A 142,322-nucleotide genomic window follows, 5' to 3' on the forward strand; every position below is an offset into this window, starting at 1 on the left:
CTTATGCTGTTATATAAACACGGTGACGTCACTGTCTGCTTGCTGAGAGTGGGGCTTGTTCTTGATTCCACCAATCACTTCAACCCAAAACCTAAAGAGGAGGACCCAAAAGTTTACACGCATTAAAGTGGGTTTGTTTTGCCAAACGGCTCTTTAAAAAAAATATTTTAAAAATAAAACCAGGCAAGTCAGTTAAGAACAAATTCTTATTTACAATTACGGCTTAGGAACAGTGGGTTAACTGCCTTGTTCTGGGGCAGAATTACACATTTTTAGCTTGTCAGCTCGGGGATTTGATCTAGTAACCTTTCGGTTACTGTCTCAACACTCACCTGCCGACTGGCTTACCCAGTCTTGTTTGCCTGGTTGTACAGCGAAATACATAATTGAAAAATTCTATTATGAAATGTCACGAGACCCTGCTCACCAATGGAGCAGAATTTGATTTGATTTGCATATTCTTGCTACCATTTGAAAGGAAACACTTTTAAGTTTGTGGAAATGTGAATGTAACCTCAAACTCATATTGTACAGATGAAGAATTTTGCAAACGATATATAAGTAAACTCAGCAAAAGAAGCGTCCTCTCACTGTCGACTGCGTTTATTTTCAGCAAACTTACATGTGTAAATATTTTTATGAACATAACAAGATTCAACAACTGAGACATAAACTGAACAAGTTCCACAGACATGTGACTAAAATAAATTGAATAATGTGTACCTGAACAAAGGGGGGAGTCAAAATCAAAAGTAACAGTCAGTATCTGGTATGGCCACCAATTGCATTAAGTACTGCAGTTCATCTCCTCCTCATGGACAGCACCAGATGTGCCAATTCTTGCTGTGAGATGTTACCCCACTCTTCCACCAAGGCACCTGCAAGTTCCAGGACATTTCTGGGGGGAATGGCCCTAGCCCTCACCCTCCGATCCAACAGGTCCCAGACGTGCTCAATGGGATTGAGATCCGGGCTCTTCACTGGCCATGGCAGAACACTGACACTCCTGTCTTGCAGGAAATCATGCACAGAACGAGCAGTATGGCTGGTGGCATTGTCATGCTGGAGGGTCATGTCAGGATGAGCCTGCAGGAAGGGTACCACATGAGGGAGGAGGATGCCTTCCTTGTAACGCATAGCTTTGAGATTGCCTGCAATGACAACAAGCTCAGTCCGATGATGCTGTGACACACCGCCCCAGACCATGACGGACCCTTCACCTCCAACTCAATCCCGCACCAAAGTACAGGCCTTGGTGTAACACTAATTCCTTCGACGATAAATGCGAATCCGACCAGAGACAAAACCGCGACTCGTCAGTGAAGAGCACTTTTTGCCAGTCCTGTCTGGTCCAGCGATGGTGGGTTTGTGCCCATAGGCAACGTTGTAGTCGGTGATGTCTGGTTAGTACCTGCCTTACAACAGGTAATATATTACAAAAGTTGTATTAAAACAGGTTTTCATTAAATCTAGGTAGTTCTACAAACTCTTCAACTGAGTTTGAGCCTACAAATCCTCAGTCCAGCCTCTCTCAGCCTATTGCGGACAGTCTGAGCACTGACGGAGGGATTGTGCGTTCCTGTTGTAACCCGGGCAGTTGTTGTTGCCATCCTATACCTGTCCCGCAGGTGTGATGTTCGGATGTACCGATCCTGTGCAGGTGTTGTTACACGTGGTCTGCCACTGCGAGGACAATCAGCTGTCCGTCCTGTCTACCTGTAGTGCTGTCTTAGGCGTCTCGCGGTACGGATGTTGCAATTTATTGCCCTGGCCACATCTGCAGTCCTCATGCCTCCTTGCAGCATGCCTAAGGCAAATTCACACAGATGAGTAGGGACCTTGGGCATCTTTCTTTTGGTGTTTTTCAGAGTCAGTAGAAAGGCCTCTTTAGTGTCCTAAGTTTTCATAACTGTGACCTAATTTCATACCATCTGTAAGCTGTTAGTGTCTTAACGACCGTTCCACAGGTGCATGTTCATTAATTGTTTATGGTTCATTGAACAAGTATGGGAAACAGTGTTTAAACCCTTTACAATGAAGAGCTGTGAAATTATTTGGATTTTTACGAATTATCTTTGAAAGACACGGTCCTGAAATAGGGATGTTTCTTTTTTTGCTGAGTTTAGGAGAATATAACACAATAGATCTGGTAAAAGATAATACGAAGAAAAAAACCAACCCTTCCTTTTTGTACCATCATCTTTGAAATGCAAGAGAAAGGCCATAATGTATTATTCCAGCCCAGCTACAATTTAGACTTTGGCCACTAGATGGCAGCAGTGTATCTGCAAAGTTTTAGACTGATCCAAAGAACCATTCTATTTCTGTTAAAAATGGTATCAAGACTGCCCAAATGTGCCTAACTTGTTTATTAATAACTTTTCATGTTCAAAACTGTGCACTCCCCTCAAACAATAGCATGGTATTCTTTCACTGTAATAGCTACTACAATTTGGACAGTGCAATTTGATTAACAAGAATTTAAGCTTTTTTCCAATATAAGATATGTCTATGTTCTGGGAAATTTTCTTCATACTTACAACCTCATGCTAATCGCATTAGCCTACGTTAGCTCAACTGTTCCGTGGACTGAACACCGAACCCTGAACAAGTTAAGTGTAATCCACCCAGCTTTATATCCTATTATATCCTATTCTGTTCCTGACAGTAGCATGAAACCATGAAAACAATACCTTGCATTTCTTCTGTCTAGTCTTTCCTTCCTAGCAACTGGATCTGCGTTAATCTTTAGTCTGTGCCGTGCAGCCCTCTCCTTATTAGACAACAGCATCTACAGTATAAAGATAATGTGCTTTGAAATATCTTAAAATGTCATAAAATTGTTTAAAATTATAATATTCATACAATAAGTAAATATGAATTGCATGATTAAATATAAACTTGTGAAAACATGGGATAACAAAGCTACTGTCCTTCAGTATAACGGGTGACATTATGGTATAATATTGGTATAACACAACTTTTGTTGTGCTGAAGGACAAAAGTGTGATACTGAAGGACGGATTTCATACATAAACATATTTAACAGGCAGTTCATTGGCCACCTATATAAAGTAATGACCTTGACCTATAAAGATTTCTTACTTTCATATTTAATATAGCTTTTTATAAAATAATAACATTAATAGTATTTTTTCTGTGTTGTATTGAAGGACCTGTGTTTTTTGTTAGAAAGGTTACTAGAGGGTGAAAAGGTGAAATCATCAAATATTTCAGAGAGATTTCTTCACCTCATCACATTGATAGAGGGTCTTAAATGGGTCTTCTTTGTGATGTCACACACTGTCACATGATTATACCAAAATGTCTTTTTACCTTTGTTATACTGAATGACATTGATGAAGCGCAAAAGTCCAGACAAAAGTTATTCATGTTTAAAAATATTTTTTAGATACAGTATTATATATATTGTTGCAAACACGAACACAATTATGCCAATGGTGTTCATTTCTATTTTTAGGAGGAATTTCTCAATTTTACAAACAAGTTTGTCATTAGAATTTACACTGAAGGACCTTTTGACACTTTACAGCTCAATAACTCCCTTAATTTAATAGTTTGCAACACAAATATTAATGGGTCAAAAGAAGGGTAAGAGTTAAGTAATTTAATATTATATTTATACATATTTATTGGGCGTCAGGTAGCCTAGTGGTTAGAGCGTTGGACTAGTAACCGAAAGGTTGCAAGTTTGAATCCCAGAGGAGACAAGGTAAAAATCTGTTGTTCTCCCCCTGAACAAGGCAGTTGTTCCTAGGCCATCACTGAAAATAAGAATTTGTTCTTAACTGACTTGAGTAGTTAAATAAAAATTATGTTAAATGAATGGCCTTTTGACACATCTCGTCTTTGACCCATATATATAAATAAGTGATAAACTAAATAAGCCTACGACTAGGATTTATCGGCCATTATTGAATAGCTTTAGGGATTATTGGCTGTTTCTACATTCTATTACAGGGGTATTCAACTCTTACCCTATGACAGCGATCATCAACTAGATTCAGCCGCGGGCCGACTTTTTCTTGAGCGGATGGTCAGGAGGCCGAGACATAATTACAAATCATTTGTAGACTGCAAATTGACTGCAAGAAGCCTAAACAGATATATTTGGCTAAAACTTAATCAATTCAAACTTTGCTTACATTTGTATAAGATCACATATATCTCTGTATTATGTGTGGGAATAATTTGGAACAGATTTACTCAATTAAAATGACTTGGATCACTTGGAGATGCTGGTGTTTTTACAGTCTTTTCTGTCCCAAAAATAATAAAGTCACCCATGGGCCTCCAGTTGGGGAACCCTGCCCTACAAGGTATGGAGCCTGCTGGTTTTAACCTGATAATTAATTGCAATCACCTGTGTCTCAGGTCTAAATCAGTCCCTGATTAGAGGGAACAATGAAAAAAATGCACAAGGCAGTGGAACTGGCATCGAGGTCCCGAGTTGAGTTTGAGGGAATAACATTATGACAGTGCATGCTAATGCAACCCTGTTCCTGGTGACCTACCTTTCTGTAGGTTTTCGCTCCAACCCCAGTTGCAACTAACCTGATTAATTTGATCAACAACCAGTTTATTCTAATCCGGGGTGCTAGATTAGGGATGCAGTGAAAACCTGCAGGATGATAGATCTCCAGGAACAGTTTTGGAGAGCCCTGCCTAGACTAGATTTGTGAATTGGCTTCTGTGCTTGTTATATAGCCTACAGTAACCTCATCATGACAACAATACACACAGGTTGGAGGAGTTGTAGAAAATCAAATCTTGTTCGCATAAACATATTTAGTAGATGTTATTGCGGGTGTCGCGAAATGCTTGTGTTCCTAATTCCAACAGTCGAGTAATATTTAAGAGATAGTGGCTGAGAAGCTGGTGTTAGAAGGGTATAGAGTCCCATAGTGGAGGTGTCATAATACCCATAAAACCTAGCAGTCAAACAGGGAAATGGTTCCAATCATTTTTTCACCATTCCTTTTTCCCGTAGGGGATTTTAGAAACACTTCAAATAAGGGCTGTGTTTCGTGTAGTATTATCCTGGCGTGACGTTTTGATAACCATGTAAATCTCTAGGAAAAGGTGACTTTTATCAATATATTCGGCTCCATTTACTCTCAGATTCGAAAATGGAAATTCGCATAAAAGTAGGCATCATGCAAAACTACAAATCCCTGCAAGCTCCTGCACGTCATCTCTAGCTGACATCTTTGCTAACAGGTATTGTGTCAATTTAAAACTTGCACAAGACAATTCACATAATTGTCCATTTAAAGAAATGTAGCCAATTTATTCATGACTAAATTTAACGTTAGTTAATCCAGATACTACTTTTGCCTTGATTCGGCAGTTTCATCCAGAGGACCATAGCATTGGTTGTTCTTTAGCCACATTAGCAGCTAATTAGAATTTCATTTTGGGTGGGTAAATACAGGCAAATATTTTGATAGAAGTCACCTTGTCCTAGAGAGATTTACACATTTATCAAAACATCACGCAAGGGTAAGCCTACACAAAAACAGACCTTATTTTACTTGTTTCTAAAATCTCATAGGGGAAAAATTAATTGTGGAAAAACTATTGGAACCATTTCCCTGTTTGACCGCAAGGTATTATGACTCATACTGTCACAGATAGAACAATGAGACAGATATTTCACTGGATGTATAAATATGGCGTTTCCACTCATTACCAAATATGGTAGTGAGAGGAAGCCCACGGGGGGCAGTGGGGAAAGTTGGAACGAGATGGATTTTGGCCTGCATTCTGCAAATGTTCTTATCGATGAAAACTAGAATCTGTTATGAACAGAGTGGACTAAGTTTTGTAGACTTGAGCCTTTGCCAAGGTTTTTAAAAATCGTGATGTTTAGAAGGAGTGCAAAGTCCAACTGAGTTAGTGTACACTCGAATTTCAAAGAGTAAGCGTTCCCTAACGGAAATATGCAGATGTATGCTAGAACAGGCCAATAAGATCTCGCTAGCTCGTGCTTGGCTCTGCCCACCTACCTATGTGTAGAAAATAGTAAAAATAAAGAAAAACACTTGAATGAATATGTGTCCAAACTTTTGACTGGTACAGTGCATTGGCAGCAGACTCTATGGTGCAGGGTTGAGTAACCGGGTGGTAGCCGACTAGTGACAGTGACTAAGTTCAGGGCAGGGTATTGGGCGGAGGCCGGCTGGTGGTGACTATTTAACAGTCTGATGGCCTTTAGATAGAAGCTGTCTCTCGGTCCCAGCTTTGATGCAACTGTACTGACATTAAATAAGATGGGGCCGAAGAGGATGGCTGACGTTTTACATGCTCATAACCAACTGTGCTATTTTGTTAGTTTTTATGCGTTGTTTGTAACTTATTTCTTTAACTTATTTTGAACATAGTGTTGCTGCTTATGTCTCTTATGACCAGAAATAACTTCTGGACATCAGAACAGCGATTGCTCACCTCGAATTCGAAGAAGCTTTTTCCTTTAACAAGTCCAACGAACAGGCCCAAATCACCCTCATGAAAATGGGGCGCAGGTCGGGCTGCCTTCGGAGAATCCGTAGACCAGCGAGTAAACTACCAGTGCCATCAGTTCTACTAGCTAACATGCAATCATTGGGGAAAAAATGACCTATGATTACGATTATCCTACCAATGGGACATTAAAAACTGTAATGTCTTATGTTTCACCGAGTTGTGGCTGAACAACAACACTGATAATTTAGAGCTGGAGGGATTTTCCATGCACCAGCAGAACAGAGAAGCTATGTCTGTTAAGACGAGTGGTGGGGGTGTATGTCTATTTGTCAATAACAGCTGGTGCGCGATGTCTAATATTAAAGAAGTCTCGAGGTATTGCTCACCTGAGGTAGAGCACCCTATGATAAACTGTAGACTACACTATCTACCAAGAGAGTTCTCATCTATATTATTCTAAGCCGTCTATTTACCACCACAGACTGATGCTGGCACTAAGACCGCACTCAACCAACTCCATAAGCAAACAAGAAAATGCTTATCCAGAAGTGGCGCTCCTAGTGGACTTTAATGCAGGCAAACTTAAATCAGTTTTACCACATTTTAAACAAGCATGTCACATGTGCAACCAGAGGAGAAAAAAATAAACTCTGGCCCACCTTTAATCTACACACATAGATGCATACAAAGCTCTCCCCCACCCTCTGACCATAATTCTATCCTCCCGATTCCTGCTTACAAGCAAAAACGAAAGCAGGAAGTACCAGTGACTCGCTCAATACAGAAGTGGTCAGATGAGGCAGATGCTACAGGACTGTTTTGCTAGCACATACTGGAATATATTCCGGGATTCATCCAATGGCATTGAGGAGTATACCACCTCAGTCATTGGCTTCATCAATAAGTGCATTGACGACGTCGTCCACACAGTGACCGTAAATACATATCCCAACCAGAAGCCATGGATTACAGGCAACATCTGCATCGAGCTAAAGGCTAGAGCTGCCACTTTCAAGGAGCGGGACACTAATCCAGGCGCTTATAAGAAATGCCACTATGCCCTCAGACGAACCATCAAACAAGCAAAGCGTCAATACAGGATTAAGATTGAATCCAACTACACCGGCTCTGACACTCGTCGGATGTGGCAGGGCTTGAAAACTATTACGGACTACAAAGGGAAACCCAGCCGCGAGCATACCAGACGAGCAAAATGCCTTTTAAACTCGTTTCGAGGCAAGCAACACTGAAGCATGCACGAGAACACCAGCTGTTCTGGTCGACTGTGTGATAATGGTCTCGGTAGTCAACGTGAGCAAGACCTTTAAACAGGTCAACATTCACAAAGCCGCGGGGCCAGACAGATTACCAGGACGTGTACTGAAAGCATGCGCGAACCAACTGGCAAGTGTCTTCACAGACATTTTCTGTTACGATGAGCGAATGGGGAGAACCCAAGAGCGGACTCAGCAGAGGAAACCGGGATGAATGCACAAAATGTTTATTGAACACAGAAAATGGGGAGTGCAGAACTGGGGCAGCTCAGATGAGTTGCAATAACCAGGAGTGTAGAGTGAGGTTGGAGTTGACAGCGTGGAACAGGGGAACTGGTCCTGAGGGGAATCCAAGGTGATGGTGGTGAGTAATATCCAGAGCAAGGTGGTTGGTGGTGAGCTGTAGAACAGGAGACAGGAGCCGGAGACAGAGCAGTACTGCAAGGAGAGGACAAAAATGATGTAAGACAGGGAACGAGCACTGTAGAGCAACCAGGATCTTGAGCTAAGACAAAAGGCTAGAATCATTACTGACTGATCAGAGATTACGATCTGGCAGCGTGGAGATGGCAGGAATGAGTTTATGTAGATGTCTTGATTATGGGACGATATGCAGCTGGTAGGGATTTGCTCTGACTCCAGCACACCTGTCTCCAACCACACAATCACACCAAGAGAGAGAGAGAGAGAGAGAGTATACAGGGGGAGATCTGAAGGTTATGACGAAACCGGATGGACACCAGAGGGCGTAGTGGGAGCAGATGTGACATTTTCAACCTCTCCCTGACCGAGACTGTAATACCTACATGTTTCAAGCAGACTACCATAGTCCCTGTGCCCAAGGAAGCGAAGGTAAGCTGCCTAAATGATTACTGCCTTGTAGCACTCATGTCAGTAGCCAGGAAGTGCTTTGAAAGGCTGGTCATGGCTCACATCAACAGCATCATCCCGTATACCCTAGACCCACTCCAATTTGCATACCGCCCCAAAAGATCCACAGAAGACGCAATCTCAATCACACTCCACACTGCCCTTTCCCACCTGGACAAAAGGAACACCTATGTGAGAATGCTGTTCATTGACTACAGCTCAGCATTCAACACCATAAACACCTCCCTTTTCAACTGGATCCTGGACTTCCCGACGGGCCACACTGGGTAGGCAACAACACGTCTGCCACGCTGATCCTCAACACTGGGGCCCCTCAGGGGTGTGTACTTAGTCCACTCCTGTACTCCCTGTTCACCCACGACTGCGTGGCCAAACACGACTCCAACACCATCATCAAGTTTGCTAACGACACAACAGTGGTAGGCCTGATCACCGACAACAATGAGACAGCCTATAGGAAGGAGGTCAGAAAACTGGCAGTGTGGTGCCAGGACAATAACCTCTCCCTCAATGTGAGCAATAAAAAGGAGCTGATTGTGTACTACAGGAAAAGGCGGGTCGAACAGGCCCACGTTAACATCGACGGGTCTGTAGTGGAGCAGGTTGAGAGTTTCCGTCAACGGTGTGCGCAACTGGTTTTAACTCAAGTTAGGTGCAGGAGAGCAGAGATGAGTGAATAGGCACACTTTATTCGGCAGAAGGAAAAACAGTCGGACGCAACTGGACACTCCCGCCAAAGGCAAAAGCGAATAGCACACTCGTCACAAAAATAATGTACACGATACAATACCACGGGTTCCAAACAAGACACGGCGAAAAACCTGCATGAAGCATCACACATGACACGTAACGTACAATTACACACACGGACATGGGGGGGGGGGGAACAGAGGATAATATACACGTAGAGTGATGAGGAGATGTAAAACAGGTGTGCGGAAAAACAAGACAAAACAAATGTAAAATGAAAGGTGGAGCGGCGATGGCTAGAAGACCGGTGGCTAGAAGAACTCAGACTCCTGGAGCGGGCCAGCCACCACCGGCCTGAGGAGAGACACATGGAACGAGGGGTTAATACGGTAATCGGAGGGAAGCTGTAACCTGTAACAAACCTCATTTACTCTCCTCAGGACATTAAATGGCCCCACAAACCGCGGACCCAGCTTCCGGCAGGGCAGGTGGAGGGGCATGTTTCGGGTCTAGAGCCCGACCGGTGCGAACACCGGGGCCTCACTGCGGTGACAGTCTGCGCTGGTTTTCTGGCGCAGCACGGCCCGCTGGAGGTGAACATGGGCGGCATACCATGTCTCCTCCGCGCGCCTGAACCAGTCATCTACCACAGGAGCCTCGGTCTGACTCTGATGCCAAGGCGCCAGAACCGGCTGGTACCCCAGTACTCACTGGAAGGGGGAGAGGTTAGTGGAGGAGTGGCGGAGCGAGTTCTGGGCCATCTCGGCCCAGGGCACGAACGCGCCCACTCCCCCGGGCCGGTCCTGGCAATAAGACTGCAGAAACCTGCCCACATCCTGGTTCACTCTCTCCACCTGCCCATTACTCTCGGGATGAAACCCTGAGGTAAGGCTGATCGAGACCCCCAGACGTTCCATGAACGCCTTCCAGACCCTCGAAGTGAACTGGGGACCTCGATCAGACACTATATCCTCAGGTACCCCGTAGTGCCGGAAGACGTGCGTAAACAAGGCCTCCGCAGTCTGTAGGGCCATCGGGAGACCGGGCAGAGGGAGGAGACGGCAGGACTTGGAAAACCGATCCACAATGACCAGGATCGTGGTGTTTCCCTGTGAGGGGGGAGATCGGTAAGAAAACCCCCCGACAGGTGCAACCAAGGCCGTTGGGGAACGGGTAAGGGGTGTAGCTTCCCTCTGGGCAGGTGCCAAGGAGCCTTACACTGGGCGCACACCGAGCAGGAGGAGACATAAACCCTCAAATCCTTGGCCAAGGTAGGCCACCAGTACTTCCCACTCAAACAGTGCACCGTCTGACCAATCCCAGGATGACCAGAGGAGGGTGACGTGTGGGGCCCGGATGTACTCCAGGTTGTGGTGGTCAGTCCAGATGAGAAAAGGATATTTAGCCCCCTCAAGCCAATGTCTCCACGCCTTCAAAGCCTTGACCACAGCCAACAGCTCCCGGTCCCCACATCATAGTTTTGCTCCGCCGGGTTGAGCTTCCTCGAGAAGAAGGCACAGGGGGCGGAGCTTCGGTGGCGTGCCCGAGTGCTGAGAGAGCACGGCTCCTATCCCAGCCTCGGACGAGTCCACCTCCACTATGAACGCCGAAGAGGGATCCGCATGGGCCAGCACGGGAGCCGAGGTAAACAGAGCTCTTAGGTGACCAAAAGCCCTGTCTGCCTCAGCCGACCACCGCAAACTTACCGGTCCTCCCTTCAGCAGTGAGGTAATGGGAGCCGCTACCTGACCAAAACCCCGGATAAACCTCAGGTAGTAATTGGCAAACCCTAGTAACCACTGCACCTCCTTTACCGTGGTGGGAATCGGCCAATTACGCACGGCTGAAATGCGGTCACTCTCCATCTCCACCCCTGAGGTGGAAATGCGGTACCCTAGGAAGGAGACGGACTGTTGGAAGAACAGGCATTTCTCAGCCTTGATGTACAGGTCATGCTCCAACAGACGACCAAGCAACTTGCGCACCAGGGACACATGCTCGGAGCGTGCACCGGAGTATATCAGAATGTCATCAATATACACCACTACACCCTGCCCGTGCAGGTCCCTGAAAATCTCGTCTACAAAAGCTTGGAAGACTGATGGAGCATTCATCAACCCGTATGGCACGACGAGGTACTCATTATGGCCTGAGGTAGTACTGAAAGCCGTCTTCCACTCATCTCCCTCCCGGATACGAACCAGGTTGTAAGCGCTCCTGAGATCTAGTTTGGTGAAGAAACGTGCCCCGTGCATATACTCAATCGCTGTGGCTATGAGAGGCAGCGGGTAACTGTACCTCACAGTGATCTGATTTAGACCTCGATAGTCAATACACGGGTGCAGACCTCCCTCCTTCTTCTTCACAAAAAAGAAACTCGAGGAGGCGGGTGAAGTGAAGGACCGAATGTATCCCTGACGCAGGGATTCGGAGACATATGTTTCCATAGCCGCCATCTCCGCCTGTGACGGGGGATACACGTGACTCCTGGGAAGTGTGGCGTCTACCAGGAGATTTATCGCACAATCCCCGCGTCGATGGGGTGGTAATTGAGTCGCCTTCTTTTTGGAGAAGGCGAGAGCCAAATCGGCATATTCAGGGGGGATGTGAGAGACACAGACTCGGTCTCAACCTTTAAGTCTTTACTGAAGACTCATCTCTTCAGTAGGTCATATGATTGAGTGTAGTCTGGCCCAGGAGTGTGAAGGTGAACGGAAAGGCTCTGGAGCAACGAACCGCCCTTGCTGTCTCTGCCTGGCCGGTTCCCCTCTCTCCACTGGGATTCTCTGCCCTAACCCTATTACAGGGGCTGAGTCACTGGCTTACTGGTGCTCTTCCATAACGTCCCTAGGAGGGGTGCGTCACTTGAGTGGGTTGAGTCACTGACGTGATCTTCCTGTCTGGGTTGGCGCCCCCCCTTGGGTTGTGCCGTGGCGGAGATCTTTGTGGGCTATACCCGGCCTTGTCTCAGGATGGTAAGTTGGTGGTTGAAGATATCCCTCTAGTGGTGTGGGGGCTGAGCTTTGGCAAAGTGGGTGGGGTTATAACCTGCCTGTTTGGCCCTGTCCGGGGGTATCATCGGATGGGGCCACAGTGTCTCCTGACCCCTCCTGTCTCAGCCTCCAGTATGTATGCTGCAGTAGTCTATGTGTCGGGGGGCTAGGGTCAGTCTGTTATATCTGGAGTACTTCTCCTGTCTTATCCGGTGTCCTGTGTGAATTTAAGTATGCTCTCTCTAATTCTCTCGTTCTCTCTTTCTTTCTCTCTCTCGGAGGACCTGAGCCCTAGGACCATGCCTCAGGACTACCTGGCATGATGACTCCTTGCTGACCCCAGTCCAACTGGCTGTGCTGCTGCTCCAGTTTCAACTGTTCTGCCTGTGGCTATGGAACCCTGACCTGTTCACCGGACGTGCTACCTGTCCCAGACCTGCTGTTTTCAACTCTCTAGAGACAGCAGGAGCGATAGAGATACTCTTAATGATTGGCTATGAAAAGCCAACTGACATTTACCCCTGAGGTGCTGACTTGTTGCACCCTCGACAACTACTGTGATTATTATTTGACCATGCTGGTAATTTAGGAACATTTGAACATCTTGGCCATGTTCTGTTATAATCTCCACCCGGCACAGCAAAAAGAAGAGGATTGGCCACCACTCATAGCCTGGTTCCTCTCTAAGTTTCTTCCTAGGTTTTGGCCTTTCTAGGGAACTTTTCCTAGCCACCGTGCTTCTACACCTGCATTGCTAGCTGTTTGGAGTTTTAAGCTGGGTTTCTGTACAGCACTTTGAGATATCAGCTATGTAAGAAGGGCTATATAAATACATTTGATTTGATTTGGATGTGCACGGTGGAGACCTGGTCTGGACTTTCCACCGTAGTAGCACCAACTGAAACCCCTAAACACCTCCCCGCGCACTCCCGCGACCACCCCGTGAGAGCCCTCTGTTGCCATGAAATGGTGGGGTCATGACGAGCTAAACATGGAAGGCCAAGTACTACGGGAAACGCAGGAGAATCAATGAGGAAGAGACTGATTCTCTCCTCGTGACCCCCCTGCGTCACCATGCCCAGGGGAGTGGTGGCCTCCCTAATCAACCCGGACCCTAATGGTCGACTGTCCAAAGCGTGAACTGGGAAAGGCCTAACCACTGGAACAATAGGGATCCCTAAACTATGGGCGAATGCTCTGTCAATAAAATTCCCAGCCGCGCCTGATTCGATGAGCGCCTTATGCTGGGAATGCGGGGAAAACTGAGGAAATATTACATGCACAAACAGGTGTACAACAGAGGGCTCTGGATGAGAGCGGTGCAGGCTCACCTGGGGTGACTCCAAAGTGCCCTGCCTGCTGCCTCGAACCCCAGAGGAACCAACCCGACAACGACTGGCAGTGTGACCTCTGCGGACACAGATGGTGCACGTGAAGGCCCCTCCTCCGGCCTCCCTGAGCGCAGCACCTCCCAGCTCCATAGGCACCGGAGAGGTGGTGCTGGGAGAGGGAACCGACAGAGCCCTCACTGGACGTCCGCGGATGACCAGCAGGTTATCCAACCGAATGGACAGGTCCACCAGCTGGTCGAAGGTGAGGGTGGTATCTCTGCAGGCCAACTCCCGACGGACATCCTCGCGCAGGCTGCAGCGGAAGTGGTCGATAAGGGCCCTGCCGTTCCATCCCGCTCTGGGGTCCGAAATTACAGGGCGAACTCCTGGGCGCTCTTCGTCCCCTGTCTCAGGTGGAAGAGGCGTTCACCCGCCGCTCTACCCTCGGGCGGGTGGTCGAAAACTGCACAGACATGGGGGGGAACAGAGGATAATATACACGTAGAGTGATGAGGAGATGTAAAACAGGTGTGTGAAAAAAACAAGTCAAAACAAATGGAAAATGAAAGGTGGAGCGGCGATGGCTAGAAGACTGGTGACGTCGACCGCCAGGCGCCGCCCGAACAAGGAGAGCGGGAGTCGTGACAGTTTCAAGTTCCTTGGTGTCGACATCACCAACAAACTATCATAGTCCAAACACACCAAGACAGTCGTGAAGAGGGCACAACAAAACATTTTCCCCCTCAGGAGACTGAAAAGATTTGGCATGGGTCCCCAGATTTTTAAAAGGTTCTACAGCTCCACCATCGAGAGCATCCCGATCAGTTGCATCACCGCCTGGTATGGCAACTGCTCGGCATCTAACCGTAAGGATCTCCAGAGGGTAGTGCGTATGGCCCAGTACATCACTGGGGCCAAGCTCCTGCCATCCAGGACCTATATAATAGGTGGTGTCAGAAGAAAGCCCAATCAATTTTCAGAGACTCCAGTCACCCAAGCTATTGACTGTTCTCTCTGCTACCGCACGGCAAGCGGTACCGGAGTGCTAAGTCTAGGATCAAAAGGCTCCTTAACAGCTTCTACCCCCAAGCCATTAGACTGCTGAACAATTAGTCAAATGGCCACCGGACTATTTACATTGACCCCCCCATTTATTTTGTACACTGCTGCTACTTGCTGTTTATTATCTATGCATAGTCACTTCACCTCTACCTACATGTACAAATTACCTCAACTAACCTGTACCCCCGCACACTGATTCGGTACCGGTACCCCCTGCATATAGCCTTGTTACTGTTATTTTATTGTTACTTTTTATAATTTTTTATTTTAGTTTATTTGGTAAATATTTTCTTTACTCCTCTTGAACTGCACTGTTGGTTAAGGGCTTTTAAGTAAGCATTTCACGGTAAGGTCTACACTTGTATTTGGCGCATGTGAAAAATAAAGTTTGATTTGATTTGACCTCGCTCTCTGGATGGTAGCGGGATGAACAGACCGTGACTTGGATGTCTGAGTTCCTTAATGATCGTTTTGGCCTTCCCGTGACCCCGGGTGCTGTAGATGTCCTGGAGGGCAGGCAGTATGCCCCCGGTGATGCGTTGGTCAGACTGACTCACCTTCTAGAGAGCCCTGCGGTTGCGGACTGTGCAGTTGCAGACCAGGCGGTGATACAGCCCGACAGAATGCTCTCAATGATGCATCTGTAAAAGTTTGTACACTAGAAGGTATAATAGTAATAAATGTTCAATGTGAATACAATAAGGAGATTCACGAAGAAGAATACGTTATTGTCCATTGTCATTTTCTGATTCTGGTAATTGATCTTCGTTTTACTTTTTAACCAAGACCCATTCAGCAAAGTCTTACTATTAGTTCACTGTACTAGGACTAGGTAGGCTACTAAGGGCTATGGTTCCTCTGGTGTCATGCTAACTCATTGTATTCTTCTGTGGTGTCCCTCCCGGCAGACTTTAACACTCTGGATGCAGCGAGGGTCTTCCACAAGCTCACTCATCAATACCAACATGGCCCAGATGAAGCCACAGTAAGAACAGTCCCAATTCTCCACTCTTTTCTAGATATGTGCACTTGCACACTCCCAATCGTGGATTTCAAAGCATGTGATTGGTGTAAGCATTGGCTGGAGTGATTTGCCAGCATTGTTTAATCCATGAGAAAAAAGTGTTCATCTGTATACTTGGAATCAGGACACACCCCAAGAACAGAGAGACAGCTTGCCCCAATTGTTCTTCCCCTTGGACCTCTTCATCTTTGTTGATCTGTTAGGTGTGTTAGGTTCTTATTTTTCAGAGTAAATAACGGACACTAGAGAAGCTTAACCAAATGTAATTCTTACCAAAGGGTCATTACAGCTGTAATTCAGACAAAGACATGTTCCCACCATCACAAAGAATATATACTCAACTTTAGACACCCCTCCTTCTCTCCAATCCATACATCTTATAGTTCGACAGGAAGAGGGTAAGAAGATAATAAACCATTATTTCTCCCTTCAAGGGATCTGACCTGATCTCCTGACCTCAACCCCTCCTTCACCTAATCCACAGATGTCTTCTAGTATCACCTATCGCACTCCCGTGACTCCCTCCCGTCCACCCAGCACATTCCACAGCCACTCTGTCTTTCTACAGAGAACCATTAACTTCTGACATAAAAACGAGTCTCTTTCAATCCTTTATATACCATGCTTCTGATCTATCATGTCTTTAGTATATCCATGTTCAAAGTTTACCCCCTGAATCCAACAGGTGGAAGCAAGCAATATGGTGGAAGCGCCACCACTATACTGCTTACACATACCCAGACCCTTCAGATCTGCAAATATCGAAGGGTTAGGGCTGCAGGTACATTAGTGTACACAGATTCAAATGTTTTAAGTGCATTGAACTTGTGTCAAATCCTCAACACTAAACCCCACTAAGCAGACAGCCCCCTTTGTTTTATTCTCTAAATTGAGTGACCACATTCATTGCTCTCTTCCTGTGCTACTGTAGGTGTGTGTAGGGTCTCCACCTCAACATGTTAACTGGCAAACAGAGGGGGTTGGGTGTCCTGTTTACTGTCCTGATTGGTCGCTAACTGCCCTGGCTGGGTTCACCCAGGAGGACGTCAGGAGATTGTATGGCTTAATAGGTTTCATGGAGGGGAACGTACTGTATATGATCCAAAGTGGCGCAACGGTCTAAGGCACTGCATCTCAGTGCAAGAGGTGTCACTACAGTCCCTGGTTCAAATCCAGGCTGTATCACATCTGGCTGTGATTGGGTAGCGGCAGGGTAGCATAGTGGTTAGTGCGTCGGACTAGTAACCGAAAGGTTGCAAGTTCGAATCCCCGAGCTGACAAGATACAATCTGTCATTCTGCCCCTGAACAAGGCAGTTAACCCACTGTTCCTAGGCTGTCAATGCAAAATAAGAATTTGTTCTTAACTGACTTGCCTAGTTAAATAAAGTATAAATTTGTAAGTCGCTCTGGATAAGAGCGTCTGCTAAATAACTAAAATGTAATTGGGAGTCCCATAGGGTGGTGCACAATTGGTCCAGCATTGTCTGGGTTTGGCTGGGGTAGGCCATCATTGTAAATAAGATTTTTTTCTTAACTGACTTGCTTAGTTAAATAAAACAATTAAATAAAAAAATATGAGATCCTCAGGGAGACTGGCTAGCTGCACATCCAGGCCACCAAGCCAGACTCTGTTGGTGAGAATGTGATCATCATTTTTACCTCACTGTCAAACACACAAACTGCCCATCTGAAATTCAAAGTAGTAATATGATGTATTGTATGATCATATATGTTTTTAACCTGTGATATCCTTCGTGGAAGCAATAGCACTTTTTAATGTCCAAGACACATTTCCCCTCAGGGACAACAAAATAAATACTAAATCCTTATCGAGGCGTTCTGAAGAAACCTACACTGGATGGATTCAAGGTGGCTCTAGTCATGTAAATAAAAATAAATAAATACAATTTGTGGACAATGTCTCCCCTTGCAGGTTGAGGGGTGAATGACTCTCCAGTGGCTCTACAGACTGGAAAAGTTTTCCACCTGGACTGACTTCAACAACAGGGACTTGGGTAACACTTTATTTGATTAGTCCATCTGTAGTTTCTCTACAGACTATCTACAGATTATCAGTAACATTTCAACTATCTACTAAAGCTAACCCTAACCTAGCAGTTGCTTACCAAAAGGTACACTAAACAAAAATATAAATGCAACATGTAAAGGGCTAGTCCCATGTTTCATTACCTGAAATAAATTATCCCTGAAATGTTTCATACACATAAAAACCTGTTAGTGAGCATTTATCCTTTGCCAAGATAATCAATCCATCTGACAGGTGTGGCATATAAAGAAGCTGATTAAACAGCGTGATCATTACACAGGTGCACCTTGTTTTGGGGACAATAAAAAGCCACTCTATAATGTTCAATGCCACAGATGTCTCAAGTTTTGAGGGAGCGTGCAATTGGCATGGTGATTGCAGGAATGTCCACCAGAGCTGTTGCCAGTGAATGTAATGTTCATTTCTGTACCATAAGTCGCCTCCAACGTTGTTTTAGAGAATCTGGCAGTACATCCAACCGGGCCTCACAACCTCAGACCACCTGTATGGTGTTGTGTGGGCGAGCGGTTTGCTAATGTCAAAGTTGTGAACAGAGTGCCCCATGGTGGGTGTGGGGTTATGGTATGGGCAGGCATAAGCTACAGACAACGAACACAATTGCATTTTATAGATGGGAAATTTAAATGCACAGAGATACCGTGACTGAGGCCCATTGTCGTGCCATTTATCCGCCGCCATCACCTGTTTCAGCATGATAATGTACAGACCCATGTCGCAAGGAATGACTTGTACACAGTTCCTGGAGGCAGAACATGTCCCAGTTCTTCCATGGACTGCATACTCACCAGACGTCACCCATTGAGCTTGTTTGGGATGTTCTGGATCGACTTATCCGACAGCGTGTTCCAGTTCCCCACAATATACCACTTCGCACACCCATTGAAGAGTGGTTCAACATGCCACAGGCCACAATCAACAGCCTGATGAACTCTATGTGAAGGAGATGTGTTACGCTGCATGAGGCAAATGTTGGTCACACCAGATACTGACTGGTTTTCTGATCCACGCCCTTACTTTATTTTAAAGGTATGTGACCTGTATTCCCAGACATGTGAAATCCATAGATTAGGGCCTAATGAATTTATTACAATTGACTGATTTCCTTATATGAATTATAACTCAGTCAAATCTTTGAAATTGTTGCATGTTGAGTTTACATTTTTGTTCAGTATAGTTTGTTGATAGAACATATACAGTGGGGCAAAAAAGTATTTAGTCAGCCACCAATTGTGCAAGTTCTCCCACTTAAAAAGATGCGGCCTATAATTTTCATCATAGGTACACTTCAACTATGACAGAAAAAATGAGGGAAAAAAATCCAGAAAATCACATTGTAGGATTTGTAATGAATTTATTTGCAAATTATGGTGGAAATAAGTATTTGGTCACCTACAAACAAGCAAGATTTCTGGCTCTCACAGACCTGTAACTTCTTCTTTAAGAGGCTCCTCTGTCCTCCACTCGTTACCTGTATTAATGGCACCTGTTTGAACTTGTTATCAGTATAAAAGACACCTGTCCACAACCTCAAACAGTCACACTCCAAACTCCACTATGGCCAAGACCAAAGAGCTGTCAAAGGACACCAGAAACAAAATTGTAGACCTGCACGAGGCTGGGAAGACTGAATCTGCAATAGGTAAGCAGCTTGGTTTGAAGAAATCAACTGTGGGAGCAATTATTAGGAAATGGAAGACATACAAGACCACTGATAATCTCCCTCGATCTGGGGCTCCACACAAGATCTCACCCCGTGGGGTCAAAATGATCACAAGAACGGTGAACAAAAATCCCAGAACCACACTGGGGGGACCTAATGAATGACCTGCAGAGAGCTGGGACCAAAGTAACAAAGCCTACCATCAGTAACACACTACGCCGCCAGGGACTCAAATCCTGCAGTGCCAGACGTGTCCCCCTGCTTAAGCCAGTACATGTCCAGGCCCGTCTGAAGTTTGCTAGAGAGCATTTGGATGATCCAGAAGAAGATTGGGAGAATGTTAGATGAAACCAAAATATAACTTTTTTGTAAATACTCAACTCGTCGTGTTTGGAGGACAAAGAATGCTTAGTTGCATCCAAAGAACACCATACCTACTGTAAAGCATGGGGGTGGAAACATCATGCTTTGGGGCTGTTTTTCTGCAAAGGGACCAGGACGACTGATCCGTGTAAAGGAAATAATGAATGGGGCCATGTATCGTGAGATTTTGAGTGAAAACCTCCTTCCATCAGCAAGGGCATTGAAGATGAAACGTGGCTGGGTCTTTCAGCATGACAATGATCCCAAACACCCCTCCCGGGCAACGAAGGAGTGGCTTCGTAAGAAGCATTTCAAGGTCCTAGAGTGGCCTAGCCAGTCTCCAGATCTCAACCCTATAGAAAATCTTTGGAGGGAGTTGAAAGTCCGTGTTGCCCAGCAACAGCCCCAAAACATCATTGCTCTAGAGGAGATCTGCATGGAGGAATGGGCCAAAATACCAGCAACAGTGTGTGAAAAGCTTGTGAAGACTTACAGAAAACGTTTGACCTCTGTCATTGCCAACAAAGGGTATATAACAAAGTATTGAGATAAACTTCTGTTATTGTCCAAATACTTATTTTCCACCATAATTTGCAAATAAATTCATTAAAAATCCTACAATGTGATTTTCTGGATTTTTTTTCTCATTTTGTCTGTCATAGTTGAAGTGTACATATGATGAAAATTACAGGCCTCTCTCATCTTTTTAAGTGGGACAACTTGCACAATTGATGGCTGACTAAATACTTTTTTGCCCCACTGTAGTTGAAGTCAGAAGTTTACATACACCTTAGCCAAATACATTTAAACTCAGTTTTTCACAATTCCTGACATTTAATCCTAGTAAAAATTCCCTGTCTTGGGTCAGTTAGGATCACCACTTTATTTTCAGAATGTGAAATAATAGTAGAAAGTGATTTATTTCAGCTTTTATTTCTTTCACATTCCCAGTGGGTCAGAAGTTTACATACACTCAATTAGTATTTGGTAGCATTGCCTTTAAATTGTTTAACTAGGGTCAAACGTTTTGGGTAGCCTTCCACAAGCTTCCCACAATAAGTTGGGTGAATTTTGGCCCATTCCTCCTGATATAGCTGGTGTAACTGAGTCAGGTTTTTAGGCCTCCTTGCTCGCACACACTTTTTCAGTTCTACCAACAAATTTTCTATAGGATTGAGGTCAGGGCTTTGTGATGGTCACTCCAATACCTTGACTTTGTTGTCCTTAAGCCATCTTGCCACAAATTTGGAAGTATGCTTGGGGTCATTGTCCATTTGGAAGACACATTTGCGACTAAGCTTTAACTTCCTGACTGATCTTGAGAATTCCTGTCCTGAGATGTTGCTTCAATATATCCACATAATTGTCCTTCCTCATGGTGAAATCTATTTTGTGAAGTGCACCAGTCCTTCCTGCAGCAAAGCACCCCCACATGATGATGCTGCCACCCCCAGGCTTCATGGTTGGGATGGTGTTCTTCGGCTTGCAAGCCTCCCTTTTTTTCCTCCAAACATAACAATGGTCATTATGACCAAACAGTTCTATTTTTGTTTCATCAGACCGAAAAGTACGATCTTTGTCCCCATGTGCAGTTGCAAACCGTAGTCTGGATTTTTTTTATGGCGGTTTTGGAGCAGTGGCTTCTTCCTTGCTGAGCGTCCTTTCCGGTTATGTTGATATAGGACTCGTTTTACTGGGGATATAGATACTTTCGTACCTGTTTCCTCCAGCACCTTCACTAGGTCCTTTGCTGTTGTTCTGGGATTGATTTGCACCTTTTTGCACCAAAGTACGCTCATCTCTAGAAGACAGAACGCGTCTCCTTCCTGAGCGGTATGACGGCTGCGTGGTCCCATGGTGTTTATACTTGCATACTATTGTTTGTACAGATGAACGTGGTACCTTTAGGCATTTGGAAATTGCTCCCAAGGATGAACCAGACAGTGAAGGTTTACAATTTTTGGCTGATTTCTTTTGATTTCCCCATGATGTCAAGCAAAGAGGCACTGAGTTTGAAGGTTGGCCTTGAAATACATCCACAGGTACACCTCCAATTGACTCAAATTATGTCAATTAGCCTATCAGAAGATTCTAAAGCCATGACATAATTTTCAGGAATTTTCCAAGCTGTTTAAAGGCACAGTCAACTTAGTGAATGTTAACTTCTGACCGACCCACTGGAATTGTGATACAGTGAATTATAAGTGAAATAATCTGTCTGTAAACAATTGTTGGAAAAATGACTTGTGTCATGCATAAAGTAGATGTCCTAACCGACTTGCCAAAACTAGTTTGTTAACAAGACATTTGTGGAGTGGTTGAAAAACAAGTTGCTGGTTATAACTGCATCCCAAATGGCACCCCAATCCTTTCTAGTGCACTACATTTGACACAGATCAAAAATAGAGCACTATATAGACCAGGGGTGTCAAACTCATTCCACGGAGGGCCTAGTGTCTGCAGGTTTTTGGTTTTTCCTTTCAATAAAGCCCTAGACAACCAGGTGTGGGGAGTTCCTAACTAATTAGTGATGTTAATTCATCAATCAAGTACAAGGGAGGAGCGAAAACCCGCAGACACTCGGCCCCCGTGGAATGAGTTTGACACCTGTGATATAGACAATGGAGTAGCATTTCAGATGCAGACACAGCATTCTTCCTGTTGTCAGAGCTGCTGATTGGTCCTTTCTTTTTCCTATCTTTATGAAGTTCACCCTAGACTACCTGCTGACCAACACCATGATCTACTGGACCACCGGCTCCATCGTCGCTGCCATGAGATTCTAGAAAGAGAACCTCAAGACCAACATGGAGAACAGACTGGATAACGAGTGAGTGTTTGTGTTGCTGCACAGTGCTCCATAATGACATAAGGCTGTTGGCTTTCTCTCTACAGGGCCTGTCATTTAATACCTGTTTAATGAAAACAGTAATGCCACTTAATATGCCATAAGTAACTTACTGTACATTTGTAGTTGTATGTGATCCTTGCAGGACTTGAACTCATGACCAACTTAATTACAGAGCCCTAATCATGTTTGCTTTATGATAGCAGGCTCCCAATAATGAGGGGCTCTAAGTGGTTGTTTGACCTACTTTAGTTGAATGGACTGATTCTAATTCACCCTGGGAAAGAGCGCCTGCTAAATGAGTGTCTGCTGTAAATAAAATGTAATTGTGTTGCAGTGTTTGTTCTCTCTCGTGTCCTCAGGAAGATGGTGTACAATATGTGCCTACAGGCTTAGCGACATTCCTTAATGCATGTGCCCCAGCCGTAGGAACATCTACTCCCACTTCGCTGCCTTCGAAGAGGCACGGCTCTTGGCCGACAACCTGCTGCAGTTTGTTCGGAAGGTGGAGAAGTTGTAGGGCTGATGCAACAACAGCCAGTCCCAAATTGCTCCCTACCACCTGGCACAAACCCCTCCATGTTTGCAGTTCTGTAGATTCTGGATAGGTAGAAGAAGTGCAGTGGTGAAGCTCACACCATATTTGCTGACACCTTAATAAAGATCTGCAGAAATGAAATTAGGGCCAAGAAATAGGTTAGGGCCAAGGAAGAGAGGTAGGAAGCGTTTGGGACCGTCAGGAGAAGGGGTGGGACATGGGTTTGGTATGTAATGAACACAACCCAGGTATGTTCACTGCACTCTCCAGCCAAGTGCCAGGAAGACAACCAACAGCACTTCAGGGACTTAGTGTTATCACAGAGGTGCACAACTAACTACTAATAGTCCAAGTTTCTCTAAAACCCTTTTATACTGTTATCAAAGCTCAAAATCAAACTGTCTTATCAAGTCAATATTTGAAATACTCTGTCAAACAATGCTATTATAATTTAAGATCAATGTAATATGAATAAAGCTTAGTCATTTGATAATGTGCACTATCAGTCAAAACATAATTGACCAGCACTAACACATTCAGGTTACAAATGTCTTCCATATTGAACAAGAACTGTGGAAGCAACATATAATCAGATGTTTCAGCTCTTTCCTTCTCCTGTCCTTGTTGCAATAATGCACTACTGCTGTAATCACATCTATTGTGACAACCCTGTAATGTCTGGCTTGTTAAGTCTTTTGTAGTGTCTAATATTGGTGGGGCTGGTTTCCCAGAATAAGTCTAGTCCTGGGATGTATACTATAATTCAGCTTTTAGCTGCAGATGTGTACAATTCAAATTAACCTGAAATCATTTAGTGATCATGCTAAAACTGACAAACAGCACTGTATATTTACAAAAGATTGTTTCAGACCTCCATTTTTAAGCAATTGAAAACCATGACACGTGAATGTACAATACAGGTACAGCTAGTGTTGCGTCTCAACCAGATGAAAAGTAGGCATACTGTCCATAACATTTTTTAGAAGGCTATATTATACACAGTAACAGCACCAACACTGCTTTCATTACAGCACATAGCCAAGCTAAAAGTAAATACATAGCTAAAAGACAACATAATTAATAAAAAATTCTGTACAGATCCCGACAGCTTTCATATGAATTGTAATAAAAACAGTCCCTGGACTAGGCTCAGGGTTACATACGCTGTGTTTACACAGGCAGCACAATTTTGATAATTTTTCAATTTCACATGAGATCTTTTTCAGAGCTGATCTGATTGGTCAAAAGACCAATTAGTGAAAACAAGATCAGAACTGGACTGCCTGTGTAAATGCAGCCAGAGAGACAGGTGTCCCTGAAAGAGAGGTATGGCAAATGTGTAAATCCACTCGGTCAACACTTGGGCTGCTTTTACACAGGTCCATATTCACAAATGGTCTCAGAGTGCTGATCTAGGATCAGGTGCCCTAGGTCCATATAATGTTAGTCATTGTGATCCAAAAGGTCAAACTGAACCTAGATCAGCACTCCTACTCTGAGACACTTCATAAAGACGGGCCCAGTTTTGCCTTCAGATCAGTACGAGTAGGATTATTTAAACAGGGGGGACCTGATCCTAGATTAGCACTCTTACTTTCAGACTCTGAATACAGGACCTTGTCTCATCTCATATTATGCTATGGCTGTGGGTTAGATTACCTTCCTTGTCACTTGCTGAAGCCTTTGATAGTCAAGGGGGCCTGAAACCACACATAGTCCTGCCAGGCAGTCTGCCCTCCTCCCTCAGACCCAGAGACACTACTGGGGTCACAAGACAGAGAAATAACCTGGCTCTTCACCCGTGTGGGGACCTTGAAATCCAGCTTGGGCCGAAACCACCCCACGCCACAGTCCCTATGGGCCAGAACCATGACCGTCGTGGCTGTGAGCCGGACAGGTTTAGCGTCAGACAACAGGTCGGCCACGAAGAGCGTGCGGAAGACTTGGCGCAAACACGAGGAGACGCGTAGGCTCCGGTCGCCGGTGGCTAGTATCACATCCTCCATGTTGACTTCGTACAGCTCCTTGGGAAGGAGGAGGGAGCCGCCGAGCAGGAGGAGCACACGGGGGACCAGGGAGAGGGAGAAGAGCACTTCCAGTTGTTGTAGCACCTGCTCAAGGTCTTGGAGGGTACGCTGGCACCTCCTCCAGTCCAGGCCTTCTGCAGTGGACTGACCGGGCCTCCAGCCCACCGCCTCCTCATTCTGGGGGAAAGAGGAAGAGTGAGGGCCTGGGGTCAAACAGCAACTCATAGATCCTAGACAACACTGCTAGGAGTAGGGCTATTATAGCAGCCAGTATTTATTCAATTGGAATAAATCTGTAATGCAAGAGGTTCCCAAGGTTCATCCCCTCCGACCTTCTCCAATGTATTTTGAGAAGGTGGTGAGAAGAGATGAAACAAGGAATCAAAGAAAGACAAATTGGGAAAACAGTCATTGATGTTAAATAATTAGTGAGAGAAACATGGTTGAGAACGTTGGAAGCATCACTGCCCAGCACTCACCTGCATGGCAGCTTGCTGTCTCTTCTGAGAGTAAACCAGCTGGTCATAGGTCATGGGCAGCTGTTGTCTTTGGTAAAGGATACACTTCAGTATCTCACTGACGAAGCGGCAGCAGGCCTCCTGTGTGACCAAGCCTGGGAAGACTACCTCCACACGGCCCTCCTCCCTGGCCCTCCGTAGTGTCGCTGCATCATCAGCCTCAGCCTGCTTGGAGGGGGTCAGAGGGGGGAGAGTGGTGGCTGTGTCTGTGCTGCTGGTCTCAGTGATAACCTGACAGGTACTGTCTGCGGATGACGGATCTGTGGATAGAACACAATAGAATCATCTGATAGGTCCACCTCAGAATTTGAGCAGATCACTGTCAAATAACTTTTTAGGAGATAGGTGCTGGGTTTCCGAGACTAATGACAGCCTAGGCACCATGGTGGCAGGCAACCAGTCAGAGAGACTAGGCTGTCATAAGTGTTGTTGGTTCAATAAGCTTATTTTACAATACAAACCATTTCTACAGCTATGTTTCAAAGAATTGATCACCTGACATATCATGCGTATGACCTGGCTGACTGACGTATGATACATTTATCATGGACACAGAGAGATATCGTAGCTACAAGTACTGTAGCTACCTACGAATAGCAACACGTGAACATCATGCGCAAGTCAATAGGAATAGAAGAGACCGATCAACATCAGAAACACAGGAGAGGATGTAGTTTTCCTTATCTTCCGTGGTTACTACGATATTTTTGGATTTAATCTCATCTGACTTTGAGCTGTTTGGTGTGTTACATTTGCTTGTTGTTGTCGGTGTTTCCTGGGATAGTCGCCCCGAGGTTTCCGTAGCTGATTGTTCGTCTGAGAAGTCGTTTGTCCGGCTCGGGACGTTACATTTGGTGTCGGATTTAATGTGTATGTTGACCCCTTTTCCTTGCGAAGTTGGGAGACACATTTTTGATCGGAGGTTGTGATCATTTGTGAATGTATTCGTTGTCTCTACGCTCCCCGTTACCACCTCCCTGCCTGTTTGTTCCGCCATCGCTGACTCGTTTTGAAAAATTCCACTCAGTGCGTTGCATCATGGGAAGACGAGTGGAAACCGGTCATTGCTTGAAGGGATCCAGCTCATTCTTCTTCTTTGAGGTTCAACGGCGGTTGGCATCAAATACATTTAGCATTTCCGCCACCTACTACACTGGAGTATAACTCCCTTATACTTCGCTTGAATCTTTAAATTAAAAACAAAAAAATACCCTACCATCTAAACCTACCAACCTACTCCACTATTTAAATCTATTCAGTTCTACCTAAGGCCAACAGCCTGAAAGGATGGGACACCACCACTTAACACACCCTGTAACTCTTCTGACGTCAAGTCTCGCACACCCAAATACCTCTCTGCAGCTGCCACCACCACCTCAACTTTCTTCACTGCCTCAGCATAAGACAACTTCTGCACTACTCTAAAACCTGGAAACCTCAACCTGCCTTTCTTGACCAGACATTTTTGATCCCCATCCTCATGGACACCCCTACAATTAACACATACCACTACTTTCCCCAGTGCTACACATTCCTTTGTCTCATGCCCTTCTGCACATTTCTCACACCTAGGAACCTCCCTCCTACATACTGCTGTGACATGCCCATAAGCTTGACACCTGTAACAACGTAATGTATTCGGCACAAAAGCTTGCACGTGTAACAGTAGTAACTTTACGTCGTCCCCTCGCCCCGACACGGGCGCGAACCAGGGACCCTCTGCACACATCAACAACTGACACCCACGAAGCGTCGTTACCCATCGCTCCACAAAAGCCGCGGCCCTTGCAAAGCAAGGGGCAACACTACTTAAGTCCCAGAGCAAGTGACGTAACTGATTGAAATGCTACTAGCGCGTACCCGCTAACTAGCTAGCCATTTCACATCCGTTACACTCACCCCCCTTTCAACCTCCTCCTTTTCCGCAGCAACCAGTGATCCGGGTCAACAGCATCAATGTAACAGTATAACTTTAAACCGTCCCCTCGCCCCGACACGGGCGCGAACCAGGGACCCTCTGCACACATCAACAACGGTTGCCCACGAAGCACGGTCGTTACCCATCGCTCCACAAAGGCCACGGCCCTTGCAAAGCAAGGGGCAACACTACTTAAGTCTCAGAGCAAGTGACGTAACTGATTGAAATGCTACTAGCGCGTACCCGCTAACTAGCTAGCCATTTCACATCCGTTACACACGGGATAACTTATATTTCCTATCATCACTATGTCAGGCAAAGACTCAACATCAAAACTGAAAAGGACAGACCGATTCTTCTTTTTCACCACTCACGCCACCCTGTCTGCGTCGCACCAAATGACGAGCATCACAAACACCAGGAATCTTAAGGGATCCAGCTTTAGTCAAATGAACGTCAAAAGTAGAATTTGGGGGGATTTTAACTAACCCTAAACCTTTTCTAAACATTTACCTAATTCTCTTAACCTGCTACATGTATTATCCTAACCTGCTCCCTAAGTTCTCTTAACCTGCTGTGAAAAGTCAAATCTGACTTTAATTTGACAAAAGCTCCATTATGAAAAAAGATTGCAGTCAGGGTGTAGTATAACTGCAGTATGCGACAAATACTGCGTCCAAAATAACATTTTTTTACTGCAGTGATTTTAGAGTGCAGTATAACTACTAGAGTTATTCTGCAATTACTGCGTCCAAAATACCATAGTCGACTGCAGTTACTGCACTTTGACTGCAGTTTCAAAACTCAAATCTTTTTTTGTAAGGCCTGGATCAAAGGTGTTTATAACTAACCCAAGACAGACCACAGCACTTCTTTTTTTGCTTCTTCTATGATATCATGGCAGACTGCAAACAAATGTTTAAAGTGAATGTAGTCACCTACTGTGCTTGAATGTCCGATCAATCATTATCTGCCCAATTCTATACCACCATGAAAATTCTAAACCAAATAAATCCCTACTAACTTCTACCACACCCTCTCCCCCAAAAAACTGCCCAACCCCATTAAACTTGATCTATATTATGCTGAAAAAATCCACCCTTAGGAGTGTTCAGCATGTCAGCAACCATTTCAACAGTAACGTATGTTACCCACAATATCTCTTCTGCCATCTCCACATTAACCTTCATCCTGCGTTTTCTGCTTTCCACAACCGAGTTGTATTGATAACCTTACCAATTAAAGCTATGAAGTCAACTTTATTAATTATCAAAGTGTCATTTGACACCGCACATTCATGATTTCAAGATTTTATGAGCAGGCCTCAAAACCATGCCAAGACCAGTAGAAGCAATGACTACAGTTGCTACTACAGGAACATCCATGTAAGCTCCATCAGTCCGCAGTGTAGTTCTACCAACATGTCTTACAGCCTCTGCACATTATGACTGATCCTATATCTCTGGAAATCTCTAACCTCTCTCTGCACCTGGCATCCACCAAATGCTGCACTGTGTTCTCCCCTACAATTACAGCACTTAACCTTCACATTGCTTCCACAATCACCGTAATCATGTTCCTCTCTGCACTTGGCACATCTTTTCTTTCCTTTACACTGAGCAGCTTCATGTCCCATTCTTTGGCATTTAAAACAATTTGTATTTTTTGTATTTAATATGCTGCCAAAGCAGCAGCTACTCTTCCTGGGGTCCAGCAAAATGAAGGAAGTTTATACAATTTTAAAACACAATACATTCACAGATTTCACAACACACTGTGTGCCCTCAGGCACTCCACCACTACCACATATCTCCAGTACTAAATCCATGTGTATGTATAGTGCGTATGTTATCGTTTGTGTGTGTGTGGGTGCGTATGCATGTGTCTGTGCCCATGTTTGTTTTGCTTCACAGTCCCCACTGTTCCATAAGATGTTTTTGCGTCAGTTACTTGTTGTGGAATAGAGTTCCATGTAGTCATGGCTCTATGTAGTACGGTGTGCCTCCCATAGTCTGTTCTGTACTTGGGGACTGTGAAGAGACTCTTGTGGCATTTCTTGTGGGGTATGCATGTGTGTCCGTGCTGTGTGGCAGTAGTTTAGACAGACAGCTCGGTGCATTCAACATGTCAATACATCTCATAAATAAAAGTACTGATGAAGTCAATCTCTCCTCCACTTTAAGCCAGGAGAGATTGACATGCATATTATTAATATTAGCTCTCTGTGTACATCCAAGAGCCAGCCGTGCTGCCCTATTCTGAGCCAATTGCAATTTTCCTAAGTCCTTTTTTTGTGGCACCTGACCACATAAAAAAATATATAACAAAATTCACCTTTATTTAACCAGATATGATAGTTGAGAACACATTCTCATTTGCAACTGCGACCTGGCCAAGATAAAGCATAGCAATTCGCCACATACAACAACACAGAGTTACACATGGAATAAACAAAACATACAGTCAATAATACAGTAGAAAAATAAGTCTATATACAATGTGAGCAAATGAGGTGAGATAAGGGCAATAAAAGGCCACGGTGGCGAGGTAAATACAATATAGCAAGTAAAACACTGGAATGGTAGATTTGCAGTGGAAGAATGTGCAAAGTAGAAATAGAAATAATGGGGTGCAAAGGAGCAAAATAAATAAATAAATACATGATACATGACAAAACTAGGGCCTGTAGGACCTGCCTTGTTGATAGTGTTGTTAAGGCAGAGCATCGCTTTATTATAGACAGACTTCTCCCCATCTTAGCTACGACTGCGTCAATATGTTTTGACCATGACAGTTTACAATCTAGTGTTACTCCAAGCAGTTTAGTCATCTCAACTTGCTCAATTTCCACATTATTTATTAAAAGATTTAGTTGAGGTTTAGGGTTTAGTGAGTGTTTTGTTTAATGCTTTTAGTTTTAGAAATATTTAGGGCTAACGTATTCCTTGTCACCCACTCTGAAACGAACTGCAGCTCTTTGTTGAGTGTTGCAGTCGCTGTAGTAGCTGACGTGTATAGTGTTGAGTCATCCACATACATAGAAACTCTGGCTTTATTCAAAGTCAGTGACAATGCAGTGCATTTGGGACAAATTCTCAAACATTGAAACTAAGGAATCCTATCTGTACATTTTCTTTAATATCATCTATGGACATAGATAGTGTGACCTCATTGATGACTCCGCTCAACATAGCATAGGCACCAGGTAAGCATTTCACTGTAAGGTCTACTACACCTGTTGTATTCAGCGCATGTGACAAATAAAATGGGATTTGAGGTACATTGCTTTTAATCTTCTTCCCATTAAGCTTTTCCATTTGCAGAATCTTCCCTTGCTGAGCCTGGCTATCCACAGCCTGTCGTTTTCAATGGGAACAAATTAGTCATAGTAGGCAGAACAATGAAGGGTGCAGAGCCAAGCACGAGCTAGCGAGATCCTATTGCCGCGTTCTAGCATGTATTTGGCTATTTCCTTTAGGGCAGGGGTGTCAAACTCATTCCACGGAGGGCCTTGTGTCTGCAGGTTTTTGGTCTTTCCTTTCAATAAAGCCCTAGACAACCAGGTGTGGGGAGTTCCTAACTAATTAGTGATGTTAATTCATCAATCAAGTATAAGGGAGGAGCGAAAACCCGCAGACACTCGGCCCCCCGTGGAATGAGTTTGACACCTGTGCTTTAGGGAATGCCTACTCGTGTGTTGATAACTCAATTCGCAACTGTACTCCTTCTAAACAACGCAATTTTTTAAACATTTGGCAAAGGGTAAAGACTACAAAACTTAGTCCACTCTGTTCGTAATAAATTATAGTTTTGGGAACAGAAAACTGTTGAGATCAAATGTTTCATCGATGAGAACGTTTGTCAGAATTTCGTCCACAATCCATCTCGCTCCATTTTCTCCCACTGGCCACTGGGTCTTCTCTAACCACCATATAAGGTAGTGAGTGGAAACGCCAAGCGGATGCTTCACATTTATACATCCGCTTAAATATCTTTATCATTGCTCTATCTGTGGCGGAATACCTTCTTGACATGGTCGTGGAAGACTGGAGCCCAATCCTATGAACCCAAATCAAGTAGAGCCACCTAGCGGTGAGTCTGTGCAGACGGGGACAAGCACAATGGCAGCAGCTGCATCACGCAGTTAATCAAGTTGATATCAGTCCGTTCTGAGAAGTAAACTATTGGAAGAGGCCTGCAAACGAGTAAGTTTCCCACAGCTATTACAGTTGAATCAGTTTATTGCCATTTCAAAGTTAACGGATTGTAGCTACTTATGTGACTGACACGGTGCAGTTCTCAGGTGACTAGGACGAAAGTGCGCTGTGCCATGGCGTCAGTGCGTGTGGCTGTCCGTGTACGACCCTTGATCAAAAGGTCTGTATACTGATGGAGTCAGTCAATACGCACTATGGCAACGTTAATGAACAGTATTTCCAGCACTTCTACACAGTTTGACATTACCTATTATTCTTCTCTTGGGTACATGGAGCGGCATTTTGAAAACAGTATAAGTGGAAAGTAAAAATGTTGCAGTTTTAAAGTAACTGTTCAGTTACTATCTCATATGTTCATATTCTGTTAACTCCTACCCAAATAATGTTGTTGACTCATCCTATAGTGGTATTTGTGGCCAAGGCATACATTCTAGAAAAAACACTTCCAAAAACTCCACCTCAAGCAGCCCGTTTAAAACATCAATCAAGTTTATTTTATATAGCCCTTCGTACATCAGCTAATATCTCGAAGTCCTGTACAGAAACCCAGCCTAAAACCCCAAACAGCAAGCAATGCAGGTGTAGAAGCACGGTGGCTAGGAAAAACTCCCTAGAAAGGCCAAAACCTAGGAAGAAACCTAGAGAGGAACCAGGCTATGAGGGGTGGCCAGTCCTCTTCTGGCTGTGCCGGGTGGAGATTATAACAGAACATGGCCAAGATGTTCAAAATGTTCATAAATGACAAGCATGGTCAAATAATAATCAGGAATAAATGTCAGTTGGCTTTTCATAGCCGATCATTAAGAGTTGAAAACAGCAGGTCTGGGACAGGTAGGGGTTAGATAACCGCAGGCAGAACAGTTGAAACTGGAACAGCAGCAAGGCCAGGTGGACTGGGGACAGCAAGGAGTCATCATGCCCGGTAGTCCTGACGTATGGTCCTAGGGCTCAGGTCCTCTGAGAGAGAGAAAAAAAGAGAAGGATAGAATTAGAGAGAGCATAATTAAATTCACATAGGACACTGGATAAGACAGGAGAAGTACTCCAGATATAACCAACTGACCCTAGCCCCCCGACACAAACTACTGCAGCATAAAACAGCATAAAACATGCTTGCGATTTCCTCAGAGGATGATGTCTGGACAATCAGCAGTCTACTCACCTTAATATTTTTAATGACCAGTATACACCTCCACCATTCTGTTGTTGGGGTGCTTCCACACTATCAACACAGAAAATCTGCTTTTTAACATACTTTTTAACAAAAATTTGTCAGGATAACGATTTCACTTGTCTTTTAATTATAGGTCATATTTCATAGACATTTGTGAACATTGGACAATCACTTTAAAGGTTGACTTTGGGTAAAAACTCAAATACTTGATTTAAACTGTGTAACTGATTTAATGTACTATCACAGGCTTTCCTAAACTCATATCCCCTTTTTCAACTAGGCCTTTATTTTTTTATTTTACTTTTATTTAACTAGGCAAGTCAGTTAAGAACAAATTCTTATTTTCAATGACGGCCTAGGAACAGTGGGTTAACTTCTTTGTTCAGGGGCAGAAGGACAGATTTTTACCTTGTCAGCTCAGGGATTCAATCTTTTTTTTTTTTTTTTTTTTTTTTTTTTTTTTCTGGGGGGTGGATCAGCTTAATATTGCGGAAAGAATGTTGCTTCCAATGTAATTGTCTGCATCATTTCCAATCCCCCATATTTTTTGGGGTAAATATATATATCCATTCACGTATGCATACATATACACATATATACATACACATACCTACATAGACATACATACTTTTTTTAAAGAGTATACCTTTATTATTATTCCCCGCAAACCCTACCACCGATCCCCCAATTGGAGTAAACTGATAAACATTTCTGTTTTTACCTTCAATTTATACATCTTATACACATTTTACAGACAGTCTACTTTATAATAGTTCTCTCTTGTTTGTTCTTAGTCCTTCCTCTATTTCTGTTGTCCATCCAGTTTGATTTCCACTTGTAACTGTGCTATTTCACAATAGCTCCGCACCTATACACATTTCACAGATCCCGTATGCCCTACATTGTTTATCTTGTTATTAGTCCCACTCTTCAGCTCCACTCAACCTTTCCCATCTATCTTCCAACATCATCCATTTCGGATTTTTATTTGCCATATATTTTTCAACTGTGCTGTGATGCTTCACAAAAGATTTGAATCTTCCTATTCTCATAGCTTCCACGGATTGTAAATTAAAAATAAACGTTTTTGCTAAAATAATTATTATATTATTGATTGATTGACTATGGCTTTTCAGATCCCCCAGTATTGCTATCTGTAGCGTTAGTTCTACGCAAATGTTGCAATTCTTCAACCATTCCTGGACCTGTGACCAAAAACGAGCTACATGCGGACAATACCAAAATAAATGGTCTAATGACTCTGCCTCCTCACAGCAGAATCTACAGAGCTGGGAAGATTGTATCCCCCATATATATAACATTCTATTAGTTGCAAGAATTTTGTACAATAATTTAAATTGAAAAATTCGAAGTTTTGAATCCGGCGTTGTTTTGCGTATCAATTCATAAACCACGTGCCATGGAATGGGTACATCGAAAATCTCTTCCCAACTATTTTGCAATTTATATGGCACAGCTGTACGTTTTTTGGTCCTTAAATGAAATTGGTATATGTTTTTATTTATCACACTTTTCTTTAACCATTTATGTTCTTTAATATAAGGCCGACATACAAGTTCCTTACTTTTATCCCCTTCCACCTGCCTCTTCCATTTTTGTGGTAATGCTGCAATTAATTGGTTGTAATTTTGGGTAGAGCAGACATTTCCATATGTCTGTGTTAGCTGCATGTGTGACATTACTCCACCAGTCCTATTTATGATATCATTCACAAAAATTATACCTTTTTTAAACATTTCTTCGATAAATACATTTTTTTTATCAATTACTATATTTGAATTTAACCACAAGATTTGTTGTACTATTTGTTCCGTCCTTTCAGGTGGATTAAACTGAAATTGCAACCAACTTTCTAAGGCTTGTTTAAAAAATAAAGATATTTTGGAGATTATTTCCTTTTCAAGCAACCGAAAGTGAGCAGGTGTAATCTGAATAAAGGGAAAAAGGCCCTTCTTGAACATAGGATGAGACATTCGTACCAATCTACTAGAGAACCAGTTTGGATTTAAGTATAACTTTTGTATGACTGATGCCTTTAGTGAGAGGTCTAATGCTTTAATATTTAATAATTTCTGCCCTCCGAATTCATATTCGTTATATAAATAGGCCCTTTTAATTTTATCTGGCTTGCCGTTCCAAATAAAATTGAATATTTTTTGTTCATATAATTTAAAAAGCAGGTCACTAGGTGTAGGCAAAACCATAAGCAAATAGGTAAACTGTGATATGATTAAAGAGTGAATCAGGGTGATTTTCCCACATAGACAGGTATTTTCCTTTCCATGGTAGCAAGATCTTATCTATTTTTGCTAACTTTCTATAAAAATGTATTGGAGTGAGATCATTTCTTTCTTTTGGGATTTGTATACCGAGTATGTCCACATCACCGTCAGACCATTTAATTGGTAAACTACATGGCAATGTAAAATGTGTATTTTTTAGTGATCCAATACGTAATATGGTACATTTATCATAATTTGGTTTTAATCCAGAGAGGATAGCAAATGTATCTAGATCCTCTAAGAGGCCGTGGAGAGATTCTAGTTGTGGTTTTAAAAGAAAACATGAATCATCAGCGTACAATGACAGCTTAGTTTTTAGGCCCTGGATTTCTAATCCCTTAATATTAATGTTTGATCTAATTTTAACAGCTAACATTTCGATGGCAATAATAAATAGATATGCCGATAGTGGACAACCTTGTTTTACTCCTCTAGATAGTTTAAAACTTTCTGAGATGTAGCCATTATTTACTATTTTACACTATACATAATTTTTACCCATTTTATAAGAGATTCCCCAAAATTGAAATATTCTAGGCATTTATATATAAACTCCAGTCGTACTTTATCAAAAGCCTTTTCAAAATCAGCTATGAAAACCAGGCCTGGTGTCCTCGATATTTCATAGTGTTCCATTGTTTCCAGTACTTGCCTTATATTATCTCCAATGTATCGTCCATGTAAAAAACCTGTCTGATTAGGATGAATAATATCTGACAACTTTTTTTATTCTATGCGCCAAGTATTTTGCTAGGATTTTTGCATCACAACACTGAAGTGTAAGAGGTCTCCAATTTTTTAAATGGACTGGATCTTTAAATATACCACTTGGGTCCTGTTTCAGTAATAATGATATCACATCTTCTTGTTGCGTGTCTGATAATCTATCATTTATATAGGAGTGGTTAAAACAAGCTAATAATGGTCCTTTGACTATATCAAAAAAATGTTTGTATACTTCCACTGGTATGCCATCCAGTCCTGGAGTTTTCCCATCCTTAAAGGCCCCAATTGCATCAAGTAGTTCCTCCTCTGTAATTAGGCCTTCACATGAGTCTTTCTGTACAGATGTTAATTTTACATTATTATTAGGGAAAAAATCCATACAATTAGTTTCAGTTAGTGGAGATGGAGGAGCCTGAAACGGAAATATATTCTTAAAGTACTTTACTTCCTCTTTCAAAATATCATTTGGTGAATCATGCGTGACTCCATCATTTGTAACAAGTTTTAATACGTTTTTTTTGGTAGCATTTCTATATTGACGATTGAAAAAGAATTTGGTGCATTTTTCCCCATATTCCATCCAGTTCGCTTTATTTTTGTAATATATTACACTGGATCTTTCTTGAATAAGTTCCTCCATTTCTTTTTGTTTTTCCTCTAACTTATTCTGTGCCTCTATGGTACTGTTTTTATTGTTATCTAACTGTACTGTTAGTCCTTCAATTTCCTTTGTTAATATGGACTCTTTTGATCGAAATTGCTTTTGTTTTATAGATGAGTACTGAATTGCATGGCCTCTAAAGGCACACTTAAAAGTGTCCCATACAATATGGGGATCTGCTGTACCTATGTTATGTCTAAAAAAGTCAGTTATAAATTCTTCTGTCCTAGTTCTAAACAATTTATCATCTAGTAGGCTTTGATTAAATTTCCAATATCCTCACCCACGTGGAAATTCTGTAAGAGTAATATATATGCCAATTATGTGATGGTCCGACCGCATTCTGTCCCCTATCAAACACTTTTTAACTTTTGGTGCCAGAGAGAATGATATAAGAAAGTAGTCAAGGCGACTAGCTTGATTAAGCCTCCGCCATGTATATCTCACTAGGTCAGGGTATTTAAGTCTCCATATATCCACTAATTCCAATATATCCATGACATTCCTAATTTCCTTAAGTGCCTGAGGGTGATAGTTTGTAGTGTGATTTCCTTTCCGGTCCATAGAGGTATTTAAGACCGTATTAAAATCTCCCACTATAATAATAGAGTCTAGTGTTGCTTGTAGAGTTGATACATTCTTATATATATTGTCAAAGAAGCTTGGATCATCATTATTCGGACCATATAGGTTAATAAGCCATATATGTTTATTGTCCAATAACATATTTAAAATAATCCATCTACCTTGAGGATCTGTTTGGACAAGTTGCACATTTGGATCAAAGTTATTATTAATTAAAACCATCACCCCTTTTGAATTTCTTTGCCCATGGGAGAAATATATTTTGCCCCCCCAGTTCTTTTTCCACAAAACTTCATCTAAAACTGTCGAATGGGTTTCCTGTAAACAGTAGATATTATAATCCTTCTCTTTTAGCCAGGTAAATACTGATCGTCTTTTCTTATTGTCTGCTAAGCCATTACAATTGTAACTGGCTATACTTATTTCACCACTTACCATAATGAGACACACCTTTCAATTATTTTTATCAAAATATATGTTTGTAAACGTCCTATTAAAAAGTAACATAATGATTGAGTGTCTATATAGTTGTACCATGACATTTGCATCTCCACTAAGCAAACCTCCAATTGGTCCCCACTATTCCACCCGCCAAAAGCCCCCATCTCGAGTTGGGTTGTCATCCCAATGCCCGGCAGACCACCCCCGACCCCCCGCATCGCACAGCCCCGGACCGACTGGGATCCATCCTTCGAAAAGTGCACACAGCACCATCCACCGAACCGAAGCAGATCCATTGCCAAATGCATTTCCATCGCCCTCACCTCGATTTTTATTACATATTGCTGTGAATCATCCTCTATAGTCCCTAACATATTTTACTTCTTCCTTCACAACAGTTGTGGGATACACACATACACCCACACACATTCAGCCCTTACCCCCACACAACCATAAGCTCACCCTCTCAACAATTGCACCATCCCAGAGCCCAACTCAAGATGGGTCATGATTTACAAATGTACTTGCAGTTGCAGCTGCATGAGAAGGCCTGCAAGACCGCACAAAAAATGAGCATAAATGTAGAGATTTATTTACCATTGTCACATCCTAGATGATGGAGGTCAAATGTACACCTTCTTCCTGAAACACCCACAATACGGTCATCCATTTTGACCATGTTCCCAAGCATCTCCATGCAGTCCGATTGGTTTCGTGCCACCAGGGCCACAATAATATACCCCCTCTCAATCTTGCAACCTTTCGATTACTAGTCCAACGCTCTAACCACTGGCCTATGTACAGTCATGTTGACATATCAGCATATTTTTTTGTTATATGACTTAGCCCTTTAATGGACTAAAGAAGCCTAATGTTACTCTTCATATTGTTAGGGTTCCCACATAGCCATATGTCCATGTTACAGCGCTTGTTTAGGGAAAACAGAGCAGAGTCCACAATCTGTGCTAATCATCTGCGTCTACGAACACCTGTGTGCAATAGGAATACACAAATGTGTTGTCACTGAAAAAAAGGAGGGGACTTTATGTTTCTAGAACAATAATGCAATTGAGAATTGATTCACGTTTAGATGGAGTATTTGGCTGCCACAGCCAATTCTCCCCTAAACAGAACATCTAAGGTCCTTGGACTATAAAGGTGTGTAGTAATATAACCGTGTTGTAAAATAAAATGATTTCTTGCTGATATTGAACATGCGTTCCTTATGTTTCCTAAACCAAACCGTAAGCGTTAACATTTTGAGCAAGCGTTGGGGCTCTTAATAAAACTCCCCCGGCCAGAAGATACTATCGTCAATAGGGGCTAAATGTAGTTGGCGTCTAAATGGGCTAGATATGACTCAGCATATGAACGAAGGCTATATATGTTTTGATATAGTCATGATTCGCACAACACATTTTGAAGTCCAATGGTGATTTTTCAAAGAATAACTGCACAGTTCAAACTCTTCTTACCTGATAAGAGGGGAATTTCTGATTCAAGTAAATTATCATCACGACACTGACTGTATTTATCAAGGCACTACCAATCAATTGGCTGTAGGCCACATTGGGCATTGTATTCAGTTTTCTACAGAAAACAGCCTGACTGACTTCAAGTAAACTGCTCAAAAGTCTACATTAATTTCACAGAGAAAAGGAAGTGTCTGCGAAGGTCATTATCCACATGGAGGGGAGCACCACTTCTATAGATTGCAACAAAAAGGTGAATTATTGATTCATTTCAATGCTATATATATACACTGCTCAAAAAAATAAAGGGAACACTTAAACAACACAATGTAACTCCAAGTCAATCACTCTTCTGTGAAATCAAACTGTCCACTTAGGAAGCAACACTGATTGACAATAAATTTCACATGCTGTTGTGCAAATGGAATAGACAAAAGGTGGAAATTATAGGCAATTAGCAAGACACCCCCAATAAAAGAGGGGTTCTGCAGGTGGTGGCACATCAATGCGAGCTGTGGCAAGAAGGTTTGCTGTGTCTGTCAGCGTAGTGTCCAGAGCATGGAGGCGCTACCAGGAGACAGGCCAGTACATCAGGAGATGTGGTGGAGGCCGTAGGAGGGCAACAACCCAGCAGCAGGACCGCTACCTCCGCCTTGGTGCAAGGAGGAGCACTGCCAGAGCCCTGCAAAATGACCTCCAGCAGGCCACAAATGTGCATGTGTCAGCATATGGTCTCACAAGGGGTCTGAGGATCTCATCTCGGTACCTAATGGCAGTCAGGCTACCTCTGGCGAGCACATGGAGGCCTGTGCAGCCCCACTAAGAAATGCCACCCCACACCATGACTGACCCACCGCCAAACCGGTCATGCTGGAGGATGTTGCAGGCAGCAGAACGTTCTCCACGGCGTCTCCAGACTCTGTCACGTCTGTCACATGTGCTCATGTGCTCAGTGTGAACCTGCTTTCATCTGTGAAGAGCACAGGGCGCCAGTGGCGAATTTGCCAATCTTGGTGTTCTCTGGCAAATGCCAAACGTCCTGCACGGTGTTGGGCTATAAGCACAACCCCCACCTGTGGACGTCGGGCCCTCATACCACCCTCATGGAGTCTTTCTGACCGTTTGAGCAGACACATGCACATTTGTTGGAGGTCATTTTGCAGGGCTCTGGCAGTGCTCCTCCTTGCACAAAGGCGGAGGTAGCGGTCCTGCTGCTGGGTTGTTGCCCTCCTACGGCCTCCTCCACATCTCCTGATGTACTGGCCTGTGTCCTGGTAGCACCTCCATGCTCTGGACACTACGCTGATAGACACAGCAAACCTTCTTGCCACAGCTCGCATTGATGTGCCATCCTGGATGAGCTGCACTACCTGAGCCACTTGTGTGGGTTGTAGACTCCGTCTCATGCTACCACTAGAGTGAATGCACCGCCAGCATTCAAAACTGACCAAAACATCAGCCAGGAAGCATAGGAACTGAGAAGTGGTCTGTGGTTACCACCTGCAGAACCACTCCTTTATTGGGGGTGTCTTGCTAATTGCCTATAATTTCCACCTTTTGTCTATTCCATTTGCACAACAGCATGTGAAATCTATTGTCAATCAGTGTTGCTTCCTAAGTGGACAGTTTGATTTCACAGAAGTGTGATTGACTTGGAGTTACATTGTGTTGTTTAAGTGTTCCCTTTATTTTTTTGAGCAGTGTATATAAGCATAAAAAAAAACAGACAATGTTTAAGAGACATTTTTGTACAAATATCGGGACCAACTAAAGGCTCTAGAATGAGGATGACATGCTGCACAATGACTAAAATAACAATACCTCTCCTGTTTTATAAATTAATCTAAGCAATTATGCTTGTAGCACCTTTCCAAAGGCACCCCTGGCACTGGCCTGAAGGAAAGAGGCAGACAGTCATTCTCCTATGATTTCTCCTATGATTCTACCGATGTCGGAAGCACCAACTTTGTGCCTCAGGAGAAGGTATAGAACACACACACACCTCTAAACCTACAGCCACTCTCAAGCCAAGTGGTAAGCTGTTGGTTACAACTTCATCAGCTATACTCTGTGGTGTGTGTGTTCTCTTTTCTACATGGAGAAGAGGCTGTACATCTTATCTTCAGCTCCAGACTTGAGTCCTGCAGTGATGTTCTTCAAGCTCTTTGTACTCGAGAGCAGAACCCTCAGATACCGCCTGAACTCACCCCGTTTTCACACATGCTTCAGGCTTAACCCCTATTTCACCTCTTACTCTCACCCCCAGGGCCCTCTTCAACCACCCCCATCACTGTTGCACCCCATATGATTACATATAGGACACCTCTATGCTCCTCTCTCACCACTGTCTACTAAGATTCCAGTGTTTTGTACACCATGCACTGTCTGAGGCTGTATATAATACTATACATGTTCAAGTAAGACCAACTCTTGTGAACCTGTCCCGAACCATTGCATACTCTGTACCTAAAACCAAATCAAATGTTATTTGTCACATGCGCTGAATACAATGGGTAAACCTTACAGTGAAATGGTTACTTACAAGCCCTTAACCAACAATGCAGTTTTTTTTAAATGCCTGGAGAGAAAAAAATGCCTGAAAACAAATAAATATATAAAACAAATAATTAAAGAGCAGCAGTCAAATAACAATAGCGTGGCTATATACAGGGTGGTACCGGTACAGAGTCAAGGTGTGGGGGCACCAGTTGAGGTAATATGTATATGTAGTTATTAAAATGACTATGCATGGATGATAACAAAGAGCAGCAGCAATGAAAAAGAGGGGTGGGGGAGGCAGTGCAAATAGTCTGGGTAGCCATTTGATTAGATGTTCAGAAGTCTTGTGGCTTGTTTAGCTGTTTAGAAGCCTCTTGGACCTAGACTTTGCACTCCGGTACCGCTTGCCATGTTGTAGCAGAGAGAACAGTCTATGACTAGGGTGGCTAGAATCTGACAATTTTTAGGGCCTTCCTCGGACACCGCCTGGTCTAGAGATCCTGGATGGCAGGAAGCTTGACTCCAGTGATGTACTGGGCCGTACGCACTACCCTCTGTAGTGCCTTGCGGTTGGAGGCTGAGCAGTTACCATACCAGGCAGTAATGCAACCATTCAGGATGCTCTCGATGGTGCAGCTGTAGAACCTTTTGAGGATCTGGGGACCCATGCAAAATCTTTTCAGTCTCCTGAGGGGGAATAGGGTTCTGTTGGGGTCTGAGAATATGAAATATACTTATTCATGTCACTGAGGGAGAGAAGGTAATGTATAACGTTTACATTATATCAGGTATCCTATTGATATATTGAGTGCAGGGAAGTGATCACATGTGGCAGGCATTGATAAGGGGAGAGAGCCATGGATTAGTGATGAAGGGGGGTCGAGATCAGGTCAGGTTACATTAAGGGAGAAATAAGTTTATGGCTGATTTACTTTGTCCTGCCTAGCAGTAAAGACAAACAAGATGTTTGTTCAGATGTGTAGGAGGAGACTCAGCCTAGGAGAAAGGGTTAAATATCAGTGCTTCTGTGAACAATGTCTTTGTCTAATGCAGCTGTATTGATCCTCTGGGAAGAATAAACTTGGTTAACCTTTCATAGTGTCAGTTGAGTTTTTACTCTGAGAATTAGTCCGTAACAGTGCCCTCATCATGATTGTCTTGGTGTGCATGGACCATGTTATTTTGTTGGTGATGTTGAAGCTCCACTACAGCCCCATCGATGAAAATGGGAGCGTGCTTGGTCCTCCTTTTCCTATAGTCCACAATCATCTCATTTGTCTTGATCACGATGAGGGAGAGGTTGTTGTCCTGGCACCACATGGACAGGTCTCTGATCTCCCTATAGGCTGTCTCGTCTGTGATCAGGTCTGTTGTGTCATTGGCAAACTTGATGATGGTGTTGGAGTCGTGCCTGTCCATGCGGTCATGAGTGAACAGGGAGTACAGGAGGGAACTGAGCACACACCCCTGAGGGGGCCCCGGTTCCTCTCTAGGTTTGTTCCTAGGTTCTGGCCTTTCTAGGGAGTTTTTCCTAACCACCGTGCTTCTACACCTGCATTGCTTGCTGTTTGGGGTTTTAGGCTGGGTTTCTGTACAGCACTTTGTGACATCAGCTGATGTAAGAAGGGCTTTATAAATAAATTTGATTGATTGAGGATCAGCGTGGTGGATGTGTTAATCTTACAGCCTGGGGGTGGCCCGTCAGGAAGTCCAGGATCCAGTTGTAGAGGGAGGTGTTTAGTCCCAGGGTCCTTGGCTTAGTGATGAGCTTTGAGTGCACTATGGTGTTGAACGCTGAGCTGTAGTCAATGAATAGCATTCTCAAAAAGGTGTTCTTTTTGTCCAGGTGGGAAAGGGCAGTGTGGAGTGCAATAGAGATTGCATTATCTGTGGATCTGTTGGGACGGTATGCAAATTGGAGTGGGTCTAGTGTTCCTGGGACAATGGTGTTGATATGAGCCATGACCAGCCTTTCAAAGCACTTCATGGTTACATATGTGAGTGCTATGGGTCGGTCTTTTTCCTATTTTGTTGCATTACAACCTGTATTTAAATATTTTTATTTGGATTTCATGTAATTGACATACACAAAATAGTCCAAATTGGTGAAATGAAAAAAATAACTTGTTTAAAAAAAATGGAAAAGAGGTGCGTGTACATGTATTCGCCCCCTTTGCTATGAAGCCACTAAATAAGATCTGGTGCAACTAATTCCCTTCAGAAGTCACATAATTAGTTAGATTGCACACAGGTGGGCTTTATTTAAGTGTCACATGATCTCAGTGTATATACACACCTGTTCTGAAAGGCCCCAGAGACTGCAACACCACTAAGCAAGGGACACAACCAAGCAAGTGGCACTATAAAACCAAGGAGCTCTCCAAACAGGTCAGAGACAAAGTTGTGGAGAAGTACAGATCAGGGTTGAGTTCTAAAAACATCAGAAACTTTGATCATCCCATAGAGCACCATTTAAATCCATTATAAAAAAATGGAAAGAATATGGCACCACAACAAACCTACCAAGAGAGGGCCGCCCACCAACATTCACGGACCAGGCAAGGAGGGCATTAATCAGAGAGGCAACAAAGGTACCCATAGATAACCCCGAAGGAGCTGCAAAGGTCCACAGCGGAGATTGGAGTATCTGTCCATAGGATCAATTTAAACCGTACACTCCACAGAGTAGGGCTTTACAGAAGAGTGGCCAGAAAAAAGCCATTGCTTAAAGAAAAAAAATAAGCAAACATGTTTGGTCTTCGGCATGTGGGAGACTCCCCAAACATATGGAAGAAGGTACTCTGGTCAGATGAAACTCAAATGTAGCTTTTTGGCCATCAAGGAAAACGCTATGTCTGGCGTAAACCCAACACCTCATCCCGGGGACACCATACCCACAGTGAAGCGTGGTGGCAGCATCATGCTGTGTAGAGGTTGACAGATTCCGATTTTTCAAAGCCGATACCGATTAATCAGCCATTTTTTAAAATTTTATATATTTGTAATAATGACAATTACAACAATACTGAATGAACAATGAACACTTTTGTTTTAACTTAATATAATACATAAATAAAATATATTTAGTCTTAAATAATTAAACATGCTCAATTTGGTTTAAATGCTGGAAAAACACAGTTTTAGAGAACAAAGTATAAGTGCCATGTAAAAAAAAGCTAACGTTTAAGTTCCTTGTTCAGAACATGAAAGCTGGTGGTTCAATATTCCCAGTTCTTCAATATTCCCAGTTAAGAAGTTTTAGGTTGTAGTTATTATAGGAATTATGATGCGTTGACTATTTCTCTCTCTACCATTTGTATTTCATATACCTTTGACTATTGGATGTTCTAATAGGCACTTTGGTATTGCAAGCCTAATCTCAGGAGTTGATAGGCTTGAACACATGAACAGTGTGTGAATCAAGCATTGCTAAGAGCTGTTGGCAAACGCAGTAAAGTTTGAATGAATGCTTACGAGCCTGCTGCTGCCTACCACTGCTCAGTCACTGCTATATCAAATCATAGACATAATTATAATATAATAAACACAGAAATACGAGCCTTTGGTTATTAATATGGTCAAATCCAGAAACTATAATTTCGAAAACAAAACGTTTATTCTTTCAGTGAAATACGGAACCGTTCCGTATTTTATCGAACGGGTGGCAACCCTAAGTCTAAATATTGCTGTTACATTGCACAACCTTCAATGTTATGTCATAATTATGTATAATTCTGGCAAATTAGTTTGCAACGAGCCAGGCGGCCCAAACCGTTGCATATACCCTGTCTCTGCATGCAATGAACGCAAGAGAAGTGACACAATTTCCCTAGTTAATATTGCCTGCTAACATGAATTTCTTTTAACTAAATATGCAGGTTTAAAAAAATATACTTCTGTGTTTTGATTTTAAGAAAACCATTGATGTTTATTGTTAGGTACATTAGTGCAACGAATGCGCTTTTGTTAAAACATCACCCGTTTGGTGAAGTAGGCTGTGATCCGATGATAAATTAACAGGCACTGCATTGATTATATGCAACACAGGACAAGCTGTGGTTGATGATATTACTAGGTTAACTAGTAATTGTTAAGATTGATTTTTTAAATTTTTATAAGATAAGTGTAATGCTAGCTAGCAACTTACCTTGGCTCCTTGCTGCATTCGCGTAACTGGTGGTCAGCCTGCCACACAGTTTCCGCCTGGAATGCGATATAATTTTAGTCCAAAAATGCAGATTACCGATTGTTATGAAAATGTGAAATCGGCCCTAATTAATCGGTATGGCCAACTAATCGGTCGACCTCTAATGCTGTGGGGATGTTTTTCATCGGCACGGACTGGGAAACTGGTCAGAATTGAAGGAATGATGGATGATGCTAAATACAAGGAAATTCTTGAGGGAAACCTGTTTCAGTTTTCCAGAGATGTGAGACTGGGACTGCTAAAGCAACACTCGAGTGGCTTAAGGGGAAACATTTAAATGTATTGGAATGGCCTAGTCAAAGCCCAGACCTCAATCCAATTGAGAATCTGTGGTATGACTAAAATATTGCTGTACACCAGTGGAACCCATCTAACTTGAAGGAGCTGGAGCAGTTTTGCCTTGAAGAATGGGCAAAAATCCCACTGGCTAGATGTGCCAAGCTTATAGAGACATACCCCAAGAGACTTGCAGCTGTAATTGCTGTAAAAGGTGGCTCTACAAAGTATTGACTTTTTGGGTGGGGGGGTGAATAGTTATGCATGCTCAAGTTTTCTGTTTTTTTGTTGTCTTGTTTCACAAAAAAAAAATATGTTGCATCTTTGAAGTGGTAGGCATGTTGTGTAAATCAAATGATACAAACCCCCAAAAATCTATTTTAATTCCAGGTTGTAAGGCAACAAAATAAGAAAAATGCCAAGGGGGGTAAATACTTTCGCAAGCTGCTGTAGGCCGGTTACCTTAGTGTACTTGGGCACAGGGACTATGTTGGTCTGCTTGAAACATTTTGGTATTACAGACTCCGACAGGGAGAGGTTGAATATGTCAGTGAAGACACTTGCCAGTTGGTCAGCGCATATAGTTGCAGGTGTTTAAGGACTTGCACTGTGATGTTTCTGTGTCATTGCAGGTGTTTAAAGACTTGGGCTGTGATATCCTGGAGGCAGCGTTTGATGGTTATAACGCCTGTGTGTTCGCCTATGGACAAACGGGATCAGGGAAGTCTCATACTATGATGGGAAGCCCAGTAAGTCACTTTTGAGAAGCCATGATAATATGCACTATTGTTGATTCACTCCGGTCACAGAGCTGTTTGTTGAGTTAGTGTTTGTGCCACAGAGATCCTATTAAATAATATGCAGTTCTATGTAGTGTTGCCTTCAATTATTTCAATTCAATCAATTCTGTAAGAAACCCTTAAGTTCCAATTTTCCTAATTTAAAACACTTTCTTCCTGAATGAACCATTTCTATCCATTTTTTAAATATCTCTCTCTAACTGGATCCTGGACTTCCTGACAGGCCGCCCCCAGGTTGTAAGGGTAGGCAACAACACATACGCCACTCTGATCTTTAACACGGGGGCCCCTCAGGGGTGTGTGCTCAGTCTCCTCCTGTACTCCCTGTTCTCCCTGTTCACTCATGACTGCATGGCCAGACACAACTCCAACACAATCAAGTTTTCTAATGACACTACAGTGGTAGGCCTGATAGCTTATAGGGAGGAGGTCAGAGCCCTGGCTGTGTGGTGCCAGGACAACAACCTCTCCCTCATCGTGGTCAAGACAAAGGAGATGATTATGGAATACATGAAAAGAGGACCGAGCACGTCCCCATTCTCATCGACGGGGCTGTAGTGGAGCTTCAAGTTCCTTGGTGTTCACATCACCAACATACTATCATGGTCCAAGCACACACAGAGAGTTGTGAAGAGGGCACGGCAAAGCATATTTCCCCTCAGGAGACTGAAAAGATATGGCATGGGCCCCCAGATCCTCAAAAGGTTTGACAGCTGCACCATCGAGTGCATCCTGACCGGTTGCATCACTGCCTGGTATGGCAACTGCTCAGCCTCTGACCGCACGACACTACAGAGGGTAGTATGTACAGCTCAGTATCTTACTGGGGCCAAGCTTCCTGCCATCCAGGACCTCTATACCAGGCTGTGTCCGAGGAAGGCCCTAAACATTGTCAGACTCCAGCCACCCTTGTCATGGACTGTTCTCTCTGCTACTGCATGGCAAGCGGTACCAGAGCGCCACGTCTAGGTCCAAGAGGCTTCTACCCCAAGCCATAAGACTCCTGAACGGCTAATCAAAGGGCTACCCAGACCCCTCTTTTACGCTGCTGCTACTCTATTTATTTGCTATGCATAGTCACTTTAACTCTACCTAAATGTACATATTACTTCGACTAACTAAAGCCTCACTATTGTTATTTTACTGCTGCTGTTAAATATTTGTTACTCTTATTTTCAATGTTACTTTTTTTTCTTCTTAATAAAGCATTGTTGGTTAAGGGCTTGTAAGTAAGCATGTCACTTTAAGGTCTACACCTGTTGAATTCGGAGCATGTGACATAAAATTTGATTTGTTTCTCTCCACTAATCAGAAAATGTGATGAGTGGAGCCGTCTGAGTCCTGTCCATTTACTGTCTCTCTCCCATATCTCTTTTTGCACAGGAAACACTCAGTACACAAATTCAGACCGTCTGAGGCTAATGAGTTTTCTGCTTGTCTAACCACCAGGAGACTTTTATACAAGGTCAACAGCACCATACAGAGCTGCTGTCAACATGTAGGATAATCATACAGGGCTGTTAATAACATTATTCACTATCTGCTGTGTGTGCTAATTAGAAACAAGGACAGGACATCACAAATCAGAGTGGACCGACGTGCTGTTACGCCTCAGTGACGCTAACTCCACATTAGATGCCCTGGCTGGCTGGCTAGTTGGTATTTGTAGGCTGTTAAAGCAGTTGCCTGAATGGATGAGTCAGTGTGTGTGTACAGGACAGAAGAGGAGGTGGAATATAGGAAACGTTTTACCACACACAGCCTCTAATGGTGATCAGGGATAGTACTAAGGTTAATCAAATACAGTTTTCATTTATTTATAATAAATGTAAATAATTCTGAAGGGCTTTATTATATAATTACAGTATGTATGTTTAGCAAATATAAATGTAAGTCCTCTCATACTTTCTACTGTTGCAGGGAGATAAAGGTCTGATTCCACGGATGTGTGAAGGCCTGTTCTGTCAGATATCAGAGGAGAGCCAGGGGGATGGGGCCTCCTTCCGCACAGAGGTCAGGTAAGAGTCAGCACTGCTGAGCAACAAACAGCAACCAGGATGCTGTCACGGAACATTTTATGGCGACGCAAGAGATGGCTACAAGGTACAGATTTCCTCTGGGGGACCAGTAGCAGTTTAAATACGTCTGGCAGACACCGTGGTCCAACGGTCTTGGCTGGAGGGCATATTAATTTAGCTCCTATCTAACAAGTAACTAATTACCTTAAAGTGAGGAATGGACAATGTGCGGCCATCTCTGTGGGTTTTTGCTGCGTTTACCTGGCTAGACTTTTAGCCAGTAGTGCAGATAAGAACAATATGTGGAGGATGCCCCAACTGGAAGTCTGAGGGACAATAGCTAGCTATCCGCTAGCTGAATTAATTGCTTAACCCCATAGAGGAGTGATAGCTGTTCTGACTGCCAATCCTCATAGGAGCTGAGCTAATTGCTACAGTAGCTGACCTGACTGGCAAGCCTTAAGCTTCTGCCTTAATAGACTTCTTCCCATTGTGAATGATTGAGGAGTACAGAGTGCATACAGTATGTCTGTATGCCAATGAGCATAAAGAAATGCTATAATTTAATATCTCCTGTCAGTAATAATTATTTAGGCTTTTATGACTAAATAAAAACATTTCCCCAGACACTGTCAGAATAAATGGGTTGTGAGAACTATTGTAATTCAATAAATATAATCTAGGTGTTTTAAAATGTTCTCAGGTGGAAGTTGTTTCAGCTTTCATTTGTGTACTCACAGAGAAATCATTGTGAGCATTAAAGTAGGCAGGTCGTTGACTCGAGTTTTCCAAACAACTGAGCAATAATATTCACTGTCATTTCCTCTCGCTAACAAACGAACAGAATCTCTGTTCAGGCTGTGAATATTATTTGCTCTGAAGTTAGTGTCTCTTTAATCTCTGTCAGTACAACAATCGATGAGAAAAAATCATGGATTTTAATGTGTTTTTCTGACATGGTTTAATTGGGTAATTTGTTAACTGAGAGCTGAAAATGAGCTTAAAAATACCATTTATGTCAGTGGATGATTTGGATCTAGTGATAAGTTGTGTCGATATTATTCTTATGGTTGAATGAAAGCAGCCATGTCAGTGTGACAGACATCAGGAAATGGAGTAGCTTTCTAACGTCTTCACAGACTGACGTAATTCTCTGAGGTGTGATAGTGGAATGAAGACAAGTAGTTTTAACCACAAATGGCAACCTCTTTAGAGCATGTAGCTACTGAAGTAAGCTTTCGGTAGATTGTTCTGCAGCCCGACGATGGTGACGTGAAATGTTCAATGTGTTTTTCTGTTAGTTACCTGGAGATCTATAACGAGCGTGTGCAGGATCTTCTCACGACTAAGAAGAGCCCAGAGAACAGGTCAGGACTCAAGGTCAGAGAACACCCCAAGGATGGGCCGTATGTGGAGGGTAAGACTTCCTCTCTCACAACCATACTATCGCATTGATTAAGAACAGACCAGTGGTATAATCTTAATGTTGACAAGCATATACATACAATGAATAGAGAGGGCACCTCCAGTCAAGTCAATGATGGCATAATGGGTGGACTGGCAGCCATTTTGAGTATAGGAAGTAAAAGCTGAAAGTGTACCCTTCAATTTGTGCTGTAATTTGTTGAGTCAACTCAACTGACACTACAAAAATACATTCCATTCTAAATTACCATTGCAATCCAGCATCAGTTGATAGAACATTTCAAAATACCATGGACATGATTGCATCACAATACCAGGCAGCCATTACGAGTATACCCATGACTTTACCAGTCAAATTACCAGGGTTAGAGCTTCCAAGACTATTCTATTCATTATATTACCCTTTACAGACAGAATGCCGGTACAGTGACGTGTCGATAGAAACAATTCATAACCTTTAAGACAATTTAAAAAAAGTTCTGCATCAGAAACATCTGTACTTTTTCAGACAGTAGAATTCTGCTCTGGCATAGAATGTTTTGTATGTTTCCCTGACCACAATAGACACCGCTGATTTTTACTGCAGTGTAATTTTTTATGGTATGGTAGCTAGATGTTTTATTTCTACAAAATGTCTTGGTAAGTCACAGTATTTAATTAACTTTAACATCCCTTTTTTTAGGAGAGTGGTCTGAGTGCTGGCAGCTGGAGATGATTTAATTGACAGTTCTGGTGATGGACGTTAGTCCCACTTCAGAAGCGGCATTCCTTTACAGACAAGTAAAATGGCTGTTCAGTGGCGCTTCGAAACAATCTCCAGAGGTTTCATGGCAGGCATTTAAAGTCTGAAAAGGGTATATTTCTGTTGACAAGGCTCCTTTCTCTAGTGAGATTCTCCTACTGGTCTGGGCCGTAGACAGACATGATGCTAACCAACACAGACAGGTCATAGTGGCTAACAGGATCTGAGCATGTCAGCATATGTGATGTGTCAGGTGTGATTCTCCTTGGTGTGTGTGTGTTCAGACCTGTCGAAGCACCTGGTTCAGAACTACAGGGATATAGAGAAGCTGTTGCATGCTGGGAAAGCCAGACGCACCACGTCGAGCACGGGCATGAATGATGTTAGCAGCCGCTCGCACGCCATCTTCACCATCAACTTCACACAGGTACACACACACACTGTCGGTGACCAAGTGTTCAGTACATATATTTTGATTAATATAACAATATATTCTACTTTTATCCAAAGCATCTCACTGTACATTGAGTCATAAAAATGTTTCTCTGTGTCACTGTGTGATCCCTGTAGGTAATTGAACCCACAACCATGCTTCCAACCTTATCAAGTGGTGTGTGTGTGGTTGACACTTTTGTATTTGTAAATACATTATCTTCTAGCCTTAGGGTGCAACCGAAGACCAGCCCTCAAGAGCCAGTTAGTCCATTTATTGAGTAAATTTGTCCAATATTAGTATCGAACATGTTTGCTTTGAGCCACATCCAGCTATACATGTTAAGTAGCACAGTATTGATTGTTAGCTCCCCTCTGTTAAATGGATGGTTTGCTTTGGATCTTTCTCTCCCTCCCTTCATCCATTCCCATGGATAACAGCTCTGAGTATATGTACCCATCTCCAGGCTCGTTTTGATGCAGAGCTGCCATGTGAGATGGTGAGTAAGATCCACCTGGTAGATTTGGCGGGCAGTGAAAGGGCTGACGCAACGTGCGCCACCGGTGCCAGGCTGAAGGAAGGAGCCAACATCAACAAGTCCCTGGTCACACTGGGCATTGTCATCTCTGCTCTTGGTAAATGATGCTTAGTACACACACACACACCAGGATTTCTGTTAGCCGATTACAAAGAAAGAAAAAAAATGTAAAGCCAATAAATAAAATAGCTGCTGGTCAATTGTCCGGGAGAAGAAAAACAATCGAATTGCAAAATGATGCTTTTTAGCCTATTCATTTTGGAAATTCTAGTCGATGGAAATGCATATCACTGTTCATGCTTATCAGTCTATAGGTTAATTTGCATAATTTCGTGGAATTAAATTGTTTTGCGTGTGAAGTATATTCGTTATGGATCTTATTTATCACACGGGTACAGGATACAGAGCCTTTGAGTGGAGAATCTGTCAGACAGCCCGAGAGCAGCTGCTACAGCATCTCAAACTGCATGCGTAGGCAACGCAAGTCAGGCTTCATCAGCGCGTCACACACCACTAATGAGCAGTATGCATTTTGAAAACATATACTTAATTATTTTGAAACCTGAACGTTTTACTACATGTTATGAGGCATGTCTTGCTTCATAGAAGCCTAGCCAAAACCAGACCATATCCGTGGAGGCAATTATTTTATATAAACCTTCTTTCATTGTCCAGTATCCAAAGGCACAATCCTAGTCATATTAGCAACCTATGTTAGTTGTTGCATATTTGATCTCCCCTCTTTCTAAATGCCCACAAAAAAATGCAGCAGATCAGAACGTTTGGCTTAAAATGTTGATTCACTATTGTTTCTTCACACAGCAATATTTTAACCTCTGTCATATGAAACCGCATTGCTGAGCTTTTGAAAATTGCATTATGGAACGAAGATTCACCTGTAGCCTACTGCCTTGTGCACATTGCTGAGCTTATTATGTGAAGAAACAATAGTGTATCAACATATTAAGCTAAACAGATCAGATAAATTATTTAAAGTTTTTTTTTAAATTACTTTTTGCACATTTTCCTCCCCAATTTCGTGATATCCAATTGGTAGTTACAGTCCTGTCCTATCGCTGCAACTCCCGTACGGACTCGGGAGAGGCGAAGGTCGAGAGCCATGGGTCCTCCAAAACAAGACCCTGCCAAGCCACACTGCTTCTTGACACACTACTTGCTTAACCCGGAAGCCAGCCGCACCAATGTGTTGGAGGATACACTGTACAACTGGCGACCGAAGTCCATTTACAGGCTCCCGGCCCACCACAAGGAGTTGCTAGAGTGTGATGGAACAAGGACATGCTGGCCAAACCCTTCCATAACCAGGATGACGCTGGGCCAATTGTCCACCGCCTCATGGGTCTCCCGGTCATGGCCGGTTGTCTGTAGTGGTGCCTCAAGCACTGCAATGCAGTGCCTTATACCGCTGCACCACTCGGGAGGTGGAATTACCATATCGCATTTAGAATTTCTAACGACTGTTGGTGGATGCACTAATCATGTTACGCACCCAATGCATATGGGTCCGGTACGTTTCTCAATGTCCATTTTAAATTAAAATTCTACAGTTCAAATGTCCAGTGCCACAAACCCTGACACAGACATGGTACACACACGTGCCACACCACATGCCTGATGCCAACCATGACACAACAACTTACTCATTTTAGACTCAGTAAGGCTATTAATAAGTTAATAACACCAATTAGACTCTGGATAAGGATTCATTTTTTTAAATCAGTCTGCTGCACAAGTGGTAGCTACATGTACCTATGATTCCATTTCTATCTGTCCAGTTTTGTGGCACATTCTTACATGCTTTTGTAGTTGGTTTTGGAGAGGATGTTTTTGTGTAATTTTCTATTTCAGTGTTGTGTGTGTCTCTACATGGAGGAGGAGTTGGAGGGGTTACCAAGAGGAAAAAGCAGCTCTTTGTCCCCCTATAAAGACTCTGTCCTAACCCCTCTTTCTGTCTGTGTGTGTCCTCCTAGATGATATAATTGGAGCATTAGGGAGTAAGTGAAGGCTCTCAGTCCTAGACCATGGGAAGATGAGGAAGCAGCTGTTTATCCCCTACAGAGACTGTTCTGACCAGGCTTTTTCTCTATCTCTCTTGGTCTCTCGCTCTGTGTCTGTGTGTGGCTGGAGGAGGAGATGGAGGGGGCTCCCACAAGGGAAAAAGGAAGAAGCAGCACTTCATCCCCTACAGAGATTCTGTTCTGACCTGGCTCCTGAAAGACAGCCTAGGAGGAAACTCCAAGACCATCATGATTGCAAGTATGTTTGATCTTAGTCAGTTGTATTCAAATTGGGGTCACAATCCTATATTTATAAAAATAAGAGTACATATTATAATGGACAATATACAGACTTTTTGAGAAGAATACATAGAAAAATAACATTTTGAGTAAATATAATTATTGGATGACTTGATTTTGATGAGATGAAAATGAATTGAAGGTTATTTCTTGTTGATGTAAAAATAGAAATGTACTGATTTTAAAGGTTGCCATTAGATTAAGGGTTGAGGTTGTGAAATAAATGGTGTCCCTACTGAAAAAGTTTGAATACCACTGATCTAATTCCTACCTCTGACACTACACAGTGTAACACATTCTTTGTTCCCTCCACCAAGCAGTTAAGCGATGCCTATACATGTTTATAAGGTGGAACTAGTAATGTAACCTATTTGGTGGGGAATTTTCATACTATTCCTTTGGGTATTACTGTTTAGCACAGCTGCTGATTTTAAATACAGGCTCGAGTTAAAGTTATCCTTCTTTGCGACGGATTTACGTTATATGGATTTTTACAATTTAATTTAGTATTTTTGGGGGGGAGATGTATATTAAATATGAAATCAATATTGAAAAGGACTGGAATTAGTCAACTATCATTTAATACATGATGGTTCTGACTTTTTTTTTTACATTCGTCGTGCCGGAATTCCAGAACTCCTGACCGTTGATATTTCAACTGTGTAAATATTCCAGAATAAATAGTGAAATTAATGAATTTTTTATGTTTAAAATATGTCATATATGAAACCTCAGGACACCAAATGTCAATTGTAATCAGACAAATGTATTGATTGATCCAGAATAAGACAATATTGTATTTTCGGCTTGTAAGACAGTAGTTGCCTGCCCAGCTAATGCCTGACCCAAACTACGCCTAAACTATATTGAAACTAAATTTGCACACATATTAGATGTAACCTAAAGACAAGATTAAATTGACAAAAGTCTGATGGGTATAAAATTGTCTTAATATCATTTAAAGAAAATAAAAATCTATGACCTTCCTAAACAAAATATTAATTAATTTCTTTGTGATATATTTTAAATGGATTTATTAGACTGGTCTATTGTTACTTGTGGACGCCTGGCTATTTTACTGTTAATATGCATACAGTCATTTTGAGGTAGAAATACAAAGTTTTTGTACTTTTGGGGTATTTATCTCAAAGTACTACTAAAATACACATATTTAGGAAAAGTCAGGGACAGGTATGTTTAAGGTTTTATTGAAATGAAGTTATTAAAATGACTAAATTGAAAACGGTCAGATTTTCGTGGTATTTCTACTGTTAACTTGGCCGCAGACAGTCGATCGTCTTACGTTTCAGTCATGGGATTATCATTTGCTTTAACTCCTGTACAGGGGATTTTTAGTAAGAGATGTGTTCCTGTCAATGTTCCCGCCCAGCTCTTTCTCCCGCTGACGTGAACTACAGTGAGACACTGAGCACGCTGCACTACGCTAACCGAGCTAAGAACATCGTCAACAAGCCCACAGTCAACGAGGACAGCAGTGTTACAGTCATCAGAAAACTGCAGGAGGAGATTGTCAGACTGAAAGGTCTAGTGGAGAAGAACAACCAGGTAGATGGGGAGGGTGGGTGTATGTGTTAAAGCATTTGGCTAATATCTGTACATGTGACTCTCCAGCAAAGCAACCAGGTGTGTGTGTGTGTGTGTGTGTGTGTGTGAGATTATGTAAGGGTATGTTGAAGTACAATGCTCATACGGTATGGCCTCTCTCGCCAGGCTCACCTTTCTCCTCAGGATCTCTCCAAGACACTGAAGGTGGAGGAGAAACTTCACAAGAATGAGGTCAAAGTGAGTGCACTCTTCAGGACTACAGGAAGTGTTCCTGGGTTGACCTGTGTATGTTTCTCAGTGTGACTCCTAAGGTCTGGGTTCTATTCCTGCTGGGATCGCCATACACATTCTAAAGCTGGATGCATTCACTGTAGCCTATAGCCTATCACTGTAGCCCGTGTCTGCCAGTACCTAGTGGAATGTACTGAATGTGTTTCTCTGCAAATATGAAAAGTTGTATGTCAATGTTTTGTGACTACAGATCTGTTCTCAACAGTTCTCTCAACAACTGGAAATGCATAAGTTTAGCTTTTTTAATTAATTAGAAAATCAACAGTTATTTCTGGTTGTTAAAGTTAGACAGCTAACTCATTGATCCTGCGTTGTAGTAAACTCTTCTGTGCTCTCCCACAGGTGTTAGAACTGACCAGGGAGTGGACCAACAAGTGGGGGGAGGCCCAGAACATTCTCAAGGTACGCTAATATGTCATTTTTTAAATATATTTTTTTACAATTTATTTGACAATTGAAAAATCCTACAACCACACCTGTGGACACAATGGATTTCAAATGATGATGACCAAGTTAAACACATTTCCATTGTGGCCCTCTTAACAATTATGGAGATTAATAAAACAAAATTGATAATGCCATTGTAGCTTTTTTTTTTTTTTTGGTGGAAGGAGTATGCCCACTCATGGTGAAGACTGGTGTTTCTGCTGGTAACTCACTTGAGTTTGATGATAGTGATGCCAGATGGTGGCGATGCAGTTGGCAATCCTTCCTCTGTTACTGTTTTGGATCTAAACCTACGTACAACATTTTCTCTCACACAATTTTGGCTAGATGAGATATGCTCTCTCTCACTCATCCCCATCGCTGGCATATTGGCTGACTCATAGGTCAGCAACAAAGGCTCTCCACTAGATAGATTATATCATGTTCTCATTTTCTTACATCTGGGGTATGCTGGAATGTAGAATTAGTCTTGGCTGCTGGAATGTCAGTCACTGTGTAAACCTAGTGAACAATAAGACATTTGAACCTTTTCTTTCACTGGCTCTGTCATCTTGTCTCCATTTGTGTGATTATCGGTCACACTTTCTCAGACACATGCGCGTGCGTACACTTCTCCCAGTAGATCAGTCGAACAGATGGCTGTGTGTCAGTGTCTGAGGTTTGGGCTCCGTCTGACCGTCTATCTAGATCCACGGCTCCCTCAGAAGGCCATAGGCGTTTGACATGTATAAGCACTATTTATCTTTTAGGCTGTATCCCAAATGAAACCTATTCTCTTTATAGTGTACTACTTTTGGTCAAAAGTAGTGCACTACATGGGGTAACATTTGGGACTTACGCTTAGTCTTGGCTGCCTGGCTTCTCATCTCACACAATTCTGTTGCTAGAATCATCTCTTGTTTGTGTGGCAGCCAAATAAGATTACAAAAAAGTTCTTAAATATCCAGGGACCAATTTGCTGTTGGTTCTGTCAACTCGGAACCTCTATCCCAAATGGCACCCTATTCCCTCTATAGGGCTCTGGTCAAAAGTAGTGCACTGTATAGGGAATAGGGTGCCATTTGGGACGTGGTAACAGAGGCTCAGCGGGCGTCATAGTGCTGTCTGGTGTATGGAAATGAGTTGGTTGATACTCGGCACAGTATAATCACTTGATGTAGCAGGACTTTGGTGGAGTGTATTCTAGTTTTCCAGCAAATGAACATTTTGTTTTCTGCTTATTAGTTCTTCTGTCGTGGAGTGATTAGCTAGCTATGCTGATTATGAACTAAATAATGTTGCTTGGAAAGAAGAACCAAATTGTTTGGAAATTAAAGTTGGGGTATTTTGTAAGTAAACTTTGTTTGAAGGATTTTGCAAGATTGTTATAATACAATTGCACTAAGCAGACTGGCCACTTGATTTAATACTAGAACTTGCTCGTCCATGTACCCTTTTGTCTTCTTAACGATCAGCCCTTCGATTGGGTCTGTTACCTTACCCACTTCAATCAGTGTAGATAAAGGGGAGGAGACAGGTTAAAGAATCATTTTTAAGCCTTGAGACAATTGAGACATGGATTGTGTATCTGTGCCATTAAGAGGTTGAATGGGAAAGACAAAATATTTAAGTGCCTTTGAACAGGGTATGGTAGTAGGTGCCAGGCACACCGGTTTGTGTCCAGAACTGCAACGTTGCTCGGTTTTTCATGCTCAACAGTTTCCTGTGTTTATCAAGAATGGTGTGTATCAAGAATGGTCCACCACCCAAAGGACATAAAAATCAAGCAGCAGTAAAATAACAATAGCGAGACTATACACAGGGGGGTACCAGTACAGAGTCAATGTGCGGAGGCACCGGTTAGTTGAGGTAATATGTACATGTAGGTAGAGTTATTAAAGTGGCTATGCATAGATAATAACAGAGAGTAGCAGCGGTATAAAAAGGGGGGGGGGGGGGGGGGGGGCAATGCAAATAGTCTTGGTAGCCATTTTAATTAGATGTTCAGGAGTCGTATGGATTGGGGGTAGAAGCTGTTCAGAAGCCTCTTGGACCTAGACCTGGCGCTCCGGTACCGCTTGCCATGCGGTAGCAGAAAGAACAGTATGACTAAGGTGGCTGGAGCCTTTGACAATTTTTAGGACCTTCCTCAGGTGAACAGGTCCTGGATGGCAGGAAGCTTGATCCTAGTGGTGTACTGGGCTGTACGCACTACCCCCTGTAGTGCCTTGTGGTCAGAGGCCGAGCAGTTGCCATACCAGGCAGTGATGCAACCAGTCGGGATGCTCTTGATGGTGCAGCTGTAGAACCTTTTGAGGACCAATACCAAATCCTGCCAACTTGACACAACAGTGGGAAACATTGGAGTGAACATGGGCCAGCATCCCTGTGGAATGCTTTCGACACCTTGTAGAGTCCATGCCCCGACGAATTGAGGACAAAAGGGGAGGAGGGGGGCTGTGCAACTAAATTTTAGGAAGATGTTCCTAATGTTTGATATACTCAGTGTATATACACAACCGGTCTAAAGTTTTTTTAGAACACCTACTCATTCAAGGGTTTTTCTTTATTTTGACTATTTTCTTCATTGCAGAATAATAGTGAAGACATCAAAACTGTAAAATTACACATATGGAATCATGTAGTAACCAAAAAGTGTTAAATCAAAGGAGCCACCCTTTGCCTTGATGACAGCTTTGCACACTCTTGGCATTCTCTCAACCAGCTTCAGCAGGAATGGTTTCCAACAGTCTTTAAGGAATTCCCACATATGCTGAGCACTTTTCATTCAATCTGCGGCCCGACTCATCCCAAACCATCTCAATTTGGTGGAGGCCAGGTCATCTGATGCAGCACTCCATCACTCTCCTTGGTAAAATAGCCCTTACACAGCCTGGAGGTGTGTTGGGTCATTGTGCTGTTGAAAAACAAATGATAGTCCCACTAAGAACAAACCATATGGGATGGTGTATCGCTGCAGAATGCTGTGGAAGCCATGCTGGTTAAGTGTGCCTTGAAGTCAAAATAAATCAGACCGTGTCACCAGCAAAGCACCCCCACATCATAACACCTCTTCGTCCATGCTTCACGGTGGGACATGCGGAGATCATCCGTTCACCCACACCGCGTCTCACAAAGACACGGCAGTTGGGATCAAAAATCTCCAATTTGGACTCCAGACCAAAGGATACATTTTCCACAGGTCTAATGTCCATTGCTCATGTTTCTTGGCCAAAGCAAGTGTCTTCTTCTTATTGGTGTCTTTTAGTAGTGATTTCTTTGCAGCAATTCGACCATGAGGGCCTGATTCACGCAGTCTCTGAACAGTTGATGTGTCTGTTACTTGAACTCTGAAGCATTTATTTGGGCTGTAATTTCTCGGGCTGATAACTCTTATCGTCTGCAGCAGAGGTAACTTTGGGTCAGCCTCCCGGGTGGCGCAGTGGTCTAGGGCACTGCATCGCAGTGCTAACTGCGCCACCAGAGTCTCTGGTTTCGCGCCCAGGCTCTGTCGCAGCCGGCCGCGACCTGGAGGTCCAGGGGGCGACGCACAATTGGCATAGCGTCGTCCGGGGTAGGGAGGGTTTGGCCGGTAGGGATATCCTTGTCTCATCGCGCTCCAGCGACTCCTGTGGCGGGCCGGGCGCAGTGCGCGCCAACCAAGGGGGCCAGGTACACGGTGTTTCCTCCGACACATTGGTGCGGCTGGCTTCTGGGTTGGAGGCGCGCTGTGTTAAGAAGCAGTACGGCTGGTTGGGTTGTGCTTCGGAGGACGCATGGCTTTCGACCTTCGTCTCTCCCGAGCCCGTACGGGAGTTGTAGCGAAGAGACAAGGTAGTAATTACTAGCGATTGGATACCACGAAAATTGGGGAGAAAATGGGATAAAAAAAAAAAAAAAAAAACTTTGGGTCTTCCATTCCTGTGGGGTCCTCGTGAGAGCCTGTTTCATCATAGCACTTGAAAAAACTTTCAAAGTTCTTGAAATGTTCCATATTGACTGAACTTCATGTCATAAAGTACTGATGGACTGTCGTTCTTCACTTAATTGAGCTGTTCTTGCCATAATATGGACTTAGAGCTATTTTGTAAAAGACTATCTTCTGCATACCACCCCTACCTTGTCACAACGCAACTGGTTGGCTCAAATGCATTATATTCCACAGATGAACTTTTAGCAAGGGGGGTTACTTTGAAGAATCTTAAATATATTTTGACTGGTTTAACCCTTTTTTTGGTTACTACATGAATCCATATGTGTTATTTCATAGTTTTGATGTCTTCACTATTATTCTACAATGTAGACTGTATGTATGTCTTTATACTGGAATACTTATAAATGGTCATAAAGCAACCCAATATGGAGTTGCAGGTTTTCCTACATTCCTACATTCCAGTTGCCTGTTTACGAAACAGTCTAACCAGCATTACCCTCTCTTCCTCATTCCGTCCCATGTAACTGCTTCTTATAGTTCCTGTATCCTACCAGCTGGTGTCAGTGTTGCTCTGCTGAACCTCAACATGGCCTTGCTATTTAATTTTCCAGCTATTTAGCTTAAATGGCATCCAGCTGACATTATAGCTGCTTAAATGGTCCTGAAGTCAACATCTGACACTGGGAGAAGAGTGAGGGAGAGAAGGGGAAACTCATCAGACATGCCTAATCGCTTACTCGCTCTACATCCCATATGGCTCTTCAGTGTGCCAGAGAGAATTTCCCCCTTCACACTTAAGCGTGCCAGCCCAGAGTTTAGTTGATGCTACTCAGGCCCAAGGAAAGAGTTAGTTGATGTTCACTTCAGCTTCACAGAGATGACAGGTTTTGAGGCAAAAGTTGGATAAAGCGTTCTAGGGGGTGGGGAAAACACAGGTCGCGCAGCCACTCCATTTGAATCTCAATTGCATTTCCATGATTCCTCTCGTCTCCTGCTCAAAACCCATTGGATGAGAAGTTCAGAGGGGAGAGACCTCTGACCTTCTCAATCAATGGGTTTTGATAAGGTGAGGAATCAAGGAAAAGCAGTTGAGTTTCTCACATGGACTTGGCCCAGCTGAGACGAGTTGAAAATGACTCGATTTACTTTCACATTGAAATTGGTTCCACTTCTCAAGTAGGTCTTGTTCAGGCCTTCAGTTTTCCTACAGTGTCTACATGGACTAGTCCTAGATGGTGGTGTTTGTTCCCCACGTAAGACAGCAGGGTCATACTCTAAGGCTTGAAAATATTGGGTATAAACCAGTGGAGGCTCCTCAGAGGAGGAAGGCGAGGGCCATTTTCAGTGAATTTCATAAAACAAAAAATAATGGAACATTAAATGTTATCCTTTTTAGATACAACTATACTACATATATTCACGTCACCAAATAATCGATTAAAACAGGTCTATCCTCAGCAGCACTCAAAATTAAGGAAAAGCGAGAACATTGCTTGCTATATATATACACTGCTCAAAAAAATAAAGGGAACACTAAAATAACACATCCTAGATCTGAATGAATGAAATATTCTTATTAAATGCTTTTTTCTTTACATAGTTGAATGTGCTGACAACAAAATCACACAACTATCAATGGAAATCAAATTTATCAACCCATGGAGGTCTGGATTTGGAGTCACACTCAAAATTAAAGTGGAAAAGCACACTACAGGCTGATCCAACTTTGATGTAATGTCCTTAAAACAAGTCAAAATGAGGCTCAGTAGTGTGTGTGGCCTCCACGTGTCTGTTTGACCTCCCTACAACGCCTGGGCATGCTCCTGATGAGGTGGCGGATGGTCTCCTGAGGGATCTCCTCCCAGACCTAGACTAAAGCATCCGCCAACTCCTGGACAGTCTGTGGTGTGGCGTTGGTGGATGGAGTGAGACATGATGTCCCAGATGTGCTCAATTGGATTCAGGTCTGGGGAACGGGCGGGCCAGTCCATAGCATCAATGCCTTCCTCTTGCAGGAACTGCTGGCACACTCCAGCCACATGAGGTCTAGCATTGTCTTGCATTTGGAGGAACCCAGGGCCAACCGCACCAGCATATGGTCTCACAAGGGGTCTGAGGATCTCATCTCGGTACCTAATGGCAGTCAGGCTACCTCTGGCGAGCACATGGAGGGCTGTGTGGCCCCCCAAAGAAATGCCACCCCACACCATGACTGACCCACCGCCAAACCGGTCATGCTGGAGGATGTTGCAGGCAGCAGAACGTTCTCCACGGCGTCTCCAGGCTCTGTCACGTCTGTCACATGTGCTCAGTGTGAACCTGCTTTCATCTGTGAAGAGCACAGGGCGCCAGTGGCGAATTTGCCAATCTTGGTGTTCTCTGGCAAATGCCAAACGTCCTGCACGGTGTTGGGCTGTAAGCCCAACCCCCACCTGTGGACGTCGGGCCCTCATACCACCCTCATGGAGTCTGTTTCTGACCGTTTGAGCAGACACATGCACATTTTTGGCCTGCTGGAGGTCATTTTGCAGGGCTCTGGCAGTGCACCTCCTTGCACAAACCACAAACCACTTCTCAGTTCCTATGCTTCCTGGCTGATGTTTTGGTCACTTTTGAATGCTGGCGGTGCTTTCACTAGTGGTAGCATGAGACGAAGTCTACAACCCACACAAGTGGCTCAGGTAGTGCAGCTCATCCAGGATGGCACATCAATGCGAGCTGTGGTAAGAAGGTTTGCTGTGTCTGTCAGCGTAGTGCCCAGAGCATGGAGGCGCTACCAGGAGACAGGCCAGTACATCAGGAGACGTGGAGGAGGCCGTAGGAGGGCAACAAACCAGCAGCAGGACCGCTACCTCCACCTTTGTCTAAGGAGGAGCACTGCCAGAGCCCTGCAAATTATTTTTATTTGAGGAGTGTATAATTCCTTCTTGCATCTATGCTCGCTCTTCCTTTCCCCTTGTCAACTTCAGTGCACAATACAACAGATGTATCCCAATCATGCACTACTGTGTACAGCAAGCATGTTAGCAGTTACACTGGCGGGCCCCGGTGACAATATATTAGCCAGCTAGCTAACATAGCATCCCTCTTTGTTTGAACCGGGTGTTATGAGTAGGCTTAACTAGCTAGCTGCATTGCTAGCTAAGTGAAAGTTTAAAAAAAATACAAACACATATAGCTAGCTCTCTCTCTCTCTTGCTTCTTAATTCTAGAAGAAATTAATTTGTTAAACTATTCTTTCTCTGAATCAACTTCAAACCACATGTTATGCACTGCAGTGCTAGCTAGTTGTAGCTTGTGCTTTCATTACTAGATTGCTTCTCTGATCCTTCGTTCTCTGCAGGAGCTCTGATAGGTTGGAGAATGTACTCTGGAGTTGTCATAATTACTGGGTATGTCTATGGAAGATGGTGAGAACCATGAGCCTCCTAGGTATTGTATTGAAGTCAATGTACCCAGAGGAGGACAGAAGCTACCTGTCCTCTGGCTACACCATGGTGCTACCTTACAGAGTGTTGCTGATGCTACTTTAGACCTACATTGCCAAACAGTGTGTTTTTAATCAATTATTTAATATAGTGCCATCTAAAAAGGATAACTTCACTGAGGATGGTCCTGTGAGGAGCCTCCACTGATTCTCGCCAAAATATGTATAGTTCTTGAGTGGAACAGCGTCCACCCTCCATTGCACAGTCGAAGGCTGCATGATTTTATTCACTTTTTTAAAACTATAATTTTTTTTGTGCCTTTTTTAAAGTATAAAATTAGCATTTCATTCCATCTGTGGACTGTTTATACAAGGGCTAGACCCTCCTTTTTGACTTGTATATTTGTCTGGCCTACTAATGCTGTTGCCTTTTTTGTTATTTCTTTTTAATTATTTTATTTGCATCCATTATATGTGTGGATGGATTGGTCCCACTAAGAAATTGTTACCATACCTGTCTATACCTCGGAGTTGTGCTTCTTGGTCCTGGTCCTTGGGACCCATCAAACCTCTAATTTGGGTTGGGTGGGGGCCAGGGGAGGGAATATGTGCACCCCTTTGGGTTCCCAGGGCCAGGAGTTGGGAAGCATTTCCCTTCAACAATGTAAAAATGTCTGTGTCTTCTAATGTACACGGCCCATCTGAATGCATACAGTACCAATCAAAAGTTTGGACACACCTACTCATTCCAGGCTTTTTAATTGTTTACTATTTTATACATTGTAGAATAATAGTGAAGACATCAAAACTATGAAATAAGACCTATGGAATCATGTAGTAACCAAAAAAGTGTTAAACAAATCAAAATATATTTATGACTCTTCAAAGTAGAAACTCTGCCTTGATGACAGCTTTGCACACTCTTGGCATTCTCTAAACCAGCTTCAACAGTTGTGTTGTGAAAAGGTAGGGCAATCTTCTGTATACCACCCCTATTTTTTTAAGAGACCAAGTCCATATTATGGCACGAACAGCTCAAATAAGCAAAGAGAAATGACAGTCCATCATTACTTTAAGACATGAAGGTCAGTCAATGATGAACATTTCAAAAAATTTGAAAGTTTCGTCAAGTGCGGTCGCAAAAAACAAGCGCTATGATGAAACGGGTTCTCATGTGGACCGCAACAGGAAAGGAAGACCCAGAGTTACCTCTGCTTAGAGGATAAGTTCATTAAAGTTACCAGCCCAAATAAATGCTTCACAGAATTCAAGTAACAGACACATCTCAACATCAACTGTTCAGAGGAGACTGCGTGAATCAGACCTTCATGGTTGAATTGCTGCAATTAAACCACTACTAAAGGACATCAATAAGATGAAGAGACTTGGACATTAGACCGGTGGAAGTCTGTCCTTTTGGTCTGAGTCAAAATTTGAGATTTTTGGTTCCAACCGTTGTCTTTGAGATACAGAGAAGGCGATGCAAATAGTCTGGGTGGCCATTTGATTAGATGTTCAGGAGTCTTGTGTCTTGGGGGAGGAAGCTGTTTAGAAGCCTCTTGGACCGAGACTTGGCTGGAGTCTTTGACAATTTTTAGGGCCTTCCTCAGACACCGCCTGGTATAAAGGTCCTGGATGGCAGGAAGCTTGACCCCAGTGGTGTACTGTGCCATATGCACTACCCTCTGTAGTGCCTTGCGGTCGGAGCCTGAGCAGTTGCCATGCCAGACAGTGATGCAACCAGTCAGGATGCTCTCGATGGTGCAGCTGTAGAACCTTTTGAGGATCTGAGGACTCATGCCAAATCTTTTCAGTCCTGAGGGGGATTAGGTTTTATCGTGCCCTCTTCACAACAAAACCCTTGAATGAGTAGGTGTGTCAACTTTTGACTGGTACTGCGCGAGCACGCACACACACACACACACACACACACACACACACACACACCACACACACTCTGATATGAAGCCTGGCCATGTTTTTCCATGTTAAACGTTCAGCATGGCACCCTGTGACACCCGGTCTGAAAGGCCACTGTACTGGCAAACGGCAGGCATACTGATGTTGCCATAACGATAAGTGTTTGATGAACAGCTTTATGAATTTGACATTTTGTCTTCTGCTATATTTGAATTCTGTGCAGGGTGACGAGTGGTAGAACCAGCCATGGAGCCAGGGGTACGGTGTGGAATGCAGGGGATGTATTAGTGGCTATAGTGTGTGTGTGTGTGTGTGGAGACGGGTTAATTCTGTTGATGAGAGCTGCTTCGCTTCTTCTTGAAAGGAAAAGGCTGTGAGGCTCCCACCATGGAGCCAGGGGTACGGTGAGGAATGGGGGGACATATTAGGCTCCCGATCCTCGTCGTTAGAGAAAGAGAGCAGTGTAAACACAATGTTAATGCCATTTCCCAGGTAGATTTAGAATGCAAATGGAACCCAATTCCTCATTTAGTCCACTACTAAATGGGTAGTGCACTAAATAGGGAATAGGGTGGCATTTGGGACGCAGTCAAAGATTTGTTGCAGGGTTTGTGGGAAAGGTAATTTTAAGAAATTGTTTGAAGAGCAGCCTCTTGGAGGGAAGTAGGGAAGAGGTAGAGGGAGAAAGGTAGAGGGAAAGATACCAACATGTTCTTATCTCCTGCTGTATCCTACAAGAACAGGCATGCACACACAAGATTGCAGGATGTACCTGCACATGTTTGGAGAGAGGTGGCGCAGATGAATGCAAACCTGTTCTTGTAGTGTTGGGTAGCGTCCCAAATGTAGCCATATCCCCTATATCGTGCACTGCTCTAGTTAAAAGAAGTGCACTATATACGGAATAGGGTACCATTTGGGACATACACTTGGAATGAGGAACATGATGAAAAAATATGAGGGGCTTTGCCCTCTTGATTTGCGGAAAGGGAGACTGTTACTTTCTGGAAGTTTTATATTGTCGTGAGAGCCAGTGCCAACGGGGCTGTTACTTGGGTTGGATGAATCTCTCTCTCTGTCTCTGTCTGTGTGTGTGTCTCACTCTCTGTGTGTCTGTCTCTGTGTCATCAGAGTCCTTTGAACGTGCTATGATAAGCACATCGGACAGTAGAGATTAAAATATGTAACCATCGGTTCTGATACTCCCAAATGGCACCCTATTCCCTATATTGTGTGTGTGTGTGTGTATATATATATATTTTAACACTTTTGGTTATTTTCAGTTTTTAAACAACTAGTTGAATTCCATTTCTTTACGATTTCTTTTCTGTCAGCTCAAAGCGCACATCGCACATCCAGCCTGAATTATGCAATGTAGCAGGGAGTTGTAGTTTCCAATAGGCTAATATTCTACGTAGTTTAGCGCATAAAAAGTGTTGATTTAACTACATTGCACATCTACTTGTCCGGTCTGTGTTTCAAAAGAACAAACGCCTGCTACAGAAGAGACAGTAATCCGTGATCGATCGTGAGGAGATATAGATAGGGAGCTGCTGTTGCTCTACCTGAAAATACATGATCAAAGTGATTTTGAAGAACTACAAAATGGTGATTTCTGTCAGAGCATACGCAGCAGCTCTAAAGAGATGAGATTATGATTTGGAATGAAAAGTCTTCAAATAAAACAAATGTAATATATACAACATTAAATATTTTAGGAAAGTAATGTGAATAAAATACTGATAATAAGTGATAGACAGTAATGGGCATTCACTACCATCATGGGGCATTTATGTATTATTTATTTTTTATTCTCTTACAGCATTCAACCCAAATAATCGCAATCGAAAAATCGTGATTGTTTTTGATAGTCGAGCCGACCACAAAAAGCACTAATCGCTCGCTCAGCACTACATCTGGGTGATCCCCACAGACTGTCTTCTGTTCTTCCGCCATTGTCTTTGGTCTGTCATTTCTACATTATATTTAATCATTAAGGGATTCCATGACATTCTAGTATCCACCCTGTCAGCAGTTAGGCCTTGATGTATCATTTGAGATGACCTTTGATTGTTCTATCTATAACCTTTACATGAGCGATAGAGCTCAATTTCAGATGGCTTGACTCGACTTGACTCACAGTGGAAATCAATAAGCATTCAAGTTGCTGCTGTTTTTGAGCCCTTAACTTCAATCAAGTCCACAGTAAATCCCATTAATGCCTAGATCTGTAATCTATGAGCTTCATTCTAATGTGTTTTTGGAGACTTCCCTTAGACCTGCTCCGAATGGAGAAGTCTTGTGCTCTTTTATTGAAGTGTTTCAGTATGGGTTTCTGTACGTGAGCTGGACAGACGGGTGACTTTCTTGCAAGCTGGACAGGTGATTTGCTGTCCTACTGTGTAGTTTGTTTGATATGTAGGGAAACTCCTAGGTGCCTGGAGATGCTCAGAAACCCGTTTAAAGATGGAATCTGCATGTAGGGGATACGGCGCAACTGTCGGTCCCACGGCAATTATTGTTTTGTTGCCGAAGCAGAGCTGGGGAGCGTTGCACATCGTCATTTTTTGTTGTTGTTGCAGTACATATGCTGCTGTTCTATCGTGTGTGCAATGATGTCGGAGGTGTAAAAAAACAGCGCTAGCAGTAACTTTTTTTGTTTAAATATCGCAAAAGGACATGCCAGTTTCACCATTATGGAGTCTAGCTTTAAAGCCATCTGCAGTTGGGTGACATTTTAATAATGCAATGTTTGCTCTCAAAGCCTCAAGCATTTTGTTGCAACTCCCAAATATAAAACCCAATAATGCAAATATCTGTGATGGGTGAACTTCATTTCAACTTCTTTGAAGAGATATCCCCCCAAGTTACCACAGTACTGTTCCATTTTGAGATGGCCTACTACCCTACTCTGCCCTGTGCTATCTCTGTGGGAGGAGTTTTTATTGATGTGTTGTAGTGTGGGCTCCTGACGCACTGTAAAGTTTGTGCCATATTTTATAAAATATATTGGAAATCTTACTCACTAGTTTTCCTATCATAGCTCTCCGATGGATAGAAGCTCTCATCAGAGCTCTCATGGACAGGTGGTGGGCTGACCTTGCAGTGTAGTTACTTTTAATTTATGTAAAGTGAAGTAGGGAAACTCTGAGTGGAAGTGCTCACAAATGCATGAAAGCCATCATCTGCAGTTGGGTGAAATTTTAATGCGAGTTTAAATGCTGCCCAAGCCTGGCTGATAGATGAGGTGTGTGTGAGTGTTTGTGCCCAAGCCTGCCCAAAAGATAATTACGTCCACCACCTGCCTCAATCAAGGGATGGAGAGCGGCATCATGCTGCATGGCCTGGCCCTATATTCTGATTTGGTCTGACTAAGAAAGAGAATCTCATCTACCCATCCTGTCTCAGGGAAGTGTGTGTCCAGGCCTGTAGTTAATTAAAGGGTTCCTTCACAGACTTCATTAGAGGTGAAGAGAGGAGCCTGGCAGATTAATGCACTGTGTCACTTCACTGAGACAGGACTGGGAGATGAGACACACACAGACACACACTGAAGGAGTTAGTTTGTTATTCAGCAGGAGCCACTGACTGAAAGGAAAAGGCCGTTTAGCCTTGAACCCAAGGTGGGAAGTCTGCTCTGTTTTTAATGTCTGGTGCCATTTCATCAATGTCAATAGTCATAACACTGGTGACTTGTATTCTGTTTGTTTTTCAGGCTCTATTATAGAATAAATATACACACACACACACACGGCTGTCGACTCCCTCTCTCAGGACAGTTTCCTGACATTAGCCCAGCTCCCGTACTGTGGGCAGTGAAGCAGACAGATCGCCAATGGAAATGTAGAGTTGTAGCTCTCTGTACTAAAGCCTTAAAAATGTCTTCCACAGATCAATTGCATTTATCCTGCCTCTTATCACCCTCTTCTGACGTGCAAAAACCTAAAAAGCATTAAATACATATTTAGCAGGGAATTCTGGACAAGCGGCATGGATTTTTCCACCTGAACATTCATTGATTTGAGGCTGACTTTTGAGTTTCTGATGCGACTAAGGCTAACGTGGGGGTGTGACTGCCTGTAATGTGAATGTCAGCACTATAGGGCAGCATTCATCACACACACACACACACACACACACACACACACACACACACACACACACACACACACACACACACACACACACACACACACACACACACACACACCAGGGTAGCATTAATCAGACTCGTGTATGGACGTTAAAAACCCTTCTATTAGTCAGTGTTTGACATGGAGGTTTCTGTGTGAATAAATTTAAAAAAGGAAAATGGTTGATACGGCTTTGAAATTGTTCAATAATGATTCATATTCACCCGATCCTTCAACCTTTCCTCAGGAAGATGGTGCATTGAAAGATATTTTGGCGCAGAGAAAACACATCACTTGTTGTATAATGGGCTTAGAAGTAAGCATTTCACTGTAAGGTTGTATTCGGCGCATGTGACAAATGCGATTTGATTACTAGGAGGGCAACATGCAGTGCCTTCAGAAAGTATTCCTGCCCCTTGACTTATTCCACATTGTGGTGTTACAGCCTGAATTCAACATAGCATACTTTTTGTTTCTCTCACCCATCTACACACTACCCGATAATGACAGTGAAAACATGTTTTTAGACATTTTTGTACAGAAATATCTAATTTACATAAGTATTCACACCCCTGAGTCAATACATGATAGACTAAAGCTGTGAGTCTTTCTGAGTAAGTCTCTAAGAGCTTTCCATACCTGGAAAATTCTTCATTCTTTGTTAAGTTGGTTATTGATCATTGCGAGACAACCATTTTCAGGTTTTGCCTTAGCTTTTCAAGCCGTATTAAGTTACTTTTAACTTGGCTACTCAGGAACATTCAATGTTGTCTTGGGAAGCAACTCCAGTGTATTTTATTTTGCCTTGTTTTAGGTTACTGTCCTGCTGAAAGGTGAATTTGGGTCCCAGTGTTGGTTGGAACGCAGACTGAACTAAGTTTTCCTCTAGGATTTTGCCTGTGATTAGCTCTATTCTGATTATTATTATTTATTTTTTTAAATACTCCCTAGTCCTTCCTGATAACGGGCATACCCATAACATGTTCCAGTCACCACCATGCTTGAAACTATGTAGTGGTACTCAGTGACGTTGGATTTACCCCAAACATAACGCTTTGTATTCAGGACATAAAGTACATTTATTTACCACTTTTTTGGCAGTTTAGTGCCTTATTACAAACAGGATGCATGTTTTCAGAATATTTTTATTCTGTACAGGCTTCCTTTTCAGTGTCATTTAGGATATTAGCATAGTAGTTTGAGCATTGGGTCAGTAACTGAAAGGTTGCTAGATCGAATCCCCAAGCTGACTAGGTATCCCCCTTTCCCTAGTATTGTGGAGTAACAATGTTGTTGTTCCATCCTCAGTTTTCTTCTATCACAGCCATTAAACTCTGTAACTGTTTTAAAGTCACCATTGGCCTCATGGTGAAATCCCTGAGCAGATTCCTTCCTCTCCGGCAACTGAGTTAGGAAGGACTCCTGTATCTTTAGTGACTGGGTGTAGTGCACCGAACAACAGACAGAGATGCTGGGGAGCTACTGCCCCCTTACCCGGGAAAGCACCGAACAACAGACAGGGATGTTGGGGAGCTACTGCCCCCTTACCCGGGCAAGCACCGAACAACAGACAGGGATGTTGGGGAGCTACTGCCCCCTTACCCGGGCAAGCACCGAACAACAGACAGGGATGTTGGGGAGCTACTGCCCCCTTACCCGGGAAAGCACCGAACAACAGACAGGGATGCTGGGGAGCTACTGCCCCCTTACCCGGGAAAGCACCGAACAACAGACAGGGATGTTGGGGAGCTACTGCCCCCTTACCCGGGAAAGCACCGAACAACAGACAGGGATGTTGGGGAGCTACTGCCCCCTTACCCGGGAAAGCACCGAACAACAGACAGGGATGTTGGACAATCGAAGAGGCACAAATATGATGAACTACATTGATTTGGGGTTCACTTATATTGGGAGTAGTACCTTTCTTCAGCCACAGTGTGTTATATGTGCAAAAGTACTATCTCACAACTCAATGAAACTCTTGTGCAGACATTTAGAAACAAAAATAAGCCACGGAAGTTTTTTGAGTGAAAATTAAGAGTAATTCTTCGAGTAGTAAGACATGTATAAAAGCAACAGATACCATGACTGAGAAGGGGCTCGAAGTGTCTTATATGGTGAGCTACTGAGTGACTAGGACAGGCAAGCCCCATACTATTGTGGAGGACTTAATTCTTCCTGCTGCCACGGATATGGCTGGGACAATGCTGGGGGAAAAGGCCCAAAAAACTGTACAGACAATGCCTTCATCAAACACACTGTTTCTCGACGCATCAGTGACATGGCAGGAGCTGTTTTGAAACAATTACTGCGTTGCGTACAAGCCAGTGAATTCTAAGCGTTACAGCTGGATGAGTCAACCGACGTGGCGGGCCTGGCACAGCTCCTGGTATATGTCCGTTACGTTTCTGGGGTGTCAGTTGAGGACATCCTCTTCTGCAAACCATTGGAAACCAGGACAACAGGTGAGGATATTTTTTAAAGTACTGGACAGCTTTGTGACATCAAATGGACATTGTTGGTCAAGATGTGTTGGTACATGTACTGTGATGGCACAAAATCCACAAAATAGTGGAGTGGTAATGCACGTGCAAGCAGTTGCTCCCTGACGCCACTTGGGTACACTGCAGCATCCACCGAGAGGCTCTTGCTGCCAAGGAAATGCCTGACAGCTTGAAAGACGTTTTGGACACTACAGTGAAAATGGTTAACTTTGTTAAAGCAAGGCCCCTGAACTCTCGTGTATTTTCTGCGGTATGCAATGATATGGGCAGCGACCATGTAACGCTTTTACAACACACATAGAAGTGTGCTGTATGTGTCTGACTATGTATGACTGTCTGTGTCTGACTGTTATGTACGATCATACATACACTACCGTTCAAAAGTTTGGGGTCACTTAGAAATGTCCTTGTTTTTGAAAGAACTTCTTGCATGGAATAGCCTTCATTTCTCAGAACAAGAATAGACTGATGAGTTTCAGAAATTGTTTTTGGACAGTTTGAGCTTGTAATCGAACTGTGACTGTCTGTGACCCTGACTGTGTCTGATTCTGTGTGTCTTTGACTGACTGTGCTGATGATCCAGATACTCAACTAGTCTATTGCATGTTTTGTTTATTCCGTGTGTAACTCTGTGTTATGTGTCGAACTGCTTTGCTTTATCTTGGCCAGGTCGCAGTTGCAAATGAGAACTTGTTCTCAACTAGCCTACCTGGTTAAATAAAGTTTAAATAAATAAAAAATAAAGGCCAGTTTTATTGCTTCTTTAATCAGAACAACAGTTTTCAGCTGTGCTAACATGACTGCAAAAGGGTTTAAAATTATAAACTTGGATTAGCTAACACAACGTGCCATTGGAACACAGGAGTGATGGTTGCTGATAATGGGCCTCTGTACGCCTGTGCAGATATTCCATAAAAAATCAGTTGTCTCCAGCTACAATAGTCATTTACAATGTCTACACTGTATTTCTGATCAATTTGATGTTATTTTAATGGACAAATGTGCTTTTCAAAAACATGGACATTTCTAAGTCACCACAAAACCTCTGAACGTTGGTGTGTATGAGAAGACAGTGTTGGACTCTTACCTCACCTGTCTGTTAATCTACTGCTATATAGGAGACTGTAGCTCTGAGGAAGCAGGGTATAGGCGTAGAGCTGGGTTATCATAATAGTAGTACTACCCTGTTCTGTGTCTGGTACTATATAAGAGGAGACTGTAGCTCTGAGGAAGCAGGGTATAGGCGTGGTCATGGACTCCAAACTAACTCACCTAATCGGCATCAATGATGATCTTCTCAGCACTGGCATCATTCTCTATCATTTAAAAGTGAGTAAGACAAAGACATGTATACTGTATACACTAAGTGTCTACAACTTTATGAACACCTTCCATTTGCACTCCCTTGTGCCTTCAGAACAGCCTCAATTTGTCAGGGCATGGACTCTACAAGGTGTCATTGGCTGGATGTCCTTTGGGTGGTGGACCATTCTTCATTGACACAAACTGTTGAGCGTGAAAAACCCAGCAGCGTTGCAGTTCTTGACAAAAAACGGTGTGCCTGGCATCTACTACCATAGCCCATTCAAAGGCACTTAAATATTTTGTCTTGCCCAGTCCCCCTCTGAATGGCACAGATACACAATCCATGTCTCAATTGTTTCACGGTTTAAAAATCCTTTAACCTCTGTCCTTCCCTTCATCTACACTGATTGAAGTGGATTTAACAAGTGACATCAATAAGGGATCATTCCATGACAGACTGACCAGCTTTCACCTGGTCAGTCTGTCATGGAAAGAGCAGGTGTTCCTCATTTTTTGTACACTACTAGCCAATAATGTAGCTTGTTTTAAAACTACTGCTAAATGTGGAAAATCCATATTAGTTTATTCACTACTGGTCTCTTAGTCTACATCCCAAATGTCACCCTCTTCCCTTTAAAGTGCACTCCTTTTTACCAGGGCCATGGTAGTGCACTATATAGGGAATAGGGTGCCGTTTGGGATGCATCCTTAGATTTGGATTCTCCCGTGAGCAAATCAGCTTACGATCAGGCAGACCTAATGACATTGGCCTTGTGATCTGATTGCAGGAGGGCAGGACGCTGGTGGGTCGAGACGAGGCTTCATCCAATCCGGATATAGGTGAGTCAGTAGGCAGACAGGATATCTGCTGTGGGCTGTTGCTTGGGGTTCTTGTGAGTTTAGTGTTATTCCTGAGCATTAGGCACTCATTTCCCTGTGTCTTACACTGCTCATTATATGATCAAGATAAGTGATTCTGAGCCTCACCTCAACTGACCCCCTTAAACTCGCGCTTTTTTTTTTTTTACATCAACCTCTGACCGCTTCCCTCCCTTTAATCCCTGCAGTGCTCCATGGTGCTGGTCTGTTGGAGGAACACTGTGTGTTTGAGAACCGTGATGGAGTTGTTACTCTGATCCCCCAGACGGGGGCGCTGTGCTCTGTCAACAGACTGGAGACGACCCAGCCCTGTCAGCTGACACAGGGTAATGATCTGTGTGTGTGTGTGTCATCTCTCATCTCCCGGTCGTGTGTGAGTGTGTGGAGACTCTGCAGGATAATGTGTACAAAACCCTCTCTCTGACCCTGGGAGTTGGAGGCACAAACTTTGAGGCTTACAAACTTTGCGACTGGTCATTTACATTCTCTAACTGGGGCTTTGGGACAGTTGGTCATTTATGTCCTCTAACCGGAGTGCTGGGACAGTTGGTCATTTATGTCCTCTAACCGGAGTGCTGGGACAGTTGGTCATTTACGTCCTCTAACCGGAGTGCTGGGACAGTTGGTCATTTATGTCCTCTAACCGGAGTGCTGGGACAGTTGGTCATTTATGTCCTCTAACCGGAGTGCTGGGACAGTTGGTCATTTACGTCCTCTAACTGGGGTGCTGGGACAGTTGGTCATTTACGTCCTCTAACCGGAGTGCTGGGACAGTTGGTCATTTACGTCCTCTAACCGGAGTGCTGGGACAGTTGGTCATTTACGTCCTCTAACCGGAGTGCTGGGACAGTTGGTCATTTATGTCCTCTAACCGGAGTGCTGGGACAGTTGGTCATTTACGTCCTCTAACCGGGGTGCTGGGACAGTTGGTCATTTACGTCCTCTAACTGGGGCTTTGGGATAGTTGGTCATTTATGTCCTATAACCGGAGTGCTGGGACAGTTGGTCATTTATGTCCTCTAACCGGAGTGCTGGGACAGTTGGTCATTTATGTCCTCTAACCGGAGTGCTGGGACAGTTGGTCATTTATGTCCTCTAACCGGAGTGCTGGGACAGTTGGTCATTTACGTCCTCTAACTGGGGCTTTGGGACAGTTGGTCATTTACGTCCTCTAACCGGGGTGCTGGGACAGTTGGTCATTTACGTCCTCTAACCGGGGCTTTGGGACAGTTGGTCATTTACGTCCTCTAACCGGGGTGCTGGGACAGTTGGTCATTTATGTCCTCTAACCGGAGTGCTGGGACAGTTGGTCATTTACGTCCTCTAACTGGGGCTTTGGGACAGTTGGTCATTTATGTCCTCTAACTGGGGCTTTGGGACAGTTGGTCATTTATGTCCTCTAACTGGGGCTTTGGGACAGTTGGTCATTTATGTCCTCTAACTGGGGCACTGGGACAGTTGGTCATTTATGTCCTCTAACCGGAGTGCTGGGACAGTTGGCCATTTACGTCCTCTAACTGGGGCTTTGGGACAGTTGGTCATTTACGTCCTCTAACCGGGGTGCTGGGACAGTTGGTCATTTACGTCCTCTAACCGGAGTGCTGGGACAGTTGGTCATTTATGTCCTCTAACCGGAGTGCTGGGACAGTTGGTCATTTATGTCCTCTAACTGGAGTGCTGGGACAGTTGGTCATTTACGTCCTCTAACCGGGGCTTTGGGACAGTTGGTCATTTACGTCCTCTAACCGGGGTGCTGGGACAGTTGGTCATTTATGTCCTCTAACCGGAGTGCTGGGACAGTTGGTCATTTATGTCCTCTAACCGGAGTGCTGGGACAGTTGGTCATTTATGTCCTCTAACTGGGGCTTTGGGACAGTTGGTCATTTATGTCCTCTAACTGGGGCTTTGGGATAGTTGGTCATTTATGTCCTCTAACCGGGGCGCTGGGACAGTTGGTCATTTATGTCCTCTAACTGGGGCTTTGGGACAGTTGGTCATTTATGTCCTCTAACTGGGGCTTTGGGATAGTTGGTCATTTATGTCCTCTAACCGGGGCGCTGGGACAGTTGGTCATTTATGTCCTCTAACTGGGGCACTGGGACAGTTGGTCATTTACGTCCTCTAACTGGGGCTTTGGGACAGTTGGTCATTTATGTCTTCTAACTGGGGCACTGGGACAGTTGGTCATTTATGTCCTCTAACCGGAGTGCTGGGACAGTTGGCCATTTACGTCCTCTAACCAGGGCGCTGGGACAGTTGGCCATTTACGTCCTCTAACTGGGGCACTGGGACAGTTGTACCTATAATCTAAACCTGCACCTCTCTTTCAATGAGCCTGTGTGGACTTGGAAGACATGCTAAACCTATAGTGGCTGCTCCAACTTTGGAGACCTCATCTTTCCCCTTCTTACCTTGGGACTAGACAACACAACTCTAAACTTTCAGGCAACTTGACAAATAAACCGAAAAAGTTTTACTCATTTTCTCAGTCCTTTGCCATGGTAAAGTGAATACATTGCCATGAAGTACACAATCTCTCTGACATGATTGGCTTTCGTCAAGACCCCGCCTGGGTGATTTACCGAAGGTAATAGGCTAGAAAAACTCTAGGATGTGTTGTAAAGCTATGGAATAGAGGCTGATATTGGGGCTTATATATCTAGCAGGCTCACACTTATAAGATTTTCTCCAGGTCTCCTCTCTTTCTCACACGCACGCTCTCTCTCCTTCTTTCTGTGCAGAAAATACTAATCTTGCTTCGATTAATGGCTTCTGACTAGTGACAATACACCTGAGCTGCAACAGGAGTAGAAATTACTATCATTTGTTGTGTAGAAAATGGCCTGAGATGCAGTTGCTTCGGAGGGGCTATTGGGTCAATTGAAATGGCTATGAAAGAGTATTGGCAGGGACCTTTTGATGTGGGGTGCTGGGACTCTCACTCTTTCTCCTCTATCCACACACACACACACACACACACACACACACACACACACACACACACACACACACACACACACACACACACACACACACACACACACACACACACACACACACACACACACACACACACACACACACACACACACACACACACACACACACACACACACACACACACACACAGCTGTTCTTTATATTTCTGAGCCAGAGCGGGTTGGTGTAAGCGAGTCTACGATGGGAAAAAAAGCTCACAGGCAGACAGACCTGGCAGAGCTAACTGAATAGTGGGTTTTTCTATCGGGGCCAAAGTTAGCTCTTCAGCTCTCTGCCTGCCTGGCTGGCTCTATTCCCACTTTTCTGTAAAGGTTGATCCTGGTCTCTACTTCAGAACCCACTCTGCTATCACCCCCATCTGCCAATTGACCGGAGAGGCCTGGAGCTTTGTTCAGGGCTTTTTCCAAGGCCTCTCGCCCTCAAATGTTTAGTAAAAGAAATGTCCTCTGCCCTGTGGAGAAGGGATGGGAGCGTGGTTCACAGCCACTCTTGACTGGTAACACTGAATGCTTCAGAGGGAGACAGAATGCAGGAATTTGAAGTGGATACCATGGGAAGAGGTGAAGAGGCAGCACTTTAATCTTAACATTTGGGAGATGTGTTGTGTGCCTCCCACTAAAACTGAACCCACTATCAGCTTTTAATACTGTTCCAATTATCAACCATCCACTGCCATAGCACTCAACTCAGGGCTGGTTTCCCAGACACCGATCAAGCTTAGTCCTAGACTAAAAAGCTATTTCAATGGAGATTCTCTTTAGTCCAAGACTAAGTTTGATCTGTGTCCAGGAAACCAACCATCGGTGTAAAACTTATGTGCCATTTACATTGAGTATGTTTGTCTCTGTGTCTGGTTGGTTTCAGGTGCAGTAATCCAGCTAGGGAGAGGGACTATATTCCGTTTCAACCATCCTAAAGAAGCTGCACATCTCAGAGAGCAACGCAAGGTGAGTCACACCACAACCACTCTTACTAACCCAAACCCCCCAGACCACACCACAACCGCTTTTACTAACCCAGACCACACCACAACCGCTCTTACTAACCCAGACCACACCACAACCGCTCTTACTAACCCAGACCACACCACAACCGCTCTTACTAACCCAGACCACACCACAACCGCTCTTACTAACCCAGACCACACCACAACCGCTCTTACTAACCCAGACCACACCACAACCGCTCTTACTAACCCAGACCACACCACAACCGCTCTTACTAACCCAGACCACACCACAACCGCTCTTACTAACCCAGACCACACCACAACCGCTCTTACTAACCCAGACCACACCACAACCGCTCTTACTAACCCAGACCACACCACAACCGCTCTTACTAACCCAGACCACACCACAACCGCTCTTACTAACCCAGACCACACCACAACCGCTCTTACTAACCCAGACCACACCACAACCGCTCTTATTCTCTTAGAGCCAGTTTCCCGGACACCGACTAAGCCTATCCCTGGACTAAACACTTTCAATAGACAATTTACATTGAGCATGCTCTTTATTCCAGGGCTAGTTTTGTATTAATATTTTTGGGAAACCAGTCCTTGCAACCCAACCAACTCTTATTTCCAGACCAGAGTAAACTCAGCCCAGAACATAACCTTACATTTCCCTAACTTTCCTCTTATAGATCAGTTAGCTTGGGATTTCTGCTCAACTTTATCTAACCCAGTACGTAAAGTCATTTGCATTTCTTAGTCTCGGAGTCATAATTAGTGCTGTGCCGTCGGATATATATCAAACAAGGAAAAAACACATCTTCAAAGAAATGCATCTTCCACTTCCTCTAAGCTATCACTGTAAATACTGTATCTCCTTCTACTTTACCATGTCTGTACACACCACACACACACACAGAGATGTGAAGCACTTCTGGTAACACCTGCTGGCATAATACTTCATAGCTTGTTATCAACAAGTATTTATTTATAATGTCTTATAATATGCTCTCAAGGTGGCTGGTATTTAGTCAGGATCATGAGATGATTCTAAGACATAAGGGGGTCATATATTGTATGCTTATGACAAGTCTAGTCTAACTGAATTAAAATGCATTATATACCTGCTGGTTTTAAGTACTGTAAAGTGTTACCGAACTGCTTCTTTGGATAATGGGCTGTAACTTGCAGGTTTCCCGGCTCAGTGCTCTTTATAGTGTACTACTTTTGACCAGGGACCATAGGGCACTTTGTAGGGAATAGGGTTCCATTTGGGACGCTGACATCCATCTACTGAGGCAGGTTCAGCAGGTAATGGTAGAGTTCCAGGTTAAGTCATTTTAATGTAGAGTATATTTCATGAAGCCAGTGACTGATGCAAGAGTTTCTATACCAACAATTATAGTGCTCACATTTGTAGTTATTCATTTGTATTGTGGACAAAACATTTTTTCTTCATTAGAAATTGCGTTGTGGGTCTTCCTTCCTGTATGCATTTATGTGGGGTTGAAATTAAGTTTCAATATGTTCAAGCAGAGTGCCTAGTGAAAGTCTACACACCCCTCTTCACATTTTAATGCCTTTAAAACTAAAATGGGATTAAATTGGATTTTGTCCTACTGATCTTCACAGCCTTCTCCACATTTTAAAGCCAAAGAGAAATTATAGAACATTTTCCAAATGAATAAAAAAACAAGTCAAGTGATAATACTAGCTGTAAGCACCTTTTGGCAGCCATTACATCTGTAAGCTCTATTGAAATAAGATTGTACCAACTCTTAGGTCAACATATATACAAAAAGATTCAGTCCAATTGTTCAAGCGCAATAAATTTGCTTGGGAATCATTGGACAGCAATGACGCTGGAGGAGATGGTTGCTGTTTTTAGGGGCTCCTAACCAATTGTGCTATTGTGTAATTTTTAACTTACTTTGTACATAATGTTTCTGCCAACGTCTCTTATGACCGAAAAGAGCTTCTGGATATCAGGACAGCGATAACTCCCCTCGCACTGGGCGAATATTTTTTTTCTTTAACGAGTCGATGCAAAGGATTTAAATCCCAAATCCCTGTCAATCGCTTGAAGAGACGCAGATATCGGGGACGTAGTTTGGGATGCCTTGTAAGGATCCGAAGGCGAGTAGGTAATCCGCCTCTACCATCAGTCCTATTAGCCAACGTGCAATAATTGGATAATAAAATCGATGAGCTCCGATCAAGACTAACCTACCAACGGGACATTAAAAACTGTAATATCTGACGTTTAACCGAGTCGTCATTGCTGAACGACGACATGGATAACATACAGTTGGCTGGGTTTTCCATACATCGGCAAGATAGAACAGCTGCCTCCGGTAAGTCAAGGGGTGGCGGTCTGTCTATTGTTAAATAACAGCTGGTCCACAAAATCTAATATTAAGGAAGTCTCAATGTTTTTTTTCATCTGACGTAGAGTATCTCATGATAAGCTGTAGGCCACACTATTTACCAAGAGTTTTCATCTATATTTTACATAGCTGTCTATTTACCACCACAAACCGATGCCGGCACTAAGACCACACTCAACAAGCTGTTTAAGGCCATAAGCAAAGAAGAAAATGCTCATCCAGAGGCGGCGCTCATTGTGGCCGGGGACTTTAATGCAGGGAAACTTTTAAATAAGTTTTACATCATTTCTACCAGCATGTTACATGTGCAACCAGAGGGGAAAAAACTCGAGACCACCTTTACTCCACACAGAGATGCGTACAAAGCTCTCCCTCACCCTCCATTTGGCAAATAATATGACCATAACTAAAGCAGGAAGTACCAGTGACTCGCTCAATATGGAAGTGCTCAGATGACACAGATGCTAAGCTACAGGAATGTTTTGCTAGCACAGACTGAATGTTCCGGTATTCTTTTAATGGCATTGAGGAGTACACCACATCAGTCACTGGCTTCGTGAATAAGGACATCGATGATGTCGTCCCCACAGTGACTGTACCTACATACTAGAGGTCGACCGATTATGATTTTTCAATACCGATACCGATTATTGGAGGACAAAAAAAGCCAATACCGATTAAGGGGCCGATTTCTATTTTTTATTATTATTATTTTTTTCATAAAAATAAAAAAAAGTTTTTTAAATATATATATCATACACACACACACATTTTTGTAATAATGACAATTGCAACAATATTGAATGAACAAAGAACACTTAACTTAATATAATAATACACACAGCTCTGAAGTGACAATGATACTGCAGAGTCTGCTTAGGAGACAAATACTCTCAACTGTTTGAATAAAAATAGAGTTTAAGTTACCTGTGATGAATGTTGAAAACAAAAACTTTAATTTCTATATGCAGGAAATCCTATTTTAATAATAGGCATGGTAAGAATTGACAACCAAAGTGCGAGTCATAATTCCCATGACACCTTCTAGCAAAATCTGAAAAGCGGTTCCTTCATTTATTCCATAGGATATTTTTAGATTCACTTAAAATAAGGTTTGTGTTTCGTGTAGGCTTACATCACCGTGCCAATTTTATAACTGTGTAGATATCCATAGGACAAGGTAACTCTGATCAATATTGGCTAAATATAAGCGAAGATAAATATTTTTGTAGAGTGGATTTATGAAAATATGTTGACAAACGTTACCTTATCCTAGTAAGATTTACACTGGTATCAAAACATCGAGGCGGTTTAAGCCTGCACGTAACAGACCTTATTTGAAGTAGATCAAGACATTCTCTATGGAAGACATGAACGGTAAAATAACGAAGGAACCCCTTTCAAATTCAGCCGCAAGTTATTACAGGAATTATAACACGTCGACTATTTCTCTCTAAACCATATACCTTTGACTAATCCGGAAACTATCACCTCGAAAACAAAACGTTTATTCCGTTCCGTATTTTATCGAACGGGTGGCATCCATGAGTCTAAATATTCCTGTTACATTGCACAACCTTCAATGTTGTCATAATTACGTAAAATTCTGGCAAATTAGTTCGCAAAGAGCCAGGCGGCCCAAACTGTTGCATATACCCTGACTCTGCGTGCAATGAACGCAAGAGAAATGACACAATTTCACCTGGTTAATATTGCCTGCTAACCTGGATTTCTTTTAGCTAAATATGCAGGTTTAAAAAATATATACTTGTGTATTGATTTTAAGAAAGGCATTGATGTTTATGGTTAAGTACACATTGGAGCAATGACAGTCATTGATTGATTGTTTTTTATAAGATAAGTTTAATGCTAGCTAGCAACTTACCTTAGCTTACTGCATTCGCTAACAGGCAGGCTCCTCGTGGAGTGCAATGTAATCAGGTGTTAGAGCATTAGACTAGTTAACTGTAAGGTTGCAAGATTGGATCCCCCGAGCTGACAAGGTTAAAAATCTGTTGTTCTGCCCCTGAACGAGGCAGAACGTTCCTAGGCCGTCATTGAAAATAAGAATCTGTTCTTAACTGACTTGCCTAGTTAAATAAAGATTAAATAAAGGTGTAAAAAATAAAAATAAAATAAAAAAATAGGCAAATCGGCGCCCCAAAATACCAATTTCCGATTGTTATGAAAACTTGAAATCAGCCCTGATTAATCGGCCATTCCGATTAATTGGTCGACCTCTACTACATACCCCAACCAGAAGTCATGGATTACAGGCAACATCCGCACTAAGCTAAAGGGTAAAGCTGCCTCTTTCATGGAGCAGGACTCGAACCCGGAAGCTTAGAAGAAATCCCGCTAAGGCCTCCGACGAACCATCAAACAGGCAAAGCGTCAATACAGGACTAAGATTGGATCGTACTAGTCCGGCTCCAACACTCGTCGGATGTGGCAGTGCTTGCAATCTATTACGGACTACAAAGGGAAGCACAGCCGCGAGCTTCCCAGTGACACAAGCCTACCAGACGAGCTAAATTACTTCAATGCTCGCTTCGAGGCAAGCAACACTGAAGCATGCATGAGAGCACCAGCTGTTCCAGATGACTGATCACGCTCTCCGTAGCCGATGTGAGTAAGACCTTTTAAATAGATCAACCTTCACAAGGCCACAGGGCCAGATGGATTACCAGGATGTGTACTCCGAGCATGCGCTGACCTACTGGCAAGTGTCTACACTGACATTTTCAAACTGGCCCTGACCGGCTCTGTAATACCAACATGTTTCAAGCAGACCACCATAGTCCCTGTGCCCAAGAACACGAAGGCAACCTGCCTAAATGCCTACCGACCCGTAGCACTCAAGTCTGTAGCATGAAGTGCTTTGAAAGGCTGGTCATATCTCACAGCAACACCATTATCCCAGAAACCCTAGACCCACTCCAATTTGCATACCGCTCCAACAGATCCACAGATGATGCAGTTTCTATTGCACTCCACACTGCCCTTTCCCACTTGGACAAAAGGAACACCTACGTGAGAATTCTATTCATTGACTACAGCTCGTGTTCAACACCATAGTGCCCTCAAAGCTCATCACTAAGCTAAGTACCCTGGGACTAAACACCTCCCTCTGCAACTGGACTTCCTGACGGGCCACCCCCAGGTGGTAAGGGTAGGTAGCAACGCATCTGCCATGCTGATCCTCAACACGGAGTCCCCTCATGGGTGCGTGCTCAGTCCCCTCCTGTACTCCCTGTTCACCCATTTCTGCATGGCCAAGCACGACTCCAACATCCTTACGTTTGCCGACGACACAACAGTGGTAGGCCTGATTACTGACAACGATGAGACAGCTTATAGACCTGGCAGTGTGGTGTCAGGATAACAACCTCTCCCTCAACATGATCAGGACAAAGGAGATGATTGTGGACTACAGGAAAATGAGGGCCGAGCACGTCCCCATTCTCATCGACAGGGCTGTAGTGGAGCAGGTCGAGAGCTTCAGGTTCATTGGTTTCCATGTCACCAACAAACTATCATGGTCCAAGCACACCAAGACAGTCGTGAAGAGGGCACGACAATGTCTATTCCCCCACAGGAGACTGGAAAGATTTGTCATGGGTCCTCAGATCCTCAAAAGGTTCTACAGCTGCACCATCGAGAGCATCCTGACTGGTTGCATCACTGCCTGGTATGGCAACTGCTCGGCCTCTGACCGCGTCCCAGTACATCATCACTGGGGCCAAGCTTCCTGCCATCCAGGACCTCTACACTGGTGTCCGAGGAAGGAAAGCCCAGAAATGGTCAGACTAGTCACTCTAGTCATAGAATGTTTCCTCTGTTACGCACGGAAAGCGGTACTGGAATGCCAACTCTAGGTCCAAATTGGCACCTTAACATTTTCTACTCCCAAGCCATAAGACACCCGAACAGCTAATCAAATGGCTACCCGGACTATTTGCATTGCCCCCCCCCCCCGCCATTTGTTATGCTGCTGCTACTCTGTTTATCTATGCTTAGTCACTTTACCTTTTTTAATTTACTTCAGTTCATTTTAGTAAATCATTTCTTAACACTTATTTTTCTTACAAGCGCTTATCCAAGAACGTATTTAAGTAAGCATTTCACTGTAAGGTCTTCACCTGTTGTATTCGGTGCATAAAACTTTTATTTAAAATTCTCTGCTTTTCAAGCAAATTTAATTCAGGACTGAGACTGGAACACTCAACACCTATTGGAAAGCCATTCTGGCCTGACTTGGGCATTAGTTTGATTGTCCTGCTGAAAAATATAGACACAAATAACTTATTTTTTTTAATATGATTTGAAAGAATTTCAATACATTTTCTTTCACTTAGAAAATGTGGAGTAGATTGGTAGGAAAATATCTAATGTAATCTTTTTTTTAATTACATTTTAAGGTGGTAAAATGTGGGGTGTTGACTTTCACTAAGCACTGTAATTGCCCGGTCTTTGGAAGGACGACAAGTGTATAGATCAGGAACAGCATGTTCGATGTCTCCAAAACCATTTGGAGCTTAGTTTCCATTATGTCCATGAAGTCCTTTGGTGGGACCTCTTATGTTTGCAACTTCCAGTTGTTTTTACGAGTGAAAGGGTGTGTGTAATACTGTGTATCTTATGTTTTCTCCCAGAGTGGCCTTCTCTCCAGCCTTTCCTTGACCGACTTCTCCAGGCTTTTCCATTCTGGGTAAGTTAACACGCATGCATGCACACACACACACACACACACACACCCCTGAAACCCCTCTCCACTCCCACTACATTGCAACTACACAACCATGGCATTTGATGGGTATTCTAAATTCTGGGTAAAAATTAGATACCTTACTGTAACGGTTTTCCATTTAAAATGGTAAAAAAGACAGGCGGTAGTTTCATCAGCTGTTGTGCAATATGATTTTTGAATGCACAGGGCCTATAAAAATAGTAGGCTTCTCCAGTCAAAGATGACGTTACATGAATAACAAATTGAGGATCGAAACACCATAAAGGTGGAGGCTTATTTAAATTGTGGTCCTCCTCGGCATTGCTTATTACCTAGTGTTGGTCAGTCTGGCATGAAGACCAAATAAAACCCATTCCTCATTGTTCCATCTGTCTGGCATGAAAACCAAGTAAAACCCATTTGTCACTACTCCCTGCAATTGAAGTGTAAGTGGGGAGCGTACACACCACACACACACACACACACACACACACACACACACACACACACACACACACACACACTCCTGTAGACCAATGATGGAGTAGGACACAGCAGGCTTCTCTCAGCCTCTGTGTGGGGGGGATCACAGTAGGCCTGTGTTATTTGGCTCCTAGGCCTGGTTGTGTGATCTGATATTCTGGTGTTACAGCTACTACTCCTGTCTGACTTGTAATTTACTCCGCAAGACAACGTCCCCTAACAACGGCACAGCACTTTCTCCTGCAGGCTTTAGACAGAAGATATGATTTGGAGAGGGGATTGAGGGAGATGGAGGGAGAGACGAGGGATGGATGGAGGGAGGAAGATGTAGTGGGAGGGAGCGTCTGCGAGGGAGTGTGAGGAGAAAAGATGGAGGGGGAGTGAAGGAGACAAAGATAGAAGACAGGAGATGGAGAGGACGAGCTAGTCAGATGAGATGGATGTCCACTCGTGCTAGTGGGTGATATTGAGAATGCAATCTTGGAGAAGTTCAGAGGTCGTATATCCTTGTGGGTTTCAGAGAGATAAGATACAACCAACACATCTCCAACACTGAAAGATAGCAGACAGACAAAACAAAGCTAAAACAGAGATATGACAACATGCAGCCACCATAGTTACCACACACTGAAGCCGGGTGGACAGTTTCTCACATTAAACCACTTTTTTTTTTGTCTTGCCAACGTAATGGTGCGCAGACTAAACTATGTAGCACAGACGGGTGTCGCCCACTACAAGATTCTTCACTTCAATCAATCAAGTTTATTTTATATAGCCCTTCGTACATCAGCTAATATCTCGAAGTGCTGTACAGAAACCCAGCCTAAAACCCCAAACAGCTAGTAATGCAGGTGTAGAAGCACGGTGGCTAGGAAAAACTCCCTAGAAAGGCCAAAACCTAGGAAGAAACCTAGAGAGGAACCAGGCTATGAGGGGTGGCCAGTCCTCTTCTGGCTGTGCCGGGTGGAGATTATAATAGAACTATGCCAAGATTTTCAAAAATGTTCATAAGTGACATGGTCGTGAGGATTCTCGAGCTGTGGCTAAAATCAAATTTTATTTGTCACATGCGTGAAAATACAACGGGTGTGGACCTTACAGTGAAATGCTTGTTATTGACTGTACTTTTGTTTATCCCACATGTAACTCTGTTTGTGTCACACTGCTTTGCTTTATCTTGGCCAGGTCACAGTTGTAAATGAGAACTTGTTCTCAACTGGCCTACCTGGTTAAATAAAGGTGAAATTAAAAAACAATGCAGTTAAAAATAATTCAAATAAGAAACAAAAGTAAATAATAACAATAGCGAGACTATATATACAGGGGGGGGGGGTACCGTTACAGAGTCAATGTGCGTGGGCACCGGTTAGTTGAGGTAATATATACAGTGGGGCAAAAAAGTATTTAGTCAGCCACCAATTGTGCAAGTTCTCCCACTTAAAAAGATGAGAGAGGCCTGTAATTTTCATCATAGGTACACTTCAACTATGACAGACAAAATTAGAGAAAAAATCCAGAAAATCACATTGTAGGATTTTTAATGAATTTATTTGCAAATTATGGTGGAAAATAAGTATTTGGTCAATAACAAAAGTTTATCTCAATACTTTGTTATATACCCTTTGTTGGCAATGACAGAGGTGAAACGTTTTCTGTAAGTCTTCACAAGGTTTTCACACACTGTTGCTGGTATTTTGGCCCATTCCTCCATGCAGATCTCCTCTAGAGCAATGATGTTTTGGGGCTGTTGCTGGGCAACACGGACTTTCAACTCCTTCCAAAGATTTTCTATGGGGTTGAGATCTGGAGACTGGCTAGGCCACTCCAGGACCTTGAAATGCTTCTTACGAAGCCACTCCTTCGTTGCCCGGGCGGTGTGTTTGGGATCATTGTCATGCTGAAAGACCCAGCCACGTTTCATCTTCAAGGCCCTTGCTGATGGAAGGAGGTTTTCACTCAAAATCTCACGATACACGGCCCCATTCATTCTTTGCTTTACACGGATCAGTCGTCCTGGTCCCTTTGCAGAAAAACAGCCCCAAAGCATGATGTTTCCACCCCCATGCTTCACAGTAGGTATGGTGTTCTTTGGTTGCAACTCAGCATTCTTTGTCCTCCAAACACGACGAGTTGAGTTTTTACCAAAAAGTTATATTTTGGTTTCATCTGACCATATAACATTCTCCCAATCTTCTTCTGGATCATCCAAATGCTCTCTAGCAAACTTCAGACGGGCCTGGACATGTACTGGCTTAAGCAGGGGGGCACGTCTAGCACTGCAGGATTTGAGTCTCTGGCGGCGTAGTGTGTTACTGATGGTAGGCTTTGTTACGTTGGTCCCAGCTCTCTGCAGGTCATTTATTAGGTCCCCCCCCGTGTGGTTCTGGGATTTTTGCTCACCGTTCTTGTGATCATTTTGACCCCACGGGGTGATATCTTGCGTGGAGCCCCAGATCGAGGGAGATTATCAGTGGTCTTGTATGTCTTCCATTTCCTAATAATTGCTCCCACAGTTGATTTCTTCAAACCAAGCTGCTTACCTATTGCAGATTCAGTCTTCCCAGCCTGGTGCAGGTCTACAATTTTGTTTCTGGTGTCCTTTGACAGCTCTTTGGTTTTGGCCATAGTGGAGTTTGGAGTGTGAATGTTTGAGGTTGTGGACAGGTGTCTTTTATACTGATAACAAGTTCAAACAGGTGCCATTAATACAGGTAACGAGTGGAGGACAGAGGAGCCTCTTAAAGAAGAAGTTACAGGTCTGTGAGAGCCAGAAATCTTGCTTGTTTGTAGGTGACCAAATACTTATTTTCCACCATAATTTGCAAATAAATTCATTAAAAATCCTACAATGTGATTTTCTAATTTTGTCTGTCATAGTTGAAGTGTACCTATGATGAAAATTACAGGCCTTTCTCATCTTTTTAAGTGGGAGAACTTGCACAATTGGTGGCTGAGTAAATATTTTTTTGCCCCACTGTATGTCAGAAGGAATGGACCAAAATTCAACCAACTTATTGTGGGAAGCTACCCGTAACATTTGAACCAAGATAAACAATTTAAATGCAATGCTACCAAATACTAATTGAGTGTATGTAGACTTCTGACCCACTGGGAATGTGATGGAAAAAATAAAAGCTGAAAAAAATAATTCTCTATTATTCTGACATTTCACATTCTTAAAATAAAGTGGTGATCCTAACTGACCTAAGACAGGGAATTTTACTACGATTAAATGTCAGAAATTGTGAAAAACTGAGTTTAAATGTATTCGGCTAAAGTGTATTTAAACTTCCGACTTCAACTGTGTGTATGTATACATACATACATACATACATACATACATACATACACACATACACACATACACACATACATACACACACACACACACACACCTGTCTTGCTGTACTTGTGAGGACGTTTTGGGGATCAACAATCTGTTTCAATTCAAAATACTATTTTCCCTAACCCTAATTCTAACCCCTAACCTTTAAACTTAACCTCTAAGCCTAAAATAGCCTTTTTACAAGTGAGGACCGGCAAAACGTCCAGACTTTAGATTTTTTTTTGTTGGTTTACGATTCTTATGAGGACGTCTAGTAAAGTATCGTAAAGCGTGTCGCACGCATGCTCGCGCACACACACTGTTCGATTTGAATAGCAAACAGCCCCAATGTCTGGATAAGGATTATGAGACACTCAACTAGCTGTGAAGTGAAGCAGAATGACTGTGTGCGTGTAGATTGGAGGATTAACATAAAGTACAATACTGGGTGTGCGTCCCAAATGGCACCCTATTTCTTATGTTCCCTGGTCAAAAGTAGTGCACTATACAGGTACCAGGGTCGTATTTGTTACTCAACCTCTATCTGGGAGTGTGGGGGGGAGGAGAACACAGAGCGAAACCAAATATACAGCTCAAGAAGATATCTGACAGCAGACTTAGCGAGGGCTAAATGTATTATGCTATCAGTGTGTGTCTGCACATGTGCATGAGTCTCTTGTGTCACAGCATGAAACTAATTTAAATCGCTTTTGGGAAAAAAGGTTACTGCCAGCGGGATAAACCCCCAATTGCTCTGAACCTCCACCCCCCTCGTCTTTATATATTGTTAGGTCCTCATTTCTGAGTAAAAACTTGACGGACACTATGAAAGCTTAAACCAAGTTTATTCTTCCCAGAGGATCAATACAGCTGCATTAAACAAAGACATTGTTCACACAAGTACTGATACTTAACCCTTTTTCCTAGGCTGAGTTGAGTCAATTTCTCCTACCGCTAGGCAGGAAACTAAATAATTTGCCCGTAAACTTTTCATTCTCCCTTAACGTGACCTGACCTCGACCCCCTTCATCACTAATCCATGGCTCTCTCCCCTTATCAATGCCTGCCACGTGATCGCTTTCCCTGCACTCAGCACATTCCAAGCTTAATTGCACACACTATTATACCTTCCTCCTACAGATAACCATTAACTTCTGGTGTAGACCCTCTAAACCTAAGCACTCAATATTTCAATAGGATACCTGATAATTAACCCTATCCCAAGTTTAGGAGTTAGTACCCAGAGTCTATCGATCTAGAGAGGGAGAGAGAGATCCATGTCCTCTGGCTTAACCGCTGCCTTATCGAGATCCTATTAAATTACTTTACCAATATGGATGATTTCTAGTGTTCTAATTCTTAATTATATGGCTGCCTCCTTCTCCACCAACAGGATGGATGTGTTCGCTGTAGCAGGAGAGAATGGAGACTATAGACAACAGAGGAGCTCTGCTCTCTCAACTACAGACCTGTACGGTTATGGTACGTACACACAGTGACATAAACACGTACATTCATAGATGGATACTGTGCTAGTGGATGGGTAAACCTTTTACTAACTAACAATGGGGCAAATTTGCAAAATGTTTCTAACAAAAAGGTAAAATAGAGATTAAGGATTTAAGATAAACCCACTTCACATGTTGTCTAACTGTCAGACTATGGTGTAGGCTGCGTATCTATCTCCACAGCATGCCCAATACATTGCTTTATTCCATGTGTATGTGAGTGCTCTGAACGTCGCCATCTCAGCTCTAGTCAGGTCGGGTTTCACATCTTCTTCTTTGCAAATTGTTAGATAATAATATAATGGCTACTCCTGTCCCCTGCCTCGGCCTAATGCATTCACGCACGCACGCACACACAGCCTAATACAGACTTTTATGGAGCATGAAATGCCTGTTCCCTTGGCTTGTTTTCTTTGTTTAATATGCACATATTTCAAACCCATTACCTTCCTGCAGGGTTTTCAGAGCCGACCTCAGAGAAAACAACTAGCGTTTTGTGAAAGCACATTGTACACAAAGCAAGACGTTAGTGTGTTTACATCTCTCCCCGTCTCTCTCTCCCGCTCCCCCTCTCTCTGATCCTCACTCCATTGGCTTGTTAATGCTTTGATTAATGGTTTTTCTACAGAAGAAAACAGACATGCTTTAAATACTTGAAAAGGTTTTTTTTTTTTTATTGGCAATGTGGGTTAACTGTAGCTTTCTTATCAGTCCTTTTACTTTCGAATGAACAATTTCTGTTAAAAACAAACAGGCTACCTGTTTATATGAGGAATGACTTGTTTCAAAAATGTGAAACATGAAGCCGAAGTTATTTATCATGTTTTTCTCTCTCACCCAGACAGAGGCCATGTCTATGGAGGCTCCTGTCTCTGTCTCTCGTCATCCTTCAGCGTGTTATGCTGTACCTCTTCAGATTGGAGCCGGAGCCCCTCAGCATCTTCAGGCCGTCTCCTCTCTGCATGCTGGGGTAAACAGGTGGAGCTTCGGTGCGGCTGAGGGCCGTGAACGGCCCTGCAGTAGTGCTAATGAAGAGAGCCAGAGGAGGGCCAGGGCCTCCCCAGTCCACCGGACAGGGACTCCTACTCTCACTCCCGCTGCCTTGGAACGGGATAGCCTGCAGCAGGGATTGGAAGGAGAGGTGGAAGAGTGGGACTCGTGTCATCAATCAGGGTCTGGGGTGGGAGTGTCTGATAGGTGGCTGGAGAGAGCTCTACCTCTGCGTAGAGCGAGGGAAGAGGGAGGACTCTATTGGGGTGAGGAGGCCTGGTCTGGACCTGGGGACAAAGACGAGGAAAGGAACCGAGCCCTCCAGCAGACACCTGTCCTCCTGGTCCAGCAGGCTGATGTATATACCGTTGGGCCGGAGGGGCTACCGAGGCCTGCTAACAAGAGCCCAGGTGTCCTGTCAGGCCTACCTGATGGCTGCAGGGTCCTGGGAGGGGTCCTGGCAACTGACTGCTGCAGAGGGGACCTGTCCAGGGCCGGAGCCCGCTACGGTGGCCCTGCAGGGACCTCATTAGGCACTGCTGTATCCTATCTGCAGAGAGGAGACGGAGGAGGAATAGACGGGTGGACGGAGGAACGAACGGACCGTGCCCACCTCCCACAGGCCAGCAGCAGCTCAACATACACACAGACCTCTCCCTCTCGGTTTGACACACACACTCCCTCTATGTCTCAGCTCGACAATCACAGCCAGGCAACACACACTGCCACTCGGCAGGACAGACACAGACGTAGCCAGGCGGTACGCGGCCTACCGCTAGAGGCTTTGGAGGGGCAGTTCAGTCGTGTCATGATGGATCGATCCAGGATGACGGTGGTGGGCCACAGGGAGAACGACAAGGAGGGGGAGGCTGGGGCTAGGAGGGAAGAGGTGGAGCAGAGCTTCAGGCTGGGCACTCTGGTCAGCAGGGTGTTTAGGGAGGAGGAGAAGCAGTTCTCTGTCTCTGGACTAAGTGTTCTGGTTAGAAGGGTATGCCAGATCTCTGGGATTGGAGGGGAGCAGGAGCTAGACTCTCTGGGGGAAGAGGTCTCTGGGATGGGTTCTCTGGTCAGCAGGGGGCCCTCCTGGATGTTTCCGGACACAGGCAGTCTCCGCAGCTCCACCCCCAGGATCCTGCAGCAGGTCTGGGAAGGTACAGGAGTTCTGCATCCTGGAGCTGGGGGAGGAGCCAGCTCCAACTGGTCCAGTCAGGTTGTGAGGGAAAGTCAGGTGCTGTCGGTGGTCAAAGATAGCCAGGTCTTCTCATTGGTCAGAGAGAGTCGCATGTACTCCCTGGTCCGAGACAGTCAGGTGTTCTCTATGGTCAGTGAGCTGCCGTTTGTGCATCACATCAGCACAGAGCTAACTCAAGACATTCACAATGAGCTCACTCAGGTTCTTCAGCCAGTGGAATCAACTGGACTCCAGCAGAAAGCTATTGACCTCAACACAACACCAGAAATAAAACTGCCCCTAGTCCACAACACTGTCCTCAGCACAGTACCAAGCCTGTACCCAGCCCACAACACCATAGAATTTGCAAATAAACAGAGCACAGGTAAAGAAGTGGATTGGAGAGCAGAGGACCAGAGTCCCATCAGTGAACTGGCTTGTACATCGGAGCAGGAGGGTAGAGAGGAAGCTCTAGCTAAGTCGGAGGAACAGAGTCATGTCAGAGAACTACAGTGTACATCAGAGCATGAGAGTGGAGAGGAAGCTAAGTCGGAGGAACAGTGTCCCATCAGAGAACTGGAGTGTACATCAGAGAACAAGGGTGGAGATGAAGCTCCCGCTAAGTCAGAAGAACCAAGTCACATCAGAGAAGTGGATTGTACATCAGAGAACGCGGGTGGAAATGAAGTTTTAAGGAAGTCGGAGGAACAGTGCCCCATCAGAGAACTAGGGTGTACATCAGAGCAGCAGGTCAGAGAGGTGGCTCTACCTAAGTCAGAAGAACCAAGTTCCATCAGAGAAGTGGAGTGTACATCAGAGCTGGAGGGCAGAGAGGAAGCTCTACCTAAGTCAGAAGAACCAAGTTCCATCAGAGAAGTGGAGTGTACATCGGAGCAGGAGGGCAAAAAGGAAGCTCTAGCCAAGTCAGAAGAACCAAGTCCCATCACAGAATTGGAGTGTACATTGGAGCAGGAGGGCAAAGAGGAAGCTCTGGCTAAGTCGGAGGAACAGAGTCCCATCACAGAATTGGAGTGTACTTCAGAGAACGAGGGTGGAGAGGAAGCTCTAGCTAAGTCGGAGGAACAGAGTCCCATCACAGAACTGGAGTGTACATCAGAGCGGGAGGGCAGAGAGGAAGCTCTGGCTAAGTTGGAGGAACAGAGACCCATCAGAGAACTACAGTGTACATCAGAGAACGAGGGTGGAGAGGAAGCTCTAGCTAAGTCGGAGGAACAGAGACCCATCAGAGAACTACAGTGTACATCAGAGAACGAGGGTGGAGAGGAAGCTCTAGCTAAGTCGGAGGAACAGAGACCCATCAGAGAACTACAGTGTACATCAGAGAACGAGGGTGGAGAGGAAGCTCTAGCTAAGTCGGAGGAACAGAGTATAACCAAGGAGGCGCAGTGGCCATCAAAGGACCAGATCGAGATCGTGGAGGACCAACATTGTGTCACTTGTGGAGCCAAGAGCACCAAGTCACAGCCCCCTCCAGAGCAGCGTAACAACACCAGTTCCACAGGCCCAAAGAATATCTTTATTCCTGGGCATGGGAATCAGAGGACTGATGATGTTCTGGTGTATTATGGGGTGTGTTTTCTTTTCGTAAAAAAAACATATATAATAATTGTAAATTGTGATTAAATAATTCAGCCTTCGCTGCTATTGATACCATGGGTGCGTTCACTACGAGAAAATGGTTTCCAACGTTTAATTCAATGGAGATGGCACTGTATTTAACGACCAGAACAGTGTGATTATGGTGGCCCAGAGGGAGATTTTATATGGTGTTTTCTGCACGAGTTTTACGATTTCAAATGGTCACACCCATATTGATCTGGCCACACCGCAAAGGCTGCTGAAGAACGATGTGCGCCATTTTGGGTAAGCGTGTCGTTCAGTGCAAACATCAAGCAACGTAGCAAACGTTGAATCGAACTGAACGCACATATGTAACTTTGTTTTAATAAAGTAAACCATTTTCTCTTTCTCTCAGAGCCTGGTGGAGTTCCCAGGGGCTCTTGTTAAACTCCAGTCCCTTCCCGTATCCACCCTCCTGGGCTGTCTCCAGTCCGTCCTCCCCTCCGTCTTCACCTCACAGAGACTACTGGGTCTCTACTGGCTGGGCGTGACTAACTGCAGCCAGCCCCACCCACGCCTCGCCCTTGTTCTCCTATTGGAGTCCTGCCTCTACGCCCTGACCTTTGACCCTGACACGCCAGATCAGACCACGTCTCTGACAGTGTTCCACCACCTCCCCCTGCTACAGGTTAAGGAGATCCTGGTAGGCTGTTTTTTTATTTGAAAAAAATGTATATTATATAAATGTTATTGTTCTACCAATTAATAATTATTCTTTGTACCTACTAAGATTTTTATATTTCTTTATCAGCATTATCAGCATCCAGATGTTTTTATATATTTACTACATGCACTACCGTTCAAAAGTTTGGGGTCAGTTAGAACTGTCCTTGTTTTTCAAAGAAAAGCACATTTTTGTCCATTAAAATAACATCAAATTGATCAGAAATACAGTGTAAACATTTAATGTTGTAAATGACTATTGTAGCTGGAAACGGCTTGTTTTATTTTTTAAATGGAATATCTACGTAGGTGTACTATGGTGGAAAATTTCAAGATTATGTTATAACACTTTTATTGCATCAAATGGTTGTTTTATGCATCAGAATAGAGTATTATTATAACTATTGTGTGTGTGTTCTACTGAGGATGGGCCTCTGGGAGATTTACGATGTCTTTTGGGTGATAAAACCTAAAGGTCATTCCAGAGCATGACCCATTCTATACATCTGTTGTTCGTCATGTAGGTTGAAAGGGGTGTATCTTGGCTATAAAAGACCTTTGTACTTTTGTCTCGGGGCTCTCAACGAATCATCTGAGCGTGATTTGTCGAGCAGCCATCGCTATTGCAAAGCTCTCACTAATAAAGATTTAGTTTAAGTATAACTCTGACTTGTGTGAAAAGTTTGTCTCTCCTCATTTGATAATACAGAAATTAACCACCACAGTACAGAGGCCCATTATCAGCAACCATCACTCCTGTTTCAATGGCACGTTGTGTTAGCTAATCCAAGTTTATAATTTTAAAAGGCTAATTGATAATTAGAAAACCCTTTTGCAGTTATGTTAGCACATATGAAAACTGTTGTGCTGATTTTAAAGAAGCAATAAAACTGGTCTTCTTTAGGCTAGTTGAGTATCTGGAGCATCACCATTTGTGGGTTTGATTACAGGCTCAAAATGGCAAGAAGAAATGGCCTTTCTTCTGAAACTCGTTAGTCTATTCTTGTTCTGAGAAATTAAGGCTATTCCATGTGAGAAATTGCCAAGAAACTGAGGATCTCGTACAACGCTGTGTACTACTCCCTTCACAGAACAGTACAAACTGGCCCTAACCAGAATAGAAAGAGTGGGAGGCCCCGGTGCACAACTGAGCAAGAGGATAAGTACATTTAGTGTCTCTTTGAGAACAGACGGCTCACAAGTCCTCAACTGGAAGCTTCATTAAATAGTACCCGCAAAACACCAGTCTCAACGTCAATAGTGAAGAGGCGACTCTGGGATGCTGGCCTTCTAGGCAGAGTTGCAAAGAAAAAGTCATATCTCAGACTGACCAATAAAAATAAAAGATTAAGATGGGCAAAAGAGCACAGACAATGGACAGAGGAACTCTGCCAAGAAGGCCAGCATCCCGGAGTCGCCTCTTCACTGTTGACGTTTAGACGGGTGTTTTCCGGGTACTATTTAATGAAGCTCCCAGTTGAGGACTTGTGAGGCTTCTTTAACCACCACAACAGTTTTCAGCTGTGCTAACATAACTGCAAAAGGGTTTTCTAATGATCAATTAGCCTTTTAAAATGATAAACTTGGATTAGCTAACACAACGTGCCATTGGAACACAGGAGTGATGGTTGCTGATAATGGGCCTCTGTACGCCTATGTAGATATTCCATAAAATATCAGGTGTTTCCAGCTACAATAGTCATTTACAACAATGTCTAAACTGTATTTCTGATCAATTTGATGCTATTTTAATGGACAAAAAAATTGCTTTTCTTTCAAAAACAAGGACATTTCTAAGTGACCCCAAACTTTTGAACGGTAGTATATATACAAAAGTATGTGGACACCCCTTCGAATTACTGGTTTTGGTAATTTCAGCCACACCCGTTGCTGACAGGTGTATAAAATCGAGCACGCAGCCCATGCTTTTGGAATGAGATGTTTGATGAGCAGGTGTCCACATACTTTTGTTCATTTAGTTTATATCCATCTGTTCATCTATTCATTTATCCATCCATCCAGGTGGGTTTTGGCGGTCAGAGCCTGCGTCTCAAGGCCTCCAGTGAGGAGTGTGTCCTCACCCTCTACACCCACAGGTAAAGGACAGAACCAAGGTGCTTAACTCTTATCTTCTAAACAAATGAATGGGTGCTTGGAAACAACAGTGGATCAAGAACGATCGTCAATCAAATGGTCCATTTTTTTCCAGATAGGCCAGCTCTTGAATATAAGTATATTGTAAAGTAATTTACTAAGAAATTAGGCTGAAATATATATATATATATATATTTAAACAAAGTTTCAGTTGCACCCTATACCTCCAAACCCACAGCCAGACCCTCACCCAGGCCCTCACCCACACCCTGCTTAGGGTACTCTGTCCTGGGGACTAGCGAGTGTCCCAACACCCCCTCCTGGTGGAGAACCTGATGGTTCTGTCTCTGGACTGGAAGGCCCAGGCACCTGACCTGCTGTTGAATGCTGAACTCAGGCTGTCTGGCCAGTTCCACAAGACCCTAGCTGACCTGGTCTACCTCGTCCACGGCAACATGAACCGGTATGGTAGTAGTTGTAGTAGTGGTGGTCTTAGGCTGTCTGGCCAGTTCTACAAGACCCTAGCTGACCTGGTCTACCTCGTCCACGGCAACATGAACCGGTATGGTAGTAGTAGTAGTGGTGGTCTTAGGCTGTCTGGCCAGTTCCACAAGACCCTAGCTGACCTGGTCTTCCTCATCCACGGCAACATGAACCGGTATGGTAGTAGTAGTAGTAGTGGTCTTAGGCTGTCTGGCCAGTTCCACAAGACCCTAGCTGACCTGGTCTACCTCGTCCACGGCAACATGAACCGGTATGGTAGTAGTAGTAGTGGTGGTCTTAGGCTGTCTGGCCAGTTCCACAAGACCCTAGCTGACCTGGTCTACCTCATCCACGGCAACATGAACCGGTATGGTAGTAGTAGTGGTGGTCTTAGGCTGTCTGGCCAGTTCCATAAAACCATAGCTGACCTGGTCTACCTCCAACACAGTAACATGGCCAGGTAGTAGTGTTTCCTGTTCTTGAAAGGATAGCTCAAATATTATAGCTTTATTTCTTCTATTCAGTGTCTGTGTTTCAGGGAAAGCAAGTCAGTGGGCAGTTGAGAGGTAAAGATCTAGATCGATAGATCCTATCTATCTAATCTATATATACACACACAGTTGAAGTCGGAAGATTACATACACCTTAGCCAAATACATTTAAACTCAGTTTTTCACAATTTCTGACATTTAATCCTAGTAAAAATTCCCTGTCTTAGGTCAGTTAGGATTGCCACTTTATTTTAAGAATGTAAAATGTCAGAATAATAGTAGAGAGAATGATTTATTTCAGCTTTTATTTCTTCCATCACATTCCCAGTGGGTCAGAAGTTTACATACACTCAATTAGTATTTGGTAGCAATGCCTTTAAATTGTTTAACTTGAGGCAAACGTTTCGCGTAGCCTTCTACAAGCTTCCCACAATAAGTTGGGTGAATTTTGGCCCATTCCTCGTGACAGAGCAAGTGTAACTGAGTCAGGTTTGTAGGCCTCCTTGCTCGCACACGCTTTTTCAGTTCAGCCCATGACATTTCTTTAGGATTGAGGTCAGGGCTTTGTGACGGTCACTCCAATACCTTGACTTTGTTGTCCTTAAACCATTTTGCCACAACTTTGGAAGTATGCTTGGGGTCATTGTCCATTTGGAAGACCCATTTGCGACCAAGCTTTAACTTCCTGACTGATTTCTTGAGATGTTGCTTCAATATATCCACCTAATGTTCCTCCCTCATGTTCTTCGGCTTGCAAGCATCCCCCTTTTTCCTCCAAACATAATGATGGTCATTATGGCCAAGCAGTTCTATTTTTGTTGCATCAGACCAGAGGACCAAAAAGTACAATCTTTGTCCCCATGTGCAGTTGCAAACCATAGTCTGGCTTTTTTATGGATGGTTTTGGAGCAGTGGCTTCACGGCCGTTCAGGATATGTTGATATAGGACTCGTTTTACTGTGGATATAGACTCTTTTGTACCTGTTTCCTCCAGCATTTTCACAAGTTCCTTTGCTGCTGTTCTGGGATTAATTTGCACTTTTCGCACAAAAGTACGTTCATCTCTAGGAGACAGAACGCGTCTCCTTCCTGAGCTGTATGACGGCTTTGTGGTCCCATGGTGTTTATACTTGCATACTGTTGTTTGTACAGATGAGCGTGGTACCTTCAGGCGCTTGGAAATTGCTCCCAAGTATGAACCAGACTTGTGGAGGTCTACAATTTGTTTTCTGAGGTCTTGAATGATTTCTTTTGATTTTCTCATGATGTCAAGCAAAGAGGCACAGAGTTTGAAGGTAGGCTTTGAAATACATCCACAGGTACACCTCCAATTGACTTAAATGATGTCAATTAGCCTATCAAAAGCTTCTAAAGCCATGACATAATTTTCTGGAATATTCCAAGCTGTTTAAAGGCCCAGTCAATTTAGTGTATGTGAACTTCTGACCCACTGGAATTGTGATACATTGAATTATAAGTGAAATAATCTGTCTGTAAACAATTGTTGGAAAAATGACTTGTGTCATGCACAAAGTAGATGTCATATAGATAGATAGATAGATACACTGCTCAAAAAAATTAAGGGAACACTTAAACAACACAATGTAACTCCAAGTCAATCACACTTCTGTGAAATCAAATCATGCACATTTGTGGCCTGCTGGAGGTCATTTTGCAGGGCTCTGGCAGTGCTCCTCCTTGCACAAAGGCGGAGGTAGCGGGCCTGCTGCTGGGTTGTTGCCCTCCTACGGCCTCCTCCACGTCTCCTGATGTACTGGCCTGTCTCCTGGTAGCACCTCTATGCTCTGGACACTACGCTGACAGACACAGCAAACCTTCTTGCCACAGCTCGATGATGTGCCATCCTGGATGAACTGCACTACCTGAGCCACTTGTGTGGGTTGTAGACTCCGTCTCATGCTACCACTAGAGTGAAAGCACCGCCAGCTTTCAAAAGTGACCAAAACATCAGCCAGGAAGCATAGGAACTGAGAAGTGGTCTGGTCACCACCTGCAGAACCACTCCTTTATTGGGGGTGTCTTGCTAATTGCCTATAATTTCCACCTTTTGTCTATTCCATTTGCACAACAGCATGTGAAATTTATTGTCAATCAGTGTTGCTTCCTAAGTGGACAGTTTGATTTCACAGAAGTGTGATTGACTTGGAGTTACATTGTGTTGTTTAAGTGTTCCCTTTATTTTTTTGAGCAGTGTGTATATATATATATATATATATATATATATATATATATATATATATATATATATATATATATATATATACACACAAAATAAACCTAAAATGTTTTCGTCTTTTCAGAGAGAAGCCTCATCTGGGAGAGGTTAGACTGCTGCTTTACACCAGCGTTGGTGTGACAACGACCCCTGACCCCAGACCTGAACCCTGGGCCCAGCTCCTCCTCACAGACACACACCTGGGACTGGTGCAGGTACGTCAAATACATTTCTTAATAAATTAATACATTCATTAATTTATGCAGGAGGATGCCATGCGCAAAGCACTCACTCACTCACTCGTTCACTTAGGAGGATACAGTGTTCCACCCCGCCCCCCACCACGTCCCCCTGCTGTCCCGCCAGGCCCAGTTCAAGGGGGTGACCCTCCGTTGCCTCTCCGACGTCCGCTGTGTGATAGTCCGAGACGGGTTTGGGAGCTCGACCAGTGTGGGTGGAGATGGACCCGGGGATGATTTGATTTATATGGCCATTTTAAAACACAATTCAACCACACATATGGATACAGTTTATTTAAATGAATCAACAAAAACTGTTTAACAACTTATTTCTGTATAGTCTTAGGTGGGGCAACCAGGCTGGACATCATCCTGTCTCAGGACTGGAGGACCAGGAGAGAGAGGCCTAGAGGTCACCCTGAAAGAGGTGCTGTTGCTGAAGCTGATGGAAGTGCCGTAGGGGGGGTAGCTGGAGCTAGTGTCCTGTCTGCTGCCTCTAATTCATGTCCTCCTCCGCAGCAGGCTGAAGTATGGAAATTACATTTCAGCTGCTCCTCCGAGGCCGCCTGTCTGATTAATCACTTGTCAAACGTCTGAATGGTCACTGATCAAGGACTAGAGGACTGGACAGAACATAATGAACTACAGAACAGGGACCAGTTCTGTCCGGTCCTAACTCTCATCGAGAGGACGGCAAGGTGTGTGTTTGCTCACGGAGTGGCAGTCAAGGGTCCAATGTATCTCAAACAAACAATGGAGAATATCGCTACCATTAAACTCTTTAGGGCCAGTTTCCCGAACACAGACTAACCCTAGTCATGGACTTAACAGCAGGCTCAAAAGACAACCTCCTTATTCCTTATAGTCCAGGGAACAGGCCCATAGAGTATAGTAATACATTGATGATGTGTTTAAGTTTTGGTGAATGTTTCCATGCACATAGTTCTAGGCAATTTCTAAATCAAATGTTCCACTTTCACGTTCATTTAAAGAGACTCCGGGACATGACGTCGTAGTGGTCCTTAGTGGGTCAATTTCCGCAAAAACTAAGAGCATTGAAACGTGAGGCTCAACTTCTCCGCTGTCTTGATGCCCTAGCTACCAGCGAACACATGCGCATGAGCAGATATTGTGTGTGACTGAGAGGGAAGTCCTGAATCTCGCTCATCTCAATATTTGCGGAGCTGCTTGTGGCCACATCATTTCGCAGTCTACCTTTTTAAGTCTTTCTGAAATGCACTATATTTGTTTCTCTTCTGTTCAAGGCTGTGTGTTATTGTTAGTCTGTTCATACTGTTTTTGTTCACCTTGTGGAGGGAATACAGGACACTTGGTTCTACAGAATGTAAGCCATTTTAAGGGAAGATGTGAAGGGCACAAATAATTGCAGGGTAAGCTTTTTAAGCATATTTGAACATTTGACCACAAAACAGACCCGTGTTAAATATTTTTTTTTAAATAGCGTTTTATGGACGTGTGTGTAAACGATGAATGTATTTTATACCAAATAAAGTCATGCAATTGAAATTAAATATATTTTGAATATTTGCCTGTCATAATTTGACACTCGTGTGTAAAAATACATGTATTAAAATGATCATGTTTACAATGCTGCAGGTGGCAAGGCTGTTTGTTTTTGTTTGTAAACTAATAAAAGTAATTATTTTTTGATTTGTCAATCAATTGTTTATAGTAGACTTGTGTGAAGGGTTGAAACTCATCAGAATGTAGCTGACGCTGCTCATTCTTTGAATCTCTCTGGCGCCATGATCTAATTTCCCTTTGTTTTCCTGTCTTTCACACAAATTCTGTCTCATCTCTCTCTCCATCTCTGTCTGGCTGTCTTTCTCCCCCCCCTCTTCTGTCTCGGTCTGTCTCTTTCGCTTGCGCTCGCTCTCTCTCTCTCTCTCTCTCTCTGTGTGTGTGATAACTCTGTCAGTAACTTGCTTCCTCTTGTCCCTCAGGACCCAGCCTAGGGTAAATCAGTATTCTACTCCAAGCTCGGCACCACACACACACCTGTCTAAGTGCCTGAGGTCAAGGTGAACCTCTTAACTGCTATTTCCCAGCTCCTACACCCAATACCCAATAGATTTTCCCATGCCTTTCCAGTTAACATTGCGCTGCACCAATGGATAGGCCTTTTGTAGTGGATAAAACTGATGATGTTGGTTTAACAGCTAATCATCATGGTCCATCTAAGAATTTGAGGTCAAACTAATTTATAAGCTGACAGGTAGACAGGCTGAGTGCACATACACTGAGATCAGGACTGACTGTGCTCCAACACAGCCGGCTAAATTACAGGCCCAGCAGCATCAGAGTGCAATAAGTCCTGCTTTCTCTTCCTCCCCGAGTCTGACTGGGATGATGGGGAGAAAAGGGTATCTGCATAGGGACAGGAAGTTTGAGCAATTTGAGGCACTATGCTTTTACTGGTATTTCCAGCATTGTCCACTAGTTTTCCTGCAGGTAGGAATCCTAGGAAATGTTCTGCAATTGACACAATGTCTGGTTTGTGCGTGTGTGTTTGGCAGGGGGATTGCCTAAACCAGGGGAAGTGTAGCTCTGCGACTCAATCGCAAAAAGCCTATTTGGCAGGGAATAATATTAAATAGATAAGTGATTCTACACCTCGCTTTGTTCAAACTGATCAACTCCAACAGACTTGGGAAGTTATAGCTAAAAATGTGTCAATTAGGCATAGTTAATGGGTGAGTTGATTAAACTAACCAATGAAGTATGATTTTGTGAATTTGGGGGTAGCCCTGACCAGGACTCAAACCCAGGTCCAGCGACCGTTAAGCCAACACCTTAACCATTTGGCCAAGAGGACCAAACCTCTTCGCATACGGTTAAAGTGTTGGCTTGACAGTCGCTGGGTTTGGGTCGGGGCTACCCCCGAATTCACTGCCCTTTTAACTGTTCCTAATTTACCATTTTTTCCCCCGTAACTTCTGAGTCCATTGTCCTTTCAAATGATCAAAGATTGATGATGAGTTGGTTATTTGAATCAGCTGTGTAGTTCTAGGGCAAAAACCAACATGTGCACCACTTGTGGTCAAGAGGAAGGAGTTTGGCAAACCCTGATGTAGGGAATAGGGTGCCATTTGGGGGGTGGGCCCTGTTCTCCCCTTCAGATTAGACCAGGCTGTGAATATACACGAGACGTATCACACCTCTTTACAGGTCTCCGTTTTAGACGGGCTGAAAGTATAAAAAGGCTCTCTACTTTCTCTCGTCCTCTCTTCCTCTCCTTTCTCTTCCTCCCTGTTCTCTTCCTCTTTCTCTCCTGAGCGCTGAAAGACATTTCATTAGTGCACTCAAACCATCCATCTGTCCTTCATTGTGTATTTTGTCATCCCCTTCATCCCTCTCTTGTATCAAACACCAACAGGATGAGAAGAAAAAAGAAATCCTAACGTAATGTTGCGTATTAAAATGGAGATCCATGCTCGAACAACGTGCAAAGGAACATTTGAATTATGGCTTCATTTTCTTCGCCCCTGGCTCATTTCTAAATTCTGAAGCTATATTGGAGGGGGGCTAATGTATTGCAAATATTTGTACAGGTGCTGAAAGGGGTTGTTAATATACTGTAGATGAGAGAGGAGACTCTGTCCTCTAGTAGATAAGCCTATAAAGTGGAGTCTGTAATTGAAAATACAGCGTAAGTTCATTGAGTTCTGAATTAGGCTTCACCTCACACACACTTTATGAAGGTCCATATAACAAACCAGTTGAGATTTGTGATTGAAAAATAATCATGGATCATTCTCTCCCTTTATGTCCCAAATGGCACCCTATTCCCAATCTAGTGCACTACTGCCCTATTGTCCCTGATTAAAGGTAGTGCACTACATAGAAAATAGGGTGCCATTTGGCACAGATACCATCTCTTAGTAGAGAAGCAGTTCGCAATAGCTATTTATTTTAGATACTGTCTTGGCCTGATTCCAATATTTCCAAAGTATACATTAAATTAAATAAGGGTGTTTTTCAGGCGGCGTTCTAATGCTCTTTCACACGCACACTTTTTTACGACAGGTCTGATTTATAACGGGAATCATGCAAATGTATGGCGTGCGCCAAGTTGATAAATCTCTATATTTTTGTTCAGTACCAGTCAAAAGTTTGGACACACTGACTCATTCAAGGGGTTTTCTTTATTTTTACTATTTTTCTACATTGTAGAATAATAGTGGAGACATCAAAACTATGAAATAACACATATGGAATCATGTAGTAACCAATGAAGTGTTAAACAAATGAAAATATATTTTATATTTGAGATTCTTCAAAGTAGCCCCCCTTTGCCTTGATGACAGCTTTGCACACTCTTGGCATTCTCTCAACCAGCTTCATGAGTTAGTCGCCTGGAATGCATTTCATTTAATAGGTGTGCCTTGTTAAAAGTTAATTTGTCTAATTTATTTCCTTAATGCGTTTGAGACAATCAGTTGTGTTGTGGCAAGGTAGGGGTGGTATACAGAAGATATCCACATTTGGTAAAAGACCAAGTCAATATTATGGCAAGAACAGCTCAAATAAGCAAAGAGAATAATGACAAACAGTTAAATATACAGGGAGGACAGGGGATCAATCACATCTATTTATAAAGCCCTTTTTACATCAGCAGATGTCACAAAGTGCTTATACAGAAACCCAGCCTAAAACCCCAAACAGCAAGCAATGCAGATGTATGTCCCCTCTTCCTCTGTCCCATGTCCCCCTGTCCCCAGTCTTGTGCCCTGTCCCCTCTACCTTTTCCCCCTGTCCCCCTGTCCCCCTGCCCGATGCCCCCTTTTTCCTGTCCCCTGTCCCCTGTATGTGTTCACTGTGTGTCATTATTTTCTGTGAAAGATGGCTGAGCCGTACAGGCCACAGTCAGGGTTCAGGTTACCTCCGCCCCAGGCAACTTTGAGCGAGACTATGGTTTAGGAGACACTGGATACATCCCAAATACACCCTATATAGGAGACACTGGATGCAGGCTCTGGTCAAAAGTAGAGCACTAGAAGGGGAATAGGGTGCTATTTGGGATGCACCCAATCATTCTTAGCATAGGCATCAGGAGATATTCATAGGTCAAGCTCTGAATTCTAATGCTTACCGTTGTTGGATTTCTCTGCTTGGCCTCCAGTATTAGTGTTCTGAATCTGAACACAGTTTGTTTCCTTCACAATTTAGTCATAAACAAAGCTGTCAGTTCTCAGTGTATTTAGCCTTACCTGTGAATGCAATGTCCTCTCAAGGCTTTGTATTCTAATGCCATAGACTTAGACAACTCTAGTGCCCCAAAACACATTTTAGCATGGGCAGTGCCATTGAGGACTTAAACCATTTTGAAGTAGTCAACTGGATGGGACTTCCTATGGGTTAAGGAAGGATCATATAATTCCATCCAGGTCATCAGGAGGGATCAGCCAATAAATTATACTCTCAAGTTAACATTCCATACCTGCAGGTGTCAATAAATAATCAACCGTTATACCTGTTCAAACAACACACTCCAGGTGGCAGTATGCACCCTTAAAGTTAGTTTACCAATTTATAGAAGTAGTAGAAGAAGAAATTGACTACTTTCAAATGGAGATAGCCTCAATAGCATTGCCCATGTGGTCAGAGATGCTATAATGGAGCAGATACAAAGATGAGAAGTCAAACTAAGTCTATGTATAAAGCTCTGTATTGTTTGAGTTTCTGTGCTCATTATTCATAGTTTGTTTACCTCTTAATTTAGTCATAAACGGAGCTGTCAGTCTTCAGTCAGATTTATGAGGCTGAGCTCATTTGATCACTCTATCCTTAGAGGGCAAAATTAATTAACCAAGATGTACATAATCCAAATAATGCAAAAAAGTATAAAGGCTGCAGGGCTATTTCTGCTGTTGCTCAATTAGTCAATGGATATATAAAGGCAAAATTCAGTAAGACATATACTGGAGAATATTAAAACTAGTTGAATTATCTACAGTATAATAGCTGTATTCTTTGTTCTGTTTTCAGTGGCGGGTTCTTCACATTTCTACTTTAAAACAGAAGGAGCGTCAAAGTTGCACTGAACATGTGTGAGAGTCTGAGTGTATATCTGAGTGTGTTTCTGAGTGTGTGAGTATCTGAGTGTGTGAGTGTCTGAGTGTGTATCTGAGTGTCAGAGTGTGTCTGAGTATCTCAGTGTCTGAGTATCTGAGTATCTGAGTGTCTGAGTGTCTGAGTATCTGAGTGTGTGAGTATATGAGTATCTGAGTGTCTGAGTATCTGAGTATCTGAGTATCTGAGTATCTGAGTGTCTGAGTATCTGAGTGTCTGAGTATCTGAGTGTCTGAGTGTCTGAGTGTCTGAGTATCTGAGTGTCTGAGTGTCTGAGTGTCTGAGTGTCTGAGTGTCTGAGTGTGTGAGTGTCTGAGTGTGTGAGTGTCTGAGTGTGTGTGTGTCTGAGTGTGTGACTGAGTGTGTGAGTGTGTGAGTGTCTGAGTGTCTGAGTGTCTGAGTGTCTGAGTGTCTGAGTGTCTGAGTGTGTGAGTATCTGAGTGTCTGAGTGTATCTGAGTGTCTGAGTATCTGAGTGTGTGAGTGTCTGAGTGTGTGCATGTCTGAGTGTCTGAGTATGTCACGATCGTGTGGAGGATTGACGGACCAAAACGCAGCAGTAGGAAAATAAGCCATATTCCTTTTAATGAATACGAAGGTAAAACGAAACAAAAACACTTACACACTAAACAAAACAAGAAAACGATCGTGAAGCTAATAACGAAGTGCACACACAGGCTACAAACGTATAACATAGACAATTACCCACATCACATGAAAGCCTATGGCTACCCTAAATATGGCTCCCAATCAGAGACAACAGAAATCAGCTGTCTCTAATTGGGAACTCATTCAGGCAACCATAGACTCTCCTAGACAACTAAACCAACATAGACAACGCTAGACACATGCACTCAACACAAACCCATACACTACACCCAACACCCCCTTTACCATATAACCACCCAAAACCTATAAAACACAAACATTCCCCATGTCACACCCTGACCTAACTAAAATAATAAAGAAAACAAATAATACTAAGGCCAGGGCGTGACATAACCCCCCCCCCCTTAAGGTGCGAACTCCGGGCGCACCATTACACAGTCTAGGGGAGGGTCTGGGTGGGCTTCCTTCAACGGTGGCGGCTCCGGCACTGGTCGTGGTCCCCACCCCACCATAGTCACTAACCGCCTCCTTAGCTTCCTCCAAATGACCCCCCTCCACATTAACCCCATTGAATTAAGGGGCAGTTCCGGACTAAGGGGCAGTTCCGGACTAAGGGGCAGTTCCGGACTAAGGGGCAGCTCCAGGGTAAGGGGCAGCACCAGGGTAAGGGGCAGCACCAGGGTAAGGGGCAGCACCAGGATAAGGGAGAGCACCAGGATAAGGGAGAGCACCAGGATAAGGGGCAGCACCAGGATAAGGGGCAACTCCGGACTGAGGAACGGCAGCTCCGGACTGAGGGGCTGCAGCTCCGGACTGCGGGACGGCCCATGGCTGGCCGACGGATCTGGCTGCTCATGGCTGGCCGACGGATCTGGCTGCTCATGGCTGGCCGACGGATCTGGCTGCTCATGGCTGGCCGACGGATCTGGCTGCTCATGGCTGGCCGACGGATCTGGCTGCTCATGGCTGGCCGACGGATCTGGCTGCTCATGGCTGGCCGACGGATCTGGCTGCTCATGGCTGGCCGACGGATCTGGCTGCTCATGGCTGGCCGACGGATCTGGCTGCTCATGGCTGGCTGACGGATCTGGCTGCTCATGGCTGGCTGACGGATCTGGCTGCTCATGGCTGGCTGACGGCTCTGGCTGCTCATGGCTGGCTGACGGCTCTGGCTGCTCATGGCTGGCTGACGGCTCTGGCTGCTCATGGCTGGCTGGCGGCTCTGGCTGCTCATGGCTGGCTGGCGGCTCTGGCAGATCCTGTCTGGTTGGCGGCTCTGGCAGATCCTGTCTGGTTGGCGGCTCTGGCAGATCCTGTCTGGTTGGCGGCTCTGGCAGATCCTGTCTGGTTGGCGGCTCTGGCAGATCCTGTCTGGTTGGCGGCTCTGGCAGATCCTGTCTGGTTGGCGGCTCTGGCAGATCCTGTCTGGTTGGCGGCTCTGGCAGATCCTGTCTGACGAATGTCTCTAGCGGCTCCTGACTGACGAACGGCTCTGACGGCTCGGGACAGACGGGCGGCTCTAATGGCTCGGGGCAGACGGATGGCTCAGATGGCGCTGGGTAGACGGATGGCTCAGATGGCGCTGGGTAGACGGATGGCTCAGATGGCGCTGGGTAGACGGATGGCTCAGATGGCGCTGGGTAGACGGATGGCTCAGATGGCGCTGGGTAGACGGATGGCTCAGATGGCGCTGGGTAGACGAGCAGTTCAGGCATCGCTGTGCAGACTGCAGACTCTTGCCGGCTGAGGCGCACTGTAGGCCTGGTGCGTGGTGCCGGGACTGGTGGTACCGGGCTGGGGACACGCATCTCAGGGCTAGTGCGGGGAGCAGGAACAGGGCATACTGGACCCTGGGAGCGCACATTAGGCCTAGTGCGTGGTGCCGGAACTGGTGGTACCGGACTGGGGACACGCATCTCAGGGCTAGTGCGGGGAGCAGCAACAGGACGCACAGGACTCTGGGGACACACAGGAGGCTTGGTGCGTGGTTTATGCACTGGTGGTAAAGGGCTGGAGACACGCACCATAGGGCTAGTGCGTGGAGGAGGCACTGGTGGTACTGGGTAGGGGCGGGGAGGTGGCGCCGGAAATACCGGACCGTGCATGCGTACTGGCTCCCTTGAGCACCGAGCTTGCCCAACCTTACCTGGTTGTATGCTCCCCGTCGCCTGACCAGTGCGGGGAGGTGGAATAACCCGCACCGGCCTATGTAGGCGAACCGGGGACACCATGCGTAAGGCTGGTGCCATGTACGCCGGCCCGAGGAGACGCACTGGTGACCAGATGCGTTGGGCCGGCTTCATGACATACGGCTCAACGCTCAGTCTAGCCTGGCCGATACGTGGAGCTGAAATGTACCGAACCGGGCTATGCACGCGTACAGGAGACACCGTGCGCTCTACTGCGTAACACGGTGTCTGCCCGTACTCTCGCTCTCCACGGTAAGTACAGGGAGTAGGCGCAGGTTTCCTACCTGACTTCGCCACACTCCCTTTAAGGTCCCCCCCAAGAAATTTTTGGGTTGTACTCACGGGCTTCCAGCCTTGTCTCCGTGCTGCCTCCTCATATCGCCTCCTCTCGGCTTTAGCTGCCTCCAGCTCTTCACGAGGAAGGCGATATTCTCCCGGTTGTGCCCACGGCCCCTTACCATCCAGTATCTCCTCCCATGTCCAAGAATCCTGTGTAGGTGGGTCCTGTTGCCGCTTTACATGCCGCTTGGTCCTATATTGGTGGGTGATTCTGTCACGATCGTGTGGAGGATTGACGGACCAAAACGCAGCAGTAGGAAAATAAGCCATATTCCTTTTTATTAACGAAGAAGGCAAACGAAACAAAAACACTTAAACACTAAACAAAACAAGAAAACGATCGTGAAGCTAAACAACGATGTGCACACACTGGCTACAAACGTATCACATAGACAACTACTCACATCACATGAAAGCCTATGGCTACCCTAAATATGGCTCCCAATCAGAGACAACAGAAATCAGCTGTCTCTAATTGGGAACTCATTCAGGCAACCATAGACTCTCCAAGTCAACTAAACCAACATAGACAACGCTAGACACATGCACTCAACACAAACCCATACACTACACCCAACACCCCCTTTACCATATAACCACCCAAAACCTATAAAACACAAACATTCCCCATGTCACACCCTGACCTAACTAAAATAATAAAGAAAACAAATAATACTAAGGCCAGGGCGTGACAGAGTATCTGAGTGTCTGAGTGTCTGAGTGTCTGAGTATCTGAGTGTGGGAGTATCTGAGTGTCTGAGTGTGTGTCTGAGTGTGTGAGTGTGTGAGTATCTGAGTGTGTGAGTATCTGAGTGTCTGAGTGTGTGTCTGAGTGTGTGAGTGTCTGAGTATCTGAGTGTGTGAGTGTCTGAGTGTTTGAGTGTGTGAGCATCTGAGTGTGTGAGTATCTGAGTGTCTGAGTGTCTGAGTGTCTGAGTATCTGAGTGTCTGAGTATCTGAGTATCTGAGTGTCTGAGTGTGTGAGTATCTGAGTGTGTGAGTATCTGAGTGTCTGAGTATCTGAGTGTCTGAGTGTCTGAGTGTGTGAGTATCTGAGTGTCTGAGAATCTGAGTGTGTGAGTGTGTGAGTATCTGAGTGTCTGAGTATCTGAGTGTCTGAGTATCTGAGTGTCTGAGTGTCTGAGTATCTGAGTGTCTGAGTGTGTGAGTGTCCGAATATCTGAGTGTCTGAGTGTGTGTGTGTGTGTGTGTGTGTGTGAGTGTCTGAGTGTGTGAGTATCTGAGTATCTGAGTGTGTGTGTGTGAGTGTCTGAGTGTGTGAGTATCTGAGTGTCTGAGTGTGTGTGTGTGTGTGTGAGTGTCTGAGTGTGTGAGTATCTGAGTATCTGAGTGTCTGAGTGTCTGAGTGTGTATCTGAGTGTCTGATTGTGTGAGTATCTGAGTGTCTGACTGTGTGAGTGTGTGAGTATCTGAGTCTCTGAGTGTGTGTCTGAGTGTGTGAGTATCTGAGTGTGTGAGTGTCTGAGTGTGTGAGTATCTGCGTGTGTCAGTTTCTGAGTGTCTGAGTATGTGAGTGTCTGAGTGTGTGAATATCTGAGTGTGTGAGTATCTGAGTGTCTGAGTGTGTGAATATCTGAGTGTGTGAGTATCTGAGTGTCTGAGTATCTGAGTGTCTGAGTATCTGAGTGTCTGAGTGTGTGAGTGTCTGAGTGTGTGAGTATCTGAGTGTCTCAGTGTGTGTCTGAGTGTGTGAGTGTCTGAGTGTTTGAGTAACTGAGTATCTGAGTGTCTGAGTGTGTGAGTGTCTGAGTATCTGAGTGTGTGAGTGTCTGAGTGTGTGAGTTTCTGAGTGTGTGAGTGTCTGAGTGTGTGAGTATCTGAGTGTGTGAGTATCTGAGTATCTGAGTGTGTGAGTATTTGAGTGTCTGAGTGTGTGTCTGAGTGTGTGAGTGTCTGAGTGTGTGAGTGTCTGAGTGTGTGAGTTTCTGAGTGTGTGTCTGAGTGTGTGAGTTTCTGAGTGTGTGAGTGTCTGAGTGTGTGAGTATCTGAGTGTGTGAGTATCTGAGTATCTGAGTGTGTGAGTATTTGAGTGTCTGAGTGTGTGTCTGAGTATCTGAGTGTCTGAGTGTGTGAGTGTCTGAGTGTGTGAGTATCTGAGTGTCTGAGTGTGTGTCTGAGTGTGTGAGTGTCTGAGTGTGTGAGTGTCTGAGTGTGTGAGTTTCTGAGTGTGTGAGTATCTGATTGGCAGAGTGTGTCTGAGTATCTGAGTGTCTGAGTGTGTGCGTGTCTGAGTGTGTGCGTATCTGAGTGTCTGAGCATCTAAGTGTCTGAGTGTGTGAGTATCTGAGTGTGTGAGTATCTGAGTGTGTGAGTGTCTGAGCATCTAAGTGTCTGAGTGTGTGAGTATCTGAGTGTCTGAGTGTCTGAGTGTCTAAGTATCTGAGTGTCTGAGTATCTGAGTGTCTGAGTGTGTGAGTATCTGAGTGTCTGAGTATCTGAGTGTGTTAGTGTGTGAGTGTCTGAGTGTCTGACTGTGTGAGTGTGTGAGTATCTGAGTGTCTGAGTATCTGAGTATCTGAGTGTCTGAGTATCTGAGTGTCTGAGTATCTGAGTGTCTGAGTGTGTGAATATCTGAGTGTGTGAGTATCTGAGTGTCTGAGTATCTGAGTGTCTGAGTATCTGAGTGTCTGAGTGTGTGAGTGTCTGAGTGTGTGAGTATCTGAGTGTCTCAGTGTGTGTCTGAGTGTCTGAGTGTTTGAGTAACTGAGTATCTGAGTGTCTGAGTGTGTGAGTGTCTGAGTATCTGAGTGTGTGAGTGTCTGAGTGTGTGAGTTTCTGAGTGTCTGAGTGTGTGAGTATCTGAGTGTGTGAGTATCTGAGTATCTGAGTGTCTGAGTGTGTGTCTGAGTGTGTGTCTGAGTGTGTGAGTGTCTGAGTGTGTGAGTGTCTGAGTGTGTGAGTTTCTGAGTGTGTGAGTGTCTGAGTGTGTGAGTGTCTGAGTATCTGATTGTCTGAGTGTGTGAGTGTCTGAGTGTGTGAGTGTCTGAGTGTCTGAGTGTGTGAGTGTCTGAGTATCTGAGTGTCTGATTATCTGAGTCTCTGAGTATCTGAGTGTCTGAGTGTGTGAGTATCTGAGTGTCTGAGTGTGTGAGTATCTGAGTGTGTGAGTATCTGATTGGCAGAGTGTGTCTGAGCATCTGAGTGTGTGAGTATCTGAGTGTCTGAGTGTCTGAGTATCTGAGTATCTGAGTATCTGAGTGTCTGAGTGTGTGAGTATCTGAGTGTGTGAGTATCTGAGTATCTGAGTGTCTGAGTATCTGAGTGTCTGAGTGTGTGAGTATCTGAGTGTGTGAGTGTCTGAGTGTCTAAGTGTCTGAGTGTCTGAGTATCTGAGTGTCTGAGTGTGTGAGTGTCCGAATATCTGAGTGTCTGAGTGTGTGTGTGTGTGTGTGAGTGTCTGAGTGTGTGAGTATCTGAGTATCTGAGTGTGTGTGTGTGACTGTCTGAGTGTGTGAGTATCTGAGTGTCTGAGTGTGTGTGTGTGTGTCTGAGTGTGTGAGTATCTGAGTATCTGAGTGTGTATCTGAGTGTCTGATTGTGTGAGTATCTGAGTGTCTGACTGTGTGAGTGTGTGAGTATCTGAGTGTGTGAGTATCTGAGTGTGTGAGTGTCTGAGTGTGTGAGTATCTGAGTGTGTCAATTTCTGAGTGTCTGAGTATGTGAGTGTCTGAGTGTGTGAATATCTCAGTGTCTGAGTATCTGAGTATCTGAGTGTGTGAGTGTCTGAGTGTCTAAGTGTCTGAGTGTCTGAGTATCTGAGTGTCTGAGTGTCTGAGTGTTTAAGTATCTGAGTGTGTGAGTATCTGAGTGTGTGAGTATCTGAGTGTGTGAGTGTCTGAGTGTCTAAGTGTCTGAGTGTCTGAGTGTCTGAGTGTTTAAGTATCTGAGTGTCTGAGTGTCTGAGTGTTTAAGTATCTGAGTGTCTGAGTGTGTGAGTGTCTGAGTGTCTGATTGTGTGAGTGTCTGAGTGTCTGACTGTGTGAGTGTGTGAGTATCTGAGTGTGTGAGTGTCTGAGCATCTAAGTATCTGAATGTGTGAGTGTCTGAGTGTCTGAGTGTTTAAGTATCTGAGTGTCTGAGTGTCTGAGTGTCTGAGTATCTGAGTGTCTGAGTGTCTGAGTGTCTGAGTATCTGAGTGTGTGAGTATCTGAGTGTGTGAGTGTGTGAGTGTCTGAGTGTGTGAGTGTCTGAGTGTCTGACTGTGTGAGTGTGTGAGTATCTGAGTGTGTGAGTGTCTGAGCATCTAAGTATCTGAATGTGTGAGTGTCTGAGTGTCTGAGCGTTTAAGTATCTGAGTGTCTGAGTGTCTGAGTGTCTGAGTGTCTGAGTATCTGAGTGTGTGAGTATCTGAGTGTGTGAGTATCTGAGTATCTGAGTGTCTGAGTGTGTGAGTGTGACTGTCTGAGTGTGTGAGTATCTGAGTGTCTGAGTGTGTGTGTGTGTGTCTGAGTGTGTGAGTATCTGAGTATCTGAGTGTGTATCTGAGTGTCTGACTGTGTGAGTGTGTGAGTATCTGAGTGTGTGAGTATCTGCGTGTGTCAGTTTCTGAGTGTCTGAGTATGTGAGTGTCTGAGTGTGTGAATATCTCAGTGTCTGAGTATCTGAGTATCTGAGTGTGTGAGTGTCTGAGTGTCTAAGTGTCTGAGTGTCTGAGTGTCTGAGTGTCTGAGTGTCTGAGTGTCTGAGTGTCTGACTGTGTGAGTGTCTGAGTGTCTGACTGTGTGAGTGTGTGAGTGTCTGAGTGTCTGAGTGTCTGAGTGTCTGAGTGTCTGAGTGTCTGAGTATCTGAGTATCTGAGTGTGTGAGTATCTGAGTGTCTGAGTATCTGAGTGTGTGAGTGTTTAAGTATCTGAGTGTCTGAGTGTCTGAGTGTCTGAGTGTCTGAGTGTCTGAGTGTCTGAGTGTCTGAGTGTCTGAGTGTCTGAGTGTCTGAGTGTCTGAGTGTCTGAGTGTCTGAGTGTCTGAGTGTCTGAGTGTCTGAGTGTCTGAGTGTCTGAGTGTCTGAGTGTCTGAGTGTCTGAGTGTCTGAGTGTCTGAGTGTGTGAGTGTCTGAGTGTGTGAGTGTCTGAGTGTGTGAGTGTGTGAGTGTCTGAGTGTCTGAGTATCTGATTGTCAGAGTGTGTGTGAGTATCTCAGTGTCTGAGTATCTGAGTGTGTGAGTGTCTGAGTGTGTGCATGTCTGAGTGTCTGAGTATGTCACGATCGTGTGGAGGATTGACGGACTAAAACGCAGCAGTAGGAAAATAAGCCATATTCCTTTTAATGAATACGAAGGTAAAACGAAACAAAAACACTTACACACTAAACAAAACAAGAAAACGATCGTGAAGCTAATAACAAAGTGCACACACAGGCTACAAACGTATAACATAGACAATTACCCACATCACATGAAAGCCTATGGCTACCCTAAATATGGCTCCCAATCAGAGACAACAGAAATCAGCTGTCTCTAATTGGGAACTCATTCAGGCAACCATAGACTCTCCTAGACAACTAAACCAACATAGACAACGCTAGACACATGCACTCAACACAAACCAATACACTACACCCAACACCCCCTTTACCATATAACCACCCAAAACCTATAAAACACAAACATTCCCCATGTCACACCCTGACCTAACTAAAATAATAAAGAAAACAAATAATACTAAGGCCAGGGCGTGACATAACCCCCCCCCCCCCTTAAGGTGCGAACTCCGGGCGCACCATTACACAGTCTAGGGGTGGGTCTGGGTGGGCTTCCTTCAACGGTGGCGGCTCCGGCACTGGTCGTGGTCCCCACCCCACCATAGTCACTAACCGCCTCCTTAGCTTCCTCCAAATGACCCCCCTCCACATTAACCCCATTGAATTAAGGGGCAGTTCCGGACTAAGGGGCAGTTCCGGACTAAGGGGCAGCACCAGGATAAGGGAGAGCACCAGGATAAGGGGCAGCACCAGGATAAGGGAGAGCACCAGGATAAGGGGCAGCACCAGGATAAGGGGCAACTCCGGACTGAGGAACGGCAGCTCCGGACTGAGGGGCTGCAGCTCCGGACTGCGGGACGGCCCATGGCTGGCTGACGGATCTGGCTGCTCATGGCTGGCCGACGGATCTGGCTGCTCATGGCTGGCCGACGGATCTGGCTGCTCATGGCTGGCCGACGGATCTGGCTGCTCATGGCTGGCCGACGGATCTGGCTGCTCATGGCTGGCCGACGGATCTGGCTGCTCATGGCTGGCTGACGGATCTGGCTGCTCACGGCTGGCTGACGGATCTGGCTGCTCACGGCTGGCTGACGGATCTGGCTGCTCACGGCTGGCTGACGGATCTGGCTGCTCACGGCTGGCTGACGGATCTGGCTGCTCACGGCTGGCTGGCGGCTCTGGCAGATCCTGTCTGGTTGGCGGCTCTGGCAGATCCTGTCTGGTTGGCGGCTCTGGCAGATCCTGTCTGGTTGGCGGCTCTGGCAGATCCTGTCTGGTTGGCGGCTCTGGCAGATCCTGTCTGGTTGGCGGCTCTGGCAGATCCTATCTGGTTGGCGGCTCTGGCAGATCCTGTCTGGTTGGCGGCTCTGGCAGATCCTGTCTGGTTGGCGGCTCTGGCAGATCCTGTCTGGTTGGCGGCTCTGGCAGATCCTGTCTGGTTGGCGGCTCTGGCAGATCCTGTCTGACGAATGTCTCTAGCGGCTCCTGACTGACGAACGGCTCTGACGGCTCGGGACAGACGGGCGGCTCTAATGGCTCGGGGCAGACGGATGGCTCAGATGGCGCTGGGTAGACGGATGGCTCAGATGGCGCTGGGTAGACGGATGGCTCAGATGGCGCTGGGTAGACGGATGGCTCAGATGGCGCTGGGTAGACGGATGGCTCAGATGGCGCTGGGTAGACGGATGGCTCAGATGGCGCTGGGTAGACGAGCAGTTCAGGCATCGCTGTGCAGACTGCAGACTCTTGCCGGCTGAGGCGCACTGTAGGCCTGGTGCGTGGTGCCGGGACTGGTGGTACCGGGCTGGGGACACGCATCTCAGGGCTAGTGCGGGGAGCAGGAACAGGGCATACTGGACCCTGGGAGCGCACATTAGGCCTAGTGCGTGGTGCCGGAACTGGTGGTACCGGACTGGGGACACGCATCTCAGGGCTAGTGCGGGGAGCAGCAACAGGACGCACAGGACTCTGGGGACACACAGGAGGCTTGGTGCGTGGTTTATGCACTGGTGGTAAAGGGCTGGAGACACGCACCATAGGGCTAGTGCGTGGAGGAGGCACTGGTGGTACTGGGTAGGGGCGGGGAGGTGGCGCCGGAAATACCGGACCGTGCATGCGTACTGGCTCCCTTGAGCACCGAGCTTGCCCAACCTTACCTGGTTGTATGCTCCCCGTCGCCTGACCAGTGCGGGGAGGTGGAATAACCCGCACCGGCCTATGTAGGCGAACCGGGGACACCATGCGTAAGGCTGGTGCCATGTACGCCGGCCCGAGGAGACGCACTGGTGACCAGATGCGTTGGGCCGGCTTCATGACATACGGCTCAACGCTCAGTCTAGCCTGGCCGATACGTGGAGCTGAAATGTACCGAACCGGGCTATGCACGCGTACAGGAGACACCGTGCGCTCTACTGCGTAACACGGTGTCTGCCCGTACTCTCGCTCTCCACGGTAAGTACAGGGAGTAGGCGCAGGTTTCCTACCTGACTTCGCCACACTCCCTTTAAGGTCCTCCCAAGAAATTTTTGGGTTGTACTCACGGGCTTCCAGCCTTGTCTCCGTGCTGCCTCCTCATATCGCCTCCTCTCGGCTTTAGCTGCCTCCAGCTCTTCACGAGGAAGGCGATATTCTCCCGGTTGTGCCCACGGCCCCTTACCATCCAGTATCTCCTCCCATGTCCAAGAATCCTGTGTAGGTGGGTCCTGTTGCCGCTTTACATGCCGCTTGGTCCTATATTGGTGGGTAATTCTGTCACGATCGTGTGGAGGATTGACGGACCAAAACGCAGCAGTAGGAAAATAAGCCATATTCCTTTTATTAACGAAGAAGGCAAACGAAACAAAAACACTTAAACACTAAACAAAACAAGAAAACGATCGTGAAGCTAAACAACGATGTGCACACACTGGCTACAAACGTATCACATAGACAACTACTCACATCACATGAAAGCCTATGGCTACCCTAAATATGGCTCCCAATCAGAGACAACAGAAATCAGCTGTCTCTAATTGGGAACTCATTCAGGCAACCATAGACTCTCCAAGACAACTAAACCAACATAGACAACGCTAGACACATGCACTCAACACAAACCCATACACTACACCCAACACCCCCTTTACCATATAACCACCCAAAACCTATAAAACACAAACATTCCCCATGTCACACCCTGACCTAACTAAAATAATAAAGAAAACAAATAATACTAAGGCCAGGGCGTGACAGAGTATCTGAGTGTCTGAGTGTCTGAGTGTCTGAGTATCTGAGTGTGGGAGTATCTGAGTGTCTGAGTGTGTGTCTGAGTGTGTGAGTGTGTGAGTATCTGAGTGTGTGAGTATCTGAGTGTCTGAGTGTGTGTCTGAGTGTGTGAGTGTCTGAGTATCTGAGTGTGTGAGTGTCTGAGTGTCTGAGTGTGTGAGTGTCTGAGTGTCTGAGTGTGTGAGTGTCTGAGTGTGTGAGTATCTGAGTGTCTGAGTGTGTTAGTATCTGAGTGTCTGAGTGTGTGAGTATCTGAGTGTCTGAGTGTGTGAGTGTCTGAGTGTGTGAGTATCTGAGTGTCTGAGTATCTGAGTATCTGAGTGTCTGAGTATCTGAGTGTCTGAGTGTCTGAGTATCTGAGTGTCTGAGTGTCTGAGTATCTGAGTGTTTGAGTGTGTGTGTGTGTGTGTGTGTGTGTGTGTGTGTGTGTGTGTGTGTGTGTGTGTGTGTGTGTGTGTGTGTGTGTGTGTGTGAGTGACAGTCTGACAATCAGACAATACGACACTCAGACAATCAGACACTCAGACATTCACACACTCAGATTGAGTGTCTGTGTGTGGGAGTATCTGTGTATGTGAGTATCTGAGTATCTGAGTGTGTGAGTATCTGGGTATCTGAGTGTCTGAGTATCTGAGTGTGTGAGTATCTGAGTGTGTGAGTATCTGAGTGTGTGAGTGTCTGAGTGTCTGAATATCTGAGTATCTGAGTGTCTGAGTATCTGAGTGTGTGAGTGTGTGAGTGTCTGAATATCTGAGTATCTGAGTATCTGAGTGTCTGAGTATCTGAGTGTGTGAGTGTCTGAATATCTGAGTGTGTGAGTATCTGAGTGTGTGAGTATCTGAGTGTGCGAGTATCTGATTGGCAGAGTGTGTCTGAGTATCTCAGTGTCTGAGTATCTGAGTGTCTGAGTGTGTGCATGTCTGAGTGTCTGAGTGTGTGTCTGAGTGTGTGAGTGTCTGAGTGTGTGAGTATCTGAGTGTGTGAGTATCTGAGTGTGTGAGTATCTGATTGGCAGAGTGTGTCTGAGTATCTCAGTGTCTGAGTATCTGAGTGTCTGAGTGTGTGCATGTCTGAGTGTCTGAGTGTGTGTCTGAGTGTGTGAGTGTCTGAGTGTGTGTATCTGATTGTCTGAGTGTGTGAGTGTCTGAGTGTGTGAGTTTCTGAGTGTGTGAGTGTCTGAGTGTGTGAGTTTCTGAGTGTGTGAGTGTCTGAGTGTGTGAGTGTCTGAGTATCTGAGTGTCTGATTATCTGAGTCTCTGAGTATCTGAGTGTCTGAGTGTGTGAGTGTCTGAGTGTGTGAGTATCTGAGTGTCTGAGTGTGTGTCTGAGTGTGTGAGTGTCTGAGTGTGTGAGTGTCTGAGTGTGTGAGTTTCTGAGTGTGTGAGTATCTGATTGGCAGAGTGTGTCTGAGTATCTGAGTGTCTGAGTGTGTGCGTGTCTGAGTGTGTGAGTATCTGAGTGTCTGAGCATCTAAGTGTCTGAGTGTGTGAGTATCTGAGTGTGTGAGTGTCTGAGCATCTAAGTGTCTGAGTGTGTGAGTATCTGAGTGTCTGAGTGTCTGAGTGTCTAAGTGTCTGAGTGTGTGAGTATCTGAGTGTCTGAGTATCTGAGTATCTGAGTGTGTGAGTATCTGAGTGTCTGAGTATCTGAGTGTGTTAGTTTGTGAGTGTCTGAGTGTCTGACTGTGTGAGTGTGTGAGTATCTGAGTGTCTGAGTATCTGAGTGTCTGAGTATCTGAGTGTCTGAGTGTGTGAATATCTGAGTGTGTGAGTATCTGAGTGTCTGAGTATCTGAGTGTCTGAGTATCTGAGTGTCTGAGTGTGTGAGTGTCTGAGTGTGTGAGTATCTGAGTGTCTCAGTGTGTGTCTGAGTGTCTGAGTGTTTGAGTAACTGAGTATCTGAGTGTCTGAGTGTGTGAGTGTCTGAGTATCTGAGTGTGTGAGTGTCTGAGTGTGTGAGTTTCTGAGTGTCTAAGTGTGTGAGTATCTGAGTGTGTGAGTATCTGAGTATCTGAGTGTGTGAGTATCTGAGTGTCTGAGTGTGTGTCTGAGTGTGTGAGTGTCTGAGTGTGTGAGTATCTGAGTGTGTGAGTATCTGAGTGTGTGATTATCTGATTGTCTGAGTGTGTGAGTGTCTGAGTGTGTGAGTTTCTGAGTGTGTGAGTGTCTGAGTGTGTGAGTATCTGAGTGTGTGAGTATCTGATTGTCTGAGTGTGTGAGTGTCTGAGTGTGTGAGTGTCTGAGTATCTGAGTGTCTGATTATCTGAGTCTCTGAGTATCTGAGTGTGTGAGTGTCTGAGTGTGTGAGTATCTGAGTGTCTGAGTGTGTGAGTATCTGAGTGTGTGAGTATCTGATTGGCAGAGTGTGTCTGAGTTTTCTCAGTGTCTGAGTATCTGAGTGTCTGAGTGTGTGCATGTCTGAGTGTGTGAGTATCTGAGTGTCTGAGCATCTAAGTGTCTGAGTGTGTGAGTATCTGAGTGTGTGAGTGTCTGAGCATCTAAGTATCTGAATGTGTGAGTATCTGAGTGTCTGAGTGTCTGAGTGTCTAAGTGTCTGAGTGTCTGAGTATCTGAGTGTCTGAGTATCTGAGTGTCTGAGTGTGTGAGTGTCTGAGTGTGTGAGTATCTGAGTGTCTGAGTGTGTGTCTGAGTGTGTGAGTGTCTGAGTGTGTGAGTGTCTGAGTGTGTGAGTTTCTGAGTGTGTGAGTATCTGATTGGCAGAGTGTGTCTGAGTATCTGAGTGTCTGAGTGTGTGCGTGTCTGAGTGTGTGAGATCTGAGTGTCTGAGCATCTAAGTGTCTGAGTGTGTGAGTATCTGAGTGTGTGAGTGTCTGAGCATCTAAGTGTCTGAGTGTGTGAGTATCTGAGTGTCTGAGTGTCTGAGTGTCTAAGTGTCTGAGTGTGTGAGTATCTGAGTGTCTGAGTATCTGAGTATCTGAGTGTGTGAGTATCTGAGTGTCTGAGTATCTGAGTGTGTTAGTGTGTGAGTGTCTGAGTGTCTGACTGTGTGAGTGTGTGAGTATCTGAGTGTCTGAGTATCTGAGTATCTGAGTGTCTGAGTATCTGAGTGTCTGAGTGTGTGAATATCTGAGTGTGTGAGTATCTGAGTGTCTGAGTATCTGAGTGTCTGAGTATCTGAGTGTCTGAGTGTGTGAGTGTCTGAGTGTGTGAGTATCTGAGTGTCTCAGTGTGTGTCTGAGTGTCTGAGTGTTTGAGTAACTGAGTATCTGAGTGTCTGAGTGTGTGAGTGTCTGAGTATCTGAGTGTGTGAGTGTCTGAGTGTGTGAGTTTCTGAGTGTCTAAGTGTGTGAGTATCTGAGTGTGTGAGTATCTGAGTATCTGAGTGTGTGAGTATCTGAGTGTCTGAGTGTGTGTCTGAGTGTGTGAGTGTCTGAGTGTGTGAGTTTCTGAGTGTCTAAGTGTGTGAGTATCTGAGTGTGTGAGTATCTGAGTATCTGAGTGTGTGAGTATCTGAGTGTCTGAGTGTGTGTCTGAGTGTGTGAGTGTCTGAGTGTGTGAGTATCTGAGTGTGTGAGTATCTGAGTGTGTGAGTATCTGATTGTCTGAGTGTGTGAGTGTCTGAGTGTGTGAGTTTCTGAGTGTGTGAGTGTCTGAGTGTGTGAGTATCTGAGTGTGTGAGTATCTGATTGTCTGAGTGTGTGAGTGTCTGAGTGTGTGAGTGTCTGAGTATCTGAGTGTCTGATTATCTGAGTCTCTGAGTATCTGAGTGTCTGAGTGTGTGAGTGTCTGAGTGTGTGAGTATCTGAGTGTCTGAGTGTGTGAGTATCTGAGTGTGTGAGTATCTGATTGGCAGAGTGTGTCTGAGTTTTCTCAGTGTCTGAGTATCTGAGTGTCTGAGTGTGTGCATGTCTGAGTGTGTGAGTATCTGAGTGTCTGAGCATCTAAGTGTCTGAGTGTGTGAGTATCTGAGTGTGTGAGTGTCTGAGCATCTAAGTATCTGAATGTGTGAGTATCTGAGTGTCTGAGTGTCTGAGTGTCTAAGTGTCTGAGTGTCTGAGTATCTGAGTGTCTGAGTGTCTGAGTGTTTAAGTATCTGAGTGTCTGAGTATCTGAGTGTGTTAGTGTGTGAGTGTCTGAGTGTCTGACTGTGTGAGTGTGTGAGTATCTGAGTGTGTGAGTGTCTGAGCATCTAAGTATCTGAATGTGTGAGTATCTGAGTGTCTGAGTGTCTGAGTGTTTAAGTATCTGAGTGTCTGAGTATCTGAGTGTCTGAGTATCTGAGTGTGTTAGTGTGTGAGTGTCTGAGTGTCTGACTGTGTGAGTGTGTGAGTATCTGAGTGTCTGAGTATCTGAGTATCTGAGTGTGTGAGTATCTGAGTGTCTGAGTATCTGAGTGTGTGAGTATCTGAGTGTGTGAGTGTCTGAATATCTGAGTGTCTGAGTGTGTGAGTATCTGAGTGTCTGAGTATCTGAGTATCTGAGTATCTGAGTATCTGAGTATCTGAGTGTCTGAGTGTGTGAGTATCTGAGTGTGTGAGTGTGTGAGTATCTGAGTGTGTGAGTGTCTGAATATCTGAGTGTCTGAGTGTGTGAGTATCTGAGTGTCTGAGTATCTGAGTGTCTGAGTGTGTGAGTATCTGAGTGTGTGAGTGTCTGAATATCTGAGTGTCTGAGTGTGTGAGTATCTGAGTGTCTGAGTATCTGAGTATCTGAGTATCTGAGTATCTGAGTATCTGAGTGTCTGAGTGTCTGAGTGTGTGAGTGTCTGAATATCTGAGTATCTGAGTATCTGAGTGTCTGAGTATCTGAGTGTGTGAGTGTCTGAATATCTGAGTGTGTGAGTATCTGAGTGTGTGAGTATCTGAGTGTGTGAGTATCTGATTGGCAGAGTGTGTCTGAGTATCTCAGTGTCTGAGTATCTGAGTGTCTGAGTGTGTGCATGTCTGAGTGTCTGAGTGTGTGTCTGAGTGTGTGAGTGTCTGAGTGTGTGAGTGTCTGAGTGTGTGAGTATCTGAGTGTGTGAGTATCTGATTGGCAGAGTGTGTCTGAGTATCTCAGTGTCTGAGTATCTGAGTGTCTGAGTGTGTGCATGTCTGAGTGTCTGAGTATGTGTCTGAGTGTGTGAGTGTCTGAGTGTGTGAGTATCTGAGTGTGTGAGTATCTGAGTGTCTGAGTGTGTGAGTATCTGAGTGTCTGAGTGTCTGAGTGTCTGAGTTTGTGCGTGTCTGAGTGTGTGAGTATCTGAGTGTCTGAGTATCTGAGTATCTGAGTATCTGAGTGTCTGAGTATCTGAGTGTCTGAGTATCTGAGTGTCTGAGTGTCTGAGTGTCTGAGTATCTGAGTGTCTGAGTGTCTGAGTATCTGAGTATCTGAGTGTCTGAGTATCTGAGTGTGTTAGTGTGTGAGTGTCTGAGTGTCTGACTGTGTGAGTGTGTGAGTATCTGAGTGTCTGAGTATCTGAGTATCTGAGTGTGTGAGTATCTGAGTGTCTGAGTATCTGAGTGTCTGAGTGTGTGAGTATCTGAGTGTGTGAGTGTCTGAATATCTGAGTGTCTGAGTGTGTGAGTATCTGAGTGTCTGAGTATCTGAGTATCTGAATGTCTGAGTATCTGAGTGTCTGAGTATCTGAGTGTGTGAGTATCTGAGTGTCTGAGTATCTGAGTGTCTGAGTGTCTGAGTGTCTGAGTATCTGAGTATCTGAGTATCTGAGTATCTGAGTGTCTGAGTGTGTGAGTATCTGAGTGTGTGAGTGTGTGAGTATCTGAGTGTGTGAGTGTCTGAATATCTGAGTGTCTGAGTGTGTGAGTATCTGAGTGTCTGAGTATCTGAGTGTCTGAGTGTGTGAGTATCTGAGTGTGTGAGTGTCTGAATATCTGAGTGTCTGAGTGTGTGAGTATCTGAGTGTCTGAGTATCTGAGTATCTGAGTATCTGAGTATCTGAGTATCTGAGTGTCTGAGTGTCTGAGTGTGTGAGTGTCTGAATATCTGAGTATCTGAGTATCTGAGTGTCTGAGTATCTGAGTGTGTGAGTGTCTGAATATCTGAGTGTGTGAGTATCTGAGTGTGTGAGTATCTGAGTGTGTGAGTATCTGATTGGCAGAGTGTGTCTGAGTATCTCAGTGTCTGAGTATCTGAGTGTCTGAGTGTGTGCATGTCTGAGTGTCTGAGTGTGTGTCTGAGTGTGTGAGTGTCTGAGTGTGTGAGTATCTGAGTGTGTGAGTATCTGAGTGTGTGAGTATCTGATTGGCAGAGTGTGTCTGAGAATCTCAGTGTCTGAGTATCTGAGTGTCTGAGTGTGTGCATGTCTGAGTGTCTGAGTGTGTGTCTGAGTGTGTGAGTGTCTGAGTGTGTGAGTATCTGAGTGTGTGAGTATCTGAGTGTCTGAGTGTGTGAGTATCTGAGTTTCTGAGTGTCTGAGTGTCTGAGTTTGTGCGTGTCTGAGTGTGTGAGTATCTGAGTGTCTGAGTATCTGAGTATCTGAGTATCTGAGTGTCTGAGTATCTGAGTGTCTGAGTATCTGAGTGTCTGAGTGTCTGAGTGTCTGAGTATCTGAGTGTCTGAGTGTCTGAGTATCTGAGTATCTGAGTATCTGAGTGTCTGAGTATCTGAGTGTGTGAGTATCTGAGTGTCTGAGTATCTGAGTGTCTGAGTGTCTGAGTGTCTGAGTATCTGAGTATCTGAGTATCTGAGTATCTGAGTGTCTGAGTGTGTGAGTATCTGAGTGTGTGAGTGTGTGAGTATCTGAGTGTGTGAGTGTCTGAATATCTGAGTGTCTGAGTGTGTGAGTATCTGAGTGTCTGAGTATCTGAGTGTCTGAGTGTGTGAGTATCTGAGTGTGTGAGTGTCTGAATATCTGAGTGTCTGAGTGTGTGAGTATCTGAGTGTCTGAGTATCTGAGTATCTGAGTATCTGAGTATCTGAGTATCTGAGTGTCTGAGTGTCTGAGTGTGTGAGTGTCTGAATATCTGAGTATCTGAGTATCTGAGTGTCTGAGTATCTGAGTGTGTGAGTGTCTGAATATCTGAGTGTGTGAGTATCTGAGTGTGTGAGTATCTGAGTGTGTGAGTATCTGATTGGCAGAGTGTGTCTGAGTATCTCAGTGTCTGAGTATCTGAGTGTCTGAGTGTGTGCATGTCTGAGTGTCTGAGTGTGTGTCTGAGTGTGTGAGTGTCTGAGTGTGTGAGTATCTGAGTGTGTGAGTATCTGAGTGTGTGAGTATCTGATTGGCAGAGTGTGTCTGAGAATCTCAGTGTCTGAGTATCTGAGTGTCTGAGTGTGTGCATGTCTGAGTGTCTGAGTGTGTGTCTGAGTGTGTGAGTGTCTGAGTGTGTGAGTATCTGAGTGTGTGAGTATCTGAGTGTCTGAGTGTGTGAGTATCTGAGTTTCTGAGTGTCTGAGTGTCTGAGTTTGTGCGTGTCTGAGTGTGTGAGTATCTGAGTGTCTGAGTATCTGAGTATCTGAGTATCTGAGTGTCTGAGTATCTGAGTGTCTGAGTATCTGAGTGTCTGAGTGTCTGAGTGTCTGAGTATCTGAGTGTCTGAGTGTCTGAGTATCTGAGTATCTGAGTGTCTGAGTATCTGAGTGTGTTAGTGTGTGAGTGTCTGAGTGTCTGACTGTGTGAGTGTGTGAGTATCTGAGTGTCTGAGTATCTGAGTATCTGAGTGTGTGAGTATCTGAGTGTCTGAGTATCTGAGTGTCTGAGTGTGTGAGTATCTGAGTGTGTGAGTGTCTGAATATCTGAGTGTCTGAGTGTGTGAGTATCTGAGTGTCTGAGTATCTGAGTATCTGAGTGTCTGAGTATCTGAGTGTCTGAGTATCTGAGTGTGTGAGTATCTGAGTGTCTGAGTATCTGAGTGTCTGAGTGTCTGAGTGTCTGAGTATCTGAGTGTCTGAGTATCTGAGTGTCTGAGTGTCTGAGTGTCTGAGTATCTGAGTGTCTGAGTATCTGAGTGTGTGAGTGTCTGAATATCTGAGTGTCTGAGTGTCTGAGTGTCTGAGTGTGTGAGTATCTGAGTGTCTGAGTGTGTGTCTGAGTGTGTGAGTGTCTGAGTGTCTGAATATCTGAGTGTGTGAGTATCTGAGTGTGTGAGTATCTGAGTGTGTGAGTATCTGATTGGCAGAGTGTGTCTGAGTATCTCAGTGTCTGAGTATCTGAGTGTCTGAGTGTGTGCATGTCTGAGTGTCTGAGTGTGTGTCTGAGTGTGTGAGTGTCTGAGTGTGTGAGTATCTGAGTGTGTGAGTATCTGAGTGTCTGAGTGTGTGAGTATCTGAGTGTCTGAGTGTGTGAGTGTCTGAGTGTGTGAGTATCTGAGTGTCTGAGTATCTGAGTATCTGAGTGTCTGAGTATCTGAGTGTCTGAGTGTCTGAGTATCTGAGTGTCTGAGTGTCTGAGTATCTGAGTGTTTGAGTGTGTGTGTGTGTGTGTGTGTGTGTGTGTGTGTGTGTGTGTGTGTGTGTGTGTGTGTGTGTGTGTGTGTGTGTGTGTGTGTGTGAGTGACAGTCTGACAATCAGACAATACGACACTCAGACAATCAGACACTCAGACATTCACACACTCAGATTGAGTGTCTGTGTGTGGGAGTATCTGTGTATGTGAGTATCTGAGTATCTGAGTGTGTGAGTATCTGGGTATCTGAGTGTCTGAGTATCTGAGTGTGTGAGTATCTGAGTGTGTGAGTATCTGAGTGTGTGAGTGTCTGAGTGTCTGAATATCTGAGTGTGTGAGTATCTGAGTATCTGAGTGTGTGAGTATCTGCGTGTGTGAGTGTCTGAGTGTGTGTGTGTGTGTGTGTGTGTGTGTGTGTGTGTGTGTGTGTGTGTGTGTGTGTGTGTGTGTGTGTGTGTGTGTGTGTGTGTGTATGTGTGTGTGTGTGTGTGTGAGAGAGAGAGAGAGAGTATCTGATTGTGTGCGTTTCTGAGTATCTGAGTGTGTGAGTATCTGAGTATCTGAGTGTGTGAGTATCTGCGTGTGTGAGTGTCTGAGTGTCTGAATATCTGAGTGTGTGAGTATCTGAGTATCTGAGTGTGTGAGTATCTGCGTGTGTGAGTGTCTGAGTGTCTGAGTATCTGAGTGTGTGAGTATCTGAGTATCTGAATGTCTGAGTATCTGCGTGTGTGAGTGTCTGAGTGTGTGAGTATCTGCGTGTGTGAGTGTCAAGGGAAGACAAAGTGTTGAGATGTGTGTTTGATCTGCTGTGTTTTCACATTTAGACTTCCTTCCCCTGTTTTTATTCACAGGATTCATCCATCAACTGCTTCATTGAAAAACGTTGCTAATTTTTGGTGTCATGTCGTGACAGAGTAACAGTGCGTGTCCAGCCTGTGCTAATCAAGAAATGAGAAGTGTCATTGTATATTCCAAAAGCGTGCTTTCATGCGCACATACATTTTCGTAAGGTGGTCCCAGGAATCGAACCAACTATCTTGGTGTTGCAAGCACCATTCTCTCTCTCTCTCTCTCTCTCTCTCTCTCTCTCTCTCTCTCTCTCTCTCTCTCTCTCTCTCTCTCTCTCTCTCTCTCTCTCTCTCTCTCTCTCTCTCTGTCTCTCTCTCTCTCTCTCTCTCTCTCTCTCTCTCTCTCTCTCTCTCTCTCTCTCTCTCTCTCTCTCGCTCTGTGCACTCTTCTCTAATGAACCCAGCGTGAGCCAGCAGAGCATGGTTTTATTACGCCCTTCTAATGTAATGTAGTCTCTGAGGAGAATGTCACAATGGCACCCTGAATGTCACACCACCACCACCACATCCCTCTGAGCTCAGCTCATTTGTGTCTGTCTGTCCTCAGGCCAGATACATTTCAATGCCCTTTTTAAAAGGATGGTTTTGTACCTTTCTAAATTGGAATAAACTCTGAGTCCCCTCCAACCCTGTCGACCACACTTCCTCCAACCCTCCTCGTTTTTTTGGACCTCTCATGAGTTGAATTAGCATTTGTAGGAACTGCGAGACATTTGCCACCATGGTTTGTGACAAATTTCACAGGTTCCGTTTGACTGCTGCTGCCTTGGGGGGAGGAGACGGAGCAGGGCAGCATTCAGTCAGACCATCTGTTGACTCTCTGTGACTGGCTGGAGCTACTTAGCGGATACTTAAAGGTCCAATGCAGCTGTTTTTATCTCAATATCAGATAATTTCTGGGTAACAATGAAGTACCTTACTGTATTTGTTTTCAATTCAAATTGTCAAAAATAAACCAAAATAGCTTCTTAGCAAAGGGGAATTTCTCAAACAAGAATTTAGCTAGGACTGTCTGAGAGTGTTCTGAGATGGGAGGAGAAAACAGAAAATGTGCTTTTATTGGCAGAGGTTTGGAACTCTTTCTTATTGGTCTATCAACTAATTTACCACATGATGATGTCACCAGGCAAGCCAAGACTCCATCCCACCAAAACATTCAGAAATTGCTGGCGGCCTTTCCAAACATCTCTTACACTAAAAGGGCATTATCATATGTTTCACACTTTCACATTATTATTCCAACCTCATAGTGTGGATAATATATGAAACAGGCAAATCGTGTTTTTCATTGCACTGGGCCTTTAAGAGGGGAGAGAGAGTGTGTGCACATGTGTCTGTGTGCGTGAGAGAGAGTCCTTCAAGGACCACCGCCATTTCTGCCACTGCTCTCTGAAGCCCAAGGGACTGTGATGTCTGGGGATTGGAATGTGACATCACCACAAGGCTCTCTAGGCATCAGCAGACTGAAAATGTAGTATTTACATGAGCTATTATGGAAAATTGTTTTGTAAGAAGAACTAAAATACCCCGTTCTTTTCAAATGTGCATATGTCTATGTGGGAAGATTATGTTTTTGAATGGAGACTGAGTGTACTGTATGCCCAGTGGTATTCATACATTGAGTGTGTTTTGAATGGACTCTTACTTTTACAGTGGTTTACTGTAATGCCATTAGTTAGATAACATCTAGGAAAATGGTAAATGTCCATTACATTTTCATAGAAAGGACATTTTCTTTTGGCACTCAGGCTTGAATAGAAGCAGAGGACAATTGGATGGAATAATAGTGTTTACACATAGATAGACTGAAAGGGCACAGAGTGGAGGGGTGAAGGGATGGAGGGGTGGTGTATTAACATAACGATACATCCTTAAAAAGCATGGAGGCAATTTACATCAGGGCTGGAAGGGCAGAGCAGAGCCAGGCAGTCTTCTGAGGCCTAAAGCACTTAGAATCCATTATGCTCTTCAACAGCCTATTAATTAAGGAGAGAGTGGTAGAGGGATGTATATAGGACATTCTGAATGTATAGGACATCTATACAGCTATAAATGATTGTTCTGTATGACAATCATTATAGAATGAGTTCTTTACAAAACCATGTTGTGGTAGATGTGAAAAGACTGTGTATTGTGGAAGTGGGTGAGAGATACGCATGGGAGGTATCTGTATTTATTATGGACCAAGGCAGCAGCTACTCTTCCTGGGGTCCAGCAAAATGAAGGCAGTTTATACCATTTTAAAAACATTACAATACATTCACAACAGATTTCACAACACATGACTGAACAGTAATCAAGGTGTGACTAGGGCCTGTAGGACCTGCCTTGTTGAATGTACTGTTAAGAAGGCAGAGCAGCACTTTATTATGGACAGACTTCTCCCCATCTTAGCTACTGTTGTATCAATATGTTTTGATGACAGTTTGCAATCCAGGGTTACTCCAATCAGTTTAATTACCTCAACTGGCTCAGTTTCCACATCATTCATTACAAGATTTAGTTGAGGTTTAGGGCTTAGTGAATGATTTGTCCGAAATACAATGCTTTTAGTTTTTGAAATATTTAGGACAAATGTATTCTTTGTCACCCATTCTGAAACTAACTGCAGCTCTTTGTTACATTTTGCAGTAATTTCAGTTGCTGTAATATCTGACGTGTATAGTGTTGAGTCATCCGCATACATAGACACACTGGCTTTACTCAGAGCCAGTGGCACATCATTAGTAAAGAATTTAAAAAGTAATGGGCCTAGACAGCTGCCCAGGGGAATTCCTGATTCTACCTTGATTATGTTGGATAGGCTTCCATTAAAGAACATCCTCTGTGTTCTGTTAGACAGGTAACTCTTTATTCATAATATAGCAGGGGGTGTAAAGCCATAACACATACGTTTTTCCAGCAGCAGACTATGATCGATAATGTCAAAAGCCGCACTGAAGTCTAACAAAACAGACCCCACAATCTTTTTATCATCAATTTCTCTCCGCCAATCATCAATAATTTATATACGTGTTGTGCTGGTTGAATGGGGCGGCAGGTAGCCTAGCGGTTAGAGCGTTGGAATAGTAGCCGGAAGGTTGCAAGATCAAATCCCCGAGCTGACAAGGTAAACATCTGTTGTTCTGCCCCTGAACAAGGCAGTTAACCCACTGTTCATAGGCCGTCACTGAAAACAAGAATTTGTTCTTTAACTGACTTGCCTGGTTAAATTAAAACATTTAAATGTCCTTCCATATAAGCATGCTGAAAGTCTGTTGTCAATTTGTTTACTTTAAAATTGTCACATGTATTGACGCTGGAGAGACGAAGCAGGTACGGGGAGTAAAACATTTAATAAAGACAGACATAGAACGAGACAGGAACAGCGACAGCAAACTAATATTAAAGACAAAAACAATACAATGCAGCAGCGGGGAACAGAGCTGGGAAACTGACAAATATTTCGGAGGAAATGAACAGGTGATAAGTGAGTCCAGGTGAGTCCAACAGCGTTGATGCACGTGACGAGGGAAGGCAGGTGTGCGTGATGGATGCCAGGAGTGCGTGATGCAGGGTAACCTGGCGCACTCAAGCGGCCAAGATGTTCAAATGTTCATAAATGACCAGCATGGTCAAATAATAATAATCACAGTCCTTTAGCGCCAGGGGGAGGGAAGAGCGGAGGCAGACGTGACAGTACCTCCCCCTCTTGGGGCGCCACCCGGTGTCACACCTGGGCAAACTGGCCGAGACATGGGCGCTGGGCAAGCCGGGTGCGGCGTGAAAGCCCGTCGAACCGGCAGGAGGGTGAGAGCCTAGCGAGCCGGCTGAGGCATGGAAGCCCGAGGATCCGGCTGAGGCAAGACTTCTGTCGATCCCGCTGCAGAGAAGGAGCCCGAAGATCCGGTGGAGTGTGACGTGGGATGGGAAGCCGCCAAGCCAACCGAGGCAAGGAAACCTCTCGAGCCAGCCAGGGCGTGAAAGCCCGACAGGCTGGCTTAGGCACCCCCGGTTCCAATCTCCTTTCAGTCAGTCATGCTTTTAGCTATTTGTTGTTATGTAAGATCCTGTATCCTGCTGTGCCTATTTCCTTGCCTGATCCTGTTTCTCCTCTCACTGCAGTTTTGCTGCTCTGACTCTGGTTCCTGTCTCCTGTTCCACATCTCATCACCCCGCTACCCTGTTCTGGATTCAACTCATTACCACTCCCTTGGATTCCCCTCCGGACCTGTTTACCCTGTCCCAACCCAGCTCACTCCAACCTCAGCTTCCACATCTGGTTTCCTGGTTTCCTACAACTCATCCAAGCTTCCCTGGATCTGCACTTAATCTGTGTTACAAGAAATATCATGCTTCATTCAACCCCGTTTCCTGGTCTGAGTCTGCTCTTGGGTTCCCCTGTGCTGCTCCGCATAACAAAACTAGCATTGCATCTGGTCAAACACCATTTTTCCTGAAAGTTTACTAAGGGTTGGTAACAGGCTGATTGATCAACTATTTGAGCTGGTAAAGGGGGCTTTACTATTCTTAGGTAGGATAACTTTTTCTGACCTTTTCTTCCCTCCAGTCCTGAGGGCACACACTTTCTAGTAAACTTAAATTGAAGATATGGCAAATAGGAGTGGCAATATCGTCCGTTATTATCCTCAGTCATTTTTCATCCAAGTTGTCAGACCCCGGTGGCTTGTCAATGTTGATAGACAACATTACTTTTTCCACCTCTTCCACACTCACTTACAGAATTCAAAATTAAAACGCTTGTCTTTCATAATTTGGTCAGATATACTTGGATCTGTAGTGTCGGTGTTTGTTGCTGGCATGTCATGCCTACGTTTGCTAATCTTGCCTATGAAAAAATCATTAGTTGGCAATATCAGTGGGTTTTGTGATGAATGAGCCATTGGATTCAATGAATGATGGAGCGGAGTTTGCCTTTTTGCCCAAAAATGTAATTTAGGGTGCTCCACATCGGTTACACACAGACTATAGGAGGTAGTAGAGGGCATTGGGAAATACTAAAAGTACTGTCTGGGTTTCTGTAGTGAGATGTACTCCCTGGGCGATGATGAGTTCTATCACCATGCCTCTCGCCTCTACAGATTCTGTCTTCTACCACCAGTCTCTATTATTTACGACAGCCAGACACACACGCATGCACATACACAAACATGCACACGTGCAAGCACAACCACAGAGACACACACACACACACACACACACACACACACACACACACACACACACACACACACACACACACACACACACACACACACACACACACACACACACACACACACACACACACACACACACACACACACACACACACACACACACACACACACTCTGCCTTCCACGCAGCAGACAGCCTGTCATATTTACGACAGCCCCTCTGACAAACAGGACAAGGCTGTTTCCCCAACCAACCTGCTGCATTTTACTTTTATGGGTGAAGGGATAAAGTGTGTGAGAGAGAAGAGGAGATTTGACAGAGAGGAGAGGAGAGAGAGAAGAGGAGAGGAGATGAGCTAACAGAGAGAGGAGAGGAGAGAGAAGAGGAGAGGAGAGCTGTGACAGAGAGAAAGTGGAGATGAGAGAGAAGAGGAGAGGAGAGCTGTGACATAGAGAGGAGAGGAGAGCTGTGACAGAGAGGAGAGGAGAGCTGACAAAGAGAGAGGAGAGGAGAGAGAGAAGAGGAGATGAGCTAACAGAGAGAGGAGAGGAGAAAGAGAAGAGAGGAGAGCTGTGACAGAGAGGAGAGGAGAGCTGACAAAGAGAGAGGAGAGGAGAGAGAAGAGGAGATGAGCTAACAGAGAGAGGAGAGGAGAGAAGAGCTGTGACGGAGAGAAGAGAGGATAGAGAAGAGGAGAGGGGAGCTGTGACAGAGAGAGGAGATGAGAGAGAAGAGGAGATGAGCTAACAGAGAGAGGAGAGGGGAGAGAAGAGGAGAGGAGAGGAGAGCTGTGACTGAGAGAAAGAGGATAGAAGATGAGAAGAGAACTTACAGAGAGAGAGAGGAGAGGAAATAGAGAAGAGGAGAGCTGACAGAGAGAGGAGAGGAGAGAGAGAAGAGCAGAGTTGTGACAGAGACATTGCGAGAGAGAAGAGGAGAGTTGTGACAGAGAGGGAGAGAGGAGAGGAGAGAGAGAAGAGGAGAGTTGTGACAGAGAGGGAGAGAGGATAGGAGCGAGAGAAGAGGAGAGAAGAGCTGGCAGAGAGAGAGGAGAGAGAGAAGGGAAGAGGAGAGCTGTGACAGAGAGAGAGGAGAGAGGAGGGTAGAGCTGACAGAGAGAAGAGAGAGAAGAGGAGATGAGAGCAGTGACAGAGAGAGAGAGGAGAGAGAGAATAAGAGAGGAGAGCTGACAGGGAGATGAGAGAAGAGGAGAGGAGAGCTGTAACAGAGAGAGAGAGGAGAGAGAGAAGAGGAGAGCTGGCAGAGAGAGAAAGGAGAGCTATGAGAGAGAGGGAGAAAGAGAGAGAGAGGAGAGGAAAGAGAGAAGAGACGAGGAGAGCTGACAGAGAGAGAAGTGAGAGCTATGAGAGAGAGAGGGAGAAAGAGAGAGAGAGAGAGGAGAGGAAAGAGAGAAGAGAAGAGGAGAGCTGACAGAGAGAGAGAGAGAGAGAGAGAGAGAGAGAGAGAGAGAGAGAGAGAGAGAGAGAGGAGAGGAAAGAGAGAAGAGGAGAGCGGTGACAGAGAGAGAGAGAGAGAGATAGAGAGATTGCTTTGGCAATGTTAACACATGTTTCCCATGCCAATAAAGCCCCTTGAATTGAATTGAATTGAATTGAGAGATAGAGAGAGAGAGGAGAGCTGTGACAGAGAGAGAGATAGGAGAGGAAAGAGAGAAGAGGAGAGTGGTGACAGAGAGAGTGAGGGGAGGAGAGGAAAGCTTCAACAGAGAGCATGAGAACCCACATGAAGAAATACTATAGTGTATAGTGTGGTAGGAATTCACTGTAGTGTTGTTGTGGACTTTACTGTAGTATTCACTGTAGTTTATTGTAGTGTACTGCAGTATTTACAGTTTACTATAGTAGAAATACTGTAGTAGGAAAAATAGTAGTATATACTATAGTAATTACTGTGGTGTTTTTGCAGACATTACTGTAGTATTTACTAGAGTGTTTTTGTTTTATTATCTTTTACTTAAAAGTGGGATATTTCTCCTTGAGGAAACCTACTGGAGAAATACTAAAAGAGCACTTTTCTATAACCTGTAGGTAGGTCTGGGTTCTGAATGGAGAGTCCAGCACTTCTGCTCTTGTCATTAACCTGTAGGGGACACATTATATGGTCTGTACTTGGCATGTAGGTTTCTCACTAACAGGTGGCAGAATTTGAAATATAGGGGAGAGGAATGCTACCAACTCTCACAGTCTCATGTCAGAATTTGACGTTCATCCATGTTTCTCAAATGTCAAATTTCGACGTTGTTCCAAACGTCAAATTTTGAAGTGTTTAGGGTTACGTTTAGGCATTAACTCCACATTCTTCAGGTTAGGCATTAACTCTGAATGGGTAAGGTAAGGGTTAAGGTTTGGGATAAAACAAAAATATAAAAACAACTTTCTATCGCTGGATTCAAACTCACAACCTTTGGAATCAGAGGCAGAGGCAGATGCTTATGCCTATCCACCATCCCTGTCCACAAAACCAAAACCTACTTGAAGGTAACAGTGCTCACTGTTTCCCTAGTGGCTGGATCCACATCATGTCCCGGCACCCTCAAACGTGGATGGACGTTGAATACTGACTTGTATAACGGGTGACCTGGCTCGGGGAATGGACAGGGTATATACATATTAAATACTTCAGTATTTACTAAAGTTGCGGACTGTGGTGTTTCTGAGGACATTTCTGCAGTATTTACTGAAGTGATTTTTGTGTGGATAATACTGTAATATTTACTAGAGTATTCTACAATATACTACAACATTCTATACTAAATACTTATGATCGAGGGATACTACAGTGTGTAGTATAGTATTCTACAGTATACTAAAGTTTACTACAGAATTGTATATTAAGTACTGTAGTATTCTATAGTAAACTGTAGTATTTTTTTAATGTGGGAAAGGTGCCCTTCAACCTAACACAAGCCTAATTCAAGGTCCACGTAGGTCCAATTTACTACATTCACAGTCGTACCACTTCCCTCTTTCATATTGTCATTGAGAGGCTTTTTATATGATATTGATATAGATGTTCAACCTTTTATCCCAGATAGTTCTTGGCCTGCTCTGGTGTCATGTCTGAGTCAGTCTTAACATCTTGTTACATAGGCATTCTCCTGTAATATCCTAGTAAACTGCATTATTTTTATGTGGCAAGGATAGGAAAGAGGAGAAGAGAGTAGAGGAAAGAGGAGAGGAGAGGAAAGAGGAGAGGAGAGGAAAGAGGGGATGAGAGGAAAGAGGAGAGGAGAGGAAAGAGGAGAGGAGAGGAAAGAGGGGAGGAGAGGAAAGAGGAGAGGAGAGGAAAGAGGGGAGGAGAGGAAAGAGGAGAGGAGAGGAAAGAGGAGAGGAGAGGAAAGAGGAGAATAAAAGAGGAGAGGAGAGAAGAGGAGTGCTGTGACAGAGAGCAGAAGTAGGAGTAGAAAGAGAGAGACAAGAGGAAAGGAGAGACAAGAGGAGAGTTTCAACAGAGCGAGAGAAGGAGAGGAAAGAGAGAAGAGGAGAGCTGTGACAGAGTGAGCGAGAGAGAGAGAGAGAGAGAGAGAGAGAGAGAAGAATAGTATAGGAGAGCCTTGACAGAGAGAGGCAGCCAGTCCAGACTGCTGATGCTGCTGATGTGATGTAAGGCTTCTTCTCAGCAGCTCCTCTGTGTGTGTGTGTGTGTGTGTGTGTGTGTGTGTGTGTGTGTGTGTGTGTGTGTGTGTGTGTGTGTGTGTGTGTGTGTGTGTGTGTGTGTGTGTGTGTGTGTGTGTGTGTGTGTGTGTGCGCGTGCGTGCATGCATGCATGCATGCTTTCGTGCTTGTGTGTGTGTGTGTGTGTGTGTGTCTATGCTCCTATTTCTAGGCCTGCAGTCTCAGCTCCAGCACCATTAATCAAGCAGTAGAAGTTAAGTGTTACTGCAGGCAGTAGCGTTGTCGTGGCAACACTTATAAATTGCACAGGAAGATGCATAATTAGTTTGCTCGAGACAAATCTATTTTACAGTTGTAGCTTGCTACTGTATTCAGTTGGGGATGGGGTTTGTGCTGATTGCTTTCCTACAGGGTTGTAGATGAGGATAATAAGGGTTTTTGGACCAGCGGCTGTGTTGACTCACCTACTGATGAAAGTGCAGGCTCAGTGAAGAAAGTTTTGAAACCCAAATGAGAATTGATGAATCTGAGCAAAAACAGATGGAAATAGAATAAACTTTTGAGGCACCCAACCCCAATGACACTTAGTGAAGCCAAGTGGCTGGAAGTATAAACATCTCAGAGCCTTCAGTGTAGGCCTGCTGGTCCTTACAGCTGAGCTCAATATGTTGCTCTTGGTCACTTGTTAGTCTGTCTAGACAGACAGGTTGCCTCTACAATATTACCAGTGATCTCCTAGGTCTGGGTTTTCCAGGACTAGTCAGTTGTTCCGCTGGCCTGCACCTTGTTATATCAGTTGAACCAAATCATACTATACAGATGAGCATGAAATAGAGAATACGTTTTCCAAGCTTTGCTGATAGCGCAAAATAACTGTTTCCAGGCCAGTTCTGTGTGTATGAAAGCGCTTTGCTGCATGATAGTGGACGGCTTTAGTTGGCCCTGCCCAGTCAAAACTGTTCTCAGACCTGTCTCTGATCCTGTTCTGTGAGGCCTGCTTTATCACTGAGCCAGGCTGAACAACCTGTCCTGTCCTCTCTCTGTGTCACTGAGCCAAAGTCAAGATAATGCCCATTCTCCTCCTCCTAACTCCCTCTGACCCAGGCCTGCAGAGGTACACTATACCTTTCTTCTTCCAGCCAAGACACACACACACACACACACACACACACACACACACACACACACACACACACACACACACACACACACACACACACACACACACACACACACACACACACACACACACACACACACACACACACACACACACACACACACACACACACACACACACACACACACACTCTACATGACCTTTCCCACCTGTACGAACTCCTTTGCCAAGTTTACATATCATCAGATAGGTTCACAGAGTTCCAGAGTCCCATTTTTCCTCCCTGTCAGCACACTCGCTCTTCTAGTGTATGTTTTCCCTTTAAGAACAGTACTCCCATCAGCCCCTGCCAGCCCTGTTCTTGTTCTCAGCCCCAGCCAGCCCTGTTCTTGTTCTCAGCCCCAGCCAGCCCTGTTCCTGTTCTCTGCCCCAGCCAGCCCTGTTCTTGTTCTCAGCTCCAGCCAGCCCTGTTCTTGTTCTCAGCCCCAGCCAGCCCTGTTCTTGTTCTCAGCCCCAGCCAGCCCTGTTCTTGTTCTCAGCCCCAGCCAGCTCTGTTCTTGTTCTCAGCCCCAGCCAGCCCTGTTCTTGTTCTCAGCCCCAGCCAGCCCTGCTGTATTTACATGTAATTGGTAATGATAGTGCTCCAGGTGCCATTTTGGATGATTGATAATATAGTACTCCTCTTAATGGAGGAAGCAGACATGACACAAAGTCCTTCTCTCTCTCTTTCTCCCTCTCTCTCTAGCTCTCTCCCTCTCTCTTTCTCCCTCTCTCGCTCTCTCTCTGTCTCTCTCTCTCTGTTTCACTCTCTGTCTCTCTCTCTGTCTCTCTCTGTTTCTCTCTCTGTTTCTCTCTCTCTCTCTCTCTGTCTCTCTCTCTGTCTCTCTCTCTGTCTCTCTGTGTGCAGACTTATAAACTACTCCTCTCCTCAGAGGGTACTCACCCTCTGCCCAGGCCGAGAACTACCCGCTGACGAGGCGCTGTGGCTGGGGCAATTTGTCCAACATGAATAGCCTCTCTTGGGAGTGTGTTTAAGTGTTAAATGAACTCAATACTAATCCTCCACAGCGCTGGGGCACTCGTCAAAAATGGCACCCTATTCTCTATATAGCACACAATGGGTTCAGGTCAACAGTAGTGCCCTATATAGGGAATAACATGCCATTTGGGACGCACTGAGCAGCAGTAGTAGCAGCCATTTGAAGACTGTTTATGTAAATTCAAGGTGATGTGATTGTCTCTCGGCGCTGGTTTACCGTCCATTTCTCATCTCCCCTGGGGACAGACTGCTACAGTCACTCCAGTTATCCCCCTTCTCCACCTCCCCTCCACCTCCCCTCCACCCCTCCACCCCCAATGGGAGTATGAACAGGCAGACAAACGGATGGGAGTACAGGCCTGAATACATTGGAATACATATAGAGAATCCACACAGAAATATCACAGTAATGATGCCAGTTATCCTCCTCTCTGTGTCTCTTTCTGGACCATTCTCTTCCCCATGCTGGTAGGCCTCCACACACAACGTTTGTGCACCATCAGCAGACACATTCTTTATCAAACAGAAATGACCTGTGGTTTATGTAGTGTGTGTGTGTGTGTGTGTTTTGTAGTAAAGATATTGGAAGTGTTCCAGTGCTAACAGTAGGGGGCAGCAGGAAGCTATGCTGACATCCAACATTTGCTTTCTCTCCTCCTCCTACTCTCGCTCTCTCTCTCTCTCCCCTAACTCTATGTCTCTCTCTCCCTCTCTTTTTCTCTCCCAAACAGGATTGTGGTGTGCCTGCCCTCCAGACATCTGGCTGGTTGTAAAGAAAACCGGATAAATAACAACAAAGGCTGAATGACATGTAACAGAATTTATGCTCCATGGAGACACATATTCCCTGTTATGATATTACAGTCCTTTTATTGGTGGCTGCACCCTAAATGGTCGTGGTCAGAAGTTGTGCACTATATAGGAATTAGGGTGCCATTTGGGACGCAGCTAATTTATGTCGCTTTGCGTCAGCGGTTATGTTAAAGAGCACTTGTGTTTTTCTCTGAAAGCTATTTGTTAAATAAAAAGCAGATGAGAGAGAAGGGTAGGGAGAGATAGAGAATAGAGCAGAGCAGAGAGAGGAGAGGAGGGGAAGGGATGGAAGTGAGAAAAGGTAGAAAATATTAGGAGAGAGGGGGAGACGGAGAGAGAGGGAGAGAGATAGTGACAAACAGTAAGAGTATGGGTCATTAATTAATACAGCTGGCAGTGTGAAGGGAACCAATTCACCCCTAGACTGGAACACCACTCACCCCCGCCCCTCAGGAGGAGGAGGGAGGTGGGAGGAGGGAGGAGGAGGAGGGGAAGGAGGAGGAGGAGACAGAGGAGGAGGAAGAGGAGAGGGAGGAGGAGGAGGGAGGAGGATGAGGAGGAGAGGGATGAGGAGGAGAAGGAGGATGAGGAGGAGAGGGATGAGGAGTATGGGCTGGGCTGGGTTCTGTATGGTAGAGGGTGACATGGTTGATTTCAGAAGCTGGTGTTTTTTTCATTGTGATTTCTGTGCTGTACCGTTGGCCACCCATACAGGAGATTGTGCTGGGCTCTGTCAGGGGCAGAGGATGACAGCTGGCACTCTCTACCCCCCTGATGATCACAGTGTGCTTGTGTCTGTTGGAGGGGGACCAGCCTCGTGTTGCCCGCATACCCCGGCCTTCCCCATTCTGCCCAGGTCCCCCTACTACCACCCCATTCTGCCCACTCCATCCCGCTCCCCTGCACAGCAAAAACACACACACACAAGCACACACATTACCGCCGCCCGCCCGCCCACACACTCACAAACACACTGATCTCCCTCCCTGCCACACACACATGCAGGCACACATACACACAGCAGCCCGCTACCCTGCTCCCTCAGATCCTCACGCTGCATATGGGCCTGACCAACCGTAGCCAACCATGGAAACCTGCCCTACCAAATTAGAGGCAGTCGCCAGCTGGGCCCCCCGCCACCAACAGACGTGTGTGTGTCTGTGTGTGTATGATGTATATCTGCGTGTGTGTGTGTGTGTGTGTGGAGTTGTTTGAATGTGTGTGTGTGTGTGGCGACGGATGGGGGTCGACAGTGCGCGTTCACAGACCGGTGCGCTACATCCCAGCTCCCCGCATCTGCCGGGTTAGGGTGAGCATCCAGCCAGGACGGGTTGTGCAGGCTCTAAGTTCGAGACCTCCAGTGCGCCTCCACGGCCCAGTGTATCCGGTGCCTCTGCCAAGAACAAAGCCTCCTGTATGTCTCCCCGGGCTGGTGAGTCCTGTGCCTGCTGCCAGAACCAGGCCTCCTGTATGTCTCCCCAGCCTAGTGAGTCCTGTGCCTGCTGCCAGAACCAGGCCTTCTGTATGTCTCCCCAGCCTGGTGAGCCCTGTGGCAGCTCCACGTATCAGACTGCCCATACGTCTCCTCACTCCAGTGATGATCCATGGCAACAAGCCTCCAGTGATGATCCATGGCACGAAGCCTCCAGTGATGATCCATGGCACAAAGCCTCCAGTGATGATCCATGGCAAGAAGCCTCCAGAGATGATCCATGGCACGCAGCCTCCAGATCCAGCACGCAGCCTCCAGTCCGGGGCCTCCAGGGGCGGTGCCCAGTCCGGGGCCCGCAGCGAGGGTGCACAGTCCGGGGCCCACAACGAGGGTGCCCAGTCCGTGGCCCGCAACGAGGGTGCCCAGTCCATGGCCCGCAACGAGGGTCCCCAGTCCGGGGTCGGCGACGAGGGTCCCCGCACCAGAGGTGCCACCAAAGTGGGGTGAGCCAGTGGTGGAGCGGGGTCTGCGTCCCGCACCTGAGCTGCCACCGCGGAGAGATGCCCATGGCGACATCTACTATTAAAATAAAATGTACGCTCACTACGCTGCACCTTGGTCCTCTTCTTTTCACGGCCGTGACAGTCTCCTTGTCACCAAGTAGCCAAATCGAACGCTCTGCACCGTATTGTGACGTTTTATTGATAATAACAACCTATACATTTTTTCTTTCATGAAACAATCCAAAGCGGTCAAGTCAAACCATAACTCTTATATTGTATCCAAACATACAGCTCTGAGTTAGACAAGGTTACCATTCTCAATTATGCAATCACTTCAACATTATTTTTGAAGTTAGCTGGAGTAGGAGAGTTATCCTTGCATTATAATGTGGATGTCTTCTCATTT

At 44.5% G+C, this 142,322-nt stretch overlaps 3 protein-coding genes across 9 annotated transcripts in view; 1 reads left to right on the forward strand and 2 right to left on the reverse strand.

The window, feature by feature from the left end:
- The window catches only part of LOC129861395 (cystatin), a 2,936-nt gene extending 2,887 nt beyond the window's left edge, over positions 1 to 49 (reverse strand). The window contains exon 1 of the mRNA XM_055932794.1: positions 1 to 49. This exon is cut by the window's left edge and continues 280 nt beyond it. The gene's annotated coding sequence lies outside the window, so the exon portion shown is untranslated.
- Positions 50 to 23,583: 23,534 nt separating this feature from the next.
- Positions 23,584 to 31,167, reverse strand: LOC129861436 (MAD2L1-binding protein-like). 2 transcript variants are annotated; one of them, XM_055932824.1, is made up of 3 exons: positions 30,929 to 31,167; positions 25,737 to 26,035; positions 23,584 to 25,434 (listed from the first exon to the last, which is right to left on the reverse strand). In XM_055932824.1, the coding sequence occupies exons 1-3, from the start codon at positions 31,008 to 31,010 to the stop codon at positions 24,898 to 24,900; spliced, it is 918 nt and encodes a 305-aa protein (XP_055788799.1). In that variant the 5' UTR covers positions 31,011 to 31,167; the 3' UTR covers positions 23,584 to 24,897. The 2 variants fall into 2 exon arrangements, with proteins under 2 accessions (XP_055788799.1, XP_055788794.1); XM_055932819.1 differs by lacking the exon at positions 30,929 to 31,167 and adding an exon at positions 26,526 to 30,916.
- Positions 31,168 to 31,410: 243 nt separating this feature from the next.
- LOC129861404 (kinesin-like protein KIF16B) lies at positions 31,411 to 102,980 on the forward strand. Of its 6 annotated transcripts, XM_055932815.1 has the most exons (19): positions 31,411 to 31,898; positions 31,990 to 32,070; positions 39,453 to 39,525; positions 41,136 to 41,255; positions 46,887 to 47,003; positions 48,975 to 49,072; positions 50,374 to 50,489; positions 51,524 to 51,666; positions 52,139 to 52,307; positions 54,359 to 54,487; positions 55,919 to 56,094; positions 56,260 to 56,331; positions 56,728 to 56,787; positions 74,823 to 74,874; positions 75,102 to 75,239; positions 78,778 to 78,860; positions 85,914 to 85,969; positions 91,189 to 91,277; positions 95,461 to 95,587. In XM_055932815.1, the coding sequence occupies exons 2-19, from the start codon at positions 32,024 to 32,026 to the stop codon at positions 95,490 to 95,492; spliced, it is 1,770 nt and encodes a 589-aa protein (XP_055788790.1). In that variant the 5' UTR covers positions 31,411 to 31,898; positions 31,990 to 32,023; the 3' UTR covers positions 95,493 to 95,587. The 6 variants fall into 6 exon arrangements, 4 of the variants coding, with proteins under 4 accessions (XP_055788790.1, XP_055788786.1, XP_055788780.1 ...); XM_055932811.1 differs by lacking the exons at positions 46,887 to 47,003; positions 95,461 to 95,587 and adding an exon at positions 92,145 to 92,398; XM_055932805.1 differs by lacking the exons at positions 31,411 to 31,898; positions 31,990 to 32,070; positions 39,453 to 39,525; ... (11 more) ...; positions 75,102 to 75,239; positions 78,778 to 78,860 and adding exons at positions 92,145 to 95,054; positions 97,791 to 97,864; positions 101,158 to 101,287; positions 101,385 to 101,522; positions 101,652 to 102,980 and having other exon boundaries at positions 85,912 to 85,969; positions 95,461 to 95,748.
- Positions 102,981 to 142,322: the final 39,342 nt, after the last annotated feature.

The sequence above is a fragment of the Salvelinus fontinalis genome, chromosome 1 (genome assembly GCF_029448725.1).
Source record: "Salvelinus fontinalis isolate EN_2023a chromosome 1, ASM2944872v1, whole genome shotgun sequence".
Lineage (NCBI taxonomy): Eukaryota > Metazoa > Chordata > Actinopteri > Salmoniformes > Salmonidae > Salvelinus > Salvelinus fontinalis.

What these genes read in the sequence shown, in the direction of transcription:
- LOC129861436 (XM_055932819.1), bottom strand. Translation starts at nt 26,772, where the DNA reads ATGGCGGAACAAACAGGCAGGGAGGTGGTAACGGGGAGCGTAGAGACA. An exon ending in ACCGACAACAACAAGCAAAT is followed by an intron (nt 26,036 to 26,525) that starts GTAACACACCAA and finishes TTCTATCCACAG; the next exon opens with ATCCGTCATCCGCAGACAGT. An exon ending in GACAGCAAGCTGCCATGCAG is followed by an intron (nt 25,435 to 25,736) that starts GTGAGTGCTGGG and finishes TCTTTCCCCCAG; the next exon opens with AATGAGGAGGCGGTGGGCTG.
- LOC129861404 (XM_055932803.1), top strand. Translation starts at nt 91,218, where the DNA reads ATGGAGACTATAGACAACAGAGGAGCTCTGCTCTCTCAACTACAGACC. An exon ending in ATGTTCTGGTGTATTATGGG is followed by an intron (nt 95,055 to 95,460) that starts GTGTGTTTTCTT and finishes TCTTTCTCTCAG; the next exon opens with AGCCTGGTGGAGTTCCCAGG. An exon ending in TACAGGTTAAGGAGATCCTG is followed by an intron (nt 95,749 to 97,790) that starts GTAGGCTGTTTT and finishes CCATCCATCCAG; the next exon opens with GTGGGTTTTGGCGGTCAGAG.